At 46.9% G+C, this 143535-nt stretch overlaps 2 protein-coding genes across 4 annotated transcripts in view; one reads left to right on the forward strand and one right to left on the reverse strand.

Moving 5' to 3' along the window:
• The first annotated feature begins 12171 nt into the window (after positions 1–12171).
• ZNF236 (zinc finger protein 236) lies at positions 12172–95656 on the forward strand. Of its 3 annotated transcripts, none has more exons than XM_079783663.1 (32): positions 12172–12483; positions 25865–26007; positions 27406–27570; positions 34028–34206; positions 35722–35846; positions 36139–36311; positions 37077–37220; positions 42017–42214; positions 43136–43364; positions 51802–52074; positions 53288–53491; positions 59029–59170; positions 59768–60028; positions 63320–63573; positions 64295–64390; positions 64857–65008; positions 65964–66067; positions 69267–69418; positions 71657–71872; positions 74472–74754; positions 75357–75460; positions 76937–77302; positions 77675–77820; positions 77911–78148; positions 78518–78694; positions 80376–80531; positions 83246–83433; positions 87085–87216; positions 89225–89422; positions 89981–90110; positions 91279–91455; positions 92298–95656. In XM_079783663.1, the coding sequence occupies exons 1-32, from the start codon at positions 12429–12431 to the stop codon at positions 92420–92422; spliced, it is 5685 nt and encodes a 1894-aa protein (XP_079639789.1). In that variant the 5' UTR covers positions 12172–12428; the 3' UTR covers positions 92423–95656. The 3 variants fall into 3 exon arrangements, with proteins under 3 accessions (XP_079639789.1, XP_079639790.1, XP_079639791.1); XM_079783664.1 differs by having other exon boundaries at positions 25961–26007; XM_079783665.1 differs by lacking the exon at positions 80376–80531.
• Positions 95657–99084: 3428 nt separating this feature from the next.
• Positions 99085–143535, reverse strand: part of MBP (myelin basic protein) — an 80147-nt gene continuing 35696 nt past the window's right edge. The window contains exons 4-9 of the mRNA XM_079785203.1: positions 128728–129164; positions 109586–109693; positions 107710–107745; positions 107290–107322; positions 103698–103817; positions 99085–99551 (exon numbers count right to left, since the gene is read on the reverse strand). Coding sequence (XP_079641329.1) covers positions 99507–99551; positions 103698–103817; positions 107290–107322; positions 107710–107745; positions 109586–109693; positions 128728–129164 — 779 coding nt within the window. The 3' untranslated portion in view covers positions 99085–99506. The remainder of the gene's footprint in view (positions 99552–103697; positions 103818–107289; positions 107323–107709; positions 107746–109585; positions 109694–128727; positions 129165–143535) is intronic.

Here is a 143535-nt window from a genome sequence, read left to right on the forward strand (position 1 = left end):
GTGTGAAGGGCCACTCTGTCCCTCTCGTCGAGTAAAAGGCCTCAACTTTGGCCCGTGACTGCCAGAGGCTTAGAGGCCCTGCTTTTGTTGTTATAGGGTTTATTTTGTTTTAATTTATGGGTTTGAGGACCTGTTTTAGATGACCATAGTCAATAGAAATAGTTATGCTATATCTATGTCATTGTAAGGTATATACCAAGCTTTACCCGTAAAAATAGTAGTAATGGATCCCAAGCCGATTGTTCTCACCTTCCAGTGCTTTTGACTTCTGCCTGGTCGTCTGGCACCTGGGCCAGACCAGTCCAACCGGTTCCTACTTCATGCTGGTAGCCTCACCTCATCTTGAAGCTGTTACTTGGTGCCGCCCACCACCCAAGTATTAATAAGTATTTCTGATGTTTCTTCATGGCATCAATGCACCCATGTCCTCAGAGGCACCTCTTGTAGGGATTCCTCTCACTTCCCCACCCCAGTTCAGTGTGCTCTCAGCCTCACTTCTTCCTCCAGCTGGGCCCATGTGGGCTTTGAGGGGTTCTGCAAATGGCAGCCAGACAGCTCCCCGCCTCGGGGCAAAGCACACGTCTCACTCTTTCACAACGCACCAGTGTGGGCTGAGGAGGCCTGAGCATGGGGTTCTTGGTCAAGTCCATCTGGTGGACTTGATTCCTGGTCACAGCGGTCAGTGACCGGAAAACTTGCACATGACTCCGTGTCATGAGGGGTAAGAGGCGTTTATGGTAGGAAGGGCCAAGTGGACGTTCCTAAAACTGACCCATTGCCTGTCAGTCCCAACCAGGTAAATGTGAAGCAACACCACATTCCTGGGAGCTGAGTGCCACAGCCGGAGACAGGACAGAGGCGTGGGGTCCTCGTCACATCCCCACTCAAGTCAGCTGTCCAGCTCCTGCAAAAATCTGATGTATTTTGGGGAATGCTGGTGGATGAGCAAAAACCTGGCCACATCAGTGACCCAGTCTGTCAGCCTCCTCACTCATGCAATGAGCCACAGGCAGAGTAGCCTTGGTGACAGGGAAGGAGGACAGCCTATTACCCAGGCTGAGCCGGTCCCTGCCACTGCTCATACCCACTGGCAATCAGACACATACTAAGCCCTCAATAAGGGATCCTACAAAGAATCCTGCAGTCTCGTGATGGAACCTTAGGTATACTAGGTTCCCTCTTACCCTGGCAGGGACAGGGACTTGTCCTTCCTGGGTTTGGACCCTATTCCAGAGAGTGACCCTCTAGGGCTTCTGAGGAGCTCACTCTGCCCTCAGGCATGTACCACCCAGAAGTATAGGGGTGGTAATGGTTTCTTTCCATTTGCCTGAAAGATAGTTCTGAATTGTATTTCATGAGGCTCCTCAGTCGGTCCCAAGGGTCATGGTGGCCCCAACTGGAGAATGCGTCCTTACATTGGTCCTCCTCCTGCTCCGGCTCCCCAAGGTCACATTTGCAAATGTACCACCTGCACACAAGCCTCTGTGCTTAAAGTCAAGCCAAGCTGAGACACTGCTGCTCCCAAGAGGCCTTCTGTAGAAAACAGGACTAACGGAAGGAATTCTCTTGAGTGTCTTTGATTGAGGAAAACAAATCTCTCACTATTGTTTCCAGGTCTTATTTGATTTTTCAAAGGCACATAACTAATTTTTTGACATCTCATTTTGCCTCCAGAGAAACTGTCAGTCTCTGAAAGGATGGGTTTCTTTGGAGAGTTGAAGAGAATGAAGAAGGGATGAGAAAGAGAAGGATTGAAGACTGAGCGGGGGGCATTCAAAAGCTGAGGAGGGTGAATAGGGCCAGTCTGTGGAACGCCACATAGCAGCCCATGTGGCGCCACACAGCCCCGTGCTCAGGGAGTGTGCCTGTGGGCACAACAATGGCTGACCTTTACTGAAGGCTGTGGGTGGGCTCGGCTGCTCCAAGTATTTGCTACACCGCTTAGTATTCATAGCAAGCTCTGACGGAGGCACTAGGTGCCTTCTTGTGCACAGACTAGAAACAAGGCAAGCTGACCCTTCTGCTCCTGGACTTTCCCAGTGTCCAGAGCTGGTGAGCCCAGCTCCTGATGGTGGGCTCTCCATTAACCTTGGATTATGGATGCAAATTGTCCTAAAGTGATGGCATTGTTTCACTTTAGACTGAAGTTGTCATTGCAGGTTTTTCATCGTATTCAATTTGTATTCATTTCTGCTGCTGAGTGTTTAGCCCAACACCCAACATGCAGTGTGTCTGTCACAGGAATCTCAGGTGGGCTTGGGATTTTCCACCGACAACTTTGTTGTTTCAGATCTCAGCTGAGGATGAAGTAAAAGCTTCCATTTCCTTCCTCTTGTGGCTAAATGTCAGACATATCCTCCTTTTGCAGTTTTTTATGTAGCCATTTCCTGTGCCTTACAGGTAAGCTTCACAAATCATTGACTCAAAAGAGTCAGAGCTGGAAAGAACATGAGCAATCACGTACTTCAGGTTAGTAAACTGAGCTCAGGGAAGTTAGGTGACTTAACACAACAAGGGGAGAACAAATCACTGTGAGAACTCTGCCTTCTGTCTTTTGTCAAGTCCTCTCTGTGGTGTCACTATACTGGAAGAATCGGGAATGCAATAGAAGTTACAGTCTTTGCAAAGCATCATTTGAAATTAAACCTCAATTATTGTAGGCACCATGTCCCAAATGATGCTATTACCAAGATCTGCCTCTGGGAGCAGAGGTTATATTCAGATGTTACAGACTGAATGTTTGTGTCTCCCCAAGTTCATGTCTTGAAACCTAACCCCCAATGTGATGGTATTAGTAGATGGGGCCTTTGAGACATGATTAGGTTATGAGGGTGGAGCCCCCATGAATGGGACTAGTGTCCGTATGAAAGAGACCCCAGAGAGCTCCCGTACCCCTTCCATCATGTGAGGACACAGAAGACATCTGCAACCCAGAGGAGAGTTCTCAACAGAATCTGACCATGCTGGCAACCTGATCTTGGATTTCCAATCTCCAGAGCTGTGAGGAATAAATTTATGTTGTTTATAAGCCACTCGGTCTGTGGTACTTTGTTATAGCAGCCTGAATAGACTAGGACAGGTATCGAGAAAATTATGAAATAAACGTGCATGTAAGTGTGTTCCCAAGGCAAATGGTATTGAACAATGTTGGTGTGTGTTAAGCCTCCTGCACTATGGGTCATAATAGTCCACCTGTTTATGTCTAATCAAAGTTGCACCGATGGGAAGGGAGTTTTCATGGATATGATTATGGTTATTTTGCTTTGAATATATGTCCACAGAAATGAATCTGCATTATTGCTATTTCAGTTTAATTGGGAAATATTTAAATTTTTTTGTACACATACCACAGATGGCATAGGAAATTATTTTAGGTGACACTTTAACAAATATGTTTTATTTAAATATCTGTGTATTTATTTCATATATATTAAAATATATTGTGGCCGAAACTGGTTTGGCTCAGTGGATAGAGCGTCGGTCTGTGGACTGAAGGGTCCCAGGTTCGATTCCGGTCAAGGGCATGTACATTGATTGCGGGCACATCCCCGGTGGGGGGTGTGTAGGAGGCAGCTGGTCGATGTTTCTCTCTCATCGATGTTTCTAGTTCTCTATCTCTTCTCCCTTCCTCTCTGTTAAAAATCAATAAAATATATTAAAAAATATATATTGTGAAACACATATTTGATAAATAACTGGTAACCAAAATGTATAAAGTTAAAACTCAACAACAAGAAAACAACCCAATTTAAAAAATAGGCAAAGATCTGAATAGTCTTCTCACCACAAAAAAATGTACAGATGGCAAATAAGCACATGAAAAGGCGCTCTGAATCATATGTCATCAGGGAAATATAAATTAAAACAATGAGATACCACTTCACCTACTAGAATGGCTAAAACCCAGAACACCAACAATAGCAAATGCTGGTGAGGATATGGAGCAGCAGGAACTCTCATTCACTGCTGGTGGGAATGCAAAAGGTACAGCCACTTTGCAAGACAGTTTGCAGTTTCTTACAAAATTCAACAATCCAGCAGCCTTGCTCTGTGATATTTACCCAAAGGAGCTGAAAACTTAGGTCCACACAAAAACCTGCACACGGATATTTATAGCAGTAATTGCCAACAACTGGAAGCAACCAAAATGTCCTTCATTAAGTGATGGATAAATAAACTATGGTACATTTAGGACATGAATATCATTTAGTGCTAAAAAAATGAGCTGTCTAGCCACAAAGAGACATGCAGGAACCTTAAATGCATATTGTTTAGTGAAAGAAGCCAACCAGAAAAGGCTACTTACTATATGACTTCAACTATGTGACATTCTGGAAAAGGCAAAACTGTGGAGACAGTCAAAAGATCAGTGGTATCAGTGGTTGCTAGAGGTTAGCAGGGAGGGAGGGATGAATAAGTGGAACACAGAAAAATGGTGCTGATCTCTGATACCATAATGGTGGGTATGTGATAGGCATTTGTCAAATCCATAGGGGGTACAACATCAAGAGTGAACCTTAAAGTGTGGGATTTGGTTAATACTAATGTATCAATATTGGTTCATTAAATGTAACAAAATGTACCATACTAATGCAAGATGTTATCAATAGGAGAAACTGTATTTAGGGGGAGGGTATATGGAACTCTGTACCAGCTGCTCAATTTTTCTGTAAATCTAAAAAATTCTATCAATTAAAAAGAACTCACAGTTGTTGCTCAACAAATAGATGTTACCTATTATTATAAGCAGCCAGTGTGTGCCAATCACTGTTTCATCACTGCAAGTCAGGCCTGTGTAACAAATGGCAGGAGTCAGGGTTGCTCCTGAGACGGTGCTGGCAGCATCATGACTTGCCACCAGGTGGCGCTCCAATCTCTCGCTCGCTCTCCTCTCTCTCTCTTTTTCTCTCTCTCTCTCTCCCCCTCCCCCTTCCTCCCTCCCTCTTTTCCTCCTTCCCTCTCCTCCTCCACCTTTCTCTCCCTCTCTCTCCATCTTCTTCTGAAACACATCCTGAAGGGGGAACCAGCTGGAGTGTCACCCCCACCATGGGCCAAGGCCACAGCAGCTCAGGTGCAGCCTTCTTAGCCTTTTGGGGTCTTGGTACTGGTGGAGAACCATGGTGACTGACTGCACTCATACACTGCATAGGATGGTGTGGCATCCTGTCCTTTTTTTTTTTTTTTTTTTTGGTTAATCCTCAACCGAGGATATTTTCCTACTGATTTTTAGAGAGTGGATGGGAGGGGGAAGACACAGAGACCAGGGCCCAGGGATCCAGCTTGCAACCGAGGTATGTTCCCTTTGACTGGAATCGAACCCAGGACCCTTTAGTTTGTGGGCCGACACTCTATCCACTGAGCCAAACCTGCCAGCGCCATCCTGTCCTCTCTCAAATGTGGTTGCCTTTGTGCACCCCACCTCGCAGAGCTGATGGCAGGCATCAGTGAACTGCACAAGTGAAGCTGGGCTTGCTAGTGAATCAACAGTGCATTTTCATTTTTATTACAGCCACGTGTAACTCTCACACTTGCGGTCCACGGGTGCAGGAAGGCCAGCCCTGGGGGTGTGCTCAGGGGCCACTGGCTCCAGCTTTCATCCACTGGACTCTTCTTGGAAACAAAGCACCGAGTGTTTGCTGCGGGCCCAAGCAGAAATCCGTCTAGAATATGAAGACTGCCTGGGGACCTCACAGAGCCACCAGCCCAACTTTCTCATGTTAGTGTCGGAGACCTAGAAAGGTAAAGGGACTTTCCTGGGGCCACACAGCCTGGCACCTGCATTTTCGGTGAAATCTATGGGAGAAAATGTGTTGGAGGTTTTTAAGCTTTACAGGGCAACTGTCACCCCAAATCGTTGACTATGGAACCTGCTTGTAAGCTGAGTGTGTGTCTAGAAGGGTGTATGTAGTTCACAGCGCAACTTGGCAGGTGCACAGGGGTTATTTGAGGTTAACAGGGTGGCAGAAAGACCGTTTACATAAAACCTCTTAGTTTTAACGAGGAATAGAATAGATGATGGTTTCCTGCCTCCAAATATGAGACACAATTAAGACCATATCTGCTCAGGAGAAAAGGGATCAGACTGTTGCCCCACCCCCCACCCCACAATGGAAACAGCTTCTCTAATTTTCTAGAAGTTATTAGCCAAGGCTGGAGGCTGGCGGGCCTGGAAAATGCTGATGGGTAACATTCCCATGGAACACTGGCAGGTGTGGTGTGTGTTTGTTTAGTGGAATGTACACATAGGTTATACTCTGGGACAAAAAAATTATGCCACTCAGATTCACACTGCACTGCACACTGCCCAGCAACACTTTCTGAAAATGGAAATTCAAAAGATTTATTGAGTGCCATGAGACAACCTAAGTCTCCATCTTCCTTCACTAAATGGGGCTGATAGCTGCAATGCGGACAGGAGTCCATGCAACTGTGTCAGAAGGGACATACTTAATCGTCCCTTCCAAGAAGGTTTATCACCTTTTCCCAGGAAATCAGCTGTTGATGAGTCTGCGGCCACAGTGATTCCATGACTGACAAGAAGCCGCAAGCAGTAGGAGGAAAGAGCATCTCTTGAGTTGCTGGTCCAAAATGACTGTGCCCTTTATGAGGAGTGAGCATGTTCCATCTCCTACCACCTTCTACACTAGGAAATGGAGTCATAGTGGAAATAGGTGCCTCTGCCTTAATCCTTGGTGCAGGGAATAAAGAAAAAATATAGTCACAGACTCCAGAGGACAGGAGGCTGGGATCTGGACATAAACACCGAGAGTGGAGATGTAGTTGGTTTAGGTGAAGACCACATGGAAAAAGCTCTGGGCTGCAGATCTGAAGGTCTCTGGAGAACTGCTCTATTTTGTTTTCCATTAACTGTAAGCAAGAAGTTACTTTCCTAATTGAATGTACTTAATGCCACACTTGAAGTGGTTAAATGGTAAATTTTATGCAATGTGTGTTTTCATCCCAATAAAAAGAAACAAGCAGCAGAGTTATTCTCTATTGAATGGGCTGTGGAATCTCCTTTGAAGTGCATCTTCCTTGCTGACTTACACAGCAGGAGGAATGTCAGATGTCTCCTTGAAGAGGAGGAAATGACTGGGGTGCAGAGACCCCCCTTGGGCTGTGACAGGACCCACCTCAGAGGACACTCAGGAAAACCCAGGCTTTGCTACTTCATTGTGTTTCTCAAAATGCAGGCCAAGCACAGGATCCCCCGTGAAACGTCCATGACAAGTCTTGGCACAATGTTCATAGTAGTTTCACCTCCATCAGGCAAGCACAAGGGTGAGGCAAGAGGAATATCTGCACAAATGTGAGAGTGATTGCCTCTTTAAGTTTTATGAAAGAAAAGTTAAGAAACATGGAAAATAAAATGAGAAGACCTACCATAAATCTGGTTGGAATTCCAGGAGAAAGAATGCAGCTAAGGCCATATTTTAGAAGTAATTCGTGAAAATTCCTTACGAATCCCTGAAAGTATAAATGAAAATCCACACACAGGCACTCCAAGATGAATCTGCAAGACACCAATGATGGAGAGAAGGTCTCAAAAGCTTCAGTGAAGCCAGGCCTGTTTGGCTCAGTGGATAGAGCGTCAGCCCTGCGGACTGAAGGGTCCAGGGTTTGATTCGGTCAAGGGCATATGCCCGGGTTGCGGGCTTGATCCCCAGTGGGGGGCATGCAGGAGGCAGCCGATCAGTGATTCTCTTTCATCATGATGTTTCTCTCCCTCTCCCTTCCTCTCTGAAATCAATAAAAAATATATATATAAAAAAAGCTTCAGTGAAAAAGGTGATCACCAAAACAATGAAGACTGATTCTTCATCACTGACGAGAAGCCAAGCTGAAAATAGAATATTTTCAGTAGATTAGAAAGAAAATAATTCTCACCCTAGAATTATTTAATTAGAAGAAACTATCTTTAAGAATGAGAGCAATATAGAGACATTTTCAGGTAAACAAAAATCAAGAATGTTTGCCACAGGTCATGCTTACTAAATGAAATAGTAAACATGTATGAGACAGAAAGAGGTCAAAGATACAAGAAGGAATGTAGAGGACAAAAAGAATGGAACATCTAGGAACATCTAGACAAGTTAAGTTACTAAGTAAAATTTCTTCTGAAGTTCAAAAGCAGAATTAAAAAAACAGAATAGTATATAAATTAAGAGCAGGGTAAAGATAATGGTTAACATTGTATTTTCTTAAATATCATCTTTAAATTTCTATGTACCCTTGGGAGAATATAGTATATAATTTTCAAACTAGTGAAGGGGAAAAAGTAGAATGAGAAATCAATCTAAAAGAAGGCAAGAAAATAGAGAAAAGTAAACCTAGATGACTTGGGACAAATTGAAAGCAAAAAATAAGATAATAGATAAATATTTTTTCATACTGTATTAAAAAAACAACCCAGAAGTATGAGAATACACATAGTATGTTTATAAAAATAAACAAGCCAAAACACAACTCGGCACAACCCAAAAGTCCATTAACAATGGATTGAATGAATAAACTGGCATAATCTTACAATGAAATACTATACAACAGTGAAAATAAGTGAGTTAAAGCTATATGCATCAACATCAATAAATCTCACAAGCACAGTATTGAACAAAGACTCAAGGCACAGAAGAATTCAGAAGAACTTTAAGAAAAAGTTCAAATATTGGACCAATTTACTAATACTGCATTTATTTAAAGATATCTAAATAAACTTGTACAACTATAAAGTCAAGGGATGATGCAGTACCAGGAGAGCAGGTACTTCTGGGAGAGGATGTCCTCAGGGAGGAGCAGATATGGACTTCCAGGGTGTTGGCCCTGTTCTCTAACTGTGCTCTGTGTGGTTCTGAGGAGCATTCTATATAATAAAGAGGCAATATGCAAATTGACCATCACTCCAACACACAAGATGGCCACCCCCATGTGGACACAAGATGGCTGCCACAAGATGGCCAGCAGGGGAGGGCAGTTGTGGGTGATCAGGCAAGCAGGAGAGGGCAGTTGGGAGGGACCAGGCTTACAAGGGAGGGCAGTTGGGGGGGACCAGGCCTGCAGGGGAGGGCAGTTGGGGGCAAACAGGCTGGCAGGGGAGGGCTTTTAGGGGTGACCAGGTCTTCAGGGGAGGGCAGTTGGGGGGGATCAGGCCTGCAAGGGAGGGGAGTTGGGGGGGACCAGGCCTGCAGGGGGAGGGAGTTTGGGGGGAACCAGGCCTGCAGGGGAGGGCGGTTGGGGGCGACTAGGCCGGCAGGGCTGTTAGGGGTGACCAGGCTGGCAAGGGAGGGCAGTTAGGTGTGACCGGGGCCAGTAGGGGAGGGCAGTTAGGGGTGACCAGGCCTGCAGGGGAGGGCATTTAGGGGTGACCAGACCTGCAGGGTAGGGCAGTTAGGGGCAATCAGGCCAGCAGGGGAGCAGTTAGGTGTTGATCAGGCTGGCAGGGGAGTGGTTAAGGGGTGATCAGGCTGGCAGGCAGAAGTGGTTAGGGGCAATCAGGCAGGTAGGCAAGCGATTGGGAGCCAGCAGTCCTGGATTGTGAGAGGGATGTCCGACTGCCCATTTAGAACCAATCCCAGTAAACGTGCAGTTGGACATCCCTCAAGGGGTCCCAAATTGGAGAGGGTGCAGGCTGGGCTGAGGGACACCCCCAACCCCCCATGCACGAATTTCGTGCACTGGGCCTCTAGTATGTCTTATAACTCCTTTTAATGTCCAGTATAGTTATCAGTTTTAAAACGAAAGGAAGAGCAGCCTTCTACAGAATTCTGAGACGTCTAGGAAACCAACCTACATACACCCTACAAAGACTGAATCATGAAAAAATAGAAAATTGGAACAGACCAATAATGAATAAAGAGATTGAAACAATAATAAAAGACCTCCCACCAAAGAAAAGCCTAGGACCAGATCGTTTCATCAGTGAATTCTATCAAACATTTAAAGAAGAATTAACACCAGTCTTTCTCAAAGTCTTCCAAAAAATTGAAGAGAGGGAACACTTACAAACTCATTTTGGGAGGCCTGAATTACCCTGACACCAAATCCAGATAAGGACACTAAAAGAAAACTATAGGACAATATTCTTGATGAATATATACATTTATATGTTTTTTTAAAAAAATACTAACAAAATGAGTTCACCAGCACCTTGAAAGGTTCATGTACCATGACCAAGGGTAATTTACCCATGGGAAGCAATACAAATCAATAAATGTGATATGCCACATTAATAGAATGAAAGATAGGAATCATAGTTTAATTTACATAGATGCAGGAAAATCATTTGACAAAATTCATCCTTTCAAGAGAAAAATTCTCAGTTTGATATAGAAAAATGTCTCAACATAATAAAGGCCACATGTGACAAACCCACAGCTAACACCATACTCAATGATGAAATGTTCAAAGCTTTCTTGCCAACATTAGGAACAAGACAAGGGTGCCCACTCGCACCACTTCTAGTCAACATTGTACTGGAAGTCCTAGCCAAAGCAATTAGGCAAGAAAAAGAAATAAAATGCATTCATACCAGAAGGGAAGTAAAATTGTCTGTCTGCAGATGATATATTTGCTATGTGTATGTATGGTAAAAGAAACAACAGGGATATGGTGATAGGGATACAGACGTCTTTTATGGATGAGAATCTGGTAACTGATCATGTCTACTTCTTTATTTGGGACAAGAAATCTGCAGTTCCATTTCCTATTCAGCTTTTATAACTACATAGGACTTTATTAGGTACTTACTCCCTTTGATTCTTTACTTTTTTCCTTTATCCACATGTATAAATTGCTTCAAATTATTTTCAGAAAAAAATAGGGTGTTCATTGATAAATAAATCACCATAATCCAAACTGATTTGTAAGTAGCCAAGGATTCTTATGATTTGCCTACAACCTATTTTCTTAGCCTAATATCCCAATCCTACTCTAATATGCATATGGAAATACTGTCATATTGTATCTAAACTTACGTAGTTTTCTGCTTTGATACAACTAGTTGTATAGGATTGTCAGTTAAAATTTGAGACTTGGATTTGCCTACAGTCTATGTAGCCTGAACCAAATTACTTAAATCCTTTGAACCTCTCAGTGTCATCTGTAAAATGGTACTTGTAGGATTGTTGCAAGGATTAGAAGTGTTTTATGTAAGAAGTATTTAAAAGCAGCAGTTAATAATTATGAAATCCCATTAGCCATTCACTGGCTGGCTGATGTTGGTTAGAAATGCTGAGCTTGTTTATTATGATTATCTGCCTGATTTTTTTTCAGGAATTGGGTGAATACATGAAAACATAATTGAAGCTATGTAAAGCACCTCATATGAAAGAGTTTTAGTTAATTTTAGTTTCCCCCCTCTTTACCTCAACCTGGAAAGTCCTTTCTTACCAACCATATACTAAGATTGAGTTGAGTCCTATTTTTCTAACTGTTCTTGCTTTATCTCAAGGTTCTCCGTGGATTATTTAAACCTCCATTATAATATTTTGACTAGTTTTGTGTCTTTCCTGACCCATGGTTCCAAGTTTTGTAACATTAGGTTTGTATTGCCTCATATCTTGCATGTAGTTGGTGATTATTTATTGCCTTGAATTCCTTCTTCAGAGAACACTAAGGTGACTTCCTTGCTTTGGGCTTGCTTCAGCCAATGATCACTCCTTCCACAGCGCAGCTTCTTAACCTCCTGGCACTTTGCTGTCCCGTTTCCGTGAGAATGTTGTGGGAGTTAGAATGGTCAATAAAGAAAGATCACCACATTTGGAACCATGTGGCTTTCATGTACTCCGTGGGAGGACGGGCACACTGAGCACACTGAGGTCTCTTCAGTCAGGTCCCGGGTCTGGGCGCAGCGCTCCCCAAGGCTTTCCTGACTCAGCAAGGTACGGGCACAGGAAGGGCCCTTCCTTGGTGGGGTTTTCCATTTGACCCCGGCGACCCACCTGGGCAGCTTTCTCAGCACCCTGCTGTCCATAGGGCACTTTTCCCACTTCTAGCCCCGAAGGCTGTCCCAGCGGGTGAGTAATCCGGCCACACGCCGGGTTTTCCAGGTGAGGCCGCCATCGGAGCCCCGGCTACCAGGTGACGCCGCGCGCCCTCCGAGCGCACCAGGCCCGAACGCGGAACGCGCATGCGCACGGCGCCCCTCCCCGCCCCCGCTCCCAACACCCCCAACACGGCCCGCCGGGCCATGGAACCCGCCGCGGTGGGCGCGGTCCTAGCGCTGCCGTTCGCCTTCTCGGGCGCCTTCCCCCCGTGAGGCCCGCTCGCGCTCGGCCGGGGCTCGGCGGCCGCCTGGGCCGCTTCGCCCGCCTCCACGCTCGGCCGGGCGCGCGCCGCGTCCCCGCGGCCTGTCCCCGCGCGTGCGCGCTCCGCCGAGCGTATGTGTGTGAGTGTGTGTGCGGCCGAGGGGTGGGCCGCCGCCGCCGCAGACGATGCCGCGGGGCCGCCCCCCGAAGCCCAAGGAGAGCAAGGCGCGCGGCGACACCGGTAAGCGGCCCCGGCCGGCCGCCGCTGTGCCGCTCCGCGCGAATGTAGTCCCCGGATGCGGCGCGTGGGGCTCCAAGAACGGCCGGGCCAGGCGGGGCGGCGAGGGGTCGGGAGGGCCGGGGCCGGGAGGGCCGAGGACGCCGCTGCGTCCGACCGTCTTGCCGCCGCCGCCCGACTGCCGGCCGCAGGCGCGGGCGGAATGATACGGCGCGGCCCTCCGCCGGCTGGGCCTACTTTCCTGGGCCGGCGGCGGCGGCGGGCCGGGGGCGAGGTGCACGCCGCCCTCCTCCTCCCTCCTCCTCCTCCCTCTTCTCTCCTCCCCCTCCCACTTCCCTCCTCCTCCTCCCTCCTCCCACACCCCTCTCCCTCCTCACTCCTCCCTCCACCCTATACCCTCCACCCTCCACCTTTCTTCAACCTCCTCCTGCTTCCACCTCCCGCGAGTCCGGCGTCTTCCGCCCGCCCGTCAGCGGGGATCGCGCCCCGCCCTGCCCTCCGCCGGATTGTGGAGGCCTGTGGGTGCTGGTGCCGGCGCAGCCGGGCGGCTGGCGGGCTGGCGGGGCGGGGAGCCGGGGTGACAGCCGCGGCCCTCGGTGTCCCCAGGCCACAGGGCCGCACCAGGCTCCTCTCCTCTGGGACGCTGTGCGGTCCTGAGACTGACGCGCCTGGGCGCAGGCAGAGCCCAGTTGTTGACTCCGTGCCCCTGTCCTGCAGGAGGGATGCCCAGGCTCACGGAGCACAGGTGCAGGTGTGGGGCTGGCGCGCACTTGGCCCGTGCTCTCCCTGAGGTCCTCAGCGAAGGGGGTGCAGCGCAGATAGGGAAGTTAGGGACACGCTGTGACGGGCCAGGGTGCAGGCATTCCAGCCAGGACTGACCCTTCAGGTAGCCTCGAGCGTGGGCTGCTATCCATGTGCGCAGTCGTACCTGGGTCGTAATCACCACACTTGTCATTGGTGGATGGTTGGTGGCTGTGAGGAGGTCGTGAAGGCCCCTCAGCGCGGTGGCCATGTCCTGTCGCTGTGCATTTACCTTATCTTGTTAATATGCCTCCCGCCAGAAACCGCATCAGGCTCACTATCTGGGTCACCCGGAAGAAGGCTCAGGACACAGAAGCACCTTCCTGTCCTACCACGTGGCATAGGCGGTCACCTGGTTTTCCACAGCGCCCCGCCCTGCCCACCTCCTGGCTGTGGAGGCCTGGCAGGTCTGTGGCTTCACCACAAATGTGTGTTTCACCTGGGCCCCTGTGCTTCCCACCTGGCAGTCATATGTCCCTCAGGTGCACTTCGGTAGGAGCCTTAATTGGCCTCTGCTCCTCTGCCCTGTCAGCCTCAGGGTCCCCTTAAAATGTAAATCAGGGGCACCCTCCCTGGTTAAAACTCTTGAATGGATTCCTCCACCCCTTGACCTTGAAATCCAGGAGCCTCAGGGGTCCTAACTGCTGTGGCCTTGCCCAGCTCTCTTTTCTCAAGAGTCCCCTGTGGTCAGATGCCACGGTGTTTCTGTGTCCGGCCTTGCTGTCCCCATGCGGAGAGTCTGCCTCCCCTCTCACGCTGGAGGTCTCAGTGTTCCAGCTTCCTGAGCTTTCCCTCTTACCGTTGCTCTGTCTACCACGGAGGTTCTCAAAGTGTGCTTTGGGGACCCCTGGGAGTCCGACACACTTTAGGGCTCTGCAAGGAAGGCATTTTCACAGCAGATACTAAGACTGTTTGGCTTTGTTACTTGGTTCCCATTTGCACGAATCATACAACAGCAATGAGGTCTTAGCACAAATCACGGTGGTGGTGGCACCAAACTATGAGGCTGCATTATCTTCATGTATTTCACTCACAAACAGCATGTTGCAACTGGGTGAATGCAGAAACAGACATTGGGATCCACCTGCCATTGAGGGAGCATTAAAAAGACTTGTAAGCCTGGCTGGTATGGCTTAATGGTTGAGCATCTACCTATGAACCAGGTCAAAGTTTGATTCCTGGTCAGGGCACATGTCTGGGCTTGCAGATTTGATCCCCAGTAGGGGGCGTGCAGGAGGTAGCCGATTAATGATTCTCTCTCATCATTGATGTTTCTATCTCTCCCTCTCCTTTCCTCTCTGAAGTCAATAAAAATATATAGATATTTATACATATATATGTAGTATACACTGAGTGGCCAGATTATTATGATCTCTGAACGCATAATAATTGGCCACTCAGTGTATATCCTATATAATAAAAGGCTAATATGCAAATTGTCTCCTCCACCAGGAGTTCAACCAGAAGGCAGGCCGGCCAAACGCCCATGTCCCCTCCCCCTGGCCAGGCTAGCCGGACCCCACCCATGCACAAATTCATGCACCGGGCCTCAAATTATATATATATATATATATACACACACACACACACACACACATTATATATACATATATATATATATATATATATATATACACACACACACACACACACACACACATACATACACATACATACACACACTGAGTGGCCAGATTATTTGCGTTCAGAGATCATAATAATCTGGCCACTCAGAGTGTGTGTGTGTGTGTGTGTGTGTGTGTGTATGTATATATATATATATATACATATATATATATATATATACATATATATATATATATATATATATATAAAGACTTGTAAAAGTGAAAACTCTTCTTACTACTACTTTGGAGTGTATATTTTTCATAAAAATATGTATGTTAAATAGATTTATTTTTAAGTGAATAAACATTTAAAATTGCTCTGTTTTAATTGCTAATAGAGCAAATATCAACAGATACAATCTATATAAATTTAAAGTCTTTGGGTTCTCTGTAATATATAAGAATGTAAAGGGGTCCCAAGACCAAAACGTTTTAGGACCATTCTCTTAGTTTATTCTTTTAGTAATGTTTCTTATAATCTGATTTTTTTTGTTACCCATTATGAATTTTATTTCTAAGAAAAACCTGGAAGGTAGGTGGGGATTTTTATAGATAGGAGAAGTGAGGCTTTGACAGGGAAAGTGATTTGGAAGGTCCACCCAGCTAGTGAGTGTCAGAGTTGGGATTTAAATCTATATTTGAGTCCAAAGTGTGCATTTCACATTGCTCTGCCTTGATAAATGTAAAGCCCTATGTATGGGTTCATTGATGTATTCAGCATATTTTAAAGCACTTTCTGTGACTGGTGGGCTCTCTTCTGGTGGCTGGGGATACAAAGTTCAGCTGCAGAGACAAGACCTCTGCCCTGGCTTGTCAGGACAGTGTTCCATGCTGGCGGGAGCAATCTATGGCAGCAGGGAAGTCTGGGCTGCCCAGAGAAAATGATGTCGAACAGAAACCTCATGAAATGTTCAGGAGTGGGCCTACTCCTAATTATTTGGAGTAGTAATTAGATGGGACTCAAGTAAAGAGGTATGCCTCCTCTCTAAGTTGACCTGGGACTGTTTAATGAGCACTTGCTTTGTGCCTGGCCTGACTCTGGCGATAGAAAGATGAGCGAGGTAGGACTTTTTTTCTGTAGCTTAGTTATTTTAGTTTGTGGTGTTTTTTTTTTTCAAGAAAAAAAAAGATTTTAAATAAAATAATATTACCAAGCTGTACTAACATAGTAATTATACAAAAGTTGTAGGAAATATTAAAAATCTGCAAATAACAGGATTACTTCTATTATATTCTAAATTTTTTTTTCTCTGGCTCTATTTTTGTTCACCAGTTTATGTTGTTCATTATATTCCACAAATGAGTGAGACCATGTGATATTTATCTTTTTCCGACTGGCTTATTTCGCTTAGCATAATGCTCTCCAGGTCCATCCAATGGTAATAGTTCCTTTTTTTTTACAGCAATGTAGTATTCCATTGTGTAGATGTACCACAGTTTTTTAATCCACTCATCTGCTGATGGGCACTTAGGCTGTTTCCAAATCTTAGCTACTGTGAATTGTGCTGCTATGAACATAGGGGTGCATATATACTTTCTGATTGGTGTTTCTGAATTCTTGGGATATATTCCTAGAAGTGGGATTACTGGGTCAAATGGGAGTGCCATTTTTAATTTTTTGAGGAAACTCCATACTGTTTTCCATAGTGGTTGCACCAATCTGTATTCCCACCAGCAGTGCAAGAGGGATCCTTTTTCTCCGTATCTTGGCTAGCACTTATCTTTTGTTGATTTGGTTATGATAGCCATTCTCACAGGTGTGAGATGGTATCTCATTGTCGTTTTGATTTGCATCTCGGATGATTAGTGACTTTGAGCATGTTTTCATATGTCTCTCTCAGCCTTCTGTATGTCTTCTTTTGAAAAGTGTCTATTTAGGTCCTTTGCTCATTTTTTGATTGGAGTGTTATCTTCCTTTTGTTAAGTTGTATGAGTTCCCTGTAAATTTTGGAGATTAAACCCTTATTGGAGATATGACAAATATGTTCTCCCATGCAGTGGGCTTTCTTGTTGTTTTGTTGATGGTTTTTGCTGTGCCGAAGATTTTTATTTTGATGTAGTCCTATTTGTTTATTTTCTCCTTAGTTTCCATTGCCTTAGGAGCTGTATCGGTTAAGATATTGCCATGACATATATCTGATATTTTGCTGCCTATGCATTCTTCTAAGATTTTTATGGTTTCCCATCTTACGTTTAAGTCCTGTATCCATTTTGAGTTTATTTTTGTGTATGGTATAAGTTGGTGGTCTCGTTTCATTTTTTTTTTTTGCATGTATCCCTCCAATTTCCCAACACCACTTATTGAAGAGACTATCTTGACTCCATTGTATGCTCTTGCCTCCTTTGTCAAATATTAATTGAGCATAATGGGTTGGGTCGATTTCTGGGTTCTCTGTTCTGTTCCATTGGTCTATATGTTTGTTCTTGTGCCAGTACCAGGCAGTTTTGAGAACAGTGGCTTTGTAATATACCTTGATATCTGGTATTGAGATCCCTCCTACTTTGTTCTTCTTTCTCAGGATTGATGCAGCTATTTGGGGTCTTTTTTTATTCCATATGAATTTTTGGAGAGTTTGTTCTAGGTCTGTGAAATATTCTGTTGGTGTCTTATTGAAGATTACATTGAATCAATAAATTGCTTTGGGTAGTATGGACATTTTGATGATGTTAATTCTGCCAATCCATGAACACGGTATGTTCTTCCATTTGTTTATGTCTTCCTCTATCTCTTTTTTCAATGTCCTGTAGTTTTCTGAGTACAGGTCTTTTACCTCAAATGTATCCTGCTACCTTGCCGAATTCATGTATTAAGCCTAGTAGTTTTTTGATGACGTCTTTGGGGTTTTCTATGTACAATATCATGTCATCTGCGAATAATGACAGTTTTACTTCTTCTTTTCTAATTTGGATGCCTTTTATAACTTCTTCTTTCTGATCAATATGGCTAGCACTTCCAGTACTCTGTTGAACAGGAGTGGTGAAAGTGGGCATCCTGTCTTGTTCATGTTCTTAGGGGAAATGGTTTTAATTTTTGCCCATTGAGTGTGATGTTGGCTGTAGGTTTGTCAAAAATGGCCTTTATCATGTTGAGATAGGCTCCTTCTATTTCCACTTTGCTGAGAGTTTTTATCAAAAATGGGTGTTAGATTTTGTTGAATGCTTTTTCTGTGTCTATTGATATGATCACGTGATTTTTGTCTTTCAATTTGTTTATATGATTTGGTTTGCGAATATTGTACCAGCCTTGCATCCCTGGAATAAATCCCAGTTGATCATGGTGTATGATCTTTTTAATATATTGCTGGATGCGATTTGCTACTATTTTGTTGAGGATTTTAGCATCTATGTTCATTAGCATCTATATTCATTGACCTATAATTCTCTTTCTTTGTAGTGTCTTTATCTGGTTTTCGAAGTAGGATAATGCTGGCCTCATAAAAAGGGTTTGGAAGTGTTCCTTCCTCTTGGATTTTCTGAAATAGTTTGAGGAGTATAGGTGTTAGTTATTCTTTGAATGCTTGATAAAACTCCCCTGTGAAGCTGTCCGGACCTGGGCTTTTGTTTGTTGGGAGTTTTTTTTTTTTGTTTGTTTGTTTTTTATTACTGCTTCTATTTCATCAGTTGTTTTTGGCCTATTCACGTTTTTTATTCTTCCTGATTCAGTTTTGGGAGATTGTATTTTTCTAGGAATTTGTCTATTTTACCCACATTTTCCAGCTTGTTGGTATATAGTTGTTCATAGTATTTTCTTACAATCCTTTGTATTTCTGTGATGTCAGTGGTTACTTTCGTTCAGAAACTTTCGTTTCTGATTTTATTTGTTTGAGTCCTCTCTCTTTGTTTCTTGATGAGTCTGGCTAATGGTATATCAATTTTGTTTAGTCTTTCAAAGAACCAGCTCTTGGTTTCTTTGAGTTTTTGTATTTTTTTTTTTTTTTTTAGTCTACATGTTATTTATTTCTGTTCTAATCTTTATTATTTCCTTCCTTGTAATTACTCTGGGTTTTTATTGTTGTTCTCTTTATAGTTCTTTAAGTTGTAGGGTTAAATAGTTAATTGCTGACTTTTCTTGTTTTTTGAGGTATGCATGTAGTGCTATGAACTTCCCTGTCAGGACTGCTTTTGTTGTGTCCCAGAGATTTTGGGTTGTTGTGGGTTCATTTTCATTTGTTTCCAGAAAGTTTTTTTATTTTTTTCTTGATTTTGTTGGTAACCCATTCATTGTTTAGTAACATGCTATTTAGCCTCCATGTATTTGAATGTTTTGGGGTGTTCTTACTGTAGTTAATTTCTAATTTCTTTCCACTGTGATCTGAGAAGATACTTGATATGATTTCAATCTTCTTGAACTTGTGGAGACTTATTGGTGTCCTAACATGTCTATCTTTGTGAATGATCCATGTGCACTTGAGAAGAATGTATATTCTGCTGCCTTGGGGTGAAATGTTCTACAAATGTCAATTAAATCAATCTGATCCAGTGTGTCCTTTATTTTTTATTTATTTTAAAAATATATATTTTTATTGATTTCAGAGAGAAAGGGAGAGGGAGAGAGAGATAGAAACATCAATGATGAGAGAGAATCATTGATCAGTTGCCTCCTGAATGCCCCCCACTGGGGATCAAGCCCACAACCCAGCATGTGCCCTGACCTGGAATTGAACCATGACCTCCTGGTTCATAGGTCGACGCTCAACCACTGAACCTTGCCAGCTTGGCCTAGTGTGTCTTTTAGAGTCTTTGTTTCCTTGTTAAGTTTTTGTCTGGAAGATCTATCCAGTGAAGTCAGAGGGGTGTTAAAATCCCCTCTTATGACTGTATTGTTGTCGATCTCTCCGTTAAAGTCCTCTAAAAGTTTTTTTTTTCTTTTAAATGTATTTAGGTGCTCCTATATTGGGTGCATATACGTTTACCGGGGTTATATTCTCTTGTTAGATTAATCCCTTTCATATTATGTAGTGACCTTTGTTGTCTCTTGTGATGGCCTTCATTTTAAAGTCTATTTTGTCAGATATGAGTATTGCTACTCCAGCTTTGTTTTTCTTTTCCATTTGCATGAAAAAATTCTTTTCATCCCTTCACTCTCATCCTGTGTGTGTGTCTTTTGTTTTGAGGTGGGTCTCTTGTAAACAGCATATAGTTGGTTCATGTTTTCGTATCCATTCAGCTACCCTATGCCTTTTGATGGGAGTATTTAATCCATCTATATTTAGGGTTATTACTGATAGGTGCTTATTTACTGCCATTTTAATTCTGTGTGGCTAGGCTTCTCTCTCTGTTTCTTCTTCTCATTACAACAATCCCTTTAGCATTTCTTGTAATGCTGGTTTGGTGGGGATGTACTCCTTTAGCCTTTTTTTTTTTTTTTTTTTTGTCTGGAAGCTCTTTATTTGACATCTATTTTGAGTGAAAGCCTTGCTGGATATATTAATCTTGGTCTCAGATCCTTGCTTTTCATTACCTTCAGTACTTCATGCCATTCCCTTCTGGACTATAGAGTTTCTAATGAGAAATCAGATGTCAGCCTTATGGGAACTCCTTTTTAGGTAACAGTTTTCTTTTCTCTTGCTGCCTTTAAGATTCTCTCTTTGTCTTTAATTTTTGGCATTTTAATTATGATGTGTCTGGGCATGGGTCTGTTTGAGTTTTCTTGTTTGGGGATCTCTGTGCCTCCTGAACTTGTGTGACTTTTTCCTTTACTAGGTTAGGAAAGTTCTCTGCCATTATTTCTTTAAACACCTTTTCTATGCCTTTCTCCCTTTCTGCCTCTTCTGGCACACCTGCTATTCTAATATTGTTACCTTTCATTATCCCACAGCTCCCTTAAGTTGTTCTCCTGTTTTTAAATTGTTTTTTCTTTTTGGTTCTTTGATTGAGTGATATTTTCAACTCTGTCTTCTAATTCACTGATTCGATCCTCAGCTTCACCTAATCTGCTGTATATTCCTTCTAATGTGTTCTTTATTTGTGTTATGTCATTATCGCAGACTGTTCTTTTTCATAGTTACTATATCTTTTTTCATACTAGTGAGCATTTTTAACATCATTACTCTGAACTTTGTTTCAGATAAATTTCTTATCTCTTCTTCTGAGAATTCTCTAGTTCTTTCATTTGGGGGTTCTTTATCTCCTCATTTTGGCTTTCTGTTTGGATTTGTGACTATATATTAGGTAGATCCTCTGCACCTCTCAATCTCTAGTGCAGGACAGTGTTAAAGGCTGTTTCTGACTAATTACTAGGTGTACCAGTTAATAATGCGGATTTTTTTCAATAGATGGAGTTATACATATGTTGATATATATGCGATTTGATACGTATGCTATTTTCTTTTATTGACAACAAGCTTCAAAACTTCATATATCAACTTTTCTGAAGGTGTTAACATAGATATTTTTATGCTTAAAAATGTCCAATTTCGTGCCAAAAAAAGAGCATTTGCAGGAAGTTTTAATTCATTACTTTATTTTGAAGAAAAGTGCTGCTGAATACTTCGGGAAGCTTATGGTGGACATGCTCCATCTCAAGATACTTGTGAATGCTGGTTTAAACGCTTTAAAAGTGATGATTTTTATGTGAAAGACAAAGAATGTCAGGTCAACCAAAAAAGTTTGAAGACCAATAATTATACAAGCATTATTGGATGAAGATGCGTGTCAAATTAAAAAACACCTTGCAGAAAGATTAAACGTTGCTCAGCAAACAACTTCTGATCGTTTACAAGCAATGAGAAAGATTTTAAAGGAAGAAAAATGGGTGCCACATCAACTGAATGAAAGACAAGTGGAAAACCGAAAAGTCATCAGTAAAATGTTGCTTCAACTGCACGAAAGAAAGTCTTTTTTGTGCCGAATTGTGACTGGAGATGAAAAGTGGATTTAGAGAATCCCAAATGCACAAAATCCTGGGTTGATCCAGGTCAACCATCAACATCGACTGCAAGGCCAAATTGCTTCGGAAAGAAGACGACAATGCTCTGCACTTGGTGGGATCAGGAAGGTGTGGTGTATTATGAGCTTCTAAAACCCGGTGGAACTGTTAATACTGATTGCTACAGACAACAAATAATCAATTGGAACCATGCTTTGATTGTGAAACAACCAGAATGTTCCAGAAGACATGGCAAGTAATTTGCTTTATGATGATGTACCATCACACACTTCAAAACCAGTTAAAGACACGTTAAAAAATCCTGCCTGGGAAGTCTTAACCCACCCACTGTATTCACCAGATCTTGCTCCTTCAGATTACCACTTGTTCCAATCGATGGCACACACACTTTCTGAGCAGTACTTCAAAACATACGAAGAAGTAGAAAATTGGGTCTCTGAATGTTTTGCCTCAAAACAAGAAAAGTTTTATTGGGAGGTATCCACAAATTACCTAACGATGGGGGAAATGTGTAGCTAGTGATGGACATTACTTTGAATAAAGCACTTTTGATATTTCTCCTGATATTATTGTGTTTTCTTTGATTACAAAATTCGAATTATTAACCGGTACACCTAGTACAGTGGTCGGCAAACTGCGGCTCAGAAGCCACACGCGGCTCTTTGGCCCCTTGAGTGTGGCTCTTCTACAAAATACCACGTGCAGGCGCGCACGTACAGTGTGATTGAAACTTCGTGGCCCGTGTGCAGAAATCGGTTTTCGGCTCTCAAAAGAAATTTCAATCGTTGTACTGTGGATATTTGGCTCTGTTGACTAATGAGTTTTCCAACCACTGACCTAGTAGATCAGCCATAGACTGAAAGCCTCCAGAGACTGCATCTGCTTATGGACTGATAGGATTCTAACTTGAATTGCCCCCCAGGCAATCATTCTCAGGTGTGATGAGAGTTTTTTTGAACAGGGTGGGGCAGTTTCTTCTGCCTTGAGGCTAATTGTTATTTTTAATCTCTTAAGTGGCCTCAGGGCAAGGTGTTTTCCAATAGGGTGTGTTGACTGTCTTCCCAGCAGGCAAAGTAAATGTCTATGTGGGAAAAATGTCCTCTGCTGCATGAGGGAATGAGTCAGCTCAGGAAACTTGGGGTGTCTGCCTTCTGAGCTCTATCCCCCAAGTCCCCAGACCTGGCTTCTCTTACAGCTCCAGTCCACTTCACCCTCCCTGTGCGGGGGAGTACAAGGTGGGTGGCTCCACAGGGAATTTTGTGCGTCGGCCCTTTAAGAGGGTGCCTGAATTTTCAGCTGTTAGTCCCTGGCAAATAGCACCCTGCTGCTTTTTACAGCCCGAAGTTATGTGGGTACCCTCCTCAGTTTTGGTGCTCTCTACTGGGGGGCTCAGCTTGGGGATTAGATCCCAGAGTTCTCAGTGGCAACCCCCCACAGCTGAGATACCTCTCCGGGACTTCAGTTGCTGTCTGTGGGTGCCCGGCCAGCCCTTTCGCACCTCTGCCCCTTTCGCCAGTCTCTATGTGGTCTCTACTTTCGGTCCTCGGGTATCAGGGTTCTCTCCTGCGAGTTTCCTGTTGATTATTCAGGAAGTTTTTCTGTATTTTAGTTGTAATACCAATTTGTTCCTGGGAGCATGTCCTGCAGCATCCACTTACTCTGCCGCCATTTTTAATCCTCTTTTAGTTTTCATATGGAGTAATGTGACCTTGATGGAAACCACATTTAGGGTTATGTATGGCTTCATCTGTTTTTTTCCAGTAGAATGCTTAAAAGTTTCCTTCCTAGCTTGCACCTTCAGTTGGCTTCCTGCTTAGTTTCTGTTTTCTGATGGAGGGATGTTTGTCCTACTTCATTTCTAGAAACCTGAGACAGGTAGATCATGAACTAGACAGGTAACAAGCTTTCTTGCCCAGGTTGCCAGGTCAGACCATGGCAGGTCTTGGTTGAATTCAGGGACTGCACCTTTCCCTTGAAGGAGAGGAGACCACTGGGAGAGGCTAAAAGGGGCGGAACTTGAACTTTTTATGAGGCAGCAGCAGATGTGGAGCCTCTGGTTTTAAGGTGACTTATTTGCTTTAGCAGCAAAAGGAGGAGAACAGTTCAGGGGAGATGGATTCTGCTTAAAAATAATAACTTACTAGCCATATCAGGTATCTGAGGATGAAAATATTTCTTTAAAAAGGAGCACCCTTCACTCTCAGTAATTGAACTTCTATGATAGGCAGAAACTTAGAGCATTGAGAATTTTGAGGAAAGTGTGATTATATAACAATTAAAGTGTAAAGATTTCACAACCTGGAGCTAGTAGCAAGTTAATGTGGGTTTCAGATCGTAGTCTGTGACACCAACTAGTCTGGGACAACCACACTGAACCATAATTCTTCATCACATAGAGTCAGTTCACCAGTTTTTTACTAGGTTATCCTGTATCAGAGTCTTTACACCGTCTCTATATTAGGTAAGATTTGTGCTGAAGGAATTAGCTGTGTTTTTCAGACCACTCTTCAGCCTACTAGTAGAACTTGACTTGAAATGTCACCAAAAGGCCTCACTGGTGGCTTTCACTTTTGGCAGTACATTAGGAATCACCTGGGAACCTCGCTGGGTCGATTACATCCCAGCCTGTGAGGCGGGACTCAGCATCATTGCTTGGAAGGCTCCCAGGTCACTCCACCTTGGGAGTCAAAAAAACGTTTCATTATTAATTTAGTGCAGGAATTTTGAAAGCAGGTTTTAGAATAGAATGTGGATATAGTTAAGAACGAAGACAATAAAGATTAGATATATTTTTTCCTTAATAGAACCATTTCATTCATGAATGAAGTTGTAGTTTTAAAAATTACATTAATATTTCTGGAAACTGGAGTTTGCTTTACTGGCCATTCTGCCAGAAGAATTTTTGAAACTGTTGCCGGCTCTGTCCCACCTCCTGTCCTGGGGATTTCAACTCCTGTTCTCATGAAGATGCTACAGCAGGCTCAAGGACTGCTGGCCAGAGTTGGAACTGCAGGCTGTTTACTCAAAAGAGGTGTGGAATTCCTGTCAGCACACGCGTGTTTGAGAAATACAAGGCTTTCTGGAACTTACTTGAGTCTTTAACATAACCTCTACTGTACTTCCACATTTCTAAATTCTAATATTTTTGGGTCAAATTTGCTATGTGACCTATTTGCTATATATAGTTAGTAAGTACTATATATATATATATATATATATATATATATTAATATTTTTATTGATTTCAGAGAAGAAGGGAGAGGGAGAGAGAGATTGAAATATCAATGATGAGAGAGAATCATTGATTGGCTGCCTCTTGCATGCCCCCTTATTGGGGATGTGACCTGACTGGGAATCAACCATGCCCTCCTGGTTCATAGGTCAACGCTCAACCACTGAACCAAACTGGCTGGGCCATAGTTTTTCTTATTTGAAAATACCTTTAAATTTACAGCTGTTTACCCAACTGGATTTAGAGAAACACATTGGGAAGCACATTGAGGATTGTCCAAAGCTTTGCAGCCCTTTATCTTCCGACACCAAAACTATCTGAGGGAACAGTTTCTGCTCTTGTTGACTTATTCTTGCTTCTCTGCAGTTTTCAGAGGTAGATTGAATTAATGAACTAGCATTTATATTTTGACTGGAGTTTGTTTGCTGAATGATTTAGGAACCTGTGTTCCTGATGACCTCTCAGGGTGACTTAGAAGTGAAATGCCCCCAGGATCTATCGTGACTTAGAAAAAATTGGAAGCAGCTGGCAAGGGTACAACACTATGGCTTTGGTGTGTGTTTGCGGGTGGGTATCAGGTCTCCAGAGTTGAGTTTTAGGTTTCTCAAAGTCCTACTGAGAAGAATTTAGGATTCTGCAGCCCAGTCCTCTCAACATTTTTCATTTGTAACCTAAAAACATGTCCATTTAAAAAATTCAAGATGTCATTAATGTCATTTAAAATTCTCATAAAGTTTTGACATAATTTGGTTTCTAAACAATAACCAAATAATTTTATTTATGCGATGAGAATAACAACTGATATTTATTGTCTATACTTATGCAATTTTATAGATGGAGTTTTAACATTGAATGCGGAGAACACTAATTATGCCTATCAAGTTCCAAATTTCCATAAATGTGAAATCTGTCTACTGTCTTTTCCAAAAGAGTCCCAGTTTCAACGCCACATGAGGGATCACGAGCGAAATGATAAGGTAAGTATTTTTAAAAGGGGCATCAGAAATGTGAGCGTTGAAACTGGAGGTGTTGTAAACATCCACCTGTGAATTGAAATTATTTCCTATAATTTAGATTCCTAAATTGTGGAGCATTGTATATTATATAAGTACATATTTTTAGCTGTAGTTGTATTCCTAGCCATTATGAGATCATGAGGGAAAGTGAGAAATTGTCTAGCAAGTCTGTGTATGGAAGTTCTTAAAATATGCCCTTCTCTAGTAGTTTCTGTTTCCTCTATGAACATAGAATTAGTACATGCTGATGTGTTTTTCTCTGGCAGGGCAGTTACCCTTAAGTGTCTTCATTGTAAAATGGTGTTCAGTTATGTTAGATTGAACTTCAGCAGGGAGCATGCTCTTACATAGAGATTTGTATCCTTTCTTGCCGGGGCCTGTGATGAGAGTGTTAGTATCTTAATGGGACGGTTTGCCTGATAGACGGAAAGTGACAGTTGAAACTGCAATGAGAAAGTGGTTGCGACTTTCCATTAGGTAGGAGAACGTGAGCTAGTCAGCCTTGTGAGACCAGAGCATACCAGCTCTCTTCTCTGGAGCCAGGGCCTGACCAGCTTTGCTTTACTGTCCCTATGAGTGATAACATAATGCTAATACCACTTGTGGGGAAAATCTGAAAATACTGACTCAGGCCTTATTAGGGCCTTGATATTTCAGAGGGAAATTAATGCCAGTGGTTACTTTTTCTTTCTTTTTTTTTTTTTTAAATATATTTTATTGATTTTTTACAGAGAGGAAGGGAGAGGGAGAGAGAGTTAGAAACATCAATGAGAGAGAAACATCGATCAGCTGCCCCCTGCACACTCCCCACTGGGGATGTGCCCGCAACCAAGGTACATGCCCTTGCCCGGAATCGAACCCGGGACCCTTGAGTCCACAGGCCGACGCTCTATCCACTGAGCCACACCGGTGAGGGCTACTTTTTCTTTTTGCATGTAAGTGGCAGAATACCTTCCATTTGGGGAACATTTTAGACTGAGATAAGCAACTCAGTTAAAATCTAGTAAAATTCTTATGATTCTTATTTTACTTGAAGTGATTCTGTTGACAGCAGTGGAGTTGGTTGGTAAAAGAGGGAAAATTGCGGCAGTGTGAAGCCTCTTCATTTTATCATCAGAGAGCCCATACCCTGGCACACCGAGGTGCAGCACTCCTACCAGAACCCTCCTCCTGCCTGGACGGGTGTGGTCCTTACCACCCCTGAGACATTCCCTAAGGAACTTTATGTGTTGGTGTGGGATTTATTGACTTCGAAGTTTCTTAGAAAGATTGTAGATCATGGTACTTGTTAATATTTGAATGTTGTTTACTGTGGAAAGATTGTATTTCAGAGACTTCTTGACTGTTCTCTCCCAACAGCCACATCGCTGTGACCAGTGCCCCCAGACATTCAATGTTGAATTCAACCTGACGCTGCACAGATGTACCCACAATGGGGAGGACCCAACCTGTCCTGTGTGCAACAAGAAGTTCTCCAGAGTGGCCAGCCTCAAAGCACACATCATGCTACATGAGAAGGAGGAGGTAATATTTCGGCCTGCCCTTTGTTAACTGATTCTTAAAAGGCCTCTAATCTGTGGGGGGACCTTAGGTATAAACTAATTTACAAAGCCTTTCATGTAAATTTCAGGGAGCGAATGTTAAATTTGCCTTGGCTGATCTCCAGTTCATTGATGAAACCTTTTATTTTCTGCCATATCAGTTGGGGTAGAGACACTTAAAGTGTATTTGGAGAATCAAAATATGTCTGCATTGGCTAGAAAAGGCCCCCCTTTTTTTAAACAGAAATTAACTTTAGTAGAAATCTGTAGTGGCCAAAAGTAAATTTTCTGCCTGTGAAGATGGCTCCTGGATTCCCTGACCTGTGTGCATTTGGGAGAATATATAGAAAGCGTTTGTGATGACACACAGCAGTTATGCACTGAGTGAGCAATCCAGAACTTATAGGATGGCCGGGTTGTGTTGCTGTTGCTAGGAGTGGGGCTTCATCCTAATATATAAAAACCCTGGGTCTGCCACGACTGGAGGCTTGACCAACTGGAAGTCAGTCCTGCAGTCAGTGCTGTGGCTGCAGGCACTGTGCCCCAGCACTGACTGCTGAGGGGGCTGCGAATCAGGCCCAGAGAGAGGCCTGAAGAGAGAAGTAGGGTCGGATCCGTAGACTGTGTGGCAGCTGTTGATCAGCACTTGCCTTTCTCTTTCTCTCCGGGCCAGGCCAGCAGCCACGCCTCCATTTCTCTCCAGGCCTCCACCAGGGCTTCTGATCAGCCCTGCCTTTCTGATCAGGACCCGTTGATAGGCCCAGAGAAACTGACTGGCATAGAAACTGACCAATCAGAACCAAATATGGGTCAACTGTGAGGAGCCAATGGCTACCTAGGAGGTGGAGCTTTTGACACCGACTGGCATAGAAACCAACCAATCAGAACCAAATTGCCCGGCAGAGGAGGGCAGTTGGGGGGGAGATCAGGCTGGCAGGGGAGGGCAGTTAGGGGTGATCAGGCAGGCAGAGGCAGTTAGGGGCGATCAGGCTGGCAGGGAAGGACAGTTGGGGGCGAGAACAGGCCGGCAGGGGAGAGCAGTTGGGGGCGAGTTCAGGTCGGCAGGGGAGGGCAGTTGGGGGCAACCAGGCCAGCAGGGGAGGGCAGTTGGGGTTGAGATCAGGTCGGCAGGGGAGGGCAGTTTGGGGTGATCAGGCAGGCAGAGGTAATTGGGGGCGAGATCAGGCCAGCAGGGAAGAGCAGTTGGGGGCAAGATCAGGCCGGCAGGGGAGGGCAGTTAGGGGCGATTAGGCAGGCAGGCAGAGGCAGTTAGGGGTGATCAGGCAGGCAGGCAGTGAGGTTAGGGGCAATCAGGTAGTAGGCAGGCAGAGGCAGTGAGGTTAGGGGCAATCAGGTGGGCAGGCAGAGGCAGTTAGGTGTGATCAGGCAGGCAGGCAGGTGAGTGGTTAGGAGCCAGCAGTCCCAGATTGCGAGAGGGATGTCCAACTGCTGGTTTAGGCCTGATCCCTGTGGGACATCTCCTAAGGGGTCCCTGATTGGAGAGGGTGCAGGCTGGGCTGAGGGAATCCCCCCCCCCACCCCCCGTGCACAAATTTCGTGCACCAGGCCACTAGTTTCAAGTATAAATGGCTGTTGCTTTAAAAATATTACCCCCCACCCTGATTATTATTGTAGAAAATTAGGAAAATGCAAAAAAGTAAGGAGGAGAATGTGAAAGACACCTGTAATTTTATCTCCCATGGCTAATTACAGATAACTATTTGGTATATTTTTCCTCCTGAGACAGAAAAACAAATATAGTATTTAAATTATATACATAAAATTTCCATCCTAAAAATTGAGTTCCTACTTTCTGTGTAGGCTTATGTATTTTTTGTATGTATTTAATTTTTAATATAAAATCATTTATCTTTTAAATCTTATTGTATGAGTAATGCATGTGTAATTTGGGGACAGTTGAGCCTACATCACCAGAGATTCCAGTCCTCACAGGGCACTCTGCGCATGCTCAGGCTTCCCTGCACTCCCTCCATGCAACCCTGTTATTCTGTGCCTTTTTTCTTCAGTCAATTGTCATAGGTGATGTTACACAAAACCTGCTGGCTGCTGGTCATAGATTAACACCCACATGGTGTGACGTTGTGGACACAGGTCACTGTGGGTAGACATGTAGATTGCTTTCCACTGTGGTAAACCTGGTGCAAACAGAGCCACATGAGCAAATGTTCCCAAGGCAGGCAACTTTGTACCCAGAGGACATTGTGGTTGTCACTGCTATAGGGAAGGGGTGCGGTGCTGCAGGCATCTAGTGACCAGAGATGCTCCAGAAGGCTCTTCAGTGCATAGCCCTCCTCTCCTTCCCAGCACACACACAGTGATCCTGTTCCTAGAAATGGAATTGCTCGGTCAGAGCGAATGTAAATTCAGAATTGGATAGATCTTGCCAAATTATCTCCAAAGAAGTTCTATCAATTTATGTGCCACACTAGCACGGCCAAGGGTGAACCTGAGGAAGGGCGGTGAAGGATTGAAGAAAAGACAGACAAGAGAATACAGCTGGGGCTTGGTGCTTTATTTGATAGTCTGATTAAAACAAGGGTAGATTAACAAGCATACAAATGTTCTTGTTTTGGCAACACTTGCTGAACCTCCTACAGCTACTTAGGAAGTAATTAGGGAAGGCTACAAGGTCAGGCTTAATTATGCTAGGAGAGCTCTGCCCTCCAGGTTGGGACTTGTTTGTGGCCCTCTCACAGGGGCTTGACCCAGAGCCACTCCCTACAAATTTATGCTCCAGCCAATAGTGTATGAAAATGCCCCTTTCTTCATAGCATTTTCAATATCTGTGTTATAAAACTTGTCTTTTCCAATCTGGTAGTTTAAGATGATATGCTTCTGTTGTTTTAATTTGTATTTTCTTAATTATGAGTAAAGTTTAGCATCTTTCCATGTTTATTAGCCATTAGTATTTTTTTCTGTCTTTTAATTTTCTAATTTTGGGGGAGTGGGTGGGGATTTTGGGTATATAGTAGATATGTGTCAACTGTTTAATATACCTAGGAAGTTAGTTTTTTTGTCTTTTCTCGGTTTCTGATCCCCCCCCCCCCCCCCCCCGGTGTAAACTTTTAAATTGTCAAATACTTATAAAATTTTAATCTGTTCATTTACAGATTCTGGTTCTTGTGACTTGCTTAGAAATACTTAACACGTCTACAGTTTTTATTTTTAAGTCTCACCACGTCTTTTAGAGCAGGTGCACACACAGTGCAGTGCACACCCCATTCCAGAGACCACAAGTTCACACTGATCCAAGTTCAGCCACCATCCCAGCTTCTGTGAACCTCCCCCAGTTCCCACGTGTGTCCTTGAGCACAGTAAGGACGTGGCTTCCACGTGGCAGCACAGTCTCCTGTGTTCTGTCTGCAGCAGCATCACAGTTGGGTGGCTCACCCTACTAAAGGCATGCAGGGTGGAAGGGGACTCAGGGTCATTTGATTCAGCTTGCTTTCTATTTCAGGGCCACCCTGACTCATTCTTTCAAGCCACAGCCCTTAATGAACTGCCCTGCATTAGGGTTCGGTTAGTCTGACCACAAAGACAGCCTAAAGCAGAGCAGGGACTGAGAGCTGGGGAATTAGGTGATGGGTATTTGATTTTTAAAAAAATATATTTTATTGATTTTTCTACAGAGAGGAAGGGAGAGGGATAGAAAGCTAGAAACATCGATGAGAGAGAAACATTGACCAGCTACCTCCTGCACATCCCCCACTGGGGATGTGCCCGCAACCAATGTACATACATGCCCTTGACTGGAATCGAACCTGGGACCTTTCAGTCCGCAGACCGACGCTCTATCCACTGAGCCAAACCGGTTTCAGTGATATTTGATTTTTAACCTCCTCTTAGAAGACCAAAAGATACAAAGAGCAGTCTGTCCCTTCTGTCCCCTCTGCTGGGCCTTGCCTGGGGAGGGACTACCTTGATTTTCTGGTTTGTCTTGTTTCTCTTTGGAATGATAAGCAAATGTTTGTGTACTTCTTATTTTCCTTTTCTGGTTTATTATTAATGTGAACTTTAGAATTTTGCCTACTTAAACATGAATTTTTATTTTGGCTGCATAAAATTTTTAGAATGTTTCAGGAGAGAATTGAACATGTTTGCAAAACTGAATCTTTATCATCAAAACATCACTTAGTAATGTTTTGTTCATATGGATTCAGTGCATTATTTAATTTATTCTTAAATGTTTAAGATTTTATCAATATCATTTGGAGGTCTTTCAGTTATATGTTGATGGGATCTGATTAGAGTGCATGCATTTTCTCCATGAAGTCAGCTTGCCACTTAGCACTCATTGAAATTACCCTAGAACAGTCTGTGTCTAGGGTAGAAACTAGCTTCTGCTTCCAGCCTGGAGGACTTGGCATAACTCTGACTGATAAGGTGGAAGTCTGTTAGCTGCCCCTGAAGCACAACTGCCCCTCTCCAAAGATGTCCCCTGCTCATCCTGGCTCCTTGGCCTGCTGGGAGTAAGGCGGTAATGGTGATGGAACTTCTGTTATGTGGCCTGTTTCGGTTGTGGCTCCGGGTATACTTCACCCTGTGTTCGCCATATGAGCAAACTGCTCACAAAGCAGAGTTTTTACTCAGAAAATTCTGACAAATCTCTGATTATAGTCATGCCGATAGCTCTTACTAATCTGATCATTAGGTAAGATAGTAAGTAAAAAGCAGATGGATCTGAGCCAGAGCAATAAAAGAGTAAGGGTGGGAAAAGGAGGATAAAGAGTCCAGTTTTATTTCACAGCTAAGACTGGAGACTTGGAGTTGTTGGTGGAAAATGAATAGTTTGAGTAATTTCTTCTCTCCTGACCCTTTTGTGGTGCCATAAAAATTCAGGAGCTCAGAGGTGATTTTTTAAAAAGAGATGCAGCAAATTATGTTAGGTATTTTTTTCTTTTTGATTGTTTCTTAGAAAGAATTTTCTTTATTGTCAACAAGATACTGACAATCTAATAACTTGTTAGTTCCTTAAATTATTATATAATAATACCAATTTAAAGTTATTTAGTTGAAATCATTATGGATTGCTCAAAATATTTTCCCTTCATCGTCACTCTTTTCTTTTTTTGTTAATCCTCACCTGAGGACATTTTTCCATTGATTTTCAGAGAGAGTGGAAGGGAGGGAGAGAGACCGAGAGAGAAACATTGATTGGTTGCCTTCTGCACCAGGGTCAGGGATTGAACCTGCAACTGAGGTATGTGCCCTTAATTGGAATCAAACCTGGGACCCTTCCACTGAGCTAAACTGGCTAGGGCCAACCTCGTCCTTTTCTGCAAAGGATGCTCTGAGTAGTGTTTTAAAATTTATAGTAGCCATATTAAAAAATCATAAAAAGCATAAATTTTATTTTAATATATTTATGAAAATACATCCAAAATATTATAATTCAAATATTATAGTGCTTGAGCTCTTTTTTTTTTTTTGCAGTAAGTCTTTGAAATATTTTGTGTATTTTATACTTCCTCTACAGCCCTGTTCAGACCACCTGTTTCAGGTGCTCAGCGGGCCACGTCTGGACAGAGTGCCAGACTTTTTCTGTAATCGACTACCTATAAACCAAGTGAAAGAATGATAGATGTTTCCATGTAAAACTTTATCGGCTTCCCTTTTCTTTGGAGGTGGTCTATCAATCTATAATCTTAACTTCTCTCCTGACCCTTTTGTGCTGTCGCCATTCTGTCGAGTGTTCATAGCACAGATTGATAAAATGCCAGTCACCCAACAGCCAACTTGAAACAATTTACTTTGCTCAAAAATTATACTATTCTCTCCTCCTTTTCCCTGTGTTTCTATCTTTTTCTACCAACCAAAAAAATAAAATGTTTTTTTAACTTCATATTTAGACACTAGAGGCCCCAGTGCACGAATTTGTGCATGGGTGGGGTCTGGCAGGCCCGCCCAGATGGGGGACCATCGGGGGTGGGGCAAGCCGGGGGGAGGGGCCGTGGGTGGTTGGCCAGCCTGCCCTGCCCCCTGATCGGAGTGTTGGGGGCCAATCGGGGGTGGGGTGGATGGGGGGAGGTGCCGTGGGAGGGCTCTAGGTGTGTCTGGCCCTTCTCGCTCAGTCTCCATGATAGGCCGGACCCCAGCAGCAAGCTAACCTACCAGTTGGAGTGTCTGCCCCCTGGTGGTCAGTGCATTTCATAGTGACTAGTCGACTGTCTGCCCCCTGGTGGTCAGTGTACATCATAGCGAGCAGTTGAGTGGCGTTAGCATATCATTAGCATATTATGCTTTGATTGGTTGAATGGCCAACCAGCTGACCAGACACTTAGCATATTAGGCTTTTATTATATAGGATAATGATATATTTTTTGTGAGGTGAGAATAGTGTTTGTTCCAAAGGAAAGTATAATTTGCATATCGACTGTCTACAATACTAGCTGTGCTCATGGATGGTGTTTCTTTTGCAGAACCTCATCTGCTCCGAGTGTGGGGATGAGTTCACTCTGCAGAGCCAACTGGCCCTGCACATGGAGGAGCACCGCCAGGAGCTGGCTGGGGGCCGGGCCCACACCTGCAAGGCCTGCAGGAAGGAGTTCGAGACGGCAGCACAGCTGAAGGAGCACATGAAGAATCATTACAAAATTAAGTATGAGCCTCTACTTGGGCTTGGGAAAAATCTGTATAATGTATTAAGAATTGCAAATTTTGCTGTGATTGGTTAAAAATATTGGCTAATCTGGTGTAGTGTCAGGATGTCTTTTATATTGTGTAGCTCATATCTACAGTAGGAAAATTGAGCTCAGAAATTAAAAATAGGTGCCAGGCTGTGTGGGTAGACAGTTTTAGCCAGTATATTAATGTTGAAACTGTAGAACAAGGTGCTGGTGTTGTTTTTACGGGCAGGTAACACTGTGTAGGATCAGTGAGGGTCAGTTTAGGTCCTTTTTAATGCATTGATTTATTTATACTGTCTCACTCTTTACAATTTACATGAGCCTGACATGGTGCTTAGCATACATGTAGAAACATGTATGTCAAGCCATGGTACTTGTATGTCTCCAATTTGCAGATGTATGTGTGTATTTAAATATAGGCATGGTTACTAATATTATGAGCTCTAAAACTAGACTATTAGGGTTTAAACATGTGCCTGGTACGGACCAAGTGAAAGAATCAGTCAGTGCAACCATTTCAGAAGGTGGTTGTATTGAGAAGGAAGTAAAATCGCATTGATCTGGGCTGTGAGAGCCCACCAGGCCAGGCAGGTGCTGTGGCTGAGTTTGAAGGACACAGGGTCTGGGACTATGGGGCCTTTCTTGGAGGCTACCGTGGGAATGAGGCTTTTATCCTGGGTGCGGTGGAAGCCATGAGAGGGTTTTACACACCGAACGGCCTGCCCTGACTATAGGTGTGGTGTGGCTGCCCTGTGGTGGGGTTGAAGCGGCAGACCACTGAATCGGCACGGCGGGAAGACAACATTGGAGAGGGCACGGGGTCATCTTTGGAGATGTTCTGGGGTGAAACCAGCAGCCTTTGGAGACGCACTTGAAGTCGGGGTCAGGGAGAGGGAAGCATGGGCCCTACTCCCCAGACTTAAACTTGCACATTGGGGGTTGCCCTTTCCAGTCACAAAGAGGAGCAGGTTAGGAATAAAGAATTTTGCTTGCGACACACTGGAGTTGAGCCACCCTGACCCATCCCCGGAGGTCGAGCAGAGTTAGAGGTAGGGGGTTGGTGCTCAGTGGAGGTGTCAGAGTGGTTGGAAGTAGGACTTGGGAGGTCACCATTATCAGGTGGTGTGAAATGAAGGGACAGGAAGAAGTAGCAGAGGGGCAGGTGGAGGTACAGATTACAGCTGCGCAGACCTAGGTGTCTGACCATCACAGGCGAAGCTTGTCTGTGAGAGGCATTCCACCTCAAACACAAACTGTTTCTCTGTCATTACATTTGGAAAAATGAATTTTTATGATATTGGATACACAAAACTAATACATGTATGTATGTACGTATGTGTGGGTGGGGGACACACACACTTATATGGGATTGACTTTTCACTGAAGCATGTTCTCCTGACCAGCCAGTTAACCTTTCTGGAAGGATTTACTGTCGAGTTTGTAACACAAGGGAGACGACTTCATGAGCACCCCTTTTATTTTACTAGGATGTCAAGTACGAGGTCATACAATCGGAATGTCGACAGGAGTGGATTCACGTACTCGTGCCCGCACTGTGGAAAGACGTTTCAGAAGCCCAGCCAGCTCACTCGACACATCAGGATACACACAGGTGTGGAACACGCTTACCTCTGGATGACTCACGATGTGGTGCACAGGAGAGAAATGTGCCCAGAGCCCGCTAGACCTAGAATTTAACTTTGGCATTTCCATAGTTTGCTGTGTAATCTGGGTGTCAATTTTGAGATTTTGGGGTAGGCAATTGGATATCTGAGTCTGCCGTCACAGGGGGATGTTCTAGCTGGAAGGATGGTTTGGGGTCCTGAGTCTGGGTAACCAAAGTATTTCTGTTTTAATCTGTCAGAGGCTCTCACAATTCTGTGTCCATTCTCCCCTCTCCCTAGGTGAAAGGCCCTTTAAGTGCAGTGAATGCGGAAAAGCCTTTAACCAGAAGGGGGCATTGCAGACCCACATGATCAAGCACACAGGTGAAAAGCCCCATGCCTGTGCCTTTTGTCCTGCTGCCTTTTCTCAGAAGGGGAACCTGCAGTCTCACGTGCAGAGAGTGCACTCGGAGGTAAGCCGGGCCTGTGGGCTGTGGGGTTCCCAGGTGTGCGGCTGCTCACGGGGCTGCGGAGGTGACTGTCAGCACAGCCGTGAGACACGGGCCTGTGGTGGGACAGACTGAGATGCTCCAGAAACCTCCTCTAAAGATTAGTTGCTGAATATTATTCAGTCCTGTGATGAATCTCTTCACAAGGTGTTAGGAATAGACTGAAAGTCTTATCTAGGTAAGTTCAATGTAGTAACTGAGGTAGGCTTGATGATGGTGAGAGAATAGGTGCTTGGACCTGCCCCTTCACTTCCTGCCTTCCCCTGCAGGCTGTGCTGTAGTATTGTAGCAGCTGACATGCAGTGCTGGGACTGGTGATGACAAGTTCACCTACCATTTGACGATCCTTCCTAACGTGCACTTTATCCCATGAATGCTCAGTCAGAATTATATCTGTGTCTGTCTAGCCTTCATTTCGGGCTGTGTGCAACCCTTTAGGAAATTGAGAACATACATCAGACATCTTCTTACTAAATTATAATAACTGACAACTATTTTTTTTACTCTAATATAAAAAAGACTGATATTTCATTTAATCTCATACTACAATATTGATCAAAGAACTGGGTCATTTATTCTAGAGCTATCTAATTTAAAGGACAAAGTAAAGTTAAAGGGTTACATTATTTCTGTCATTTTTAATGCAATGGTCAATTATGTGTCCTAATTCAAATGTTTTTATCTAATAAAAAGTGTAAAAATAATTTTTTTTCTCTTTTATTCTTTAAGGTCAAGAATGGCCCTACCTATAATTGTACAGAATGTAGCTGTGTATTTAAAAGTTTAGGTAGCTTAAACACTCATATCAGCAAGATGCATATGGGTGGGCCACAGAACTCCACGAGCTCTGCAGAGACTGCTCATGTTTTAACGGTAAGTTCAGTGAGCTGGCTGGTAGAATATTCTTTTACCAAAATCTGTCATCTCACTCATAATCTTTAAAATTGAATATTACTTAGAATATTATTTATTACCATAGAGGTGCTATGAAGTTTTTCTACGTGGTTGTATGGTGCTACTATTTTTTAATTAGTAAAAAACAATCAATCTTTTAAATTTTAGAATAGTGTTAGATGATTCTGATTTATGGACTATCACCTGAACCAATAAAAATAAGACAAATAGAATCATCAATTTATTGAATTGGAATTCCTGCAACATTATTGGTGATTACCAGTGAATATTCTTTTTTTTTAATTACTTTATTGATTAAGGTATCACATATTTGTCATTAACCCCCTCCCCCCCATTTCCATCCCCAACCCCCCCCCCCCCCACACGCATGCCCCCATCCCCCTGTTGTCCGTGATCACTGGTTAGGCTCATATGCAAGCACACAAGTCCTTTGGTTGATCTACCTCCCTTGTCCCCACCCTCCCCTACCTTCCCTCTGAGGTCTGACAGTCTGATCAATGCTGTTCTTGTTCTTCAGTCTATGTTGTTAATCATTTCCCCTAGATGAGTGAGCTCATGTGATACTAGGAATACACTTATAGGAACCGAAAATGAGACAAGCAATAATGGTTATGCTGAGAGGCAAATGAATCAGTCTATAGTGAGTTTCTTTCTGGGCCAACAGTTCTTTTGAGTCCCGATTTCTATGTCCAACAGTTGTTTATGTGTACATAACAGCAATGATATTTCAGTTCTGGATGGTGGACAAATGGTGGTAATGCAGGTCCGACCCTCTCTGGTTTGGTCCTGGGCAATCTGCAGTGACACACATCTGCTGACTGCTAGTATGGCAAGGCATGGTCAGCGTCTTCCATCTCTGGACTGTTTCTCTTCTGTCTTCATGGCTGGAGCACTCCTGTCAATTCCTCTCTGTTGCAGGAATCCACATGGTCTCAGAGTTGTTTTCTGAAAATATACAAACATATTCTCGACCAAAAGTTAATAAAGGAATATTTTCTATAAATTTGACTTGCGATCCTTTTTCATTTTTTTGCCCAAACGATTTTCCTTTGGCTTGTTTTGACACCATGTATGTTTTACCTGGGTGTCTTGCTGTTAGCTTTACAAATGAAAGTTAATTTTCTAAAGTAAAAATTTTCTAGATGTAATTTATTTACAGGATATTTTTCCTTACATGATATTCTTCTACTATCCCCCCTTTTTTGGTTTGAATATTGGGAGGCTTTTGGAAATTTTATGCTGTAATCTTGATAGCTTTTAAATTTTACTTTTTTGCACTAAAATGTGACTGCTTTAGGTTCATTATATGTTACGCAATTTTACCATGAGATGAACTACCAATAAAAATTTTAGTTAACACTTTAGGAACAGCTTTTTTGTCCAGTACAATTGATTTTTCTAGAGTATTTGCTTATTTTGATTGGCCAATTTAAATTAGTCTGAAAACTTGACTACTATTTTACTGTCAAATTTAATACTCTAACAACCATCTTGTTTTACCCTGTAAATATTAGTGGAGAGGATTATTTGCTTTCTTGAGTAGGCCCTGAGCATTTCTGGTGCTAGGCTGGATTTAGATATCATAGACCCCAGTTCCCCGGATCATGGGTGCAAGACATCTCCATCAAGTCTTGTTGCAGTGAGAGGGCATCTGCTGTCGGCCAAGTCTCTGTTACCTGGGTCCCGATTTGAGCTGGGCATGTGAAGCTGAGCAGCCATGGGGGCAGGAGATCTCCCTCAGCAGGGGTGAGGGTTCAGGCCCCTGCAAACTTGGGGGGGGTGAAGGTTTGTGCCCCACCTCTGTTGACCCCCAAGTTCTCTCCTGATGGCCCCTATGCGACTGTGACTGTCTTGGGTTGTTCCTTCCCTGAGGAATCTTACCCATCTGTGGCTAACCAGCCATCCTCCGGGGTTTAGTTCTGTCTCCTTGGTCGCCTATGCCCCCATGGCCTCCACCAGTGAATATTCTTTATCATTATGCTATAATTTAAAAATCAAATATCCTTTTAAGCTATATTTCTCCCTAAGGTGACAGTGATAATTTTTCCTTAGACTTTGGATTTTGGTTGGGGAACTAAATTGTATTTTTCAGTACATGTATTTAAAATTGTATGACTTCACACACACACTTTACTCTTTTTTTTGGAGGGATTCTATAGCTCAGCCTCTTCAGTCTGTTACTTCCACCTCTCAATTGATAGTAAATGGCAAAATCTAAGCACAGTGCAGTGTCATGGCAGTAGACCTTGGACAGAAGTGTGAGAGTGTGGGTGTATGCTTACAGTGAGCTTGGCTGAGAGTCTGTGGCTTCCACAGCTGCCTCCTGCCCCACATGAGTGTTTGTCTTTAAGCATCAGGCTCACGGTTACTGTTCGTTTTTTCCTTTCTTTTCTCACAATATTCCTAGCTTGGGATTGATACCTCAGCTCACTCTCCATCAGAGAGGGTGTTGTAAATAAGTCCTGAAACTGGGGAATGATTAGTGCCTAATAATTAAGTCTTAAAATTCTATTTTGGACTGAGTATTTTTTTAAGAAATTTTCAATGTGTAAATCAACCAAATACTAAGAGTTTTCACCATATCCTTTGGCACAAGGCAAATCAAATATGTAGATGTAGTGACTAATCTGGAATGATAATCCAGATAATTAAAAAAAATTATCTTGATAAATACCTGAAAATGCAGTGTAGGGTTGTGGAAACCTGAACACTCTCTCTCTTTCCCTGTTGGACAATGTGAGGGCCCAGCATCGTGGCACGGGCCAGTTTCAGGACTGCCTAGGAGCCCATGTTCAGCCTCTAGGTTCTTTGTGGCTTTTGTTTTGCATCTCACTTTTCTTTTTTTTTAAATATGTTTTTATTGATTTTAGAGAGGGGAAAGGAGAGGGAGAGGTAGAAACATCAATGAGAGAGAAACATTAATTGGCTGCCTCCTGCACGCTCCCTACTGAGGATCAAGCCTGCAATCCTGGCATGTGCCCTGACCAGGAATTGAACCAGCAACCTCTTGGTGCATGGGACGATGCTCAACCAACTGAGCCACATGGTCGAGGCTGCATTTCACTTTTCTAACTTTTGGCCTTTTTGCTCTACTTTTATGGGTTTTCCTCAGCTTCATTTTATGATTCTCTTATTGATATTTTTAGCTAGTACAATTTTTAATTTCTGGAGCTCTCCTTCATAATCAGCTTGTTTCTTTTTCAAGACATGCTTTTCTGGTTTGTTGTACTTTCCTTGGAAACCTAATTAGCATTTTCCTTCTAAAAGTTCTCTTCCTTCTAGAGTCGCCTGCCTGGGGTCATCTGCCAGGGCTCCCTCTTTCAGATGTAATTCTTATAACCCTTGTGTCCATTTGTATTTTGGAATGAGGCAACAGCAAACCCTCATGTGAACTTTTCACAGAGGATGGAGCTGGTTCATCTCCAGGGTCCCTTTACCTGAGATGAGCCAAGGAACCAGTTCTCAAACCTGGGGTCCCTGGAGGCAGCACAGAAAGGACTTTGTGTTTAGTCTGGGGACCTAAGTGCCACAAAAGGCTTCAGGTTCTCCCTAAATCATTGTTTACTTATTTCTTTTAGAGCCCCCCCCCCTTTTTTTTTTTTGCCTGAAAGTAAAAGCCTCACTGCCCTCTTTCACTGGAGGAAGCCAGGGGTTAATTGTCAGTCCAAAGTAGTTTTCCCAAAGTCTTTCTTTTCTTTATTATCCTACCTAATAAAATAGTAATATGCAAATTGACTGCACCTTCGCTATGCCCAAACCACACCCACCATCCAAAGCCACGCCCACCAGCCAATCAGGGCAAGTATGCAAATTACCCAACAAAGATGGCGGTTAATTTGCATACGCTGAGGGAGGGAGGAGTGAAGACTGAAGACAACTTAGAAGGAAGACGGAGGAAAAGCAGAAAGCAAGATGGCTGCCAGAGGGAAAGCCTGGGCGGGGCAGGGCGGAGCGGGGCGGAGCGAGGCGGGTGGCAGAGGTGCGCGGGTGCAGGCGCGGCGGCCGCAGCGGCCGCTTGCAGGATTTTTCCTGCAAATGGGCTACTAGTTAGACTATAAAAACAATTTTTAGAGCAGCTTTGGGTTTACAGAAAAAGTGAGCAGGGAAGTCCATTCTCCCCCTCGTGCCTTTGTTAGAGTCCAGGGCAGAATGCTGTGTGTTATCAGTAGCCAGAGTCCACTCTGTGCTGTGTGTACTGTAGGTTTTGACAGACGTGTGATGTCCTGCATCCACCATTATGGAGCATACAGAGTCGATTCTCCTTCCTCTGCTCCACACCGTGTTTGTGACGAGGCATTTCAGATTCCTGAGTTTCTGAGGAATTGGATCAGCCCTCTCCTCAGATGTTCTGAGCTGTAGCTTCACAGAGCATGTATTCCTCCAATGCTTCTCTTCTCCAGAAGAGTTTTGAATTTTTTGCCCACGGTGGATTCTTTCTTATTTCCTTTATTTTGTAACTCTTTCTATCCTTTCATTCTAATATGTAACAGGAGTCTGAGGATTGCTCAGTCCCCATCTTGAATTGCTAGTATCTGCTAATACTTAATAAACTTTAAATGCTTGTAGTAGAAAAGTCACTGAATATGATCTTTTAAGAGCCACTATTGTGCCAAAACATAAAAATTAATGAGACAGTATATTTAAAATTTGGGATAGAATTAGATTTTAATGCTTACAGGGAAGTTATGCTTCTTTCTTTTTTTAAAAAAATTGAAGTACTAATTAATGTAATGGTTTATATTTTTTAATAACAGGCCACGCTGTTTCAGACTTTACCTCTTCAGCAGACGGAAGCCCAGGTCCCATCAGCTGTGAGCCAGCAGAGCTCACAGGCGGTGACTGACGTCATCCAGCAGCTGCTGGAGCTGTCAGAGCCTGTGGAGTCTAGCCCGGTGCCCCCGCCAGGCCAGCCGCTCAGCATCACCGTGGGCATCAGCCAGGACATCCTGCAGGTGAGTGCACTTCCCGTTCTTGGCTGTGTCTGTGGGAGTCTGGGTGTTGCTACTGAGAGAGAAATACAGGGCGCTTGTCAGAGTAAAGGAATCTTCACTGAAAATGTGTCCTAATTGAATAAGTTATAGTGAAGTAAAATAGGCTTATTTAATTACTTATGGACAGTGCAGAATTCTAAATGATTTATTAATCTATACACTTTTTAAAAGTTTAAAGCCCTAATTTTTTCTAAGTAAATTTACTTTAAAAGAATGGGCTTCTCAGAACTTTCTTGTGTCTGTCCCTGTTGACATAGAAATGTTTCACTGTTTCCTGAGGTTGTGCTGTAACTATTTGGAGTCAGCTCTGTGCTGTCTGTGTGTGTGTGTCCCATGCGCGTGGGGGAGGAGGAGGAGGAGGAGCGGGAGGGTGGAGAATGGAGTTCTTTCCTGGTTCTGACCAGCCAGCCTCATGTCCAATCTTCATTTCTAAACAGATGGCCTTGTTCCTCCTCCTCTCTAGTATGTACTTACTATAAAAGCTAACCTCTCCTCCACCCTATGGGGACACGTTGGCCAGATGTCACAACAGCGGCTATCTTAAGAGTAAACCCAGTGTAACTTAAAACTGATTTCCAAATCCTTTCAGAGACAACCAGAGTTGTCTGAGGTCACATACCTAAAAGTCAAATTAATTCACTAAAATCCCCTTTAATTGGGAAATGTCAAAGCTTGCCATACCATGTTTGGGTGGAGGTGAGATGTCAGATATTAGAAGGGATGTGTCAGCCTCAAACCTTTGGTTGTGTCACTTACAGATGGCTCCTTGGAAATGCAGACTTACGTTTCTAGGTGGTAACATTACAGTTCTGTAGGTAAGGCTGACTTGGTTGCAGGTTTGGGCCATTGGATCTCCTAACCTTCGAGTTTTTTCTGTCTCAGCAAGCCTTAGAAAACAGTGGGCTGTCTTCAATTCCAGCTGCAGCACACCCCAGCGACGCCAGCCACCCCAAGAGTTCCACCGTGCAGGGTCAGGACCCGGACCTTCCCGACGTGCCCAGTGAGCCAACTGACCCTGTAGATGCGGAGCCGGAGAAAGAACAGGAGAGCCCAGAGAAGCCGGACAAAAGGGAGAAGAAGCTCATAAAGAAGAAATCACCATTTCTACCTGGTAATTTCAGTGTGCTTTAACCTTTAGATGTTTGCTTTTTTTGAAGAAATACCTTTCTTTTTCTTCTGAAGGTGATGTTTGTTGAATGTTCTGATAATGTCTACCTCATAGTATTCGTTTGATATTTAAAATTGAAAACCAGGAGATAAATTTGTTAAACTATCTCTTTTCCATGGGCTGCCTTCTTCCCATGATTCGAGTCTCCCCCTGACTCATTCCAAGGGCTTGACCTTAGTTGTCACTGACCCTCCTATGCTCTAGCCTTTCCTGCCTCTGAGGCTGTGCATTCTGGCTACACTGCTATGGCTGCCTTCGCCATCTCTTCCCTTCCTTCCTCTAAGTGACGGTGCCACCCCTGCTGACCTGGAAAGTGCAGCCCCTCTGCTCTAAAGCCCCAGCCTTTCCCTTACACTCATCTCTGCTTCTTGTCCTTTGAACCTCCGTAATCTGCCCCACAGGTATGTCCCATCTTCCCGCCCCTGCTCTTCTGGTGCAGGTTTACCTGACAGTAACGTGGGACTCCTGCTGTTCCTCAAGGCCTCACCTCTTCTGCATGCCATGCTTCCCGCTGCTCTCCATCAGGAAGGCCTTCTCCCTCCCCTCCTCGCATTCCATTCCCACACTCCTGTGGGTGGCGCTCCTCACAGAAGCTCCCTGCAGAGGGCTCCTCCCCTCCTTTCTCCGTCCTGTGGTCTCTGTGAGCGGTTGTGGTAGTGGAGTAACTTGTGTTCCTTTCTGAATTCCCTGCTCCCTCAGCATGTCTCTTTGCACAGGGACAGGGTTACTACATCTTTCTTGAATAAAATAGATTCTTGTCTTTTGGGCAGAAGCTTTCCCATGAAAATATTTTCTTAGAGCCTCTAACTCTCTACCTCCCCCAGTTGTCTTGGGGGAACAAGGGCTTTCTTGCTACACAGCGTGGAATGATGTTTTCATCTCCGTTCACTTCTGAGAATGTATTTCCTTGTTGTTTACAGGTGGTTGTGAAATCCCCCTTTCTCAGCACACACAGCACTATAGCCTGCTCTCCTTTCCCCTGGATCTGCCCTTCCCCAGGCGAAAGTGGACAGTGGAATTTGAGCAGTTTTCCTCAGGATTTTCCTAGTAGCGAGGAAGGCAGGAAGGAAAACGGGCCATTTGCACATATTTGTGTTATGACAGGACAGCCTGGCAGGTCACAGGGTGCTTGCATTTTGAATATCTACTCTCCATACACCGGTTGAATGAGTGGAGATCTCCAGCGGGGGTGGAGCCTTTCGTCTGAGTTAGCACTGGCTGCTATCTGTATTCGTCATGCCAGAACCTCTGGAGGTACACTGACATGCTGCTGGCATCAGGCCCTTCTCCAGACTAAAGGCCAGACCTGCTTCCTGCAAGTCCAGGTAGCAGTAGCGCCTCAAACTGAGGAAGGTGGGCTTCATTCTGCTGCCTCTCCCAGCTCTCCAGGGGTTGGATCAACTTCTCTTCTGTGCTGAGCATTAAACATATTTCAGAATGGAGTTCTGGTCAACCTTACCTATAGTATTGTAATAGGGAGGGTTGTGCTTACAGAGTTCGTAAAGATTCTACAGGTTAATTTTTGAATAAGGTAAATATACATATACAGTACTGAGCAAGGTTTTGCAGTTCTAGTAAATTTTAGATTTAATTTTTCATTTCTGTCTATCACTCCTTTTCCCTTTATTTTTCTATATGACACTTTATTTTGGCCAGTATTTTCTTTCAATTTTACTATGTAAAATATACTTTTTAAAATAAAAAATGTGTAACATTGGTGCATTTAAGTCAGTTAATTTATGAAATCATTAAATCATAATGATTCATAAATCATTCAATGTGTAGGACACACATTGGTGTTGAAATAATTTAAAGAACTGTAGTTGCATTGTAGCAAAAAATTTGTTTTGTTTATTATATTCCCCCATACTTTGTGTCCACACACAGAAAAGAAAATTAAAATTTTCAAACATTTTCTATTCAGTAGTTAAAAAAATACGCTGTTTTTCACTACTGTGGTCTTTATAAAGGACTTGAGTTAAAGTTTTACATAATAAAAATTAAGGTACCAGGATAACTCTGCTGTATGTTTCAACAGTATTTTTATACCAAACAATTTGAATTGGCATGTAAACAACTTCTCTTGTCACATATCTGTATTTGGGGGAAATTATTCCCAATGTATAGAAAAATCCCATATACTGCAGTAAGCTGAAGGTAGTGTTAAAAAGACCAGTGTGAATGACAGGAAAAAAAGTGCTTCTTTATGATGTGTTGTGTTCCTGATGCTGATGTGAGCACAGGAGACTCAGTACCTAGGGTTGGCTCTCTGGAACAACCCTTTTAGGCAATTTTTAAGAACTTTGGCATCAGGCTCTTGGAGCGCTTGCGAGAACTCTTAGTTATTTCTGGAGCTATCTGCATGGAGGGTAGGTGTTCTCATTGAATGTACTGCACACATTCTGGCCATTTGAAATGGATGGTTTCCAGTGGCCCTGTGCACACAGGTGAAGTGATATTGTTTATGCACCTGCCTGGCACAGAGGTACTGAGGGTGCTAGGGCGCGTGTGGAGGCACTGCGCCTCTAAACTAATCAGCAACCCACCTGTCCATCTTCATGTCCCCGGGTTCTACCAGCTTTGGTCTCTGCCATTGGATCTGGAATTCGACTGTCCTTGGGTGACAGTGACATTCTAGGAACCTCACACCGCATGACTGTTTGCAGGAAGCTGAGTGACCCTCCCTAAAGAGCAGACAGTTCTCTGCTTGGCGGACAGCACTTCTGAACTGCACAAAGCAGAGGCGGGACTGTGTTGTAACCAGGTTCCTGCACCTGGTCCGTAGGAAAGAGCTCCCAGAGGCTGCAGTTCCACTTCCAACATCTGCTCTGAGGTGGGTGGGTGAACAAGACTCTGCTTTCTCCAGGAAGATAGTCATGCTGCCTCCCCCTGCTGAGGGCTGGCAAAGACTTTGTAAACAGTCCAGATATGCTGCTGGTTCCGACGGCAGGGGCAGCAACATGGCCCACACAGGCTGCTAGAGACGCCTGCTTTCCTCACCTTGTGCTGTCAGTTTTTATAACAGAATTTAACTTCTCCATTAGTGTCCAGAAAGCTCTGCTGTGCATGTATGATTATACCGCTACACCATGTTCCCTTTGAGGGCAGGCCTGTATCTGCGGTGGCCTGTGGCACACGGCGAGCACGTAGTGCGTGCTCTGCTTCGGGGGAAGTGATGTGGTCTCAGAATGTACCTCGACTTTTGCATTTACTGGCATCTGACCTTGGGCAACCTACTTAACCTTGAAAATGTCAGCTTTCTCCTCTGGGAAGGGGGCAATGGTAGAATAAAAGGAAGAGAATTGAGAAAGTCCATGTAAAGTATGTAGAATGGTGTGACACATAGGAAGTGATTAGTGAATACAGATAGTTCAAACTTATTTTGTAGATAGGTGAAACTTGCTCATGCCACACAATTCAAAAGATACAAATGCTATACAGTGAGAAGTCCCTTGGTCATCCTTGTCCTTTACCCATCCTTCCCCAGGGCAGCTGCTGTCACTGGGTGTTTTTTTTTCTGTGTCTTCATGTTTCATACTATTGTTTTTAGCAGGATGGGTGGCATACTGTATATTATTTTGCAGTTTACTTTTTTCTACCTATCTTATTTTATAAAATGCCTGGGTCCTATCCCATTTCAGGTTATGTGCAGTCTTTTGCTAATACAAACATGCTGCAGTGGATATGTTTGTGGCTGTGTGGTTTCACACATGTAAATGCATCTGTAATGCACATCTGCGGAAGTGTCAGAGGTTGCATAGGCTAAGCCCTATAAAGATTGCTTTAAGGTTTTAATTTTGAAATAATTTTAGGCTTAACTGAAATGTTCCAAAAACAATACAAAGAATACTCATATGCCTTTCATCTAGATTCCTCAAGTATTAACATTTTCTTACATTTGCTTGCTCTTGACCTGGGTTTTCCCTCAATTTTCTGAGAGTGACCTGCAGATATAGTTAACACACTGGTAACTCTTAACTTCTTGAGGGTGTATTTCCTATGACCAAGGACACCGTCTTGCATACCTTTAGTGCAGTTATCAACATCAGGGTATGAAAGCTGATCAAGCCTGCAGACCTGATTCATTATTTGTGTTACTAATGTGCTTGATTAACAAAAGAAAAAGATTTGTAAGCACTTTAGAAAATTTGGTCAATATCATCTACTTCCTTCCTTGGAGTCTTTGGGATTCACATGCCCAACAACATAGGAGCACCTGTCCCCTCACAGAGAAGCGATTGTTACCAGAGCTCTGGGATCCTTTTACTCCTCTCCTAGTTTAAAACCATTCCTATTGTGGCTCTAATTTCATTTCTTAGAAGGAGTATGGTTGAGCAGCTTCTCATGTTAAAGAGCACCTGTGTTTTCCATTGGATGGGCTTGATTTTTATTTGCTGTGATTAATATGCTAAGAATAATAGTATCTTGTGAGCTGTATTTATAGTACATGTCCTTTTCTGATTTGTTTGCTTTTGTGTGTGTGGTTTTTTAGTTTGTTTCTTTTTTCTTCTTTCTTTTTTGTTTTGTTTGCCTTTCTGAGTTAAAAGGGAGAGAGAGTTTATTTTTATATAGCCAAATGGAGAGAAATATTTTGTTTTCATATAGCCAAATTGGTCAATGTTTTATGACTTTTGGACTTGTGTAATAGACTTCACCACTGACATTATGGATAGCAACCTCTTTTATCTAACAGTTTCATAATTTCATATTTTAAACTAAATCTTTGACTCAACTTTATTTTGTTCCTAAATGAGCACCCAGTGTACAAACACGTTTCTTTATGTTGTGGTTTCCTCAATGAAGTGCAACACCACCTTTCCCATCTGTTATCCTCTCAGACCTGTGTGGGTCTGCCTGGACTTTATTGTACCTCACACATCTGTGTTTTTATTCATGTGTTGTGGTACCGAATGGTTTTAGCGTTAATAGGGAGCCCAGTCCTTTCTTGCTACACTTTTTTGAAAGTGTATTTTTGACTGTTATCACATACTAGAAGCCCGTTGCACGAAGTTTCATGCAATAGACTTTCACCTGGCTGCCAGCAGCAGTTTTCCTCTGCCACCCGCCGCCGATCAGAGCGCCTCCCGCCATCGCGATCGGCTACCCCGAGAGGAACTTCGAGTCCCCGCCCCCCGCTCCTATCGCCAGCCAATCGGCCACCCTGAGTCCCGCCCCCTGCGCCTCCAGCCGGCCCAATCGTGGGCGTAGTGGAGTGATGCAATTTGCATATTGCCTTTTTATTATGTAGGATTTTTCCATATCTACTTTAGAATCATCTGATAAACTTCCACAACTGTAGTTCTAAAAAAGTCCTATTGATAATTGTATGTAAGTAATTTAACTAGGGAGATTTGATGCCTTTATAATTTTAATCTTTGTACCAAAGAATAGAGTGTGCACTTTCATTCATTCAGATCGTATCTTTTTCAAATTTTAGTCGTATTTTAAAATTTTCTTCTGGGTATAATTTGCAGATATGGAGGGTGCTGACGTCCATGTATTAAAACATGGGCCTTTTTCTGAAACTTATTTTTTGGGCATGTTATCATATCATTTGTAAATAATGATTTTATCTTTCCCTTTATAGTTTACTAGAGGCCCGGTGCATGAAAATTCATGCATTGGAGGGGGGGTCCCTCAGCCTGGCCTGCCCCCTCTCATAGTCTGGGAGCCCTCAGGGGCGGGAGGCGACCTGGCAATCAGAGGAAGACGATGCCCCATCACACCTCTGCTGCTGCCACTGCCAACAGCGCAAGCCTCGGTCGGCCCTGGTTACCTGAGCCTCGGGTGGCCCTGGGTGGCTGGGGGGCTGAGGGGACTGGGAGACTCCGGAGGCAAGCGCATGGAGTGGCCACGCCTGCCACCCCGGTGGGGCTGAGAGGACTGGGTGCCGTCATCTTGTGGCTGTGGGCGCTGCCATCTTTGAGGGCGTGGCAGTCAGTCAGCATATTCTCTCCTTATTGGCTGTGGGTGCCGCCATATTTGTGATGGTGTGAGGGTCAATTAGCATATCCCCTCTTTATTAGATAGGTTACAGTATGTCTCTTTATGTACCTAATTTCATTGGCTAATATTTGTAAACACTATAAATGAATGGCAGTGATAGTGGACTTTTTCCTGACTTTAATTAGGATTGCTGTGAGTATTTTTCTATTAAGTCAAATGTATTGGGATCTGTTTTATTCATCTCCTCCTGTTTTAGAAAGTTTTTTGGAAGTTAAGATTAGATGTTGAATTTTAGTAAAAGCCTTTTTATCTCAACAATGATTATAATATATACTTTTTCTTTTAAAATTTGATAATACATTTGAAGAGGAAGGTTGTTGCCCAGCACCCAGGAAGGTTGCCATGGGGAATGCAGCTGTGGTTTTCTCCATCTTCAGTTAGCATATTCCCTGAAGTTTGTCAAAGGGCCAGATCTGGCTTCAGTTTTCCATTGTAGCCCTGGATGGGCCAAGCAAATGTGCAGGCCAGATTTGTAGCTCTGCTTCATCTAGCCCCTCAGATAGTTAGAATCTGGTGACAGTCTTAACTTACGTAAAGATAGGTTCTCATTTTTGTTTGGAAAACATTTGATTTTCCACGATGATTTCCTAATTTTGGCTAATAGTATAGTTCCTTCTTACCTTGTTATACCTTGCTTTTTTTATTTGTCATGAAAAGACGTTTAGATAATTATTCCACTTCCTTGAATTAATTTTTCCTATTAATTTTAAGCAGTCTTAAGTTTTAGTCTCCCTTAATACAAGCAATATGACCATGAACTAAATGTCTTTTTCTTATTTTGAAATCATTTCCCTGTTTCCTGCTCTCTTTTTCTCCTTGTGGTTGTGTTCTTCTCGTTTCCATTGTTTCACTTTTTAAAAAAATGTTATTTTTCATTCATTTTCCTAACCTATGTTAATTAGTCTTGCAAAGAGCAGTGTGTTCAGGAAAATACATGTTCTCTCCCTAAAGTCACTCACACAGTGGAGAGTTCCTGGTATTTACTGGTAGCACGGAGGAGGAAACACGAGCTTTTCTTTTTCCTGCTAAAACTACGTCCGTGCAGCAGATCCTCGAATAACGTCATTTTGTTACAATGTTGATGAGGGATTCCCGGCCAGGCCCCAAGTCTGTGCAGTTGCGTTTTCCCATGTCTGCGTGGGCTTTCTCTGGATCCGGTTTCCTCCCACGTGCCAAAGCTGTACACGTGATGTGTGGTGCCTGGCGTGTCTACATTGCCGGGTCTCAGTGAGCGTGGGTGTGCGTGAGCGTGAGCGTGACCCTGTGATGGAAGGACGACCTGTCCAGAGTGGCCCCCGCCTGCGCTCTAAGCTCTCCGCCGCCTGACCCTGAACTGGAATCAGCGGGTTGGAAAAGGATTATCTCACTTGTTTTTGTTAATTTTTCTTAAATGTGTGATAGTTTACATTTATTTCACTGTTTAATACTAGAATGAGTTGGGTCTTAATTTGGAAGTTTGGCGATGTGTTTTTGACCAGAAAAGTGCTATAGGAATCTGACTCGTTAGCCTGGGTGCTGTTGGGTTCTTTGTAGTGATTTGGCTTTAAGTCACAGTTTCCACAAACCGGTCAGCATTAAGTGAGGTCTTACTGTACAGACACAAGAGTTAACATAAACAGCTAATGTTTCCTGATGAATTTCATTAACTTTAATTGATTTTAAGTGGGTTCTTTACATTGTATGTCTATTTCACATGAATAAATCTAATTAAAAAAATTAAAGTGATTCTGCTGAATTTTGTTTTTAAAGTTTTTTATACTTTACAAATCATTCTGGTTATTATGGTTCGACAAATTCTACTTGTGATTTTGTTTTCTAGTAGGAATAGTTTTAAACCTGATTCAGAGTTGAATATTTACAGTTACAAAAGAATCTTTTGATTTTGATCAGGAACTCGTTTGTGTTATATATATTCTTTTTCATAACTACGTATGTTACCTCTTATAGCATAAGGACTTATCATTTCTGAATTTTTTGCATTTTTTATTAGTGATATTGGATAGGCTCAAACAGTACAACGTCATTCTCATGTTGAGTCAATTTTGGAATCACTGTTTTTAATTCACATTCACAGTGGACTAAGTCTGCAGTTAACTCTCGACTTAGTCACATCACCTGTCCAGTTAGCCCTCTTGTCTCGTACAGGCTATGCTTTCCGTTCTTGGGACTGTTAGGATTTTCTGAAAGACTAAATCATCCCACTAATTGCAGTAACGATGGAAATTTCCACCTTGTCCATAACTGATCATGTATCTTCCGCTGTGGCGAAGAGAATCGGGGCTTTTACAGTTGCGGGGAGCTGTTTACCTGACCCTAGAGGGACATTAGGCGCCTTGATACCTGGCATCTCACAATTTGTCTCACTGCGCTGCAGGGTCCATCCGCGAGGAGAACGGGGTCCGGTGGCACGTGTGTCCCTACTGCACCAAGGAGTTCCGGAAGCCCAGTGACCTCGTGCGCCACATCCGCATTCACACGCATGAGAAGCCTTTCAAGTGCCCGCAGTGCTTCCGGGCCTTTGCGGTGAAGAGCACCCTGACTGCGCACATAAAGACGCACACGGGCATCAAGGCCTTCAAGTGCCAGTACTGCCTGAAGAGCTTCTCCACATCCGGGAGCCTCAAAGTGCACATCCGCCTGCACACAGGTGCGGGGGCGGGGCCGCTGTGCGCAGACCGGCGGTGCCCAGCAGTCTGCGCAGCGCCACCGAGCGCCATCAGGACTTATTTTCCTTCCTTAATCTTGTTTATGGATGGCGTCTGTAGGCTAGGCATGAGGTCCGTACTGGCGGAGAAAACCCACGTGACTGTGGTCCTGCGGCTGCTGGCAGCAAGAGGGGGGGGGGGGGGGGGGGCGTCAAACGTAGGGCTCAGGAAGGAGCATATTAGAGCAGAGAGTGAGGGAGACCACCTGTGGGCAGCCAGGCTCAGGTTTAGACAGTGGGTCTTGGTAAGGAAGAGCAGCGTCCCCCTTTGCGAAGACCTGACCTCTGCAGCCGCCGGCACCCTTCAGGCAGGGACCTTTGTGCTGGCCTCAGGCAGGGAGGGCACCCATGTCTCCTCTAACGTTCAGATATTTTGTAACCAGTATTAAGTCAGAAAAACTTACATTCGGGCTCTAGTTTTACTTATAACAGCTTTATTGAGATATAATGCACAGATCATAAAACTCACTGTTAGGGTGTACAGTTCAGAATTTTCACACATTTTTATCACCCCCAAAAGGAGCCCTGGACGGTTAGCAGTAACTTGCCTGACCTGCCTGGGGTTCCTGGGCTAAACTGACCACATGAATGAGTGTTTGAAAAATACGCCCTTCTCTGGAATCTGTATTTTCATTTACCAATAAAATTGCAAAAGAAGGAAATTTCCTTCAGAAGAGGAAAATGATAGTACAATATATTATTACTATCAGCAGCAGCAGCGGTGTTATTATTTACAATCAATAACAGCTTGTTTCCTAAATGCTGGGTGCTCCCTAAACACGAGTTCACACAACCCCAGCAAAGCCTAGGTGCAGGCATGTGACTCTAGGTCACAGATTACGGCTTGAGAGAGAACAGTTCATACACTTTAATATTCGTAAGGACTTCTAGTACTTTGACTATCCATATTGTACTTTGTCCTGAAAATAGTACATTTTTTAACTTAAATGCTTTTATTACATGCCTTAACATCTATAATATGAATTATATGCAAACTAGGGAAAAGAAGTGATTTATATCTTATTTCATGCCAGGAAACTGTAAGCATGAAATGACAAATTGAATGTTCAAGTCAGTAGTAAAATATTAAAATTTTATATTGGCATTAAGATTTATTTCCTTGAAATAATTCTATGGTTACTTTTGTTTTTATTAGGAGTCAGACCTTTTGCTTGTCCTCACTGTGACAAAAAGTTCCGGACCTCAGGCCACAGGAAGACACACATAGCCTCCCACTTTAAACACTCGGAGTTGAGAAAGATGAGGCACCAGCGGAAACCCGCCAAGGTTCGTGTGGGCAAGGCCAGCGCTCCAGTCCCTGACATTCCATTGCAAGAGCCAATCCTCATAACCGACGTAGGTAAGGTTCTCTTCCCTCTGGGACCTCTGAAGGTGTATGTCATGCTATGTATGGTCACAGCCTTACGTCGTTTCAGGCTGGTATTAGTGCAGTTCTTGTAAAGCTTGGCTGGGTTATGGGCCGGTATATTACACACTTATAGTTTAAATCCTAGTTCTGTTTAAACTGCTGCTCAAATTATGTCCTTGGTTAGAAGAGAAATATGTGTAAGTGAAAGAAAAATTTCTTCCTGAATGGAACTCTCAAAGCCCTAGCTGGTTTGGCTCAGTGGATAGAGTGTTGGCCTGTGTACTGAAGGGTCCTGGGTTTGATTCCTGTCAAGGGCACAAGCCCGGGGTTGCAGGCTCGATCCCCAGTAGGCAGCCAATCAATAATTCTCTCTAATCATTGATGTTTTTATCTTTCTCTCCCTCTCCCTTCCTCTCTGAAATCAATAAAAATATATTTTAAAAAAGGATAGGTGGTCATTATGTGAAGTGCACTTTGTACTTTGATTTTTTTATCTTAGAATTTTTACCTGATTATTATTTGGGCTGCTTTAATCTTTGAGTTTCTGAGGAACTATAATTCTTAGGGAATTTGATTGCTTAGAGCATAAAAACAGATCAACACTCCCATGGTAGTTAGAATACTTTGATATCCTTATCTGGTTTTATTAGCTCATAAACAAAACAGACCAATTTCACTGAATGTGCACTGTATTTAATTTTCACCACAGTCTGTAGGTTATCAGTGGTTTGTGTTATTCCTGAAAAGTCAGGACAGATTAAACATTTATTTAATGGCCCTAGAATTATCCTTCATGCTTGAAGGTTACCCTCATATTGCCAATTTTTTCAGGTTACCACGAATCAAGTTAAAAACCTATGGGTTTCTTGACTTTAAGTTTACAAATCCTTAATTGAGTGAACTAGAGTCCTGATTCTCCAGACTTTTTCCAAGGTTAAAAATGGCGCATATTGTACTCGTTGGCTTCACAGATACCTGCATCTTATACTAAATTAGTGGAAGTGAAATTCAAAAGGGAAATGATTCATACAGATAGCTTCACACTGTAAAATGTAAAATATCATAAATACTTTCATGCTTACCTTCTTTGTTATGTATATTTGCGTCTGACTCTTCTCTCAGACTCTGGGCTTTTTGGGGGCTAGTATCTAATAGATGTGACTAATAAACTTTGGGGGACATTTGATAAAAACACGTCAGAGAGAATTTTAGCAGGTTAGTTACAATTATTTGACTAAATTGGGAGATGAGATGTCCCAGTTCTGTCTAGTTACTTAAAACACAGTATGTTGTACATTGAAACTGTCACTTTGGAAAGTATTATAATGCATTAGAAATAACTTTTACAGCTGCATGGGAACTTAAAAACAGTCAAAAACTTCTCTATATCTACTTAAGTAAACACTGGGTCCTAGAGAGGGTTGTAGTATTGCTAATGGGTGTATGGCCAGCTTGTGCTCAGGGCAGAGCTGGTACCTAGGTGTTCTGGTCCTAGGCCAGGCCTGTGTTGAGTGAAACTCAAGCCTCCCCACGTCCATTAGCACTGCCCTCGGCATAGGAATATGGAGAGTGCACCTGGCTTTTCACAGTCCTTGTGTCATGCTGTTGAGCACCAGTAGTCTGTACCAGCCTTTAATGTTGCTCATTTACTGCACTTTAGGGCTCTAGACATGCTGCCTGTTTTCCTCTCAATGTTCTTTTTTCTAATTTAAGAATGAAATTTTAAATAAAACATGCAGATTGAGGAAGTATTGGAGTTGGGTGTTCATAATATTCTGATCAGTAGCTGTTTATGGATTTGCAAATTATATACATTTAGGATATGTCTATTTTTTTTAAATCACCATTTTTCTCTCTGTATGATTATTTTGTGTGTGTGTGTATGTGTGTGTTTAAGTGTAATATTTTACATAACATAGATGTTTGAAATATCTTTTCTTTGAAGTGAGCCAGGCTTTGGTTATCTCTTGTTTTAAGCCTTGATCTTCCAAGTTTATATTTGTGTTTTAATCTTATTAGTTTTAGTACATGTATCTTGCTTTTCTTTAACACATTTGTCTAACCTAGTATATCAAATTTACTGTATGTGTTGTTAATCATATATACTTATAGTGGCCCGGTGCACAAAATTCATGCACGGAGGGGCGGGTTCCCTCAGCCCAGCCTGCACCCTCTCCAATCGGACATCCTTCTCGCAATCTGGGACCGCTGGCTCCTAACCGCTCACCTGCCTGCCTGCCTGAATGCCCCTAACTGCCTCTGCCTGCCTGCTTGATTGCCCCTATCCCCTCTGCCTGCCTGCCTGATCTCCCCTAACTGCCTCTGCCTGCCTGCCTAATTGCCCCTAACTGCCCTCCCCTGCTGGCCTGATCTCACCCCCAACTGCCTCTGCCTGCCTTATCACCCCTAATTTCCCTCCCATGCCAGCCTGACCTCGCTCCCAACTGCCCTCCCCTGCTGGCCTGGTTGCCCCCAACTGCCCTCCCCTGCTGGCCTGATCTTGCCCCCAGCGGCCCTCCCCTGCCGGCCTGATCTCACCCCCAATGGCCCTCCCCTGCAAGCCTGATCTTGCCCCCAACTGCCCTCCCCTGCAGGCCTAATCTCGCACCCAACTGCCCTCCTCTGCCGGCCAATTTGCTTCTGATTGGTCATTTTCTATGCCAGTCAGTGTCAAAAGCTCCACCTCCTAGGCAGCCATTGGCTCCTCACAGTTGACCCAGATTTGGTTCTGATTGGTCAGTTTCTATGCCAGTCAGCGTCAAAAGCTCTTCCTCCTAGGCAGCCATTGACTCCTCACACTTCACCCAGATTTGGTTCTGATTGGTTGGTTTCTAGGCCAGTCAGCGTCTCTGGGCCTATCAACGGGGCCTGATCAGAAAGGCAGGGCTGATCAGCAGCCCTGGTGGAAGCCTGGAGAGAAATGGAGGCGCGGCTGCTGGCCAGACTGGGAGAGAAAGAGAGAGGCAAATGCTGATCAAAAGCTGCCACAGAGGTAACGGATCAGTCCCAGCTTCTCTCTTCAGGACACTCTCTGGCCCTGATTCGCAACCCCCTCAGCAGTCAGTGCTCGGGCTCCGCGCCTGCAGCAGAAGCAATCAGCGCTGGGTTGCCACGGGTTGACTGCAGGACTTCTGGTTGGTCGAGCCTCGGTCGTTACTGGTCGTTATGACCCAGGGTTTTTATATATTAGGATGTTTGTCATTTTGCAATATTTACATTCTCTTACTATTTGCAATATATGAACACTCCTGTAAGACTAAGTTGTATTTTGCTCTAGCATTATAATAAGATGAAGCTGTTTTTTCTGTTACTATGAAAAGGATGACAGGACATTTTAAGGATACGTTTAGTTTGTTTTTAGAGCATATTAAGTGAAATTTACTCATGCCTTTCTTTGAGATTAGTAATTTCCTTTAAAAAAACCCCAAAACCATATTAAAGGACTGATGGATAGTCTAGTGGAAAAGACATATAACCAACACCTTAGGACTTTTTATGTATGCTTAATTCACCCTTAATTTTTTTCTTCAAAGATTGAGATCTTATCATTAGCCTAAGTTTTTAACAGAACTTAAGTGTTTGTAAAATTATTAGAGGTGAAAAACAAAGCATCTAAAAACTGAGGTCTATTATTTTACTTTCTTTAATAATTCAAAGTAGGGACCCACTCCCCCACCCCCGGCCCTTGCAAATGGCTTAGAATCTTCTTGGGTCTGTTTCAAAATACTTGTGCTTGGGTACCAGTCCAGAGAGTCTGTGTCTGGGGGAACATAAGGTCGCAGTTGTACATGCTAGGTTGTTTATCACCCCATCGTGACAGTGCATAGTTAGAGGTGATGAAAACATCCAGCAATACTGCATGCGATGTCCTGAGCATGTTGGTGCAGTGGGATTCCTTGCAGACACCTATAGAATGAGGGGGATGCTGTCGTATGCAATGACTTGAACAGATGTTAATGAACAAGTAATTACAGAACAGCATGTGTGGTTGATTCCACTTGTGTTTGTAGGTAACAAACCCTTTTGTTCAAGTGTGCACCAAGCTGTTCATTTATGGTTTTCTCTGAGGTGTTCCTGTCAAGCTCTTTTGTTTTTCTTTGTATTATCTTCTGAATTATTTCAGAAGAGCCCCAGGATTTGCAGTTGTGGAAGGGATTGGATGTGAAGGGATTTGGCTGGTGTAGTGCAGGCCTGTGGGGAAGGAAGGGAAGACAATTGGGAGACAGAGACAGCCACCCCTCAAGGCCAGGGCTCCTTAGCTTCAAAGAATGAGTCATTAGGAATGAGACTGAGAGCTTCAAGGGAAGCATGTGACCAGGGACATTATGTTGTGGTCAAGAAATTATGAACCAGACATTCTGTGAGGTTGTTTATGATGGAATACGCAGGTTCCAGAGGCCAAAAGGGAAATAATTAGAGGAGTAGGGGCCAGGTGGGGTATGTGCTGCAGAGGTAGGTAGCTGGAGGGGGATTCTGCACCAGCGTGGGGATACCACAGAGAGGAGGGACACCTGTGGGTCTTGTGAGGGTTCTGAGCTTGAGGCTGGGTGCGGATTGCCAGTTTGCAGTCTCTAGGTAAGATTCTGAGCAGCTTGCTTAAATGAAGGTGAGATGTCAGGGCTGACAGTTCTACTGTCTGTCTGTATCTGAAGGAGCTACACCAAGGGTGGCCTAAAGCCTGTGGGAGGAGAAAGTCAGTTTTAGGGAAAGAATTGAGCTCTCATGGGGGCTTTTGGGGAGGTCAGGGACATTACCCATTAACAGTCATCTCGTGGGAGTGAGTGGTACAGCTGATAGGAGACTTTGGGCCAAGTGGGGTCATGGCAGAGGACTGCCTGTCGTGAGGGGCGGGGAGAGCCATGGTGGGTTCATAGGGCACTCTCCTTAATGCTCCTGTAAACTGCAGTCACTCAGGTTCAAATGTGTGTTCCTCCTGAAGTGCCTCAATAGCTCAGGGGCTTGATCAGGACCCAGTAGTCCATGGTCAGCCACGGGAAGCCTCTATGTAAAAAACCTGAATAACTTATGTTCTTCAGTTATTAATTTTAATGAAATGCCTGTGAAAAATGCTGACTTTTTCGGAATAAAAGATCATGTTAGAGTAATTTCTGTTTTGCATTTATTATAGGACCTAGCGCATAGTCTTTATACTACTGAGCAAATAAGGGATTTAAATTCTGATTAATCTCAATTTTGGATGTACTTATGTAAATTTCATGCCAACAAATGGTCATACAGAAAGTAAGTGTAGATATCTGTTAAAATTGACTGTAGAACCAAGGGAACGAACGATGATATAGGTATTCTTTATGTTGAAAACTGTGTATTTAATATTAACTTTATGAGTATTTGCCCATTGGTATTTTTTAAATAGCCAGTTCCTAACACAGTGAACATACATTTAGTTGCCATGTTGGAACCTATACTTTTAACTCCTCAGAATGTTCATCTTCTGGGTAAAACAGATGCTTTTGACATTTACTTTCTTAGTAGCACTGAATTATTCCTGATTTTCTTTTGGTTTGTAGGTCTTATCCAGCCCATTCCAAGAAACCAGTTTTTTCAAAGCTATTTTAATAATAATTTTGTAAATGAAGCAGATAGACCGTACAAGTGTTTTTACTGTCATCGTGCATATAAAAAATCTTGCCACCTTAAGCAGCACATCAGGTAAGGTCGCACATTAAAAAACAGAATCTGGGATAATGACAGTGATCTGGGGGTCTGGTGACTGGTAGAAATATGAAGGGTGGCTATGTTAGCTTTTGGAATTTCAAGTGTCACATTTGACCCTAAATATCTATTGATAATTTATATTTTTGTTCCTTAGTATCTTGACTAAAATATTTTAGCCAGAAATTGCCACTGAATTTTATTTACACTCCTGTTATATTTAAGTATTTGCAATTTCTAGGACATGTTGAAGAAGTATTTGGTTTGTTTTATTAGAATTATGCTCTTTCGCATTTTTTTATGTATATTTATCAGAGTTTAGGTTAATTTTTAGTGCTAGCAATAATGAAAGGAAACTAGAAACTTGACCATGGGAGATAGAGGTCATGAGAAAAGCATAGAACCCAGAGAAGCCTGGGGCTCTAGTTTGTCTCAATTGCACATAATTGAGGCTGCATCTCGGGTGTTCTTGCTGGTGGAGGGGAGAGCGTGTCTACTGCTCAGTGAAATCCTGTGCAAGAGTGCGTTCTGAGTTACAAAGCATTTGAAAGTGTCAGGAGCTCACTCATTCATTAACATACTTATTTGTTTTAGATCGCACACAGGTGAGAAGCCGTTTAAATGCTCTCAGTGTGGAAGAGGCTTTGTTTCTGCAGGAGTGCTCAAAGCACACATTCGAACACACACGGGACTGAAGTCATTCAAGTGTCTGATCTGTAACGGAGCTTTCACCACTGGTGGCAGCTTGCGGCGGCACATGGGCATCCACAATGACCTGCGGCCCTACATGTGTCCCTACTGCCAGAAGACCTTTAAGACCTCCCTGAACTGCAAAAAGCACATGAAAACGCATCGGTAGGTACAGTTCTGATGGTCACTGTAATAACCCTTATAATTCCTATTGGTGCTACAGAGTGTTCTTGAGAAATAGTTGTCTTTGACTCCTGTGTTATTATTTCTAATTTGAGGTGTATGGGCTAAAAAACTAACGTCAGTGTCTAAGGATCTATTGAGAACCACAGGCATTTTTAATTTTTAGTATCAAATACTTCATATTGGGCTAAATATTCTGTAAGCTCTCTGTTAAAACCGATAGTAACAAGATGTAGTGCTAGACTATGTCTAGTGTAATTAATTAGGTAGTGAAGATTTCAAAAAGACAACCATGGTCCACCCTATGATTCTAGGCATATCATCAGTGTATGGAATGGTTCTTAGTCTGTGTTGTTATTTAAAAGAATACACATTCTAGCCACCATATAAATCCATCATTAAAGTAGACATACGTTTTTACTTGATGAGCGGGTGCTCTCATTTCTAAATGGAGTGATCCAGCCAGCCCTGGCTGACCTGCGTTTGTGGTGATATCTGGAGCTTGTTCAGTAGGTATTTTTGTGAAGCTACAGAATTCTGTTTGTAATGGAAAGCCTTGGTAAGGCAACATCCAAGGAGACTTTGAAAGTAAGAATTACCAGGCCTATCATAGCAGAATACTAACCCTTCTGCCCTTAGAACATTTACTTTTAGGCAGTATTTTAATCCAGGGGTCTCTGCTCAGACATCACCTACAATACAAACCCCCAATGTTAGAGTAAGTTAGCTGTGACAAGTTATCTTGGTATCACCCACCTGGCTACCTCAGCACACCTGACAGAATTGACCTTTGTGACTGTCAGAGGTGATTCCTTAGCCCGGAAGTTTAACTGCTTCTGGAGACCATGTGGAGAATATGACATTAGTCTAGAGCAGGTGTCCGGGACATCCAGGCCTGAGAAATCATTGGTCTGGCCCTACCAAGGCAACCACAGGCAGGACTCAAAATTCAATAAATCTAAGAGCTTTTTTCATAGCAACATAAACTTATATTGAGTGAATTATATTAAGCGATGATGTTATAAATATCCAAATGGCCCTTGGCATAAAAAAGGTTTCCCACCTCCGGTCTAGAGGAAGCTTGCTGTTACATACCCAGTTATACTTTATTGCATTTAGGGAGGAAATTACCTGCTTCCTATGCATTCAGGACCTGGGGATTCCTCATTCAGGGTGCTCAGGCCACTGTGCTCTGCTCATGGCAGCCAGAAGCCTGATACCGTCCTGCTCAGAGGCGTGGAGCGTGGGCACCGTCGTGCTCAGTGTGTGGTGAAGAGTGTTTTTCTCTGTCGGGAAAACAGCCTTTGTAATGCACTCTTTGTGGTGGTGGTGATAGCACAGTAAGGCCCTAGGTGTGGACTGAATGGCCAGCAACAAAGTTCCACGAAAACAGGTCAGCATTTTGGCTGGGTCACCTCTGGTAGGTGGAGTGTCACATTGGCCATTGCTTCTCAGGATTCCACCCGGGGACAGGTGCCACAGTGACTTTAGGAGATGGGTGTGTGGCTAAGGTGACAGTCTAAAGATTGGCAGGTCTACCCTTGCAGGGCCGGCATTTCTCTCAGGGAGTGTGTGTGTGCACTTCAAACCTGCCACTGAGCAGAGCAGCTGCAGTGTTTCAGCCCTTGTGGGAAGTGTGGTGATTCCTAAAACACCGTAACACACTGAAAACAGGTCTAAAAGGTTCCTGTAGTAAAAAAGCCATGGCAAAATCCCAAGCCAATAAACAGAAAACAGGCCTCCACATTGGTGTGCAGGACCATCTCCTTGCCTAGGGGCCTGTGGAGAAGACGCGATACACCATGATGTCACTGTGCAGTCACTATTATGGTCTGTGTGACAACCAGGCCCCAAGTCTTCACTATTTTTTATTAGTTCTTGTTCCCCTTCCTCAGCAAAAGTCATTGAGAGGTTATAATTTTTTTTTTAATCCTCGATATTTTTTCCATTGATTTTTTTAAGAGAGAATGGAAGGGAGAGGAGGGGAGGAGGAGAAGAGGGAGAAACATGGACATGAGAGATACTCATCAATTGGTTGCCTTCCGCTCATGCCCTGACTGGAGCCAGGGATCAAACCTGCAACCAAGATACGTGCCCTTGGCCCGGAATTGAACCTGCAACCCTTCAGTCCCAGGGCCGATGCTCTAACCCAGGCGTCCTCAAACTACCGCCCGCGGGCCACATGCGGGTGTTTTTGCCGTTTTGTTTTCTTACTTCAAAATAAGATATGTGCAGTGTGCATAGGAATTTGTTCATAGTTTTTTTTAAACTATAGTCCGGCCCTCCAATGGTTTGAGGGACAGTGAACTGGCCCCCTGTTTAAAAAGTTTGAGGACCCCCTGCTCTAACCACTAAGCAAAACTGGTCAGGGCGAGAAGTGATGATTTTGATATCATAAAGTGAAAAGATTTTGTTTGGAGCTACGGATGGAATTTGAGTTGGCAGGTGCCTAAAATTCTGGAATGGAACATAGAGTGCAGCTCCTATGGGTCTGATCATGATGTCTTAGCAGACAGGTCACTCTTGTCTGAGATCATGTGTAGCCTGTTCAGCAGATAATTGTTTCAGTTGTATTTTAAGTTCTTTGATTTATTCACTTGAATTCTTTGCTTAATTTTCTCTTTGACAGCGAAATTGTTGACCTTGATGAAAATATACTTGACATATTTTGTATAGTAAAATCGCAGTATTAATATTTTGCAAAATAGCAGAGTGGCCGCATGCCTCCTGGTCTGCTCTGTGAGGCAGCGGGTCATTGGTCACAAAGACGTCTGTGGTCCTGGCTGTGAGACAACAGGTCATAGGACTTGGTCCCTATCCATACACCAAAGTGTTTATAATATTAAAATCAGTCTGTAAAGGCGCTGTCTCACTTTGTACAATTCTTTTTCTGAAACTTGAACTCACTACAATTTGTGTTGGGAGAGTTTTACTTTGAAACATGTGGCAGGTTTTTAAATTTTTTACTCACTTAAAAATTCTGGGATGTTGCCCTTCACTGTCAGTTTGCTGCCACTCTGTCCCCATACCTGTTGAAGGCACCGAGGCAGTGTGATTATTCTTCAGAATCATAACAGTATTTAATTTTTACCTGGATTGCCATTGTGACTTCAGAATGAAAACATTTAAAGTAAAGATGTAACTTAATTCAGTTATTATTATTATGTAGTAGTAATTTTATGATTTAATAAATAAAGCACAGATTGCTCCTTAGCCTCTCTACCTGTCCCTGCTGCAGCATCTAACTTGGTGCTCATGGTTGGTTTTTTGAAGCTACGAGCTTGCTCAGCAGCTACAGCAGCACCAAGAAGCCGCCTCGCTCGATGGCAGTGCCGTGGACCAGCAGGGTGTGCACGTGGCCACTCAGATGCAGGTGGAGGTCCAGAGTGACGAGCTGCAGCCGCCTGTGGACGCGGTCACTGCAAACCCCGATGCCATGCTCGACCTGGAGCCTCAGCATGTCGTGGGCGCGGAAGACACGGGGTTGGGCCAGCAATTGGCAGAGCCGCCTCTGGAGGCAGATGAAGGTACACATGTCAAGGTTTGACTTCTAAAACCATCCGTGTAGTGCCTTAGCCCTCATTCTCATTCAGGTTCTATGGTGTCTCCATCTCTGACTAGGTCACAGAGTGTGCTGTGTCTGTGTGTGTGAGAGAGAGTTTGATGTGAGACAGGACTTTTCGATACCTGTCTTTCCTGTAATCTACCAGCATCCCTTAGTATGTTGCAAAATGTTTCATTTCCAGTAAGTATCCATCTGTTAAATAGTTGCTATTCTGGTACATTGCCATCCCAGGCTACTGCAGGTCTGCAAACTGTCACTGGTCTGCAAGGACCTCACGCTCCAAACCAACATGTTGCTTCCTCCATCGACAGAGTCTCACTATGAAAATGTCAGCGCGACTGTGAACAGTGAGCTTAGTGCCACTGTTGATTATATCTGACTCAGGCTTCTGTCTCGTACAGGCCTGTTAGCAGGCCAGTTCGCTGGCCAATTTACTGTTTTGTAGATGTCCCAAAATATATTTAATCTTTAAGCAGGATTTTGTAGTTTGTATCCTTTCTGTTTCCTGGAAGAATGCCCATCCACAAAGGTTTTAAGCAGTTGCTGACTGACTGCGTTTAGAACTTCACAGAAGACTGTCTGAATGTCTGGGTGCTGTAAAGTGCTTCTGGAGCACAAGGTGAAAGTGTCCAGATTGGTAGGCTGGAAATAACTTGCACTTCTTTTTGTGTTCTTGTTCCCAGACAGGTTTGTGGCTCCGCAGCTACCAGGGCACATGGACCAGTTTGAAGAGCAGGCTCCTCCGCAGCAGTCCTTCGAACCGGCTGGCTTATCACAGGGTAAGTGCTGGCTCCAAGTGGGGTTGTCGTTCGTTGTCCTCACAACCTGGTGTTTCTTCTAAGGCCCTCTGAAATCGGTGGTTTCAAACCGGAGAGTTTTTTGCATGACGTGTGTGTGTGTGTGTGTGCACGCACGCGCTGTTTTGTGGCACACTCACATTTTCTGGAACGTGACTTTAACAACCATTTTATGTGCAGTTTATAGCCAGGAAAAAGGGATTGAGTAGAAGTGGAGACTTAGGGGTAACTGGGTGTTGGCGGAAGGCCTGTGGGCCTCTGCACTGCAAGGCGTGTGCTGAGCACAGCCTCCCGCCTGTTCACAGATGATTCTAGAGAATCCTGGTAAGAACTGCTACTGATTCCAACTCAGAAGTAGCAATGTTCCTTTAAACATCTTTAATTATAAAACTAACTTTTTTTGTGTAACTCACAATTTTTATAGAACTCATTCTCTAATTTATTTTAGATTTTACGGTACCTGATACATACAGTCAGCAGACTCAGTTCCCACCTGTGCAGCAGCTGCAGGATTCTAGTACACTGGAGTCTCAGGCCCTGTCCACAACTTTCCACGAGCAGAACCTACTTCCGGTTCCCAGCTCTGATCCTATGAATGTGGTGAGTATTTATGGCAGAGACACTTGTCCTTATTGAGCACATCCTTTTATTCTTCAGTGTAAGTATTTAGGATTCCCCTACTTAAGAGGGCATACTAACTGTTGATAATTAAGATTATTGCGTTAGCTATGAAAACTTAAATGTTTAGTATATAGGGCTTTTTCCTTAAAATGTTTTAATTTTACTAAAAGATTTCCTCAGCTTGATGTGGCTTTACCTTTTTAGTTAAATGTCAGGATGGCCAGTGGAGTGCTGTGTAATAACATCTGAAGAATATTGTTGCTTTAGTCACAAAACCAAACATTTTTACGTGTGCATTCTTAAAAGAAACATGTTAGAATGGAAATATAATGAGTACTGACATATGAAAAATAAGTATGCGAATGCATAATCTTAAAAACTTTATCTCTTAGTCAACTTGAAGACATTAGTTTTGGTTTTGATTTTTCCATTTTGGAAAGTTTTCAGTAGTTATAAAAATGATTGTCCAATCAATTGTTCTCACTCTTTAAAAGCTTCTTCTGGTAGCCTTGCCGCGGTGGGCTTGGGCTGGTGGGAGTGCTCTCCGTAGGCAAATGGCTGCCCCTGGAGTGTTCTCTTGTCTTTCTCCCGTGATTTTGTGATGATCCAGGAGATTTAATATTTTCAGGAAGTAGGCCTTTGAGTCACTGTCAGGGTAGAGTAGATGAAAGGTGATCTCTTATTAAGAACTCTTTTTGTGCTTGATTAAACTTTGTATTAAAATAAGTTAATGGGAAGTAAATAAAATAAGTGTTTTATAAAATCAGTATAAGTGATTTCTATTATTAATCTGGCCCAGTGACTGCAGTGAACTACTTGGAGTTTCTCCCTTTTAACTCCACATTTATGAAAGTTCTTTTTATTGATTGTTAGTTGTTTTGTACTTATTCGTAGATTTTCAGGTAGCCTGCTTTATACTTCTGTTAAATTTCAGACAGCTCCTTTGATTCAAGAGCCATCCCAAGAGGAGATCGATCTGCCGCCGCCACGCCGCCAGTTCCTGGAGGACAGTGAGGACCAGAGCCGGCGCTCCTACAGGTACACACACCTGCTCGATGGCCAACTAATGCCACCACCATTCCGAGGGCTCCGCAATTTAACTCTCTTAAAACCTCTGGAGATAGGTTCCATTATCATCCCCATTTTACAAATAAGCATCTGGGACAAAAGATATTTACGTGCTAACATTTCTACAGCTGGTAAGTGACAGGGCCAAGGTCTGGATGCAGTAGCCTCTCCCTGGCCTGTACATTTCTGCTCAGCTGTATCTTCCTGTCACCACAATAAGCCATTACTGTGTTTGCAGACATAACTTAAATTTATATTGTGCCTTTTTGTCCAAGGCTCTTCTGTGATCTATATAAAACAACTTGTGTGCCAGGAACAATATGATTATAAAGATAGTTTTTAAAAAGCCATTCATTTGCTCATTCTCCCTCCTTCTATCCACCCACTCACCATCCACCCAGCAGTGTGTGCTGAGCAACCTCAAGGAATCACATACTGCTATGGATGCTCCGAATACTTGGTGAGAAAAACACAAGGCTTCTGCCCCAGCTCAGGCTAGGACAGTGAATGAAATACATGTGTTTTTATACAATTAAACCTGAGTATGTATGTAGTAAGAAATGTATTGTCTTTATAGAGACTGTCTTGAGCTTCTAATATTTTAATAATTTTATTATTTGCTTAAAATACTTTTTAAAGTTTATAATTTTTTTCAGAGCCATTTAAGAAAAAAATATGCCTTATTATTTACTCTTAAAAAAGATGTGAGCTACCTTACCACAAATGAGTGGTCTTAATTAAAGCTTTTGAAAATGGGTTAGTTTTGCTATTATTATGCAGCTTATACTTTTTGGGAGGCCAAGGAAGTCCTTTGTTTTATTTTCATAGGATTTGTTTCTTGTACAACATCTCAAGTGCTCTGAACTGGTGTTCTTACATGTTAGATTCTGTACTTTCAAAAGTGTGTTATCCTGAGGTCTTTGTGAATTCGCAAATTCAAAAATATCAGAGCAGGAGTTCTGAATCTGGGGGTCTGTGCCCTCTTAGGGGGACACATAGATGAGCTTGAGGGTCTGTGATGCTCCTAATGTTTCATTCACACTTTCATTTATTCAACAAGTGCTTGTTTGCTGATTTTTAATTTGGGGTTTTGCATTGGCATTTTAAGTGAGATAGTCTAATGTTTGGCCATGAACCCTCCGTGACATCGGCTGGGCAGTCCTGGATGTCTAGCTTTGCACCCTTCATTCATTCAGCGTTTATTAAGAACCTGTTAGGTGCCAAGCACTAGGGCTGGATTAATGAGCAAAACAGGAGAAACCCTCAGTCCTCATGTAGTTGACATGCTAATAGATAAAAAGCTGAATGAAAGGAGGTGCAGCTGGTAAGTGACAGGGCCAAGGTCTGGATGCAGCAACTGAATGAAAGGAAGTACACAGGGCCTGGAATGACACACAGGGCAGGTGCTGCGAGCCGTCTGTCCACATAGCCGACTGAGGAGTGGTTGTTGCCATCAAGGGGAATGTGTGATTCTGGATCCATTTAGAAGGCATAACCTCCAGAATTTATTATAGGTAAAGATGTGGGAGAAACAAGAGTTAGGGGTGGCCCCTAGGTTGACCTGAGCAACTAAACTGATGGAATTACCATCCCTGGAAGGGAAAGACCCTCGGGTGAATGGGCTTTGGTGTCAACACCAGGACTTGATTGCACCCTTGGATGCTGCACTTCGGTTGAGTGTGGTGAGGATGGCCAGCTACTGGATTCTCACAGGGTCAGGGATACATCCCCCAAGACATTGAGAACATGGAGCCTAGAATGTTAATTGTGTTACTTCTTTTATCATATTATTACTTCCTGTCCTATAATTACGACAGATGTGGGTGATAGTGAAGTTTCCTGGAGATGTGATTGCTGGGCAGACTCTCGCTTCACAAGAGCCTTTTCTGTGGGTCCTGACCCTGGGAACTCAGCAAGTCACATGATTGCTGTGTCGGCTCCTGCGTTTTAAGTTGTTGGACAGTTTGGAAGAATAACTTTGTTGTCAGCAGAGCAGGCAGGTGTAGGCCCTGGGGAGAGAGGAAGTGGCATTTCACAGGCAGAGAGGGGTCCCGTTCCGTGTGGGAGAGTGGCCGGAGGTGAGGCACGTGTGCTGGGGCCGGGTTGTAGCCGGGTGGTGAAGGTCCTGCCTCAGACTTGTCTCCAACAGGCCATTTCTTCTCGGCCCTGCCAGGATCGCTTTGCTGTGGTGGTTGGTTTTAATGAATAGATGTGACTGTTTTGAAAAATTTGCTTTCCTCATTGGAGAACTTTTCTGAGCAAATACCACCTGGTTTAGTGCAACTCAATTCTCAGTAGATTATTTTCTTCTACTGACACGTGGACTGGAATCCATCTCCATCTCATCTGCAGAATTAACTTTCAGGAATCAGCGGTGATACTGTTGGCTTGCTTTTCTATATAGTATTTAATAGGAAGCCCACTGAACTGCACCCACATATTAGAGTGAGATTTCAAAACATGTTCACATTCAGTCAGCCTTTAGACTCCGTTGGCCACTAGAGGAAGGAGAGCTCTGACTGTGCAGGTTCCTGGTCTTAGGCGGAGGGATTCACTGACTTCCTACTATAGACTGAAACTAGGAAATGGAGGAAGTGGGGGAATATAATGGAATAAGCTTTCTAAATCTTTTTTTTATTTTTTTAGTTTTTAATATATGAATAGAAATTTTGAAATGTATAATTATTTCCATTCTTAAAGCAATTTAAATACATGCCATAACAACTGAGGGGAAGCATAATACTGTGTATATATATATAGATTCAAAGTAGCTCCAATAAAATCTGGTTTGTAAAGTGTTTTATGAATTGACTTTTCCACGTGTCTAACTCAGGAATGATTGACTCTTAAGGAAAGGAAGCTTTCATTGTCTCATGACTTAGTAAAGAAAATAATATCTAGTAAATTTTTTTGTTCTCTAAAGAAAGACTATAGTAAAATACTATGCCTGCTGGGGAATCACTGTAGGATTTACTGAGTATGTTTAACTTACAAATACTTGGAGCAGAATTGTTACTGCAAATATTATATAGTATCACGTGTTGGAGACCTTCTAGTTTCTGACCACGGTTCGATGATTGGGGTGGACCTCGTGCTTGTTTTCATCTCAGAGGTAACATCTCACTCGTGCTGTGAGTTCACGGGGCCTGTGCCTTCCTTTGTGTTACAGATGCGAGTATTGCCACAAGGGCTTTAAGAAGTCCAGCCACCTGAAGCAGCATGTGCGCTCACACACCGGGGAGAAACCTTACAAGTGCAAGCTCTGTGGCCGCGGCTTCGTCTCCTCCGGGGTCCTCAAGTCCCATGAGAAGACACACACAGGTCATTGTCTGCCTGCCCTGGGATTGTATGGTTCTCGGTGTGTTCATGGAGTTGTGTGCCACTGCCACTATCCACTTCTGGGACATTTTCATCACACCTAAAACAAACTCCAGACCCCTCCATGCCTCAGTTCCACGCAACCACCACCTGCTTTCTGTCTCTCTGTAGTTTCTCTTCTGGACATTTTATGGAACTGGAATCCTACAATCTGTGGCCTTTGTCACTGGCTTCTCTCTCTCAGCGCATGTTCACGGCTCATCCACGTAGTAGCATGGGTATCAGGGCTTCATTCCTCTGATGCCCAGTGGTTTTCCACTGCGTGGTTAGAGCCCACATTCTGTTTCTTCACTCAGCAACTCTGGACATTTGAGGTGTTTCCATGTGGGGCTGTGCACATCTGCATGTAGGTTTTCGTGTGGATATCAGTTTTTATTTCTCTGTTTAGGAGTGGAATCCTTGGTCCTATGACAATGCTGTTTACATCTTTGAGTCCCCCAAACTCATTCACTGGTCCTCCAGCACTGGAGGAGGGTTTCAGTTTCACTTCTCATCACAGCTCATTGTCCTTTATTAGGACCATCCTGAGAAGTGGGAACTGGGATCTGATAGTGGCTTAGATTCACATTTCTCTAATGGTTAATGATGTTGAGCCTCTTTTCATGTGCATATTGAGAAATGTGTATTCTAATCCTATGCCATTTTAAAATTAGATTATACTCTTATTCAGATGTAAGAATTTTTTAATAGACTATCAGGTATATGATCTTCAGTTAAATCTATCACTTTTATCTCCTTAATACATTTAAGATATTAATAACATCTGTTTAATATTGACATATATTCTGTATAAGGTTTTATTTGAAAACTAGAGGCCCGGTGCATGAATTCATGCACGGGGAGGGTCCCTCAGCCTGGCCGGGGTCTGGACCAATGGGGGCCATCTCATCCAGTCCCGATTGGGGTCGATCAGGGCTGGCTGGCGAGGGGGGGGGGGGACCGTGGGAGGTTGGCCAGCTGGAGGACGTTGGCTGTGGGAGGGCACTGACCACCAGGGGGCAGCTTCTGCATTGAGCGTTTGCTCCCTGGTGGTCAGTGCGCATCATAGCAACTAGTCGACAGGTTGTTCGGTCGACCAGCTGTAACAGTCACTTAGGCTTTTATATATATATATGGACTAGAGGCCCATTGCACGAAATTCGTGCACTGGCGGGGGGATCCCCTTAGCCCGGTCTGCACCCTCTCGCAGTCTGGGACCCCTCGGGGGATGTCTGACTCCAGGGATTGGGCCTAAGCCGGCAGTCAGACATCCCTCTCGCAGTCTGGGGCTCTCGCAGTCCGGGACCCCTTGCTCCTTACTGCTTGCCTGCAGCAGAGGCAGGAGAGGCTCCTGCCACTGCTGCGCTCACCAGCTGTGAGCCCAGCTTCTGGCTGAGCAGGGCTCCCCCTGTGGGAGTGCACTGATCATCGGGGGCAGCTCCTTTGTTGAGCGTCTGCTCTCTGGTGGTCAGTGCGCGTCATAGCGACCAGTTGTTCCGCCGTTTGGTTGATTTGCATATTAGGGTTTTATTGTATAGGGTAGAGGTGTACTGCTTAAAAACATACAATGAAACAAGGAAAGGTTTTGCAGGCTGGTCCATAGTTTGGTGGGTAGGCAGTGGCTTTAATGGGTGAGAGAAGGTCACCTGGAGCTCCGAAGGCCCTCCCAGGAGGCAGCAGAGCCGTTGCAGTAGAAGCCATGTGCCTTGATCCCCTGTGTGTTTAGAAAGTCAGGGTGGCCCTTCTGTGAAGAAAAGACAAGTCAGAGGAAAGTGCCCTTCTTGGCTTGCTTCCATGTCATCAGGAGAGTGGCCTCTTGTTCATACTTTGTGTGAGAGTGAAGCTGTGTGGAGGTGTGTAGGCTCTTCCTCAGGGCCCACTCTATCTTTTGCTGTAGGAATGGGAAAAAAGATGGATTTGAAAATAATTTCTGGAGTAGATCCCACAAACACAGTTTAAATGTGAAAGATCAAGGGGCAGAGAGACCTTGAGATGGTTTAGAGAAAGGCTCTTGGAGCTTTGACTTCACTGGGAGTCTAGGAAGATGTTGTCAGTGTCCATGTTCTTAGGGTCAGTTCCTGAAATTAGGCGACCACAGCTAATGACCAGTCTTTGGCTTATTGAACATATCTCTGTTGGCTTTGACTACTTACTAATCTAAGGTAACAAAAGACATGTTTTTCCTCATTCCCGTTGTCACAGGAGTGAAGGCGTTCAGCTGCAGTGTTTGCAACACTTCGTTCACTACCAACGGCAGCCTCACCAGGCACATGGCGACACACATGAGCTTGAAGCCTTACAAATGTCCGTTCTGTGAGCAGAGCTTCCGGACCACAGTCCACTGCAAAAAACACATGAGGAGGCACCAGGCAGGTCCCTCCGCCACATCAGCGCCTGGAGAGGCTGAGGGAGGAGGAGGTATTGTCCATTTGTTGATTCAAGGCTTATTAGCCAGATGCTCATGTAGTGATAAGTTAATGCATAAGTCACAAATAAAATTATTTTTTTTCTGCTTATGAAGCAGTATATGCTCTGTGAAGCACAGATTCAGAGAGGCCCAAAGAGAGGTTCTCTCACTAGTCACCACAGACCGGGCAGTCAGCCTCCAGGATGTGCAGTCTCCCTTCCAGGCAGACACACGTACAGACCAAGATCTTAATTTCCTAACCAGTAGGGGTCTGCCACAGTACCCCATGTAAGGTTGTAGCCCACTCAGTCTTCCCTCTCCTAGTGTGTATCCTGGACGTATTTGATGTTGTTATACACAGGTCTCATCAGTTCAAACAACTACACGGATCCCGTCATGCTTTGTTCTGTCCTCTCCTGTAGACATACATGGAGCTTCACCCCATCTCACTGGAATAGTAAGAGCATTTAGGGACCTGTGCTCCCCACGGTCCCTGTCTCATTTAATTGACATGAGAACTATGGTTTGTGGGACTTCTCTCACTTAGTACATGAGCCTGCTAAATGTTAGACAAGCTGATTTGCCCGGTAACTACAAGTAGTATGTAATTTCAACAGTATTATTTTGTGCTTGTACTTTTTGGGCTTATCAGTTAATTTATTTTGATCAAATTCCACAAGTAAAATTACAGTGTCAAGAATGTACACATTGTATATTTTGATACAGAATGCCAGTACACAGCATTTTAGTATTTTTAACCAATGTTAGTCCGTATATAGCTTGAGGTATGCTAGTTTGAACATATGTCACGGCATCACCTCTGGTGTGGCAGCACTGTGTATCACTCACTCATATATGTGGAATGAACATGCGGAGACGGGGGGTGTGTTTGGCGTGTACTCAGTGAGATCGTATGCTCCCTCCCCAATTGCTTCCCCATCTGCTGTGCTGGACTGATTGCCATGGAGCTTTTCCTTCTACTTGGGGAATATGTCTTTAAATGTACCTTACCTTCCTCAGGTAGCAAACCCAACTCCACTGCTTAGTCAGAGAGCTCCAGCTTGTTAATCTGATAGTACCTGGTGGAGTCTTTATCTCTTTTTTCATCGTCATGTGATTTAGTGAAGTAAAAAGAAAGAAAATAGTAACTTTTTCCTTTCATTGAATTGAAAAAAAATATAGGCCATCCATATGTTATTTCTAGAACCCCCTAGTTTGCAGCCAGTGACAATAATCTCTAAGTCTAACATGTGTGCTCTTGCCCATCAATCAACAAGGCATCTAATGCCATGAGGTCAGTGCTGTGAGGACCGATGTGGAGGCTTGTTATGGCTTCATCACATGCTGTGTGTAGTTTCAGATGCTCCCCTTAGGTCTTGGTGTTTTCCTACTTTGGATCAGTGACAAAAAGAACTTCACATGAAATCCCTTGTCAATAGAAGAAAAATCACCTGTTAAATTTTTTTTTTTTTTTTACTCAAACCTTGTAATAGAGATTTAATTCCTTGGTGGACTGACAGTAAGCCTATCTGGCCTAACACCGCTGTCTTATTTTATATCTTACATTTATTGTGTTCTATTTCACTGCTCCTTGTTACTTAATGGCTTTTTGTTATGTTGGTTTTGTTCTGGGTTACTTTAAAATTTTTAATACAGTTATCCATATTACTTTATCAGTGTTGGTGGGGCCTCTATCTGTAACCTGCTGTCCCCAACTCTTTCCAAGTTTTCTTGAGAATGTGGAATTTGAATTCATTATATTTTCTTTTTCTGGAATTTCTACTAAAAATGGCTGTCTCCCAGGATTCTCCTCCTCTCCCTCCCCCCGACCCTTTCTTCCCTTCAGTTCCTTCCTCCCCCACCCGTTTCTCCCATCTTCTCATCTTTGGTCCCTGTATTCTAAGAGAAATCATCCAGTTATTCTTTAAATTCACTCATTTGGTTTTAGCCACTGTCCACTTTGCTAGCTAGTGTTTCTGTTGAACTTTTTTCAAAATTTTTAACAATCTGTGCAATAGTGACCTGCTCACAGCCAGACTTATCTTCCTTCTGTACATTTTCATAGCAGAGTGTTCTTGTTTTTAATCAGGGTGAGTATGTCCTTACAGTCATTGAGAGAATACACACACACATATATATTTAAAGACATGTTTTCCTTTCAGTAATTGGGGGCTGTTTGCCAGTTTATTGATTGGGCCTCTTATGGGCTGCTGCTTTTCTTTATTTGATGATAATTAATTTCCTGCCCATGTTAACAAATGGGTGACTATATTTATGAATACCCATGGCTGGTGTGGACACTGACAGTCTCAGAGCTCACTGCTGGGCTGGCAGCTGCGGGTAAGAAGTGGACCTTTAGGCATAGTATCCCTCTGATGTCGCCGATCTGCCCCCACGGCGCATCCTTCTTGGACTTTCTTTCTGGTGACCCTGCTTAGTTTCTCAGTACAGTAGTGGTGGGAACAATCTCTTTGAATCTCAAATGTAGCTCCACTGAGTAGTAACTAGTAAATTAGTAATTTAACCACACATACTCGTTTAGTTAATTTACTTGTTCTGTGAAAACACATTTTTCATTAGGATTTGACCCTTTGCCTGTACTTTGTTTAGATATATGCATGGAGGAAGAAGAAGAAAATTCTGAAAGAAACGCATCTAGAAAGGTGCGTCCTGAGGTCATCACTTTCACCGAGGAGGAGACAGCGCAGTTAGCCAAAATCCAGCCCCAGGAAAGCGCCACAGTGTCAGAGCAGGTGCTGGTGCAGTCGGCTGCCGAGAAGGACCGCATCAGCGAGATGAAGGACCGGCAGGCCGAGCTGGAGGCTGAGCCCAGGTTCGCCAACTGCTGCTCCTACTGTCCCAAGAGCTTTAAGAAGCCCAGCGACCTAGTCAGGTAGGCGCGGCCTTGTGGGGGGCCTCATGCTCTGTGTCCCTCTGGCCATTGTCACTGCAGTCAGCGAGGCCGTTTCTGAGCCTGGTGCCATTAAAGGCACATTGACAGGTTTCCTGAGTCCCCACTTCAAGCTGCTGTAGATTTTGAGGCTTCCTTTTAAGCTCATGCAGAATGTTAATTAGAAATGTGTTTGCTCTGTAAATTACTCATACTTATTTCTACGTGACTGTGGTATTAGTGAAGTTCTAATTGGAGCTTAGTGATCCATTGAAGAGGACCCGGTGCACACTCAGTAGTGTGCAGCCTGTAGCGGGTACTGCCGGCCCCCACACTGCTGGTCTGCGAGAGCTCTTGTTTTCAGGACAGTGAACCCTGATTTCATTGGCCTTTCAGGTTTCATGTTGTCTTTTGGATTTGTTTATGGTGTGTGTTTTTTTGCAGAGAGTGAAACGTAAAGGTTTTATTTGGCTAAATGTATTTGGTACCTAGTCCACATAATTTTTATTTATATGGATAGTTATAAATTTAAAATCACGAAGTTTGCTTGAATTGTGTATCACATAAAAAGGAAAAACACTGAATTGCTAATGCTTCCTGGCTAGGCATGTTCGAATCCACACGGGAGAAAAGCCATACAGATGTGACGAATGTGGGAAGAGCTTCACTGTAAAGTCCACCCTGGATTGCCACGTGAAGACTCACACAGGTAAGAGCGGGCCGCATCGCTAGTGCCCGACTGTGGCGTCTTATGTTTGTTTGCTCCTTTGTATTGTGCACACATAAATACTTTCAAAATTATGGGAAGCATAAAAACCAGGAACCATGATAAATGGATATAAAAGTTTTTTCATTCCTGATGTGGGAAAAGTGATCTACAAAGCACTAAGGAAAAGGGACAAGGTCTCAAATATCCAGTTGTCAGTTATCTTGTATTCTCAATCAGACATAAATGCCAAAGAGATTTGGTTTATTGAAGTTTTGTAAACACTGGAATTTAGCATCTGATTACAGTTATATGGTAGTAATTCTTTTCATGTGGGGGACAAATCTTATAAAGGAAAAAATTAATGTACAATTTCCACGGCCACTTTCTCTCCATCTAACTTGAGGGACTGAGGTTAATTAAGCTGTGCTGAGCCTTTGAGTCCTGATTCCACAGTGTGTCCGAGTGGTTGGGAGGCAGGCACCACCCTCCACCTGGCTTGGACCTTGGCCTCCGCTTCTGAGCCACTGGTCTGAGCCTCTAGGTCCTCATGTGGAAAATTAGGAGTTAAGTGACTCTCAGTAAACATTAGGGATGTTTTTATGATTTGTAGGATGATGACTGTTGAGGTAATTTATAGTCTTAATTTTTGGTTATAAGCAGAATTAACCAAAAGAGCACAATGCAGTTTCACAAGTTTCTATAAAACCCCATGATGCTTTTCTGGTGGGTTAATATTTGGAACTAAGTAAATAGATACTTGAACTTATTGACATGCCTCTTCTGTGGACAGTTTTTCTGTTGTGTTTTTTGTTGTTGTTGTTGTTAGGTTCTGGGTGTTTGACCCCCTTGGAGACTCTATGAACTGCTGGGGTTCAGGGGGAGCGCCCCACCTGTCCTTGCCTCACTAGGTGTAGCAGCCCGCTGACTGCTCAGGGCAGGTGTGGTGACTGCGCACGCTGGGGTTTCCAGTCTGCTCTGTGCACTTGGGAGGGAAAGCAACGTCTCTGAAAAATGTCAGGGCCTCTCTCGTCCTGGTCTGTGTCCCGGCCTGCCCGTTTCTGGGGGAGCAAGACCACGACATTTCTGCTCCTGGGACTCTGCTGGGCAGCTTGATGCTCGTGACAGGGCCCTCAGGTGCCTGCGAGGTCTTCATGACACGCTGGACACAGTGAGAGGACTCATCCAGGTGCTGGGCACATGGTGCTAGACCCGGGGCTCTGCAAGTCCAGAGCTCATGCTCCCAGGTGGCCTCTACCTGTGCTGGCTCCTGGGTGCCCCCTTTTCAAGAAAGAATGTAAAGAGCTGAGCCATCAGCATGTCCTGTGCAGAGTCAGAAGTGGTGGTGGTGGTGAGAGCTGGGCTATTGTTGCTCTCAGGAGGAGGGACTCTGTTCCCTTTCAGACCCTGGGTCACAGGCTCCACACTCACGCCACCCACCTTTCCATGTATGTGACGCTGACTCTCGGCCCTTCACAGGTCAAAAGCTCTTCAGCTGCCACGTCTGCAGTAACGCCTTCTCTACCAAGGGGAGTCTGAAGGTCCACATGCGCTTGCACACTGGAGCCAAGCCCTTCAAGTGTCCACACTGTGAGCTGCGCTTCCGCACGTCTGGCCGGAGGAAGACTCACATGCAGTTTCACTACAAGCCTGACCCCAAGAAAGCCAGGAAGTCTACACCACGCAGTGCGCCCGAGGGGCTGCAGCCTGCCAGCCTGCTGAGCCCGGCCTCTGCTGACCCGAATTTGCTGATCATGAACAACTCGGTTCTGACTGGCCAGTTTGATCCAAACCTGCTTCAGCCAGGACTAGTGAGCCAGGCCGTCCTCCCTGGCTCCGTGTCAGGTATGGCTGCAGCTGGCGGGTGGGGACTGAGTAAGGGCCCTGAGACGTACCATGTGTCTGCAGATGTGAGATATGACTCTCCCTGTGTCCATAACCTGGGGTGTGATTAAAGCCTAATGAAGTGCAGTTGCTATGTTAAGTGTTGGCTAGTCAGTGTACCCACCCTGAGCCTCATTTTCTGATCTGTGATGGTGATGTTACCTCTTTCACAGGTGTGTTTTGTGATGATTGAATCAGACAATATGTGTGTATGGTGTAAAGTGGGTTTTAGTGTTTCTTCACCAGATCATATTGATACATATGTAAAACTTAAGTTTTCCTATTGAAGAACCTTTTCTGATACCTGTTCCTTCTTGTTCTTTTTCCGTGCAGGTGGCAGTGACTGGACAGTGTCTCTGACGGATGGGAGCCTGGCCGCCCTGGAAGGTATCCAGTTACAGCTGGCTGCTAACTTGGTTGGGCCTAATGTTCAAATTTCTGGAATTGACACCTCCGGCATTAACAACATCACATTACAGGTGTGGCACCTGCCATGGTTTTCTGTGCTTGAATGTTATCTGAGTCACACAGCATGAAACTTCATTAAAAATGTGTGTGCTGCCTTTCAGATTGACCCAGGAGTCTTGCAGCAAAGCTTACAGCCCACCAACCTGCTTGCTCAGCAACTGACGGAGCCGGGCTCGGCCTCACACAACAGCTCCCTTCAGACAGCGGACAGCACGGTCCCAGCCAGTGTGGTCATCCAGCCCATCTCAGGCCTGTCCTTACAGCCCACGGTGACCTCTGCCAACCTGACCATCAGCTCGATGTCGGAGCAGGACTCTGTGCTGACCACCAGCAGCAGTGGTAAGAGCCACTCTTGTGGGCTTGGACCGTGGAGGGTCAGATTTGTGCTTGTCATCATGAATTTGAGTTTAGGACGCTGTGATGCCATTTCTTCTCTTTTTAAACCTCCCTAAACAAATGTCCTATGCCTTAACTGATGCTTACTCAATATATGCATGTAGATTGCAACATTCGTGGAATTAATTTTGCCCCATTGGCTTTCTATTTCATAAGGCTTTCTTATATTTATAGGTGAAGGAATTAGAGGTGACTGATTTTATTTCAAATCTTTCTCATTTTGAAGTAACATTTTCACTAAAGTATTTTTAACATAAGAAGAGAATACTGCATTTTAAGCCAAGCTTTGTTTTGTTCTGTAATGATAACCAGGGACTCAAGACCTCGCTCAAGTGATGCCATCGCCAGGCCTGGTGTCCACCTCCAGTGGCCCCCACGAGATCACTCTGACCATCAACAACTCCAGTCTCAGCCAGGTCTTGGCACAGGCTGCTGGGCCCACCACGTCATCCTCGGGGTCCCCACAGGAAATCACCCTGACCATCTCTGGTTAGTCATTCATGTTCAGCATATTTTCACCTGCAATCTAAGTCTGTCTCATTTGTATTATTTTTTCTGTACACTCAGCTTTGCATAAAGCCAGTGCCCAATACGTGTTTATAATTCAGGTAAGAAATTCGGGCTTAGTGACAATGTTACTGCTCAAATTTGATAACAGAAATTAAAATTGATAGTTCCGTCACTTCCAGTTTAAGTGATTTTTTTTTTCTCACATATTTTTTGTTTAGCAAAGAGCAGAAAACTGTTGATTCACAAGTCTCATTTGTGCTCCATTAAACTAAAGGAATATAATCCACATAAACTGTGCGTTGTCAAAGATTATAGGGAGCTTACTCTCCTACTCTTTTCACAATTCTATTCGGATTATGTATACAAATGTGAATTATGGCAAACATTGAGAGGTAAATAAACGAGTGAGAATACCCTTTGGCAGTGTAAGTCACTTGAAACTGGCAGAAGAACCCTATGAGTCTGTCACCAAGCCCATGCATTCTGCCTCAGACTGCAGTATTCGCTGTCAGGTGTTTCTCCTGAGTGTCGTTCATGCCTCCAGCGTGTTTGACCTGTTAGCTCGGAGCACATGTTACAGGTGGCTCTGCCCACAGGACCCTTGGCTGTGCGTAAATATTACCTCAGTTAAATTTTACAGTCTGTTAGCCATTCGTAAGTCATTTGAAGAAAAACATTACACACATTGGGTAAAAGGAGAGGCTGGTCCTCACCTCCCTGAGTTACCTTGCACATATGCAATGAAGATTCAGTAACTCATGTTTTCAGGCCAGTTGTTAATGAAAAGCTGTGTGAAACAGAACCAAAAAGTGAATCCTAGGTCTCCTGAAAACGGGTTCGCTCTGCCCATGGCAGTTGTATGGTTTCATTTGCCCGTACACAGCCCGCCGTGTGCGGCTTCCTGTCCTGTTTGTCTGTTTACAATCCCAGAAGGTGCTGGTAATGACAGTGCAGAGTGCAGCATCCTTTTGCCTTCTGATGCTTTTCCCTCCAGTTTTGTATAGTTGCCATGCTTATGCCTAACCTGACAGCAGAATTTTTTAAAAGCAACTTGTCTTTGTCCAGTCTTGCCCAAGAATTCTGTTTGGTATTCACTGAAACTTCAGCAGGTTTAACTCTCATGTTCACCTGCTCCCATACTATTTGGTTCTATGACATGTGACAGTAGCTGAGGGGCTGGCATGAGCAGGTGTGGGACCCTGGTGGGAACACATGGCGGGCGTGCTGGAGTGCTTGTGAGCCTCCTGGTGGCAGTGAGCCCCTCCTACCGGGCGTCCAAGGTGCCACAGCTTAGCTGGCTACATGGGAGCCAGCTGAGGGAGGTGTTGGTATCATTTTGTAGTATCTCTTTGACCCTTTTTAACACACTTTGCTACACCTGGTAGTCCATCACATTGGGAAATATTTTCAATTCAGTTTAAGTTTTATTCAACAAAGTGTGTAATTTAAGTGCCTAAATGCTGAGTTAAAGCAGAACTTTTAAGAAGCAATTGAAAAATACAGCTTAAAAAGTGTGAACAAATACTTTCATTTAGGGAAATGTATTTCATGGTTTTATTTTCACTTTTTTCTATCAACATGGTATTATACGTTCATCACACTTGCCAGAGTGTAAGTCACCATGTTACTTTCAGATATTACAGTATTAATTTCCATTTAGGTCAAGATCTTATTCAGCACAGTTCTGGTGGAAGCAGTGAGCTAAACGGGACAATAAGATTGTCTGGGGCCACGGTCAATAATCAGTCTGCAGGTGCCACCCTGACAATCAGCAATGACCAGCTTCTCACGCAGAGTGCAGCATTGACCTCTTCAGGTATGCATCTGACGGTGACATTGTGGGATCTGAAGGTCAGTGGAAAGGAGTGAGCCATCCGTTAGCACGACATCTCAGCCCCTTGTCCCGTCACATGCAGTGTTATTCCACAGTGGTTGAGGGTGATAGAGGTCTCTGTAGAGTTATCAACCAATTGATAATTCTATCTTCTTAAGGAACTGCAGTAAGTAATGGTATTCCGATACGTAGGGCATTATGTATTTATGCACGCGGGCACTTGGATGGCTCCCTGACAGCTGCCCCTTCTCCCTTGGGCTGTGAGGTCCTGGCTCGTCATCCTCTGTGCCCTGTGGTGTGAATTTTATGCCCAGCCACAGTAGATAACACAATTGAAAGGCATCCTTCTAAGGTGTTGAGGAGTAGACTTTTATAAAAATAAATGAGCACAATTAAAAGGAAATGAGCTCCTATAAAATCACAGCTTCATAAGTAACTGTTAGCAGTTTAGGATGCCATACCTTCCTCATGTTCTTTACCTTGTAGAGATTTTATCAGTTTCTTAGCCCTCTTATTTTCCAGCGCTCTAGTTCATTTTTTGAGAAAAAGTTTGATCTACAGGTACTTGTACCCACAGCTAGACATTTTTCGTGCTTCATTGAAATGCTTTCTTATCCAGTAATTCATTTATTCAGCAAGAGATTGTGTTATGTACTGGGTATAAGCATTGTACTAAGTCTGAGAACATGATACTGAGCAAGACAGACATGGTCCCCTGGCATTTTGGGTCCTAGAAACTAATAGAGCAGAGACGGTTATTGAAGAATGCATGTAATTACATAAACAATATATACAGGAGATAGAATGGTGCCAGCGAGCAGGTCACAGGGGATTTGACTCAGTCCGGGTGACCTCTCTGGACACTGGGCTGAGCAGGAAGTGGCACTGTGGGCCCGTGGGGAGTACTTCTCCCAAACTAGTGACATTGTGTTACAGGCCAGATGACCTCTGCTGGGCTGAGGCGAGGTGCTATGGTGTAGAAGTTGGCTGGATCCAAGGAGGGCATGGGCACTCAGGACCTTAGAAGAACTTTCTGTCTATCCTCTCATTTGCTGAAGGGTAAACAGAGGCCTGAATGATTAGGAATGGTCTGAATAGCATATTGGCAGATCCAGCACCCCAGCCTCTGGCCAGTGATGGTTCCCACCAGGTTTCAGGCTCGAGTCTGCTCCAGGCTCTGTTCCTCCTGCGTCTGCTCGCTTGTTCAGTTTGGGGCTCTGGAATCTGTCACAGAACTTACTTCTTACTCATTTGAAATGAGAGGTGTTTTGTTTATTTTTCAACTAAGGGGAATTTTGTTTTATGTTTTAATTGGCTACAAATTAGGACTTTCAGGTAATAATTTGGTCTGTAATAGGTTAAGACATCTGAAGTATATCATGTGCTTTTAAGTTACAGAGCAGACTTTTCTTTGAAAGTCATCCTTGTGTCTTTGTTGTTAAGAATGAGATAGGTGTTTTCTGATCACACCCAGAATCCTGTCCCTGGGCTGTGAGATTATCCTCTTCCGCCCTCTGCGTGGGTCGTGTTGGACCAGCAGAGTGGAAAGAGGGTTAGCAGGCTCTGGAGTGTCAGGAATCCAGGCTCCCCAGCCTGCTGCACTGGGGCTGGGGCTGGCCAGGGTCGTGTGACCTATGTCTCCAGTGAGCCCTCGGCACACTGATGGGCAGACAGGGAGAGTGCCTAATGTCTTCACTTACATGGACTGGTTTTGTGCTACTTGGTGATCCTGGAGTTTTGATCAGGTGGAGAGAGCGGGTGGAATGAGGACACATGAACTCTGAGGCTGTCTCGGGTCCAGTCTTGAAACTCCTGCCATCTGGTTAATCAATATGAAGTGTCTCCCTTCTACATCTGCCTCTTTGGACACATGGTGATGGTGCCTCTTGAAGGTGAAGGTCTTGGCATCCATCTTTGAACAGTCCTGAGTTAGGAAGAGACTTCAGATAACTACTCCATTCTTGGTGTTAAGCACATCTTTAGAGAGGTTTGCATATTCCATTGGTACTACTTATAATTAAGTAGCTGATCCCATCTGCACAGTATTGGTCAAGAGATTGTCATCTTACTGGGAGTATTTACCTTAGAGTCAAAGTCACTTCCAGACCAGGATTCAGGCCACGCCAGTGAGCCTAGGCATTACAGTGACCTTGTTTCAGATTAAACATGCCATTTCTAAGATAAACTCCGAGGGAGCAAGTGGCAGGCTCAGGCAGCATTTCTGTCCAGTTTTATCTGGATGGCCTGAGCTCAGGACAAGCGGATGTGAGGTGAACAGTGTGAACATGAACAGAGACAGGCAGCTTCTGCATGGGGCCTGATGGTTGCTCAGGGATCGGTGGACTCCTCTCTGTGGCTGGTCTCTGGTCCTGTGGGACAGGGTCCTGGAAGTTCTTGCTGGAGTTTCCTTCCATGGTGGTAGCAGTGACAGAGGCTGTAGGGTCAGGTTTTTACTCTCCTTTCACTGTTCTTTCCCTCTGTTATACTAAAGCAGAGTATATTTATGTACAAAGACACTTAGAAACTGTAGAAAGCTTGCCGTAAAACTGGAATCAAAGATTCTGTGGATTCTGTGATGCCATTTCAGAAGTTTAGACAGTGTAGGTGCTGGTGACGACAGGCTTGCTGCTTTGTGAAGACCGTCCTTCCCACTCCCCCAGCTTTCCCACTGATCTGCTCGCCTGACCTTCTTGCAGAACTCAGCACTGCAGCCAGCAGCCTTTCTTCCACGGCTCCCGCGTCCCCATCGGCCCTCTCTGCTCAGAACCTGGTCATGTCTTCGTCAGGAGTGGGAGGCGAGGCCAGTGTCACCCTCACTCTGGCTGACACTCAGGGCTTGCTCTCAGGAGGACTGGACACGGTCACACTCAACATCGCTTCTCAGGTAGGTGCACACCTGTCCCGTCATCGTGCAGTTACGGCACTCTGTCAAGGGGTGATTGGGAAACTTTATTAGTTCTTCTCAAATATGTGTTCTGAACATTTTCTTTTGACATTGCAGGTCTTTCTCTGATTTTATAAAAAGGAATATATTAAGTGCAAAAAGGGGAAAACAAGAAAATTTAGACAATACATAAAAGTATTCCTTAAAAAATCTACTTCCCAAAGGGAACCACCATTAACATTTTAGTGTATATTTCCTTCCACACCTTCCTGTGCACATATACTGACATGTGTTTTAAAGTTTTCAGAAAAGAGTTCCTGTGTATTTTGTGCAGTGTAAACTTTCCATCTGCCTGCATTCTGAAGGTCGTCCCCACCCATGGTTCCAGCCCAGGCTTTAGTGGCTGCGCAGCATTGAGTTTTATAGATGAGTTTACTGAGGGGCGTATGCTGCATCGAGGACTCCATAAGTAGTCACTTATGTGCTCAGACGAGTCCCTGCCGGGGGAGTGCAGTCTCGGGGTGTCTGTGTCACATAATGCATTGAGTGAAGACGCTGAAAACTTGGGCAGCTTTAATTAGAAAATCATCAATAATTATAATTTATTCATCATAACTAAAGTAAGAGGTCAGTGAGCAGTTCTTTGTATTCGCTAGGTGACAGTTTTAGCCTGTCCCTTGGATGCAGCTGGAGCCAGAGCCTCGTCCTCAGCCAGCACGGGCACTTGGGAATCATGCGCCCTTGGGGAGTAAGATTATTGTAATTTCTACCTCAGTGTAAACCAAATACAGCAAAGGAATAAATTGATTCAAGTAATCATGCACACCAGAAACAAACAACTTTCATGTGCTATTTGAGTGGATTCCAGCTGACCATTGGGTTTATTTTATTGGGCTTTGCTTATTGAATTAAGGCATTTGCATTAAGAATACTTAATATTAGCAATTGAAACAGCAATAACACACTAGTAAATTACATTGTGTATAGGTTTTTAATTAAACTTTTTATTTTGAGATAATTGTAGATTCACAGGCAATTGTAAGAAACAATTTAGAGAGATCCTGTGTACCCTTTATCCAGTGTCCCCCAGGGATGGCATCTTGCAGATCTGTAGATGGTGTCACCTAGGCGTTGCCATCCACAAGGTCAGGCACAGACCGTATCCGCCTGCAAGGACCTCACCCCTCCTCCCGGACGACTGCTAATCTATTCTTTTATAGCTTTGTCTGTTCAAATCAAGAAGGAACTTTCATTTCCCCTTGATAAGCCTACATGTGCTAAGAGTCTCCAATATCATTGCTTTTGGTTGGAAATGTTAATTTATGAGCCATCACTGATTCTTAGGTGTATCTGAATTTCTGGCCAGCGGTGGTATTTATCTTTGATTATTAAAATAGGAGATATGAATTTATTAATTTTGATTGACACCATTTTTCCACATTGGTATTGTGCTAAGAGTGGGGCAAAAGCCCACAACAGGCACATAGCAGATGGGTAACCTTCCCTTGTAAGGGGGTCATAACACAAAGCTTTGCTAGTACAGATGGCACCGTTTCAATCTATCCCATGTTTGGGTAAAACAGTTTGATAGATGGACATACCTAAAGTACCATCATTTCACCTTTTTTAAAGGCACATATGGGAAGTAAAGAATCCAAGTCAGCCCTAGCCAGTTTGGCTCAGTGGATAGAGCATTGGCCTATGGACTGAAGGGTCCTGGGTTCTATTTTCAGTCAAGGGCACATGCCCACGTTGCAGGCTTCATCCCCAGTAGGGGGCGTGCAGGAGGCAGCCGATCCATGATTCTCTCTCATCATTGATGTTACTGTCTCTCTCTCTCTCTCTCCCCCTTCCTCTCTGAAATCAATAAAAACATATTTTTTTTAAAAAAGCATCCAGCTGAAACCGGTTTGGCTCAGTGGATAGAGCGTCGGCCTGCGGACTCAAGGGTCCCGGGTTCGATTCCGGTCAAGGGCATATGCCTTGGTTGCGTGCACATCCCCAGTAGGGGGTGTGCAGGAGGCGGCTGATCGATGTTTCTAACTCTCTCTCCCTCTCTCTTCCTCTCTGTAAAAAATCAATAAAATATTTTTTTTTTAAAAAAAGCATCCAAATCAATTTGAGAAGCTCTGCTTGTCTAGAGCTGTAAAAATGACTTTGTAGAGTCCCGTCTGCCCCACCTGCCTGTGTCCTACCCATTGCCCTGCTCTGTCTGCCTCAGGAAGTGTCTTTCCCGCAGGAAGTGGACCCAGTGTTCTCTTTTGGGTGAAGTTTTTTAAAGCCTTCTCAGTCCTCCCCCTCCTCCATTCTTTATCTTCTCTGTGGGAATCCAGATTGTTTTGTTCTCCTGGAGACATTGAGAAACAGCCTCACCTTCAGTGGCAGGGTACCTGACATATGGCCCAAGTGTCCTAGTGACTCCTTTTCCTTCAGCATGAGGCACTGATGTTGAGTCTTCAAGTTAGTATGCTTCAAAAGAGCGTTTGGAGTCTGCATAAGGTATGTTTAGAAGTAGCTTTGATTTTAGCAGTTCCAGTTCTGTATTAATTTGTTTATATAGATTCAGCATTTGTAGTACAAAGTCAGGTCATTTAAGCTGAGCTTCCCCTCTGCACCCCCATCCCGCTGACCACATCTCTTATTGCCTTGTCTCCGATTCCCAGTCAGTGGAGAAGGGTGTGCTAGAGTGGTCATAAGACTCATAATAGTTCTGTGCAGTACAGCAAAGTGGTATGTGTATTTTTTTTTAAAAATCTTTATTGATTTCAGAGAGGAAGGGAGAGGGAAAGAGAGATAGAAATATCAATGATGAGAGAGAATCATTGATTGGCTGCCTTCTGCACGTCCCCCAATGGGGATCAAGCCTGCAACCCAGGCATGTGCCCTTTACCGGAATCGAACCTGGGACCCTTCAGTCCACAGGCTGATGCTCTATCCACTGAGCCAAACCAGCTAGGGCAAGGTATGTGTATTTTTAACAAGGAAACATTCTTTATATGTAGTTTATAACAACTTAATAGTCTTTCACATGCTTACAAATTTGTGTGACCATCACCTTACCTACTTTTAGGACATTTTGTGACTTTGTGCCATTGGCAGTTAGCCATCACTCCCATGTGCCCCTGGACCCCAAGCTCACCCCATGCCGTGCTATGTCCTCCAGCCTCTGAAAACCATTGATATACTTCCTGTCCCTACAGATTTGCCTGTTTGGACATTTTCCATAAATGGAATCATACAATGTATAGTCTTTTGTGACTGGCCTCTTCCACTTAGTGACTGCTTTCAACGTTCATGTTGTAGCCTGTGTCATACTTCATTTCTTATTATTGTCGAATAATACTTCATTATATAGATACCACATTTTGTTTATCCAGTTCATGGATATTATGGGCTGTTTCCCCTTTGTGGCTACTGTGAGTAGTGCTGCTTTGAGCATTCATGTACAAGGTTTCAAGTGGACATAGATTTTCATTTGGGGGATAGATACCTCCAAGCGGAATTGCTGAGTCATATGGTGATTCTGTGGTTACTTTCTGAAGACCTATCAACTTGTTTTCCAAAATGACTGCACCATAACAGACCTTCTAAATTATTACAGGATATGATAATATTATGATGTCTAAAGTAGTGATTATCTTTGTTCGGCAGGGTCAGCAGTTCCCAGCCTTGCTCACCGATCCCTCCCTCTCAGGCCACGGAGGAGCAGGCTCGCCACAGGTCATCTTGGTGAGCCATACCCCACAGCCAGGGTCCACTGCTTGTGAAGAGATCGCCTACCAGGTACAGGGCACGCTGTCACTCACAACCATTCATGCTTTTTAAAAGCACAGACTCAGAAGAAATGGGGAATGAAAAGGTGGGTCTCCAGCAAATCCTGAGTGTGAATAGTATGAGCTGTGGAGGGTCCAGGGACAGCGTGTGCTGAACTGCTGATACTAGATATTGTTCCTTCCATGATTTATGCACCACACAGTGAGAAGTAGCAAACAATAATGTATGGATCTAGTCAGAAATTTATTAACATCTTCTACTTGCCTACTGATCAGACCTCACATGCCATTTACTCCCATATAGTTTTTTTTATAGGTTTTCTTGAAAGACTTTTGCTGACCTTCTATAGACTTGTTATATTTTCTCTCATATACACAGTCATATGTGTGTGCGTGACCTACTTGTCATTTGACTAGTCTCATTTCTTAAAATGCATGTTGTCTCATACTCAGCAAATGATAGTTATAAATATAGAAGAGTCTAAACACTTTCCTTAAAGCTTTTCAGAGTTACAAATACAGTAACAATCTCTGAATGGAAGAAGCATTAACTTTATGCTTCAGCAATTTTAGCAAATGATTTTCAAGGTAATGACTCACTGGTTTTTAGTGGGGCCAGGACTTTTCCATAGAAGGTAGACATGACCTGCATAGGGAATTTCCCTCCTCTTGCTGAGTTTCTCTTTGTAAAAAGGCTGCACATTGGTCTCAGGGTCCCCAGGACCACGCTTACTTCAGTGATGCACTAAGGGCACCCAGGACTCAGAGACACCCGTGGTTGTCACGGTGCAGGGAGCGGCACAGCGAATGCTCCCCTCACAGTGAGGTGTTGGGTTCAGAAGCGGTTGCTTGCCGATGAATATTGAGTGTGCTGGTGGATCTGAGCGCCACGCGCTCGGGCTCTGTCACCGCATGCTTCGCGTGCACCACTCGTAAACCACGGTGTGTATCTGCACTCACAGAGCCGCCTGAAGCACCGCTTACTCTAGTGGTTCTCAAATTGGTTTTTTGACTCACAAGAAATATGCCTTATTCGGTGTCCTGAATACACACGGGTGTTTCGTTGTTTCTGTTTTACACATAAGGACTCACGTAGACAGGTGCACACCTGACACAGTGTCACAGAATCACTCCTGCGGCACGTTGGCATGCTCTCTGCTCTCCTGACTGACCTTCGCTCTTTCATTCCATTCTCTTTTATTGAGTGCTGATAAATATTAGAGCACCCTATCGACACTCTGTGTTGTTTTCTTTAAAGTATATCCATGTTTGTCTCTTCTAGTATTACGAAAAAGTATTTGATAGGCTGGAAATAGAGAACTCCATCAGTTTTCTTTAGAATTGTTTATAGTTTTCTTTCACTAAGTCATCATAAATTTTTATCTGCAAAACTAAACTCCTGTTTATAATAGCTAAGCAGGGAAGGCCTCCTGACTCATTCATTTATTTTGTTAGTTATTTTTAGGGTGTTGATGGCATCTCATTAGAGTGAATAGAAAGCCTACTAAAGGGTGTGATCCAAAGTTTGGGGGAAATCCTTTAATCCAATCAAAAGCTGAGACTTGTTTGTGGTGCAGTTTGCTAAAAGACATCTCCAGCCATAGCAATAGTACTTCTTAGCAATATCATTTCTGTGTGTCGAAGCTAACCCTCGCACTAACAGCATTTTCTGGGTCCTTGCTGTGTGCCAGGGACGGTCCCTCATTTAACTGTCACTGAACCCTGACAGGCAGGTACTGTGATTAGTTACGTTTCTCAGATGAGGAAGCCGCCCTCATTGGGAAAGACAGCAATGTGGAAGCCGACAGGCAACTGGCAGTCACTCTCAGGTGACCCCTTCGGTTCTGTGAACCCACTCAGTCAGGACTCTCAGTGGGCTCCATCCTGGTCTAACGGCGCCAAGCCCCACGAGGACACGCCGGGCACTGTGGCTGGTGCCTATGGAGTGTGTCTGTTGTCTTCTGTTGGTTTGCCAACTGCACCATTGAGTAAAGTCCCGGATTTCTGACCCATCTCAGGTAACTGACGTCTCTGCTCACCTGGCCCCAGGCAGCCAGCCTGAGAAGGAGGGCCGGCAGCACCCATGTGTGGAGTGTGGCCGCAGCTTCACATCGTCCGCACTGCTGCTGCACCACAGCAAGGACGCGCACGGCCGGGAGCGCATCCACGTGTGCCCCGTGTGCAGCAAGGCCTTCAAGCGGGCCACCCACCTCAAGGTACAGTGCCCTCAGCCGCCACTGCAGCCCCTCCCCGGTGCCCAGCCCACTCACGGTCAATGAAGGGCGCCACTCTTGAGTCACAAACGTTACTACAAATTTCAGTGACAACTTGTGCCATTTTTTTGAAGAAAAAGTCAATTGAGGTAAGGGTGTTTACCAGGGTGTTTTAGTCCTAAGAGGGTTGGTGGCTGCATGAGCCAATTGCATGTTCATACGTTAGTCATAGTCAGTGTCGAATGCAAATGAAAAGAACACGGAGAGACTGTCATGCCTCAGAGGGGCCAATCCTAAAAAAGCGGTCAGCACCTGTGGCAGGTGTGGGGAGACTGAAATCCCCTCAGTGCTGGTGAGACTGGACTTGGTACGCCTTCTGTAGGGGAATGGGGAGGCCCCAACCAAGGGTCTCTGCACCTGCTTGCGAATCAGCACGAAATATGCCCAAGGCCATTCGTTGCGGCATTGTTTGTAGCCACATTGGACAGGACCTGAGTGCCCAAAGGTGGGGCAGTTCCTGTGACCACGGACATTCCTTCATTCCTGTGTTGTCTTTAACAGGAGCACATGCAGACACACCAAGCTGGCCCTTCCCTAAGCTCGCAGAAGCCCAGAGTGTTTAAATGCGACACCTGTGAGAAGGCCTTTGCCAAACCAAGCCAGCTGGAGCGCCACAGCCGCATCCACACAGGTGAGGAGCCGTGAGGCTGCAGGGTCCTGGTGCAGGGGCCTTTGACCAGACCTGGAGGAACCAGGATTTAGCATGGAATACTTGTTCACCATAACACACGTTGTGTGTAACACAAGGACCATGTATGCCATTTGTCCTAATTTTATCACTTACCGCGGTAACTAGCCTTTAAGTGAAAGGTTTTGCTGCTCTGACCGTGAGCATAAAGCGCAGTGTCAGGCCAGACTACCTTGTGGTCCCGCAGGGCTTCCTTCCTGTCTCTCGTCCTCACACTTCTCTGCTGGCTTTTCCTGTCTCCACTGTCAGTCAGTCTCAGAAAAACACACAGCAAGGGAGCAAACTGTCTCCCTGCCTCTCGCCCCTCCTGCTCACACAGAAACCCGTTCCTATGTCCTGGGCCCTGTCCTCCGCCTCTGCCTGGTCTGGGCTCCCCCACCTGAGTACCTTCTGCTCAGGGTAGGGCCTGAGGCCTCCTGGGACCTGTCCACCTTCTTGGTCCACTTGCAGGCACCCAGCAGAAGTCGTACTGAGCAGCTTTCCCTTTCACTTTCCAGTGTCTGAATTAACATGAAAGCAGTTACATGTTTTTTAAAATACTTCATACATCCTACTTTTAATCAAGTGGTAGGACAGTCTCATGTCCTGAAGGTCTTTTTGCTTTCCTGCCCCAATGGGTTGGAAACACTGTGTAAGCCCCTGTGCCCCTCATTTCCGGAGCCTTCCGGACTGTCAGCAGCCTCTGGCAGTCTCTCATGTGTCACCATGGAGTGGACTTGCCAGTGGGAGCAGGAAGGATACCATGGTGACCCCTGTGAACCAGCACTCATCTGCCAGTCATTTCCCTGTGTGTGCCTGTCGTGTGCATGTGCCCATTGTGTGGGTGTGCCCGTCGTGTGCATGTGCCCGTTGTGTGGGTGTGCCCGTCGTGTGCATGTGCCCGTTGTGTGGGTGTGCCCGTCGTGTGGGTGTGCCCGTCGTGTGGGTGTGCCCGTCGTGTGCCTGTGCCTGTTGTGTGGGTGTGCCCGTCGTGTGCATGTGCCCATTGTGTGGGTGTGCCCGTCGTGTGCCTGTGCCCGTTGTGTGCGTGTGCCCGTCGTGTGCATGTGCCTGTCTCCTGCGTGTGCTCCTGAGGGCAGCTCAGGCACTGACTTGGTTGCTCTGCCCTCAGGGGAGCGGCCCTTCCACTGCACGCTGTGCGAGAAGGCCTTCAACCAGAAGAGCGCGCTGCAGGTGCACATGAAGAAGCACACGGGCGAGCGGCCCTACAAGTGCGACTACTGCGTCATGGGCTTCACCCAGAAGAGCAACATGAAGCTCCACATGAAGCGGGCGCACAGCTACACCGGTGAGGCCCTGCGCACATCGCGCCTTCTGTAGAGGGGCCGGCGCTGCATCCTGTCCACGGGCACTGGGGAAGCCTTCCCCAGAGTGCAGTGAAGGCCAGGTGTTAGGTGCAGGATGCACGTGTGGGTCCAGCCACGCCGCTCTGTGCCCAGTGCTGTCTGTGTGCCTGGCTCTCACAGGGCAGAGTCAGGCCATCCTGTCCACAGACAGGCCTCTGCCCATGTTGACACACTAACACTGGGGGTATTGAGGCTGTGGGCCCCCTGCTGTGTCCCACAAACCTGGGCCTGCACCAGTCTGTAAAGAGAGGGGTGATGGCCATTGGCTGGATGGGCTGCAGCGGCCCAGTGGCCATGCAGGGCTGAGCTGCTCGTGCTGTATGTATATGCTGACTAGAACCTTTGGTGTCTGACAGATGGGCCTCAGGTTCACTCAGGTGTTTGGGTGGTGTGGCCGTGCGTGAAGCTGACGGGCCTGCATGGTGACTGGCAACCAGACACCATGGGGTTTTGAGGGAGAGAAAGCTCATTTTAACGGATACACTTCAGGCCCTGCTTTACTTCCTGTCAGGAAAAGAGACAAGTTGTGAATGTTATTGTCTGCCCCGCCTCACTGGTACTGCAGGAATAGCACCCTCACGGGTGGGTTTGTCAGTGGCTACTGCCACGTTCACCGTCAGTACCGACATCATCCCTGAGTCATTCAGACTGCGCTCAAATGGCTCTCCTCATGGGGTGGAAAGCCCTCCATTTAGAAAGTCCTTGTCTGTATTCCAGCTGTCCTTTAACTGAGAAATTTTGTGCTGCTGGAGTCTGATCTGCCTGTGCTCTGTCTACCCTGCAGGAGCCTTGCAGGAACCCACAGGCCCCCAGGAGCAGGGCACCGAGGAGCTGAGCCAGACCCTGCATCTGGAGGAGGTGGTGCCTGAGGCCGCCGGCGAGTGGCAGGCACTGGCCAACGTCTTCTGAGCAGCCCATGGCACCCTGGGACATCTCTGAGGTTCTGTGTTGTGCAGAACGAAGCACTTGGAATTTCTGTTTTGAAGCTTCAAGTGTGAAACATGTTACCACAGTAGGTTTTTAGCTATAAAATTATCTAAAGAATCATTGTCTTTCAGAGACTTAGGAAAAAAAACGGGGAAATGTAACCGCATTGTTCTCATTTGTCTACAAATCACTGAACTCAGGTACGCAACAGGCAGTTTCACCCTCTGCTCCGTGACCAGTGCGTTTAGTTACACACAAATTAACTGGATCTTACTATCATTGTAGTGTGATTTCTTTGTATTACAAAGATAAGTTAACATGGAAAAGGTCATATTTTCCTTCATGCTTTATGTTCTAAGAAGCATAGCTTATAAAACAAATGTCAGATAGGTGCACAAAGTCTAAAAAAAATGTTAGACTACACAGGGAAGTTCCTTTTCTCTGTGCATTTTGAAGGTAGTAGAACTGACTCTTTTTAGTCTGTAAGTTAATAGAACTAGTACCTTGAGAAATGGCTGGACCAGTTCTCTCTGCATTAAAATATCTAATCATTAGTTATAAGAAGGCAGCCTCTGAGCGTAAACCTGGGGAGCAGAGTAAACCCGACACACGGACGAGGACGACTCGGTCCGCACGTGACGCTGCCCTGCCTCACCAGCGACAAGCAGGTCCATGGGCCAGATGGTGGCAGAAAGTACAAGCCCTCTGTTGCCAACAGAAAGCGAGAGAGGAGGTTGGCCCTGCTCACCGCGACATTAGGTACTTCGGTAGTCGACGGGCAAGAGCCCTCCTGAGCCCGTGTTTTCCTCCTCGTGCATCAGCAGGTGTGTTTTTATTTCAGGGAATTCTTGTCTCATCAATGGTGCCACATTCAACATGTCCCACACCAAGCCCCCCGTGCCGGGGCGGCGTGTCCTTCCTGCAGCATTCCAAAGATGGAAAGTTCTCTCTCCATGTGAATTTCCCCTTTGAAGTTATTTATATGTTCTATATATAAGTGCATATGTACATACAGATATATGGGCCTCTGTGTGGCTGAACAGTATATTTTGTAAATATAAGCACTCGTCCCCATTACAGAGAGAGCGTCAGCGCTTTTACCTCCCTGTGAGCACTTCAGACCAGTATTGTGTTCATTTTATTAATAAATGGGTCTCTTTTTCATTGTAACATAGAGCTGGGCTGTTTTTATTTTTCTGAAAAATAACTGCCTTTATGTTCTCTCATTTCTTCTCTGGTTTCAGAGGGCAGTTTTATTATACTGTAAATAGTGTACGGACTTTGTATATTAAGAGAGGAACCCATTTCAGGTTCCTGAAAAAAAGAGACATTTCACTCTTATTTTTTTGAAAGGGCATCTTTTGATTTTTTTGTTTTTGTTCACTTTTGGATATGTATATAAGTAATATGGTGATATAAAAGCTTTTGTTATGTGAAAATATTTAAGTCAGAAAACTGTTAAATAATATTACTTTTTTTTCAAACTGTTGTGTATTGTATATTTTTTTAAGGGGAAAAAGCCTTATTTGACTTATTCTTGTGATGCTGGACTTACTATATATCTTGAGATTTTCCTTGAATGTTGGTGTGTGTACCTGGCTGTAGTCAGTGTATTCAGAATAATGTAATTTTGCCAGAGTTTTAAAGGTTCTGCTTCTAATGCACTTTCTTTTATAATTTTGTATTAAAATATTTTAGAAATGTTCATTAATTTTGGTAAACAAAAATCCCAAGTTGCAATTATTGGAATTTAAAAAATGTTGGTTCTTGCTAGTTTATTTATTTTGTTTTTAGCATTAAATGTCATCTCAGGACAATCTCTAAGAGGGTTTATTTAATTCCTTAATTGTATGCAAGCACAGTCCTGCTCTGTACCACGAGAATCTAAAAGTACTTCTACGTTGGTTAAAGAAAAAGAAAAAACCCTATCAGCAATTCGTTTTGTGAGTGTTCTCAGTTTATTAGCAAGCAAACACAACATATTAGTGTATTATTTTGATTCACTTTCTAATTATAAAAGCTGCTTCTTTGCAAAACATTCCTTGAAAAGATAAGATTTTGTAAAGACAGTTTATGGGAGCCCTGGTTGGAGTGCAGGTTGCTCTTTATGACTTAGTGGCCGATGAAGTCTCCTGACGAGAGATTGCCAGCCTTGCACAACCAGGACCAGGAGGACAGATAACTGCATCTTCAGAAAGATCTCATCTTCGCAGATCTCTTTTGGAAGAACAATAAATAACACATGAAGTTAGGAAGTATGACCCACTTTTTCTTTTAGAATATTTAATATAAGGAAGTTTGGCACATGAATTCATTTCAAGTTCAGAGTGTTTTTAACAGAAAAGAACTTTGACACTTTGCTTTCCCTCTGTGAACCCAGACAGGGAAAGCTCACTGGTACCAGGTTGCCGGGTCTGTGCGAGAGCCTGGGTGCGGTTCCTGTGATGCCAGGTCTTGGGAGGAACCCTGTGTGCATGGAATCCCATCCATTAGGTTATTCCCATAGAATGTCAGTGGCTTAGGACAAAAGCATCCTTTCAGAAATGGAAACTCCAGTGCCCTTGCCCAAACAGGGTGCCCTGGTCCACACAAGCTGCCCTTGCAGCTAGCCTTTGGCCTCAGTTACACCCGTCGGTGCTTGCACGGGTGTGAAAGGAGACCACACCCACCTGGATATTGCCTGTGGCCCGTCAGGTCAGTGGGAGGCTCATTGACTGCCTGTGTCCTCTGGCCGTGTGTCCCTGAGGGGATGGAGAACACCTGTCCTCACAAGGAGTACCCAGTGGTCCGCCCCATGGCGAAATTCCAGTGCCATCCAATCTCAGCATTTAACTAGGGCACCTTTCTTTAGGATATTTTGTGTTCCTCTGCCCATTGTCATTTTTAAGGAAATGTGAGTTTTTGTTTTACAATTATAACCAGTGTTCTCTAACCTCTTACGTAACATGTGCAAGAGGTGTGCGTGTTTAGTCCAGGTCTGAGGTTCTGCACAGTAAAGTGCATTCCCCTTCTTCACGTGGATTCCCTCTCTGTAGAAGAATATTCTAACTTATGAGGAGACGCATTTTTTAACAACAACAAAAAAGATCCCTTGGATTTATGTAAGCGACACCTTTTTAAGAAAACATGTAAGATATATAGGACTGTTGTCTGGTTACATTTTTAGAGAGATCTCATGCCTTCTCTGCATATCTCCCCCGCACCCAAAAGTTTATTTCAAAGTCAATACTGTACCCTCCCCGCTACCACCAATAAAAAGTTAATCCAAGGGTCAGTTGTTGCTAATTAATTTCTTTTTTCTAGACTCTCTTGTACAAAGTGAGGCAGAGATGAAATTATACCGTTGATACTTGTGAACCTAGATGTCTTCTCGTTTTGCCACTTAATCTCTACTCGTGTGACGTAGGTAATTTGGAGTTTGTAGAATAGAATTTCAGAAGTGCCTGCATACACATGGGGCCTCCATGTCTTTACCTTATTCTAGTGAAAATTAGCCTTTAAAAATCTAATGGCATCTTCTTCGTCATTTAAAAAGTGGGGCGGCAGACTTTTGGTTAGAGTTAGAAACCCTGCATACCCCTCTTAAAGAAGCAGTCTCTGCCTTGGGGAGGTTTCTAAGCAGATGTCACGCTTGGTCATTGCTGATCTCATCTGAATTTACGGAGGGTCAGCGCTTCCTCAGTCATACCAATGAGTCCACACATCCTCTCACACCCACCCGCTTATATGGGTGCCTCATACAATATTTCAGCACTAACACTGAACACTAAGTGGCCGCATCAGCGGCAGGAGCAGTGGGCAGTCACGGCGAGGCTTTGCCGTTTAACCATTTTTATAAGGTGGCCACAGCATGATGATGGCTTCTGTGTTCAGTCAAGATTTGTCATCTGTTTGACCAGTTCTAAAATGACGAAGTGATTCACTCTTGATTCACCACTGAAGAAAAATAATTTTTTTTTATTATTTAAAGTATTACAAATAGTAGTACATATGTCTCCTTTTTTTCCCCATTGACCTTCCCCCGGCCTCCCCTACCCCCCGGCACATGCCCTCACACCCCCTCTCCAACCTCCCCACTCCAGTGAATTGTGCGGGGGTGTCTCATTTTCAAACTTTTAGAAGCTGGTGGTTTATCGAGTCATTATCTTGATGAGATAGTAAATGAAGGACTTTGGTCTTGGTTCCCTTTGTTTCTAGCACAGAGTAGGGACTCCATACACTTTGGGAGGAAAGTGATGTGACTGGACTTTCTCAGAGAGGCTGGTTAAGAGTTTGCCCCACCTCGTTGCCTGTTTGTGGGGGGATTGCTCTAATCATTTTTAAATATAGGGGTGGTGGGATGGGACTATTTCAGGTGATCAGATTATGGGAAATGTATTCCCTCTACAGTGGATTGCTCAATTACCTAAAGTGCTTCTCCCAATGAATTTCCCAGAATACTTGGCTCTTACGATGTGAGAGTGTTTGCATTTAAACACAAAGTCGTGACTTGGCCCAGCATCTTGTGCAAATCTGAGACATGAGGTGACTTGGGACCTGAGGTTAGCTGAGCCCTGGCACTGACCATTTATAAATTAATTATCTCTGCATGATTTTCCAAATTCCTCCGTCCTAGGAGGTTTGGGAAGAGAAGTAAAAAGGAAGAGGGTTGGTCAGTATTGGCTTGGAGTCCCTCAGCCCCACCGTGGGGCTGCCTGCTGCTGAGCGTGGCTGCACACACACTCTGAGGCTGTGGGCTCCGGCAGACTGGGCTGGGGGCCCTGCCCTTGTCCTGCCTGGGGCCGCCCTTGCTGAATTTCACAGATGCACAGAGTTCAACACCACTGTTGCCGAGGCAGAAAGGAACCCGTGGTGTTGTCAAAAGCCAAAATAAAACATTTTAGTGGATCTTTTTGAAAGAGAATTCTTGTATAAAATCAACTATAAACAAACATTCCCAAAATCACTTGTCAATGTCTCTGCAAGATAAAATGTGGCAAAAAGTAATTTGTCAGAGATTCCTTACTTCACATGAGCAGGGTGCTCACTGGTAAATGCATGTAAAAGATGTTTTAGCCAGGCCGGCGTGGCTCCGTGGTTGAGCATCGATCTATGAAGCAGGAGGTCATGGTTCGATTCCTGGTCAGGGCACATGTCCGGGTCGCGGGCTCAATCTCCAGTAGAGGGTGTGCAGCCGATCAATGATTCTCTCTCATCATTGATGTTTCTCTCTCCCTCTCCCTCTCCCTCTCCCTTCCTCTCTGAAATCAGTAAAAATATATTTTTAAAAAGTTGGTTTAAAGATAACTTGAAGATTCTCTTCGTGGTAAATCAGAGAACTGACGCCCTCACAGTGACCCATCCCACCTTCTCTCGTCAATGTGTGAGCCATGCGATGACATCGCACCTGCTAGAGGTGCTGGCGTGCTGTGTGCCGTGACCACAGGTCTGTCCCCGCGTTTGCTCGGATGTGATGATGGCGGCGTGTGGGCTCACGTTTCACAGACGCAAATAAGAGACCCCGTGCGAGTATCATTAAAAGTTTATTTATGTCACTATTCAAGAACAGTGTGTTCTCCCCGTGACAGCCATGGCTGCTGACACGGGTCATCTGCGTGGGGCTCACACCAACATCAGCTCACGCAGACCACTCGGAGTGAGCAATTTGGAGGTTTTGTTTACCGGAGGTTTTTTTTGTTTGTTTTTTGTTTTTGGGTTTTTTTTTGTTACCCTCTCATCACTGAGGCTATGAGTTAATAGACATTATATAAACCCACACTCAACATTCAGGATTAGATGGAATTAGAGGGGCCTTGCGGAGGCCACTCCTCATCTTCATTCTACAGGAGAAGGAGGCTGCGGGGGGTCTGGAGGGAAGGCTGAAAAGAGGCACTAAAACTCAAAAGGCACAATCAGTACGTTATGGAGGGGCAGGGGGTGTTCGCTCACATTAGAAGGGTACTGTGCAGAGGACAGCTTTTCTAGCCTCAGTAGCCAGGCCCAGCCATAGGTCAGGGTCAGGATCAGGGTCAGGGGCAAGATCAGGGTTAGGGGCAGGGGCAGGATTAAGTTCAGGGTCAGAGGCAGGGGCAGGGGCAGGGGCAGGGGCAGGGGTAGGGGTAGGTTCATGGTGATCAGGGGTGGGCCCTACTAAGCCTAGTCACGCAGCACATTCACTCCCAGGATGCAAGCACACGGAGGGTTATTCTTCCACAAGGTTAGTGTTTGCAATGTGCACTGCCATGCTGAGCATGCCACCTGTCACGGTTGGCTTTCCAGTGACCAGGGTGACACTGTGCGGCCACCCCAAAATCTCCTACAGTCCACTTTCTCTGTGCGGGTCTCCCCGAGCTCTCAGCCGGGCTCTGGTGACGAAACAGGGCTCTGGAGGGGCCGCTCTGGCCCCCGCTATGTCCTCGCCTGTTTCCTGCCCCAGGCTACTGCCGGCCCTTTTGCCTCCTTCCCCTCTCCATCACACACGAGGTCAGCCCATCTGGCGTGGGAGCAGCCCACAGGGCCTCTGCGCCCACCACTCTGCTCTCTTCCAAGCTGCCCACCGGCATCCACATACCGAAGCTCCCGCGGGGGTGACGCCACTCCTGCTGCCTAGTCCTGTTAGGAGGTGAAGGGGCCTTAGGAGGTGAGACAGGGCAGGGACAGGAACTGGAGGAAGCGTGGCCACAGTCCCACCCCCCGCACGTGTCCGGTGTCCCAGCAGTGCCGCCCAGCAGTGCCCGAAGCCGGGGGTGGGTCAGCGTGCGAAGCAAGTCCAAGGACGGAGGGTCAGTGGGACGAGGCCGGGCTCCGGGGCGCCGCCCGGCGTGTCGCTGCGGAATGAGACTCCAGGACACTTTGTCTTCAGACACGGAGGAGGAACAGTTGAACTGGTTTGTGTTTGTGTTGTCCATGCAGCTGTGGGCCAGAAACTGCCAGTAGGATGCGGTGTGCCCGACCCGACGGTGCGCACAGGCCAAGGCATTAGCGAGAAGTCGTGTCTAGAACAAGGGGTGGGCTGGACGGGACAGTGTTAAATCCTAGGGCGGGATTATTAAGAAGCCAGGACAGGATTCGCGAACAGGAGTCAGGCTCAGCGTCTAGCCATGGGCGATCCAGAGCGGCTGTCTCTTCCCCCCTGAGAAGAGGAAGCACAGCGTTAGGTGAGCGCTGGGGCCGCGGCCCTGCTCCCCTCTCCTGGAAACCACTGGGGGCTCTCATCACCGGGTCTGTGGCTAGAAATGAAGCCGCATAAAGGCGTCTTCGCTCCATCCCTCACCACTCCCTGAACAAGCGCTGAATTTCCAGGGCTTCAGATGAATCACTGGAATTCAGTTTCCAGGATGCTCTTGGCTAGAAATTCAGTTCCAGGTGAAAAAGCTCAGTGTCTTCATTAGTATGCTCGGAGTGAGCACCTCACTGGTTTTGGCTAGAAATTCCCAGGGTAATGGAGGGAAGTTGTCTGTAAACAGGGACAGGGACGGGGACAATCTCACTCCTGGAGTGACACACCAGTTGCTGAACCTCACAGAGTGGGGGGGCGGGGGGGGGGGGGGAGGCGGCGGGGGGGGGGGGGGGGCAGTGAAGGGAAACCCAAGGAGGAAAAGACCAACATTTGAATGCAAAATTAGCGTGTTTCTCCCATGTCCATCTCAATGACATGGAGGCAAAAGGGCCAGGCAGGCAAAAGGGTCATGTCCATGTCCATGCTTGTCTGCCCCTCATCTGCCTCGCCCAGACAGACTAACCTACAGGCGGGCTGTCAGCAAACTTTGACTTAATGGGGCTTAAAACCAGGAATGGACATGTTTTCTGTACAATTAAAAAATTTTTTTTGACGTTGGCCTTCACTGAGACGGAGACAGCTGTGCAGGGCCCGCAGCGTGGAGGTGGCTCGGGTGTGGGGGCCCACTCTCTGAGAAGACAATGCAGTTGGTCACTCATGTCACTGAGATGGACATGGGAGAAACTTGCTAATTTTGCATTCCAATTTTGGTCTCTTCCTCCTTGGGTTTCCCCTTTTCCTTAAGTTTCAACTGAAAAATCAATTTCTCAAAACAAAGACTTTTTAGAGTGAGCCCCAGGAAGCAAGATATACATGGAATATGCTGTTTCCCAGACAGTGAGCACTGACCTGATGCGGTCTAGTCTAATTCTGTGTTCCCCACGTGTGGCCCGCAGGCGGGCCTCGGGGAGTGTCTGGAGCAGCGCCCAGGTGGCCGGCCTCAGGGCTGCAGCCTTCCTGTGGGAGCCGTGAACCTCGTCCTCAGGGCCCTCAGAGCTGCCCTCGGGGAAGTCTGAAGAGCCTCGCCTTTTTCTGAATTTCCAAGAGGTTAACCCCAGGGCGCCTGTAGAGTGTGATTCATTCCCGACCATAGCAGAACCACTACTTATACAACAAAGCACACGTGTGCTGGAATGGGTTTGGTTCCAACATCCTTTGCGAGGAAGCTTAAGTGAGGTTCCATTTACCCTCTGGATGGCTCCTGTTCAGATGAAGGCTGGTGGGCGTCCTGGTTTTATGTTCTGTTCGTGTACCTATGATTTATTGAGTACCTACCATGAGCCAAATCCGTTTCATCTGTTCTCTTATGAACGAGAAAGCCCAGCCCAGAGGTAGCTTTCACATCCCCATGTTATGTGGGAGCTGCAGCTCAGAGTGGGGGGCTCACTTCCCAGAGTCACTCAGCCCGTAAGGGGAGCTCTGGCCCTCCGCCTCCTATTTCCCTCTGTCCTGTTTGTACCACTTTCACCCCTCTGCCTAAGGCACTGGTCTGCTTCGGGGGAGGTCAGACTGATTGGTATTTTAGGGCAGGGACAGAACAGAGGCCGCGGCGAAGTCACCGCTCTCCACTCTTACACCTCACGGTTGTTGGGACTCGCTCTGGGCAGGAACAGGTGCCCGCTCAGGTGTGTGGGAATGAGAAACTCCTGCACATTTCGGGGTGGCTCCAAGTGGTTGGGATAGATGTAGTGTTCTCTGCCCGGTTTCCAACCATCAGCCCCAGATAGCCGAATCCGGGCCCTTCCTCCCACTCTTTCCTCTCACCACTGATTTTCTATGGTGAACGAGGAGGAGGGAGAAAAGACAGGGGACACGCTGCTACCTTAAATACTGTCAAATCCTACCATTTCCACTCATCTGCCTTGAGGCCTCTCATCTCTGGGGGATTTTTAAAATCTGTTTTAACTGCTCCATGTTGAACATTCAGCCCCCATGTGGTCAGGGTAGCACAGCGCTTATTTTTTATGTAGTAAAATTGAATTAAAACCATATTAATTGAAATTTGTTTTAATTTGATAAATGGAAGCTTCCCTTGAACTGTATAGAAATTTTAGAATTTCTAAACCACTGCCGATAAGAAGAAGTTTAGGGAAACGTGGGCCCTCATTAAGGAACAAATGGGCTCCATACCCAATAACTGTGGGAGGTATAAATGGGTGTTTCCTCCACAGAGTCCCTGCTCAGTGTGCCTTTCCCTCACCGGTTGGCCATCCCTCATAAGTGATTCATAGACACTAAGCTGGTTAGCACAGTAACTAGTTCCCCAGAACAGGGCAACCTGCACTTCTGGGACAAGAAGGAGATTGTTACAACTGCAAAAGCTGGGTTCCTCCCCGGGAGCCTCAGGCTCAGGGAGTCGTGGGGCAGCCCAGAAAGGGTCCCGGCACCGCAGGCCATCCCATCGGTGTGACCTCCGGCGGCTCTGGGCCACAGGGGGAACATGGCTGTGCTGAGTGCAGGGCTGGGTTTGGACCCAACACTCTGGTAGGTCCAATCTGCCCGTCTCTGCCACATTTCAGAATTGAGGTGACTGGGTCATGACAGCCTCCATCTGGGGTGGAATTCACTTCCTTCCTCGTAGTTACTTCGAGGAGTGGATCTGCCTACATTTTCCCTGACATCAAAGCAGTTAGCAGCTCGGCTACTCACCACTCAGTTCATGTTTTTAAGGCTTCCTCTGAACAGCTGTGACTTTCCTAAAAGGCAGCGCCTGCTCTGTCCACACCACCTGTGCGCCCAGCACCACCAGGTCTGGAGGCATGGGCTCCGCACGGGTCTCCCGACCCCGGACACACCACACGCATGACTCATACTGAGTTAAAGGGCAGATGGGCAAATCAAAGGGCATTTGGATTACAGACCAAGTTATTCCACAAAAGTGCAAACTCTTGATGTTTTAACGAACCAGTTAAAAGGTCAGAGACCTCCCCCAATGGGGATTTGGGCTGCAGAGCCCTGTGCTCTGTTGGCAGAGATGAGCCTGACCCGGTGTCACCTGGAGCTCACAGGGAGCAGGGTCCTGCCCTTCGGCTGTCACCTGCTCACCCGGCCTTCTCTGGCCACACTCCCGGAACGGTAACCACCTTGGACACAGAGGCACACGCCACCCTCATCACCCTCAGCCCCTTCCTGCCGGTAGTCACAAAAAATGGACACGTATTTTGTCCATTTTCTGTGAGCACCTTTAAGTCGGTCCCTTCCCAAGGCCCTTGTATGACCGGCCTCCAGGCGGAGCCTGTCCGCAGGGATGCTTCTCAGGGCCCAGCATCGTGACCTTCCCCAGCACGAGGGGTTCAGCGCCAGGGACCCTCTGTGATCTCCACAGGCCATGAAGGCGTCTGGGAAGGAGCGAGGCCTCGGCCCCTCTGACACCGAGAGTGGGTCCAGGTTAAGGCCTAGACGGGGGAAATGACCCCTCGAGACCTGCACCGCAGCCTTTGCTGCCCAGATGGACATCCTGAGAGCTCGGGTGTCTGAGCACGGTTGTCGCTATGATTAGCAATGATATCAGCTGCCATCCCTGCGAGTGACCTGCAGGCACCTGTGACCACATTGTTCTCATCACCTCTTACTGTCACAGCGCTTTCCCCACATGCCCCCGTTCACAGAGCAGGAAACCGAGGCTCCGAGGTCGCAGGCCATGGGCTCTTGGGCAACAAATATGGGCCTGGGTCTGTGGGACTCCAGTGTCATAACCAACGGGACATACGGGCTGTGGTTTCCGGGGTCTCTCACCTGGTCCAACCATCCCCACCCCATCCTGCTCATTTCCTGGGAGGCGAAGATGCTGCGGCCTCAGGCGCCCCCTGGCTTCCAGGTGGGTCAGCACCCACAGACTCCCCCAGCTCAGCTGTGGCCTGTGACCCATCTAGTCCTCAAGCCCTAGGGGCCTGGCCTTGCCGGTTCACTGCTCACTGGGACGCCTGAGGAAAGGAGTGAGGAGGCTGGACGGCCGCCGCACCCGCCCAGTGTGTCCCGGGACAAGGGTGGCTGCGTTACCAGTTTGAAGAATTTGGAAAGCGTGCTCTGGGTGTCCTGGCCCTTCAGTCCCTTGTGAGCAGATTTGTAGTCGGCAGCTCTGCTCCCGTAGCCAAATCCAGGCTTCTGCCCCTCGGCTCCCTGCAAGAGAGGAGCACAGCTCTGGTCAGAGCCAGGCCCAGAGGCCCTGCCGAGCGGCCTCGGTGACCCGAGGGCGCAGTGCCCCCCACTCGCGTGTCTCAGCGCCGGCCTGGCCTGGGCCAGGGCTCTGTTATGAGATGCTCGAATGCTTTCATTTGAAAGATGGAGGCCTTTTCTACACCAGCGGCCTCCCTGCTTCTCGCTGCCTGGTCCTCAAGAGAAGGCCAGCAGATGTCACAGGACAAGGTGGAGAACCTTTGCCCACACGGGGCTGGAGGTAGGGGACCCAGAGTGGCCGTTCCTCAGAGGGGCCTGGAGGAGGCCGACGCTGAGTCTGGGGATGTGTCTGGGTTGTTTGCAAGGACCGTGCTCACATTCATTCCGTCTCCTAAAGATCTCAGGCAGGCGGCTTGGGATGAGGTGAGATCCCCGGCCCACACCTTTCTAATGTGTGAGGACGAGACTCTTGCTCTCTGGCCCAAATGAGCCTCTCCCGCCGTGCCAGGAACCATGGCACAGAGTCCTGAGGGTGAGCGTGCAGACCTGGGCCCCGGGCCCCTGCACTGGTGCCATGGAGGGAAGGGGCAGGTCTGGGCAGGTGAGCCACGTGCCTACGACGTGCACCAGGGCTCAGCCCGGCAGCCTGGATGGCCTCTGCTCCCCTGCTCCCTAGCTGTGTGACCTAGGGCAAGTGTGGGAACCTCTCTGAGCTTCAGCTTCCTCCTCTATAAAATGCGGATGAGAACAGCCGCTTCCTCGCCGGTTGCTGTGAGGATCCGTGAGTTAATGGATGCCCTGCTCTGGGAACAAAGCTCTGAACTTGCCGTCCTCATGTGGGGAGAGCTTCCATCTCTGCCTCCACCCGCCGCCCAGCAGCCCGCCCTCCCTCCAGGGGCCGGAGACAATTTCCTCTGTGGGCTGAAGCCATGGCAAATGATAGTAGAAATATAAGAAAGTCTGTGCCCAGTCTTTTCTCAAATGCATCAGTTTCCCTGGGATGTCCCACATGAGAAAGAAACGGGACAAACTGCGGTGTGGACACACGCATGTGAGCATTCGGAGTGAGGTGTCCCAGACATAGGGACGATGCTCACAGAAGGCGACCCCAGCTGCCCACATCCCAGGGTAAGTCTCTACTCCAGGGACAGGGTCTGAGGTTTCCCTTTGTTTGGCCAACAAGAAATAGGAGGCCGCCTATGTTTCTCTCCAAAGAATTCTAGGAAACAAAATGGAACCATCTCTTGATCGAGACCCCCAAATCCTTTCCCTCAGCCTACAGTCCCTAACAATCTCATAAGTGTTTGAGGGCTGGGGGCCTCGGGAACCACCTCACCCACCCAGTTATGTAAGAGGTGCTGGAGCTGAGCTCTGAAGGCTCAGGTTCCCCCAGGTCATCTCTGTCACTCGACTGGGCAGGACTGAGCCACCTGTCCAGGGTCCCACAACACAAGCTGCGTCTGCACTGTCCTTCTCACTCAGCCGCGGCCGGAGAACGGACACTGGACACCGGGTCTGAGGTCTCTGCTTTCATGTGAAGATCTGTTTCAAGGTCATCGAGTGGAGCAAGGACAGGGGAGTGAGGCAGAGAGGTCTGAGCCGCCTGCTAGAGAAATGCTAGCGCTGCCCTTGAGACCCGGAGGCGTCCACAGACACGCTCTCCAGGACGGCACCCAGAGGGGCGGGTGACAGCGAGGGGCAGCTGCGCCACAGACAGAGAGCCGCACTTCCCCACCCGGACGCAAACTCAGCCTGTCTTGCTCTCCTGTTTTTCTCCAAAAATAAAGAGCTTCTGAGAACTAAATCCAAGGATTGGTTTTCGGATTAATAATGTACTTGACTTTTCCTCCTTTCAGATTCATGGTCATTTGTAGCTTTGAACGACCTAGCATTTATCAGAAAGCACACAGAGTGGTTTAGCAGGGCTGAGAACTCCCCCGAGGAAGGCAGTCTGAGCTGTTGGAAACAGGCAGGCAACGGAAGGCAGGGGAGGAGTCTGCTTGGGGGAAAAGAGAAACTTAACACACATTAACAGGACGAGACATGAAGGGAGGGAGGAGTGCAAAGGCCTTTCTGGTTAACGGCAGGTGGGTCGAGGTGGCCTGGGGATGCTGCTGGGAAGAAGGGCTGGGACCCAGCCGCCAACACGTGCAGGGGGACTTTGCGTAAAGCCCGGAGTCGGCGCCTGCAAAGCTAAGAGGCAGAGCACGCGGTTACCAACACAAGGTTTCTGGGTCAAAAGTGGGTTTCATTCTTCAGTCTCATCTCTATCTCCTCCTGGCACAGAAAGTCAACAATTAATTGTTGGCGAGTGCTAGCCCAGGGCCATTTATTTCTACATTATTGTTACCTGTTTGCAAAGTCATTGGGTCGGGAGAAGTATCAAGTATATTTATGTAAAATTGCAGCAAATACATCAGTTCATAATTCAATGTCATAATGTGTTGGAGGAAATCGGGGGCTTTATGAAATCTTTTCTCTACCTTATCTCTGCAGGTGTCTCCCCTCCCTCCAGTCCTCTCTCCCTTTCTCTTTTGCCTTCCCTTTTAAAAATTTTTTAATCTTCTCTCATTCATTTGTATGATGCCTATTAATTGAGCATCTTGTATATGTGGCCTGTACTAGAGATTAAGGATATTGTGTTCCCAAGACACACCCAATCCCTGGCCTAGAGGTTATTCTGAAAATCGTAATTTTTATAAAGAAAGAGCAATACTTAATATTTACCAGTAACAAAAGACTATACATTGGGTTAGAATATTTTAAGTTGGTTCAGATGCCAAATTTCACTAATATCTAAAAAGTGAACAAATTGCCTCTTTAAGGTCTTCATTAAAAATTTTTTCTGTGTTCAAGAGTCTAAAATTCCTGAGAAGTTTTTCCTGGATGGCTTGATATCAAAGCTGTAGTTATTACTAACACACACACAAAACCCAATGTTTTGGGTGAGTTAGGTCATTATAACTCTGCATGTCCCCTACTGGGGATCAAGCCCACAACCTAGGCATGTGCCCTTGACCAGAATCAAACATGGGACCCTTCAGTCCGCAGGCTGATGCTCTATCCACTGAGCCAAAACAGCTAGGGCCATTTTTCCTCATTGAAAAGTCACCATCTGGGGGTAGGCTGGCCATGTAGATGGTGCGTTAGCCGCAGGCCCACACTGCAGTGGTGCTTCCTTGTGGGAGCCCCACGGGACTTGTGGGGGCCTGTGGGAGGAGGGTTGTTGGCCCTGGGGTGCCTGTCACCGGTGGGAGGAAGCAGGGATATGATCTGTGCAGAAGGGGGATTGGCTGCTGCAACAGCTGCTCATTTCCCTTCAAGGAGAATGCATCCCGGGTCCTGGGGACAAGCTGGGCTGCGAGGAAAGGAAGGGGGAGTGACCGTTAGGCAACTGAAACTGAGCAGAACAGACTCCCAGTGGCTGCGAGGACCGGGAGAGGAGAAGCCGCACGGACATGCGATTGTCACCTACCCAGCTGAATCTGCTGAGGGACTTTCCTCGCCCCTGGATGAGGAAAGAAAGAAATAATGACATTGTGATCAGTGCAGGAAAAAGTCCTTTTAATAGAGAAGAAACACAATCACAGCAGCCTATGCTGAGACTGTGCACGTGTCCCGGCCAAGGGGGTGGCAGTGGCCTCCTGGAGCTTCCAGGGAGGGTTTAGGATAAGGGTTCGGAGGGAAAGTGATCGGGGATTGATTAGCACTGTCTGCATGGTTGTCGGAGGAGCAGACGTCATGCATCTCAGCCTGTCTACTTGGGACCCACTTGGCAAAACTATGAGATCAAGTCAGGTAGCCATGAGCCCAACTCTCTCTTTGGTACATTTAGGGATTTCAGGGAAGGTCTGTAAGTAAAGTGATGACTAATGAAGATATTCAGAGGTCTTACCTTTCCTTGTGACGGAGGAGGTGTGCGAGGCGTCACCTGCAAAGACACAGGGATGGTGAGCGGCGGTGGGGTCCCTCCTGCAGAGCGGCCCTGACCCTGTTTGTGAGACTCCTGTGTTGTTGGGAGTAGCCCATGTCTGCTGACAGTGTCCACGACCCATTAGGTGAGGGCCATCCCTCTGCCCGGCTCCCCGTTTCTGTCCTAGCCGAGTGAGAAGTACCGCGGATCTGAGAGTGTGAAAATATCCAGAGCTATTCAGATCTTCCAGGAGTCCCTGAAGGCATCTGAGAGAACTGAAAACGGACCAACAGGCTCTAAACCAGCAAACGGACTCGCCTTGGCATGTGTTCCTGTGCATACTCCGGGCACAGAGACTGTGAACGTCACCGCCACCCCTTTCTGGGGTGGGAAGTAAGTATCCCCTGATATGCAGGGGTTCTGAAGGAACGCCACCTGGTCTGTGACTTCGAAAACTCATCAACATGGAAAGTATCATTTAAAAATGTTAGCCGTACAGAAAGTTTACAATTAGAAGACTGCGGCTTTGTTTTTGTTTCTAAGACTTTTTTTTTTTTTTTTTTTAGCAGTTTTTAAGTTTCAAGAAAAAATGCACAGAAATTACAGAGTTCCCATGGGCCCTCTCTGGTTTCCCTATTACCATCTTGCCTGAGTGGGTTCCTTAGTTCTCCCTGTGAACCAATACTGTACCGATTATTAACAAGTTCATCGTTTACGTGGGTTTCACTGTGTCGTACATGCTAAGGAATGTGATAAAGGTATGAAGTGTGTCCACCATCACATCACATCACACAGAGTAGTTTCACTGCCCTGAAAATGCTCTGTGCTCCACTCGTTCATTCCTCCCTCCAACCCCTGGCAACCACTCATCTTTTCACTGTCTCCATAGTTTTGCAGAACCTGTGTTTTTTTAACGAAGCCCTCACAGTAAGCTAGTTTCAAAAGGAGTGAGCTCTTTGGTAAAATAAAAGTTCAGTGAATAGCAGATGCCACTGGGACCTTGGTGCCAGGTGCTAAGGCTGAGCTCCACCCCGAGGAGGATGGAAGTTTCATCTGGAGAAATGCTCATGCCCCTTGTGGATTAGAGCTGAGTCATGTGGGATATACTCACACCCTTAAGGATTATAGCTGAGTCATTTAGGATGCACGCATACCCTAAATGGCTGAAAGCTGAGTCATCTAGGATATACTTATACCAGATGAAGATATACTTATACCCTCTAAGGATTAGAGCTGACTCATCTGGGATACACCCACACCCCTAATGCATTAGAACAAGTCATCTGGGATATACTCACATTCCTAATGGATTAGAGATGAGTCATTTAACATATACTCATATCCCTAATGGATTAGAGCTGAGCCATCTGGGATATACTCACATCCCTAATGGATTAGAGCTGAGTCATCTGGGATATACTCATACCCCTAATGGATTAGAGCTGAGTCATCTGGGATATACTCACATCCCTAATGGATTAGAGCTGAGTCATCTGGGATATACTCATACCCCTAATGGATTAGAGCTGAGTCATCTGGGATATACTCACATCCTTAATGGATTAGAGCTGAGTCATCTGGGATATACTCACATCCCTAATGGATTAGAGCTGAGTCATCTGGGATATACTCATATCCCCTAATGGATTAGAGCTGAGTCATCTGGGATATACTCATATCCCCTAATGGATTAGAGCTGAGTCATCTGGGATATACTCACACCCCTAATGGATTAGAGCTGAGCCATCTGGGATATATCCACACCCCTAATGGGTTAGGAGCTGAGTCATCTGGGATACACCCACAGCCCTGTGGTCAGTGCTCCCCTCAGCTCTACTCACAGTGGAAGAGCACTCACAAGGTTTTTGAAGAAGTGGACTACGCGGTTCTCATCTTGGGGCCGGCCGTGCTGTGACTTCTGGGGCAGGGAGCCGTAGTGGGTGGTTCTGGCTGCGTGGTGTGCATCCTGAAAGACAGAGCACAGTGACCTCAGGGCAGGCCGCACCCTCTGTTCCATCCCTCCGACTCCTGGCTGCATCAGGATCACTGGAATCAGGACTTCGTGCTGGGAAGCTGCTGAAGCCGCCCAGCCATGCCTGTGGTGGGGAGGGGACTCGCGCAGGACCTCTGCTGTGAGACTCCCTGAGCTGGGAGCTCTTCCCACCACGGAGTCCACGTCTGGGCCCCCAAAGTCAGCTAAGCACGGGCAAGGGGCCATGAAGGCCATTGAAGGGTGATGCCATCTAAGACGGGCCAGGTAGCCAAAGCTCAAACGGAAAACATCATTTCCTCAAGCTCCTGGTTTGGACAAATGCTCAGGAATTACACACAAAATCACGGCAGCAGCAAAGACATGCCCGGTCAGTGGCTTTGGGGTCGCATCACGTGGACCAGCCTGTTTCTCAAAATCAGTGACTCAGGCCACAGCGGCACTGAGTCCGCCCAATTTGGGAAGACAGTCTGTGGGCCCGCACTCCGGCATCCTTCACCTGTGTGCGCCTCCCCAGCGGTGGGTCTCCCGCATGACACCCTGGGGTCTGAGACCCCGCTGTCTCCCAGACTCCCCCCTGCTCGGCTTCCTGCTCACTCAGCTCTCAGCTCGCAGACTCCCAGGTTTTCTTCACCACAGTCCTTGCACTCACCCCTCTCCCATCAGCAGGACACCTCTGCAAGGTGGCTCTGCCCTCTCCCTCCTTCCTCTGATCAACCACATGCAGCCTCTTTTTCCTGGTCTGCAGAGCCCTCCGAGCCCAAGGCTCTGGGAGTGTCTGGTTTTCTCTGCTTTCTGTCTTAGCTCTGAGGGGACTGGCCACCTCGCTGGCCTCTGAACAAGGGGTCCGTGCGCAGGCCCAGCCTCCTGTGCGATGCTGGCTCGCTCGGCTCCCCCGTGACTGTCTGGTCCCTGCCACACGATTCAACTGCAAAGTTGCTCCTTGCCCCGTCCTCCTGGAGCCCAGGCTTCACACTGATGGCCTTGCATCGTCCCTGTCGCCCTTCCCAGCCATTCTCCCCGCGGTGGTCAGAAGAGGTTCGGAAACAGCCCCTTCCTCATGTCCAGTGGCCCACCAGTGCTGGCCCACGGAGAGCACTTCTGAACAGGAGCCCCTCTGCCCACAGCGCCCCCTCTTTGCTGGGCATCTGCCCCTCCCTGGACTGTGCCCCTCAGCTACAAAACTAGGCCATGTGTCCATGGGCACAGCCTCTGCGCAGGGCTTCCTGCAGCCTGCAGTCCCCTCCTGGGCCTCTGTCGCAGCCCCTCTTCAAGGTGGGCTTTCTCCATCTCAGCAGCCTGCTCGGTTCTGGGATCTGTCAGCTCACCCATCCCCACCCTCAGACTGGAGCACTGGCCACGTGACGGGCTGGGCTCCTCTCCCCACCCACCCCAGGCTTCGTACTTCCTGCTCCTAGGACCCACAGGGCGCCGAGTTATGCTGTGGGCACAAGAGTGTGGGCAGAAGAAGATGCTAGGGTGTTTGAACACAATGTTGTCTGCAGCAGGCGAAACAGCCAGTCCTTCTTATTCTTATTCTCCTGATGTTGCAAGAACCTAAGTAATCTGGTCCCCTCAAGTTATCTTGCCTCTACCCAGTGCCTTTCTGAACTCACTGACTAGTCCGAATAATTATGCCAATAAAAGAATGGGTGCAAACTTAAGAATAAAAAAACAAAACCAAAAAAACACCCAAAACAAAATAAAACAAAACCCAGACAAGCCAGGAAACTGTTTAAATTGCTTACTTTAAGACAAACATTTTTAAATGTCTAATTTGCCTGGTGAAGTTAATTATTAGATACCATCCTAATGGCTTGCAATAATTAAAAGAGCTTAAAATTTAGTACAACTTACTTGTCACTCGTATATGTACCATTTTCTGCACACTGTGTACCACATTTTGAGTTATAGAAGCATCATCTAGCTTTAATTTAGTTTAGTGATTAAACTAAATAATATCTTAAACTTTGCATACAGGTTTTTTTAAAGAAATGAGATGTTCAGTCGTACCATGCAGGTCTCATATCATTAAATTATATTTGTGCGGTGAGATAGTGAATGAAGTGTTATGTAGATAATAATATTGTTCACATGTGAATTGTGCATGCCTGCTTTGAATGCTAAAAGAAAAACTCTATATTTTTGTGATTTTTATAATGAATATATTGGTCACCAATGGGAAAAGTAACTTCAATCTTCTAAGGACACATGAAGTTGGTAGGTTGCATTATACCTCTCGGAGCTATAAAATCAGGGGTCGTTCATGTTCATGGGAACGGCCGGCGATGGGTCTCTATGGTGCTCAGCACAGAACTAGCTGTGCAACGAGCATTAATCGCCTGTTGAATGTGCACCGTTCAGATCACTGTTAATCCAGAGTCTAACGTACAAGAGATCATAGGCAAACAGAACGGAGTTCATGGAATTACATGATTCTTTTGCTGTCAATGGAAGAGTTTCTGAACTAGACTCAGATGGTCTTCTGGGCTATAAATGGTCAGTTGCACAGATAATGTGATGTAGTCACATAGTTGTGATTGTATCATCATATTATAGTTGTAATGGCCTGTTACGTAAAGAACATTTCGTCAATCATATTTCCATATGCTAACAGTAAAAACAAAAACAAAAACACTACCATATATAATAACATCAAAGAAGCAAAATATTAGGTATAACTCTAACAAAACATGTAAAGAATATTTATGCTAAAATACAGAAAATGCTAGTGGAAGAAATCAATGATGACCTCAATAAATGGAGAGACATACTGTTGTCAAGGATTGACACAATGAAGATGTCAGTTCTCCCCAAGTTGATCTACAGATTTAATGCATTTCCAATCAAAATCCCAGCAAGGTTTTGTTTAGACATCTACAAACTGATTCTAAAACCATAAGGAAATGCAGGAAAAAGCACTACCAAAACATTACCATACAACTGTAAAAAAGAAGAGTAAAGTTAGAGAAATTCCACCACTTGATTTTAAGATTTCCTGTGTTTATAGTCATCAAGCAGGTGGTGTTGGAAGAGGAACAGACATACAGATCATGGAACACACTAGGGTCTAGAAATAGACCCACACGCATATGATCAGTCGATTTTTGACAAAGGCACAAAGTCAATTCAACATAGAATAGTCTTAGTCTTTTCAACAAATGGTATTGGAACAAATGGACATCCATATTTTTAAAAATTGACCTCAACCCAAAGTCACACCTCATACAAAAATTAACTCAAAATAGATCACTGAGCTCTATCTACAATGTAAAACCATAAAACTTTAGAAGAAAACAATAGGAGAAAATCTTCGTGACCTGGGTGTAGGCATCAAGTTCTTAGACCTGACACCAAAAACACGACTCATAAAAGAAAAAAATTGGTACATAGGACTTGATCAAAATTTAAATGTCTGTTTTGCAAGACACTATTAAGAAAATGAATAGAAAAGCTACAGGACAAGATAAAATATTTATAAATAACATATATGACAAATGACTTAACACCAAAATATGCGAAGAACAATCAAAACTCCGTGGTAAAAAACACAACCCAGTTATAAAATGGACAAAACACTTAATCAATGAAGGTGGGCAGAAAGCAAATAAGCACATGGAAAGATGCTCATCATTATTCATTAGGAAGATGAACATCAAAACCACGAAGAGATGCCACTGCACACCTATTAGAAAGGCTAAAATACAAAATATCGACAAATAAAATCTAAAAGTTTATAGAGGAAACACTGCCACCTATGTTCTTGTTTACTTGTTAGACCTGGTTCTTGTGCCGCATAGAGGACTGTGTAGGCACCTGGGATCGTGGTCACAGCATGCATACATGTGGCCCTGCTGTGTCACTTTTCTTTCTTTCTTTCTTTTTTAATACTCACCCGAGGATATTTTTCCATTGATTTGAGAGAGAGAGAGAGAGAGAGAGAGAGAGATTGATGTGAGAGAAACACATTGATTGGTTGCCTCCTGCATGTGCCCTGAACAGGGCCTGGGCTGGTGAGAAGCCTGCAACTGAGGTACGTGCCCTTGAACAGATTCAAACCCTGGACCCTTTGGTCCACAGACCGACGCTCTATCCACTGAGCCAAACCGGCTAGCCCGTCTCTTAGACTCTTCTTACTCAATAGTAAATTCCCATTAATATGGCTTTTCATGATGATTAATGAAACAAGGACTCCTTGATGGCAGATAAATTAACATGATGCTGGAAAGTTTTAAATACCCTGAGAGGCAGGCCAGGGGGTAAAGGACAATCGTTTTATTTCTTTTTAAGGCAAATTGCTTTTTCCATTAGCCTGTTTCATTGCACTGTTTTTGAAAAATCCCTCCTTTTCCCTGCACTTGTGATAACGTCCTTCACCAGCAGGGGGAGCCCGCCTACTGGGTCTGGATGGCTTGCTCCTCTCTCCACATATGAGGAAGGAATTTTAACTGTTTTCCAAGGTGCTGCCAAGCAGAGTTCTTCACTTGGAAGTAATGACAGGAGATTCGTTTCGCCTGGCACATCTGAGATCAATGACCATCAGATTGGCAGAGATTCGCTCCTTTGACTAGAGGGCTGCTTTATGAAGACAGAGCAAGGTATTTGCACCACCACCAGCATTGGTTTTGGCCAGAGACAAATTGATGGAGTCATTTCCTGTGAGAAGAAAATGCCGGATCTTGGGAAAAAAAAAGATCAATATTTGCTGTGCCTGTGGGTGTGTGTTGAGGGGAATAGTTCTAGCTCTTTTTCTGTTTCTTGTCTGAGAGTGGAATTTAAGCTGAATCCCCATCAGAATGTCAAGGAATGAGTTGCATGGAGTCACGGGGGTCTGGGCACGTCCCCTCTGTGTGCTCAGGGCTCAGGGTCTGGGCTTGGGTCCCCTCACTGCCTCAGCGTCCACGTGCTGTCCTCTCTCCTGGGTGGGTGTATTGGGAGGGTGCAGACGAGGAGCCGAGACCATAACAACAAATCATCAGACACATGAGCAAAAACAAAGGCCACTGGGCTGTCAGTACTCACATCACAGACTGCACGCCGGGTGTGGGTGTGGACAACCATCTTTCTGGTCTTTTAAAACCCAAAGTCCAAATCCTGTCTACACTCTGCCCCTGAGAATAAAGCGTGTCCCCAGTGATATGCTGAGTCAGTATAGTATTCAATGTCGTTGCGTGTGCTCCAGCCTCCTTCAGGTCACAGGTGCCAACGGAAAGGGCATCTGTTCCTCGACTCTTAGTGAATTCTATGTGCCTGTTTGGGGGAAATTGGCCCTTCAAGTAGGATGTGGGCCTACTCCAGAGGGTGGTGCTGTCCGTTTCATGTCTCCTGCCAGATGGGGCGGGGCTGAGCTCTGGTGGACACCTCTGCCCTTTCATACATCTGACCCGAGCATTGTCACTGCAGTCACCAAGGTAGCTGTCCCTCACACCAGCTCTGTCCACCTCATGATGTTGCTGGCTGTGGGTCGGTCAGCAGGTGCCCAGCGTGTCCCATCAGTGCCTAGCCCTGTGACAGGGACCTGAGCCCGGGGGCCACCTGCAGGTCACCCTACACTGTGATGAGGTCACCAGCGCCATTTCAGAATCACACACTAATCCGTCTCAAATGGTCCCCATAGTAACTTCCAGTGGCTGACAGTGGTGACAGTTTTCTTCCGGGCACTTTCTTAATCAAATTCCAGCAATGCGCATTTCTTACCGTGTCCCCAAAGGACGCAGCGTTAAAAAGGAATAAGCCCGACCGGTGTGGCTCGGTGGTTGAGCATGGACCCATGAGCCAAGAGGTCACTGGTTTGATTCCTGGTCAGAGCACATGCCCAGTTTGTGGGCTTGATCCCCAGTAGGAGGCATGCAAGAGGCAGCCGATGGATGATGTTTCTCATTGAAGTTTCTATATATCTATCTCTCTCTCTAAAACCCAATAAAAACATTTTTTTTTTAAAAGGAGTAAGAGGTGTTTCTACTCGCTTTCAAGCATGGGGTGTGTGTGTTCCTATGTCACCCTCCTGCCCCTATGTTGAGGGGCGGGGGTTGAGTGATGTGCTCACCAGGTGTCCTCACATTCCATCCAGGGCTCGGTCCGTCCCGTTGTTCTGCCAGGAGGGTCTAGTGGGTTCCATGTGCGGCGACAGGCTGGGGCTCCTGGCCTAAAACTCACAGCAGGTAGGGAAACTCACTGGGTGGACACATGGCAGAAGGCAAAGCTAACGGAGAAGAATGGACTTTTTAAAAACTTGGATTCATTTTGCTTATCTTTTTTTGGAGTTTGTGACTTTAGGTTAAGTTTGAAGGTCAGATGAGCTAGAAAGTGCTCGTAGGGTAGAGAAAGTGAGTATTTGATGGAGTTGGTTAGACGCCTCAGTTAAAGTCTGGAGAACTGGGAAGGTGTGACGGTGCTTGTCCCTGGAAGATGAGTTCCCCCTTGTTTCATAAACACTGATAGTTCAGTACAACAAAGGCCGTCGAGTTCAAGGGGCCAGCTTTTTCCATTTGGTTCTAATTTTAAAAGATGCATTTCTATGTCATCAAAACCAGGGGCCGGTCAGCTCCCACTTTGAATGGAAAATACTCCTTGACACAAAAAGATGATATCATTGTCATCGTTCTATTTTGTTCACGTGATTAAAACCACCAGTCTCCATCCTCCAGCACAGGTCTGACACTTGCTCCTTGGTCCACATGTGGGACGTGGCGGAGTTCGCAGACGTCCACACAGTGGCACCAAGGACACTGGTCCTTCCCTGAGGTGGTTTCACCAGTGGCCCGGGGAGTGAGGGAGGACAGGGATTTGCAATTTGTTTCCCCCCCGATTTTGCATCACTCTCAAGGCACGCAGACCCCGACAGTGAAGCGGTTGGTTGGTTAACCTGTTGGGAACCACAGACTGTAACGGTGCCGGCCTTCTTCTGGACCACGGTGAGCGGGCGGCCCACCCAGAGGCAGACTCAGAATCAACAATATGATTTTTATGAAAGTGCTAATAAATCCCATATGTTTTTCACATTCTATTCTTGATGTCGAAGAAATGCAGCTCACGGTGAGACGGGTGGACTTTGTGCCCTGTTCTCCTGCGCAAATCTTTGGCCTCTGAAGTCCTTCAGTGGCTCGGAGTCTGGTGGAAGCGATGCCTCCGCTGAAGGACCAGTGGGCTGATCTGCTTCCTGCTTCCTGCAGAACGCCTCCACCTGGCTGCCCACCGTTTCCCGGACAAGGCAGGTGAGAGGGGAACCCTGCCTCTGTGCCTCTTTGAAGCTCCCGACAGGAAAGGGTCGTGACATCTTTACGTCCCCACGTCACGCGCCCAGGTGCAGGCTAGACGCCAATGAAATAAATACTCTCGAACAGAGCTGGGTTTCGAGGGTCACCAGTTTGGGAATGAGGTGACACGGTCTGCAGGCTGAGCTAGGACATCTCCCTTCAGAGTCGGTCAGACGGGCACAGCACTGACCTCCAGGTTTCACCCCACGACGCCCTGACATTCCGAGAAGGGGCCGGACGCCGAGGCTCTCCCGCTCCCATTGTTTATCTACATTTTTCTGAGGGAGCGCTTGCACCATTTCTGGTCAAACAGCTGCTGAGCCGTCTCAGGAGAGCTCGGATTGGTTTTGGTGTTTGTTTTTTGGCACGGTGGGCGTCTTGGGGTTTGCAATGTGGAGAACGCTTTCCCGTCTGAGTGACACGTGCAGTTTGCCTGGCTCTCGCCCTTTGCAAGCTTAGAAACGTGCTTGCTGCTGAGTGACTGACTCGAGTGAGTTGAATCACAGCCGTGGCCTTTCATTACTTCGGAGGAAGCCGTGCTGGATTAAAGCCGCGCGGGCTCTTCTCTGTTGCTGGGGAAATCACAGGCGAGCCTTGGATTTAGATGGAAATGTTAGGTACCTGCTGGCTGCTCAGATAACACATTTCTTCTCGGATACCGGCACATGAGGATGTGGGCAGTGTGCCGCTTGCTGGGGGTGGCAGGGGGACCGTCCTTTGCCCCGGGGGTAGAGGGACCAGTTTCCCAGTTGGAGAGTCTGGAGTGCTAGCGCATTGTGAGGCGCGGGCAGCGGGCAGCGACCTGCTGGGTGAGACGCGTGAGGGCGGGGGGCATCTGCCGTCCTCTGGGACGCTTCACCTGAATGGAGGACGTGAGGCTCTCAAACCAGAGCCCTCCGGCACAGTGACTGAGGGGAGGGTGTCACCTGGGCACAGAGAGCCGGGAGGGAGTCGGTGTCGCAGCCCCGGCTTCTGGCTTCCGCACGAGGGAGGCCCTTGCGGTGACTGCGCTTTTCTGACCTGGGATTTGATCCTAAAGGAGAGGCGCTTTGGAGCTGGTCCCCCAGTCTCACCTCCTGGCAGGCGGAGGGGATGGAGGCGGAGGGGATGGAGGCGAAGGCACGGACGGGGAGAGGCCAGAAGTCGCTCACAGTGGGTGAGAAAATCATAGAAATTGTTGTGCCTTTTTCCTTAGGCGGCTCTGCCGTCTCCTCCATCCGCAGCCTGTTGCACGGCCGGCCAGGAGGCTCTTACGCCCGTGTTGCCCGATGGGGTCTCCATCTAGGGCTCCGTGACTACGGCAATGCCCGGAGCGGCCACACGGGTCACCTTCCCCGCAGGAAAGGCTCGTGGCCACCTTTCCTCCACTTGGCCCGGGGCTCCTCTGGGCATGGACATTCTGGGGCTTCCCGCCCTCTCCTCCCCGAACGGCGGGAGCCGAACTGGATGTTGGCCGTAACCTCCCTGATCTTCCCTTTGCTTTTAGCACCCGCTCTGGTGAGACCTCCTTGTGCCTGAGTGTGAGAAAGCTCCCTCCAGCACAGACCCCAGGCTGACTGCACCGGGTCCTTACCCAGCACAGGCACCAGGACCTGCTCTTGGCTCAGACCGAGCTGTCTCCGCGCACAGCGTGGGGTGGGGAGTGTCCTGGGAAGGAGCTGCCAAGCAGCCTCTGAAGGTCCTGCCATGGTTTCACCATGAGGCAGGAGGCTCCGAGGAGACACGAGGGCCTGAGTGGGGCCATCAGACCTGGGACATGAGGTTCGGATTCCCACCGCTTTCCTCAAGGCGACAGGCCTGAGTCCTTAACCCCACTGGGCCTGCTGGCGGCTGTGGAGTCAGAAGCGGGAGTGTCTTGGGGAGGACTCAGTGGCCACAGGGCCCTGCCGGGGCAGGTGGGAGGGGCAGGCGGGGACCTGAGGTGGCTGGGCCACAGGTCAGAGCAGACACTCTAGGCCCTGGAGCCCGTGGCTGATGGAGGGGAGAGCGGGGGCTTCTCCTCGCTGCTCTCGGTCCACTGCCAGGGGCCGGGGAGGCCGGACCTGCGGGGCGAATGTGGGCTGAGCTCCTTCCTCCGTCCCAGGCACGCGGCCTGCATCCACCCCCAGCGGGTGTCTGAGGGGTGCTGGGGCCACCTGTGATGGTCCCACTGCAGGTGGAGGCGCAGGGCTGTGCGGATGGGGCACTGGGGCGAGAAGGATCCACTGTTCGCCATGGAGGGGCCGTCCCTGTCGTAGGTTTTCCTCCTCCTTTCTCCCGTGGGTTTCTTGCTTTCCCAGCGTACTTTTGACTCCTCAAATGTTATTTCCTTCCTTCACTTGAGCGCCTCCCAGCATGCTTTTGACTCCTCAAATGTTATTTCCTTCCTTCACTTGAGCGCCTCCTCCCACCCCCACAGTCACGCCACAGCCCCGGGAGCCCGGCTCAGAACCCGGGCGCGACGCGGGGCTCCTGCACCTGAGCTGCTTCGCTCTGTGGCGTCTCCTCTCCGACTTCGGGGCAGGTGGGCCCTTCGTACCCTTCACGCTGGATTTGCAGACACCGAGGCCAGGAGGAAGGCTCTGGGGGGTCAGGGGACACACGTCATCTTGTCCCTGCCCGTCGTCACCTTCAGGGTTCAGAACCGTGGGGGAAGGGCCTCATTGGCTGTGAGCCGCTGGGTGGACAGCAGCAGCTCCTGGCTTCCCCGGAGACCGTCTCCTCCAAGAGCCGATTTCAAGAGCCTTTGTCCTATGGCCGTGGGACAAGGTATTTCAGAACCACCTGCTGCAACTGGCCCTGCTCTCCTTTCCCGGGGGCTGGTGCCGTTCAATCTGCCCCCCAGTAAACATGACCGCTTTCTGGGAACAGGGAAGAGCCCCCCCAGCGCGGGGGAAACAGCCAAGACCAAGGCCGGCAGGAGCGCTTCCTCGGAGGGGAGGTCCTGGGCGCCTCTGAGAAGGCGCGGCAGAGCTGCGCCGGCCCCAGGTGCTGTGGCTCTGGGCCAGGCCACCTGCCTCTCCCTCCCACCTGGGGCCAAGCCGCTGCTGGAAGTGGGTCGCTGGGAGCGTGATGTTATCACAAGGTCCCTGAAGGGCCCTCACCACCAGCAGCAATCTGGGGAGCCATCGCCTGCCTCGCATCTTTGCCTTTGATTTCAAGTCACTTCTGTCTCCGCCTCCCTTGCTCTTAATAGACACACACAGGCTACACACACCCCACCACCCACTTCTCCCTCCTGCGTCTGTACTGGGCAGGGGGGGTGCGGGCCAGCGCGCCCCAGGCCTGTTTGACAGACACGCTCTCCGTTGGCGGAGCTGAGGACATAGCTGGCTCCTTCTGCACAGGAGTGTGCCGAGCCGGTCGGGATGGAGATGGGAGGACGGGGCACGGCTCTTCCTCGACCAGATAATTGTTCAAAAGAGAAAAGTGAGACATTCGGGTGAAAGGTCCTTGCCATCACCGCCATAGCCTGGCCGCACACCCTCCCCATTCTGCAGTTTCTGGGGACGTCTCTGTCTCTCCTTGGGGGCTCAGGTCTCTGAAGACAGAATGGGGCAGGAGCGTCCAGGTGGTTTGGGGTGAAGGGAGCAAGTTGGCCCTGTCCTGGGCCCTCTGACACCCCACCCTGCTGTCCCCTCCTGCGGGCCAGGTGTGGGTTACTGCAGGATGAAAGTGTGCCTCCACCCAGCACGGCCCCGCCCAGGAGGCATGTCATTGCCCCCTGGCTTCACCTGGACAAGTCCCGACTGCCCCAGGCGGACAGGGGCTCACGAACTTCCTGGGGACAAGGGTGTTTGCTCTCACAAAGGAGCCACGGAGAGCCCTTCCTTGAAAAGCAAGCACAGTCCCACCTGGAACACGGCTCAGGAGGCACATGGACCAGGAGCAGCGTCCTGTCCAGCCCTCGAAACTCTCGGGGAGGGAAAGGCACGCCCACTGTGCCTTAATGGACAGGTCCTTGTCAGGAAGCCAGCAGCCCACAGGCACCGCTCTGGGGCCAGGTGACAGGGTCCCATGTTGCCAGCAGGGGCGCTGGGCCATGTGCCCATCTGCTGCCAGCCCTGGGCTCCTCGCTGCCCCAGAGACCCCGCCAGGGCCATCCACCCTCGGGTGCCGGGCCCCTGCCTGTCTCTCCCAGGCCCTCCTCCCCACAAGGGCACAGCCTTTAACACGTTGGAGCAGGAGGGTCCTCAGCCACTGTCTCCCGACTTGGGCTCGTCAATCACATCAGGGCCAAGCCCTCTATTCCTGCACCGAGCACGTGTTTCCCACCTTCTGTATTTCCCAGGTGCCCATGCACAGGGCCTGCTGTCTCCTGAAAGTGTCGTCGCGACAGGACCTTGTGTGCTGCCTGCCCACCTGCGTGAGTGGCAATCTGACTCGGGGTTGACGTGGGGCCTCGGCTGAGTGCCCGTCCCCTTCCCTCGCTGCCGTCCACACGTCACTAGAGCTCTGAGCAGTGGCCGCCTCCCCTCAGGAGCTGGAGGACCGATAACAGCCATGCCCTCCAGCCCCGGGAGCTCACCTGAGCTCAGGCGAGCACAGCACCGTGACCACATGCCCAGGGCGCCGATCCTGCAGGAGTTTAAGTTCACTAGCATTTGTGAGCTCAGTATCTGCCGGGCGCTGGTTTATCACAGAGCTGCGAACACAGGCAGGTGAGCGCCGCGGTCTCAGGTCACCTCGCCAGGCCAGCGCTGCGTCTGCCCTGGGCCCCGTGGAAGTGCCCTCAGTCAGCTCATTCCAGGGCTTGTCCGCTGCCCTGCCCTGCCCTGCCCCTCAGGGCCCTGATCCACGCAGAACCCCGAGGATCAGGGCGGCTTCTCCCCTGCCCCTAGGACTCCTCTCTGTCTTCACACACTGTCCTTTGCTGGCTTTCCCCAGGGGCTTTGCAGACCCTGTGTGAGACCTGCTGTGCCCCCGGGACAGGAGCGTGCCCTAGACGGCGCCCACAGCACGTGCACTGACAGACCACGATGGGGACACGGCCTGCGGCGTGGCGTGCGGAGGAGCTGGTGGCTGGCGCGTCTTACCTTGTACATGTTGCACAGCCCGGGCTGGCTGCGGGCATGAGGGGGCAGAGGGCTCCGGCCCTGCTTGAGCCAGGGTACCTGCCAGGGGACACAGAGTGGCCGGTTGAGTCCACAGGCGGCGCTGGTGGAGCCCCCAGTCCTCCGCAGCGGCCCTCCTGACCCGGCGTGGCCAGACCCCAGGTGGTGAGGAGGGGTAGGCAGATGGGCATTAGAGGACCAGAGGCGCGGAGAGGTGAGGGATGAAGATGAAGGGACCCAGGGAAGGACAAGACAGAGCTCCAGCCCCGAGGACCCTGGGCCGATGGACGACAGAAGGAAAGGGACAAGAGAACGGACTTAGGGAAGAATTCTTTCCTTTAGTGTCTCTTCTGAGGCCCTGTGTCTCCTTGGGTGACCAAGTTTTCTTAAATTGTAGCTGGCTTCAGACATGCAAGGATTCTAGGGAACAGTAAAGAAAGCAGCTCCCAGTCCAATGCAAAGTCCCCAAAGGGCCTTTTGAAGGTTTAAATGGAATAAATGCCACATCCATGTATTTGCAGAGTTTAACTCTCTTTCATAGCAGGTCTGTCAGCCTTTGCATTGGACCCACGGGTGGAACCCACGCCGGCTGTGTGCGTGGGGAGGGGTGGACCGGTGGCCGTCACTGTTGGGCCCTCAGTATAAGGACATCATTTTAGGAGCGACAGGTGCGCAGACTCGCTGCAGGCAACCATGTGGAGGGACGGGCTCTCACGGACATCCTTCCTTGTTGGTGGTGATGTTTAGGAGACTAGTATTAATAGGACTTAATATTCCTTGACATGAGCAATGAGTTAACCTTAACTCAATTGTCCTAAGTCCTCCTACAGAGCATTTGCTGCTCTTTCATCGGCTAGGAGACAGTCCCTGCAGCTATGAGTGACATGGCTGAGAGAACATTATTACAGAAGCAAAGCAAACAGCCTGGAGAGGTCCCTCTTTTTAACTGTCCACAGCCAATGGGAGAGGGGGAGGAGGGGGAAACGAGGCAAAGAGAAGGAGAAGGAGAAAGAGGGAGAGAGAGAAAGAGAGAGAGAGAGAGAGACAGAGAGAGAAAGGAGAAAGCCTGGCAGATAAAATCAATGCCAAAGGTTTCAAGGGAAGTCTTGAATTGGCTACAGAGAAAATGGGTTTTTAGTAAACAGGTTAACTTCTGGTTATTCGTGGAGATAAACAGTAGTTATGAAACAGAAACACGTTACTGCATTCCAGAAATCCTGCTGCAAAGTGAGCACCCTTGGGGTCCAGAGGCAAGTCCGTGGTGGGCGTGAACTCAGCCACGCAGCTCCCCCCCCCCCCCCGCCTCCCCCCGTGTCTCCGTGCAAGAGGCCGTTTCTCTGGCAGCAGGAAGCACTCAGAGCTTTAGTTCCCAGCGCTGGGATTTTGCGTGAGTGAGACGATTGTCTGTTTTAGGGCAGGTGTCACTGGACAAGCCTGTGGTGGTCTCTGCCGTGACGAGGCCTGGCTGTCCCCACAGGGAGCGGTGACCCTCCAAGGGTGGGGTACAGGGAAGTCTGCATCAGGACCTGGTCCTAACATGGTCACTAGGCAAGGAAGATTTTCTAATGGATTTCTCCTTGATCTAAGACAGTGCCCCTTCCTCTTGAGGAGCAGCATCTCTGAGATGTCTGGCCCAGCATCCTTGCTGTCACATGTGGACGCCTGGGGCGCTGGCCTCAAGGAGGGGAGGAGGGCCCGGCCGGGACGGGCTGCAGCCCTGAGGTCGCCGGCCCTGGGGGCTGGTGGGCCAGGCGGAGGACAGCCGTCTCTCTGTCTGTTCAGTGAGAGGTGTTGACCTTCTTGGAAAAGCAGAGTGTCCTCCTGGAAGGAGTGGGAACAGGAGCCAGGCCCTGACAAGATGGAGATGCGGGCAGGGCAGCCTCGTGCAGAGACCTGCTTGTCCGGCCTGCGTTAATGGGGCTCAGAAAGGCTTTTTTTTTTTTTTTTTTTTTACTATTTTCTGTGAATTGGGGTGCCTTCAGAGCATTTAGGAGTTAGTGAGGCACCGTGGGAACCTCTAAGAACCTCACTAGAGACTTTGATGAGAGACTCCCACAGTTCCTAACGCTCCCTCAATTCCTTCCTGATTTCCACGTGGACTCCGTGGGTGGTTTTCCCTAATGTGACAGACCCAGCCCAGGTCAGGCTCCACTCTCCACCAGCCCATCAGAGTTGCCCGTTACCCAGAGGAAAGTGGAAGGGTCTGTGTAGGACGTGTGCACCGAGGACGGAAGACCAGGGGGAGTTTGTCACATCTTTGGTTCACTTCTAGTTTGCCAGGGGCCCCACGCTCACCCTTAACCTCTGAGACTCTCAGCCGTCCTGGGAAGAGCCAGCCCCTGTCCCCAGGTTCCCGAGTGTCCCCCTGCCAACGAGTGCACCCCACCCCACGCTCACGCAGCCATTGCTGTTGTGTACGGTGTGGCAGGCACACAGGACCCGCGTCTACGTAGCGCCATTTCCCTATGTGTGCAGGACAGCACTCTGAGGGCGACACGGAAACCTCACGCAGAACCCAGCAGTCCTGGCAGCAGGACCAGATGCCCACTGTCCGCGGAGACAAAGGAGTCAAACGTCTTTGATGAAGGCGGACGAGTGAGGAGCTGTGACCTCAGGTACAGAGGCGGGTGCTGGGCCCCGGACTCACCTGTCGGCAGCCGGATCAGGAGCCACGGAAACACCAGGAACAAATGTGCTTAGTAAGGGAGGGACACCAAAGAGGACAACTTAAAAAATTCACATGCAGTTAGTACACCGTCCTCAGTGAAAATGTTTAATGAATGCACAAAAACAAAGACAGATAACAAGCAAAATGTCATCACAAAATCAAACTGGAATATAATCACTGGGAGGCAATCGCCACTCAAGGCGTCACAGTTTTTACAGACGTGTCACTGATAGGACGCGGCGCGACCTCCACTGACAAGGGGACGTCAGGTCTAATTTAATGTGGTCAATTGCAGTACAGAGGACAACTGAGGGTGTGGGGATGGCAGAGGACACAGTCAGGAGCTGGTGGCTTAGCAGGGGACACCTTTGATCAAAAACTGATCAGGAAATGACACTTTAAAACGAATCCCTGGAGGAAATCTCCAAACGTTTTTGTTGGGGTGCAGAAGCAAATGCACCCACCACCACATTAGGCTTTCTTCTAGAAAGACCTTTGGGCAAACGGATGCACCGATTGGCAGGGTCGTTGCCACGGAGACTCACACGGAGATTTCGTGTGGTTCCAGGTGCACTGTTGCACTCCTGTGAGCAAACACACTGCACGGAAGGGAGTGCGTGCAGGGCCGCTGGCAGAGACCCTGGGGCCAGACGCCCACACAGGTGACGGCGCCACTGAGCCCCCCACTGTGTCCTTCGTGCCTTCTCCCAGGGTTTCACTCCCCACAGGGTTACAGAGTATGCCGCCACAATTAGGGTATCATGTTAACAATGAAGAATTAAGTTACTGTAGAACTGAAATGTGGCTTAATGAAATTAAAATGCAGTGGCAAAAAAATCAGGAAACAACACTGTGGTTAATAGACAAGATTGATTCGACCCCATAGCATTCAATGACAATGCTTCACACGACCCACGTTCGAGGTACAGAAGTAACACTGAATAACGGAACACTTACACACGCTGCTGTGAAGGTAGAATGAGTAGAATAAAATAGGTAAAAGTATCAGGACTGACCCTGTTTAGAAGTGTGCCGAGACGGAGAAACGGATCTGTGTTACCGGGCACCCCACCCGGAAACTGTCCAGGGTTAACTGTGTCCAGCTGGTTATCTCGTAAACCTTCCTACTTAGTCCCCTCAAAGAGGGACACACTCAGTGTCCACAGCTGGGCTTCCGGGCTTTGGTCAGTGAGGCCTGCGCAGCCGCGGTCCAGCCCTGGCCCAGGAGTGATGCTGGCGGTGCAGGCTCCACAGGGCAGGAGGGGAGGATGCGGCTGTGGAGAGCCACCCTTTCCAAACCCACCAGCTCGTCTGATCTCGTCCTCAATGCCCAGCACGCCTCACCGGCGCCACATCCGGGGGCTGGGAACCTGGTGCTTAGCCAGCAACAGCCCTCTCTTCCCTCTTCCAACAAAGGAGCGTGTTCTCCGTCAATGCACTTTTCACGGTGGCTCCCAAAGATTCTGCCTCCTCAAGGAATTTATAATGTCCTTTCCTTGAATGTCAAGTCCCTGCCACACAGAGAGTAGGTGTGGGTTGCATTCCCAGGACTGGGGGCGGCCCCGGTACGGCCCGGGGGGTGGGGTGGGGTGGTGCCCAGGGCAGCACAGTCCCCTGTCTCTGTCCAGGCATCGCTCTGAGCCGTCCTGCACAATTCTACCAGCAAACCTACTCTAGACGGGCCAACCGAACAGCTGCTTTCCCGACACATGCCTGTCAGAGCAGGCGGCCACCCAGGCCTGCAGGCACCCTTCGGCATCCTGTGAACCTTGAGCGCTTATCTTAGAAATGGTGACATGGGCTCTGTGGATAAGAGCCAGGCCTTGGGATTCCTTTATTTTCAAGCTTCAACCCAAAGGGCCCTTCTGGCATATAAAGTGAGGGCTCTCCTGAGTTATAGACAGAGCAAAGAAGAAACAAATCCAGAACGGAGCTCCCCAGCAGCTCACCCCACTCAAGCCCACACACCTCTGGGGCCCCTGTGGGTATGTTGCTGGGTGTGCAGTATATTCAGCTCACCTCTCCAGTGTTTAAAAGCAAATGAAGACTGACAATCAACAGGTGAGCTGAACAAACATTGCCAGGAGTTCTCACTCATCCTCTCCGCTAAGACCCTGCACAGGAGGCATCTGCCCCGTGCCCGTCATGAGCAACCACGCGGTTCTGCGGCAAACGGATCAATGTCTTGGGCATCAAAGGGCAAAAGGCTGATCATTTTAAAGCCTCTATTCCTCAGTCAGCAGTGAACACAACGGGTACTCCAAAAGTCTAAAACAACTACTTAAACACTGTTTCCATTTTTAAAAGTCCTATGTGAATGTTTCGATTTTCCCGAATCCTTGGTAATCTGGCAATGCTATTTGCACAGCCGGTGCCTACTCCTGAAAATAGAATCTTTTCTTTGAAAATATTGAAGCACATAAGAGACTTAAAACAATAAAAGTTATAATTCTACCTGAAGGGGGAAAAACGTGTATGTGCTTATATATCCATTTTCTGATAAAGTCACAATGACGGAGATAAAAGCTTTCACAATTTTATTTTAACTGAAGCCATGACCCTGGAATGAAGCTTGTTTTATAATATATGCTCTCTGGCTATTGAATCTTTTCTGCACAGTTTACGTAGGTTTTTCCTGCCCCTTGGAGGAGTTTAAGGTTTCGGAACTGGCGGTGCTACGTGCACGTGGGTTGCCCAGCACGAGAGCGAGCCTCCCGTGGGCAGCCAGGGCTGGTGTGTTTGGAAAAGCAGCTCAGATTGAAGTTAGCATGAGAAGTGGGTCAGATGACCGACGCTGCGGGGGAAGGGAAGACGCCCAAAGTAAAGGCACATGGCTACAGATAGACACGGGAGGAACCAACCAGAGATGAAGGCCATGAGCCTTTAGGTATACCAAGTGTTATTCACCTAAAGCCATGGCAAGCGAAGATGCGACCCGTGCCTGGAACCCCAAGCACTGTCACATCTCACAACTGACATGTGTCGTCTCCAACAAGTTCATGATTGCCAATCATTTCAGCAGTGTAGTCAGAGCAGACGAAAGCACGTTTTAACTCCTTAACTCCGAGTAGCCCAGGGTTTTGGGGGTGCTGTTCCCAGGCCGAGGGCCCTCTGCTCCACACTCAAAGCCTCTCACACTCCCCAAGGCCCTGCTGAACAGGCACAGTCCCAGCTGGAAGACAAGCTGCATTTTATGGGGACTGTGAGTGCACCCAATAAGCCGGGGGCTTTTCTGAAAACCTCTCTCCTTTCCCAATTACCCGGCCACCCAACACTCCAACAAGTCACGTGACATGCCATGTGTGCGCTCTTGGAATGCCACTTGGGGATTCATGACACGCTCGCCACAGAGGACCTATTCACCACCAAGTCTGGGACACACTGTCGGAAACTGGCCCACAGGAGGGATGTTTTTCCTTGGGATACATTTTAATCTACAGAACATTTAAATAATGAAACTTCATAGACTCTATATCCAAATGAATGGAATCACAAAATAATACAGTTTTGATTCATAGATTCACGCGCTTATCCCTCCACCCTCTTCCCCTAAACCACTCAGATGAGGAAGAAGGCTTGCTCAAGGCAAACTGAAGTAGCGAGCTTGCTCTAAAGACCTCAATCACATTATTGTTGCAAAGCAACACCACACGAGCAGCATTCAGGCCAAGAAAAAATGAGCATGACCCACTGGTGAAGCCCAAAGCGTGGGGCAGCAGAAGCAAAATCAGCCACAAAGCCTGAGGGTAAGACACAGGAGACCCGTGGGCACGGGGCAGTGCCGCGTCCACCCCGCCCCAGGGATGCAGACCTCAGTATGACCTTGCGTCCCCGAGCCACATCCTGAGGACAATCCCTTGTGAGAGGAGGAGGAAGAGGGTGAGTTAAGTGGAAATCACAGGAGCAGCAGCCCTGGCCCTTCCCACGAGCCAGAAAGCATTTCCAGAAAGGACGACACCTTACACAGCCAAGAGCATCGCCTCTGTGGCTCAGGATGCCGCGGACTCCCTCCTTTCCATTTACACTAAAGGCTCCTCACTCCTCAGAGCTCACCTTGCCCGAGCCCCGCTTGGGCACACCCCTGTCACCTCCAAAGAAGCGCCCCAGAGAGTCGAAGAAGCCCGTGTCTCTGTGCTTCGGGAGGAAGACGTGCTTGGCGTGGTCCATGGTGCTGGCGGAGGCCAGGTACTTGGATCCGTGCCTCTGGGAGGGTCTTTTCTGTGACGCCATTGTATCCAGACCCTCGGGAGCGGCTGCACTGTCCTCTTGGATGGTCTGAAGCTCGTCTGACTCCGAGGGCCTGTCTTTGAAGGTGTTGTCCTCCCTCCCCGGGGCATCTCGGGAGAAGAGGCGGATCAAGTGGGGGCGGCCGCCAGGGTCAGCTGGGTTGGCGTCCGGCCAGGCATTCTTTGGGTCCGCTGTGCGCTTGGAGTCTGTCACCGCTGTGTCCCAAGAGGGGGGCCCATTGTTCTGGCCCACATCTGCCTCTCCTGCAAACAACAGTGAGATGTGAATGAGGGCCGTGCAGAGCAGCGGGACAATGCCGCTTTCTTCCCCATGCTCCGCGGGTCTCCTACAAAACCCACAGATAGCCCTCGGCCATGGAGCCGTGGCAGCCAATCTGCCTGGGCACCAGCCTGGGCCGGGCAGCCCGGCTGCTTCTGTGCCCCAGGGGCCCGGGAACGGCCTGCCACTCCAGATGTGGGCCCCTACGTGAGGTGCAGGGGGCTCCCTGGCAGAGCGGCCGAGCACAGAGCGGTCCTGTCAAAGGTTCCCTTGGGTGCTGCCCCTGCTCCATTTGGAGAACCCAGGATGGTGGGCACCTTTGTGGGACATATACGCTCGAAAGGGCCCTGGGGCATAAGCGAGCATGTTGGGAGCATTTATTTGACAAAAGGTATTTTCAGTGTTCTTGGTGAAAAGGGAGCTTCCCACAGCTTTCTGCAATTCCTGCCTCAGAGAAACGGGCATTTAGAATTCCTGCCCAGAATCCACCGGAGGCCCCACATGAAATGCTCAGTCAGGACATTGTGTTCCGGCTTCTGGGCTGGGAGCAGCAACAGTGAGAACGTCCTCGGGGAAATGGGGCATTTCACGCTGTGTCCCAGTTCATTGCTTTTTACAAAAAATACAGTGTTTCTCCCAAGAATGGCAATACAGCTGTTTTGCTCTCAAGTTATAAGTTAGGTTTAAATGAATGAATATGAGTTTCCTGTGAGCTTTATCACTCATCTACAGAGATGTGGTTTACTCACACTTTCCTGTAATACCGCCCATTCACCTGACTGTCCGATAATCTGTTCACTGACATCACCCAACACATCTGTCCAGCCATTCATCTGTTTAGCCACCCACTTATCCATCCACCCATCCACTCCCCATCCATCCATCCAGCCATCCACCCACCCACTCATCCACCCCCTATTCATCCAGTCACCCCCCCATCCATCCACCCATTCACCTACCCACCCATCTATTCCCCATCCACCCATCCATCCATTTACCCACCCATCAATCCATCCACCCATCCACCCCAAACTCATCTACCCACCAATCACTCCCATACCCATCCATCCACCCATCTACCTACCCACCCATCCACACACCATCACTTCCCATCTATCCACCCACCCACCCACTTATCCACCCACCTATTCAACCATCAACCTACCCATCCACTCACCCATCAATCCATCAATCCATCCACCCATCCACCCCCAACCTATCTATCCACCCACCCATTCATCCATTCACCCACCCACTCATCCATCCAACTACCCACTCATCCACCCATCTATCTAACTACCCATCCACCCATCCACATTCACCTAATACGTGTAATGTCCTGTGCCAGATGTTTGGGTTATAGTAATGAGCAAGAGGAGTTCTTGTCTCATGAACCTAGATAAAAATGTACATATGGGTTGAATAATGTCCCTCCAAACAGCACGTTCACATCCTAACCCCTGGTACCTATGAATGTGACCTTATTTGGAAATAGGGTCTTTTGTAGGTATCATCAAGTTACTCTGAGGTCAGATTGTAGGAGGGTGGGCCCTGGTCTGAGGACCGGTGTCCTACTAAGAGGGGATTTGGACACAGGCACATGAGGAAGAGGCTGCTGGACGACACAAGCAGGGACTGAGCTGACGTGTCTACAAGATAAGGATGCCGAGGCTTGCCAGGAGTACCAGAAGGCAGGAGACAACCCTCCCCTGGAGCCTTCGGGAGTGTGGTCCTGTCAACAGCTTGATTCAGCCTCTGGCCTCCAGACTGTGAGAAAATAAGTTCCTGTTGTTTTCAGTCACCCAGTTTGTGGTAATTTGTTATGACAGCCATAGGAAGTGGATATAATATGTAATTTCATACCAAGTTATAATATGAAAGAAAACAGAGCAGGGTAGGGGTCAGGAAGGCCCCTGGAGGGACATGGGGGAAAGCAGACTGTGGCCGTGTGAGCACTGGGGGTGCTACTATGGAGGAAAGGACCCCAGGACGGGGCCTGGGCAGACTAAGCTCGGTGTGTGCTCCAGGAAGAAGCAGAGGCCTGGAGTCTGAGGTGGGAGCGGGTGGGGAGGGGAGAGGTGTGGCGGGAGATGGTGGACCGGCCAGACTGGGCTGGGTTTCCAGGGGTGAGCAAGTGGCTGGCCTCTCCTAGAACAATGGGGGACACTAGCAGGCGTGTGTGTGTGTGGGGGGGACCAGACTTCAGTGGGGCACAGGGTGAGAGGCTGCCTCTAGACGAGATGAGGGTGGCTGGGTGGGGAGGAAGGGGACCATCCAGGGATGATTGTGCTCGCCACGCGATGCAGGGTCGTTTCCTTTGTCACCTATGTTTGAGAGGGTTGTATGTCCACAACACATACTTCCACACACACAAATAGCAAAAAGCTAAGAGTTCTACCCTCTTTCATTAAAATCACTAGGTGCATATTAGATACTCAGTAAGTGGTAGGTGGGTGGATAAGTAGTTAGACGGGTCAAGAGGCTGTCCCATGAGGGACAGTTGTCATGCAGTTGACGTATTGACCTGTATTTGCAAAGCATATAACTTATTCCAAGCAAATATCATGAACATTTGCATTAGGAAGCCCAAGGCAGACAGTTGGCACCAGGACCACCGTGACCTCATCCATGCTCCTTGGAGAGCTGCCTGAGGCAGCCATGCTCACGCCCTGGAAACACAGCACGTGGAACCCAGCACGGCTTCTGTGACCACTGATTCAACTCAACCACGAGGGACACCAACCTTTACAACACACCTGTGAACACGCCTCATCGCAGGAAGAAACCGCGGCCGGCATGGAGCTGCAGGGTTTGCGGGGCGCAAAGCTAATTCCTAGGTCCCACAGAGAGAGCCCGGCTTTCTAGCTGTGCTTCAGATTCTGCGGCTCATATGCATCATGCAAATGTGGAGGAAAACAAGTGCTCCATTGTACTGGGTTCAATGCATTAACCAAACACGAGCACATCTGAATACCAACGTTTTCACCACAGTTGGGCTTTGTGTCCCTGAATGTGGCCGTTTGTGAGGCACAGGGATGGGCATTTGTGCCCTGAAAGTAGCTGCTCCCGCGCACAAGGGGAGGGGGATGTCGGAATCTGTGGATGTGCTGTGGTTTTGGAAGGCCAAGTGCAGTGTTAATTTGTTAATTAATATCAGCTTTAATCCTGTTACAGCCGATGCCCAACTCTCAGCGAGACGCTGGTCACAGCGCCGAGCCTGTGGCGCAGTGCGAGGCTGGGATCTGACGTGGCGGGAGCGTCACTGACCGTACTCCCTCTTTGTGCACATTCCACAGGAGCTGCGAGAAAATTTCTTTAAAAAACAATAACCCACTCTGACTGGTTTGGCTCAGTGGATAGAGCATCGGCCTGCGGACTGAAGGGTCCCAGATTCGATTCCGGTCAAGGGCATGTACCTTGGTTGTGGGCACATCTCCAATAGGGGGTGTGCAGGAGGCAACTGATTGATGTTTTTAACTCTCTATCCCTCTCCCTTCCTCTCTGTAAAAAAAAAATCAATAAAATATATTTAAAAAGAGCAACCAAAAAAACCCCAATAACCCTTTGATCTAATTGCCAGAATGAGGCCCAGAAAACTTCGGTGGGTTTGCACCGGCCCTTGGAAGGTGGTGATATTAAAATCACAGGATGGCAGAGAGACACCGCCATGCAGGATGGTGACATCAGGGATGGTGTTGACTGTGGGCCGAGACTGATAGCTGTCAAGACTGAGGGGGCTCCATCAAAAGGCGATGGTGGCCCTGCTTATGCCCTGAATCTAGCTGCTCCCACCGAAGTCACCCCTTGCAGGCAGGCAGTGTGCCCGCCTCCGTGGCTTCCTCCAGGCTCAATAAATCAGGATGCATATGGACGACGCCCAGTTCTGCTTTTTAAAATAGACCACAGGGGAGTGGGCCACATGTTATTCACTTTCCCAATAGCTGAGGTCTGCCCTCCTAACTCCCACACTGCGAGCGTCAGTGACCCGCCCCACTCAGCCACTCGCAGCCACGGCGATTAGAAGGGAAGTTCAGTTTCAAACATGCCCGTGACCTTGAACCTGTTGCGGTGTGTGGGGCTGCACAACCTTCTGTGTTTGATGGCGCTGTGTGCCCTGAGTGCCTCCTGTCACTCCTCTCCTGGTGACAGCGCTTGCTGCTGCTGCTGTTGGTGCTTGGACTTGGGGGCTCTCACTCCTCTGGGCTGACCTGGGAGGGTGCTATCCCCGCAGTGGGAGCTGTGCACACACACCTGTCTGTAGGGGTGAGAAGGTGTGAGCTCCACCTTGGTTTACCTCCCGAGTTTGCTCCTGCCTCTGAATGCCAGGGGTTCCCAGGTCAGCAGGAAGAGAGAGCATTCATGGAGTTACTCAGAGCACAGACTGCTCTCCAAACCAGAGTGACACAGAATGCGGAAACCCTTCTGTGTGTGCTGGCCAGCTGATTACACTTCGCTATGACATAACTAACCTCTCGCAAAAGATGACGGTGACAGTGCCCTGCTTTTCACTACAATTAATTTAATTTTTTCTCCTATGATTAGAGGTCTAAAAATGTTAGATGTAAGGATCATCCAAGTTTAATGTCATTAGGGAACTTTAATACATTTCATATTCACGGCCGATCAGATGTGTAATGAGACCAGAAACAATGAAAAATGATCACTGCTCCCCTAATAGGGGCTTTGCCAATTTTTACACCTTGAAAACGTGCAGTGAGGCTTAGCTCACCAGAGGTCATCACTGTTGGTTTGTATATGCACATTGCTCTGGTACATCAGGCGACCCAGACTTCACAGACCAGGAAAGTGGTGAAAATGAGGGGTGAGGATGATGGGTGCTCATGCTGCCTCCCAGAACTTTGAAAAGTTTCCATTTTTCCAGCTAAGACATGAAGAGAAACAATAGCCACCATGTAATAGTCCCTGATTTCACTATAGAATAAAGGCAATCTGGAATAAAAAGAACAGGAAAAACCTGGTCTGAGAATAAGTGCTGGGGAGTGTGTGTAGGCCACTTTCTGACCCACCTGCACAGTGTAGGTGACCAGATGGCCCTATTTCAAGGCCTCTTACTGGTTCAAGTTCACATAGCAAAGGGGGATATGCACCTCACACTCACGTCCTCCAGTGTGGACAGCATGGCCACACTCCTGTCTTTGTGGAAGGTACAACATTGGTCATTTACTGCCTAACAAAACCCCCAGGTTACTTTCCGGCCCGTGAGGCTCCTGACACTGAGAGTGCTAATCTGTGCTATCGAATAGGAGACCGTCCTGTCCCACAGGATGTGCTGAGTCACAGAAGACAGCAACAAGCCATCAAGATGGCCCCTTTCCATCTTGGTGTCCTGGTGGGGTTGCAATGTCGGCCCTGCGGGGCTCTGATCAAATTTGGACCCAGGCCCTCCCTGCCAGGGGGCCCCTGCAGAAGCCCGGTGCTGGCTACCGGCTATGTCCTGGGACAGGTGCCTGGGACCAGAGCCTAAGCACTCAACTCACCCCCCAGATGAGGACAGGTGGGGATTCCATTCTGCCTTAAACCCGTGCACTATGAACTGGGCTGCAAGGCTCTGCGCCTTCGACAGAACTTCAAGCCAAAATAATGGAGACAAGCACATTGTCCAGAGGGGTGAGGGTGAGAGGGGGCATATGCTAAGAGCATAGGACCCTGCTTGGCTGGCCACCCTGACTTCAGAAGAAGGGACACGGGGGTACCAGCATGTCTCTGGCCTGCCCAGCAGGCTGCTCTCGGCAGAGGGGCCTGCGGGCCCTGGAATTTGTCTTTGTGGGCCAGCGCCGAAGAGGTCACCATGGAGGGGAGGGAAACAAAAGGCCTCGCTGTGCCGTGGATGTGCTATGGCAGACATCCTGCAGCTATGAGAGGCATGCGGCCGCCCGCCCGGCTACCCCGAGGTTTCTTTAAAACCTTTTCACAAACGAGTCTTATCAACCCACCCAGCTCACTCGAATGCCTCCTTTGTGTGCCCAGAACATATAGTTTTTATTTGCTCTAAATAGCTCACCCCTTGAACCCTCCCACAGCAGGGTTGGGGCTGGGGGCTCCACTGTGTATTGCACAACGGGGGAGACAGTCCCTAGGCCCGGCTTCCCAGCACAGGGGTCGTAAAGATAATGAGATTTAAGATGGAGCCTGGTATGCACATGGGTTCCGTTCCATGTGCAACATCTGGCGATTCTCACAGTAGCTTTGTCCCGACAGCCATGATGCTCAGTAGCCACAGAAAAGCAGGCTGTCCCCAGCCGAGCCCCCGGCCCCTGACCTGGTCATTTTCTTCACTTTGACTCATTTTGGCCCTTTGTCCCTGTCATCTTTCCAAATGGTGCTGAGACCCTCCCGCCGTGTCCTGTGATCAGCAGTAGCTTTTATCACACGAGAGGAGGAAGCTGTGACCTCGTTTCTGACCTGTGTGGAAGTCATAGTCCCATCTGACATGAGGTGTCACACCCTGAAACTCCTCATGGAATCGCTGGGCTGGAAAAGGCTGGGAGGAATCGCATTCCTGGCAGAGAGCTCAGCTTGCTACCTCCCGCCAGCCATGGGGTCCCCAAAGTTACTCAGTGCATGCACAGGCAGGACAACTCAGCCCAGAGTCCAGCCCCAGGTGGGGACCAGGGTGCCTGTGGGGCGGGGGCCTCTTCCGGCATGTGACAAGGTGGGAGAGCCCTGTCGGGGCTCTGGGCCGGTTCAGGTCCAATCCCCACCCCCACCCCAGACTCAGCTCCCGCCGCCCTTCCCGGGGACCTACGAGATGTCCGTGCTGTGTGCTTCCTTTTGTGGGATAGAAATGCCACAAGAGGAGCTGAAACACATGCCCCAAACCACCTGACCTCCTGCACCCACATGGTTTGAGTGGTACTTAGGGGTTGCCTCTGGGCACAGGTCAGGTCAAAGGGCAAATCCAGTGGCAGAGTCTTCGCTGCCTGTGCTGAGCACTCAGCCACTGCCCTGCTCCCAAGCAGCCCCAGACAAAGACACCTGTAAGAGGCAAAAAAAGATTCAGAAGCAATGGCTGGAGGCAGTGTGGACAGGGCAGCTGCCGAGGGGCCACGCTGACGGCCCACATGACGGCGGAGGTGCCGTTGGTGAAGAGCTCTCTGACACACCTTCATCCTTCGCTCCGTGCTCACAAAGAGCTCACACCACCACCCGATTCCGCATCCGAGGGGATCAGGTCAGGGGGGCTTATCCACAGCGCACAGCGGCCAGGACCCAAGCCCAAGCTTCCTGATTTCCTAGTGCGTGGGTTTTCCTGCCACTCCCACTCCATGACTGGGTCCTGGGGAGGAAGGGTTGGCTCAGGTCAGCTCCCAGACCTGGGACTGTCTATCCACTGTCCCCTGTACACGGAGCAGCCGCATGTATGGGTGATGTGTGTGTGCATGTTCTTGTATGTCTGAGCACACACATATCACACATATCACATGTGTATGAATAGTAGTTGCTTAATGGAAAAATTATTCATCAATCAATTCATATGATGGGTGCTGCTGTTAGTTTTTTATGTAATATTTTTAAAGTACAAGAGATGTTGTGACTGGCTGATCGGCAGAGTTTGCCCTTTGCATTCTGTGCTGAGTGGAAATCCGAGTGGGTTCCCTGGTGAGCAGGGCGCACATTGGCAGTGATGGGAAGATGTCAGCAAACCGTGCCCAGGACCAACCTGGCCTACTTCCTTTTTTCTACAGCCTGCAAGCTGAGAATGTTTTTACCTCCCTAAACAGTTTAAACAAGAGAGGAAAAGGAAAAAATTGTATTTTATGATATGTGGAAAGTATATGAAATTTAAATTTCAGTGTCCACCCATAGTGTTGCTGAATAGCCACACCCAACTGCCAACATCTCCATAGGCAGCGTTGAGGTGAGTAAGCCTAACAGGGCCTGTGGGTCCCCAAAACCTAAATCATTGACCGTCTGCCCCTCCGCAGAAAACGTGCGTTGACCTCTGTGATCTAGAATCTGATGGAAGCTCTGAGTGCAGGAGTAATTAGTCAGTGCAGCCCTGACTTATAAGTGACCGTCAGGGCAAGCCAGCTGCAGAGGTCGGAGTTTGGGAGCTAGAGAGCAAGCACTTCCTCAGCGCGTGTTCGCACCCAGAGAGCAAGAAGCCGCGGGAAGATATTTGCACTGTTGAGGCGTTGTGGCTTGACATGTAAGGCAGTTTTAAACACATTTATTTGGTTTAATTTCATAAATAAAATGAGTGACAATTATTTTAAATGAGAAGATCGTGTACGCTTGCCCAAAGGAAGTCAGCCCCCTGGGGGGTTTATATTTAATTCAGACCCAGGGCCACTCAAGAACCTTGGCAGGGACCCAGGGACCCAAAGTCAGAAGGTGAATGTAGGTAAGTGATCAGCCACCTGACCTCCCAGGACTGGGTTTCAGAGGAGAACGGTTACTTAGACTGAAAAGCAGCCCTCACATCAGGCAGGAGCTGGGACTAAATAGTGGGAGGAAGGAAGGGTTTGTGCTGGTTTATCACCAAGAGCCAGAGGAGACGAAGGACCCGAAGGAAATGTGGAGATGAACTTAACAGCTCCCTATTGCCCCCAGAACGAACGCCATACATATGACATTTCCATAGACAGAACTTGTAAGGGAATGCTGCAACGCCTGCCTCACTTGTCTGCCTCACTACAAATTACTTCCACACTTTACTTTCACTGCTCTTAAAACAGGCCAATTGTGCTGATCATTGAGAAATGTATTAAAGCAAAATCACATCTATACTAATAAAAGGGTAATATGCTAATTAGACCGGACATCTTCTGGACATCCTTCCTGACAAAGCTGAGGGCGTGGTCAGCCTGCAAACCACTCCCAGCCCCTCGCCCAGGCCTGCCCTTCCCCCCTGGGGGACCCCCACCCTGATCGGGGGCATGGCTGGCCTGCAAACCATCCCAGGCCCCTTGCCCATGATGGCCCCGCCCCCCAGCAGGGACCCCCCCAACCCAATCGAGGGCGTGGCTGGCCTGCAAACCACTCCCAGCCCCTCATCCAGGCCTGCCCTGCCCCCCTGGGGGACCCTCACCCCAATCGGGGGCATGGCTGGCCTGCAAACCATCCCAGGACCCTTGCCCAGGCCGGCCCCTCCCCCCAGTGGGCACCCCCACCCAAATCTGGGGCCCTCTTCAGGGCAGGCCAGCTGGCCCCCACCTGTGCACCAGGCCTCGATCCTATGTAATAAAAGGGTAATATGCAAATTGACCATAACAGCAGAACAACCAGAACAACCACTGGACCAGTCACTATGAGGCGCACTAACCACCTCTTGGTCCCTTTCCCTGACCGGCAGGCTCCAAACACCTGATGGCCACCCACTGTGGGGGCAGGGCCGGCGAGTGGGCGGGAACAGCCAACCTCTTGGTCCCTTCCCCCAGACGTCAGGCACCAATCACCTGATGGCGAACAGGGAACTGGGGGTGGGTGGTGGCAGGGGGCGGGGCCAGCTGCAGGCAGCCGGGGAAGATGGCCCTGATTGAAGGACAGACCTAGGGACTGTACCCATGCACGAATTTCATGCGCTGAGCCTCTAGTATCCTATATAATAAAAGGCTAATATGCAAATAGACCAAACGGCAGAACTACCGGTCGCTATGACACACACTGGCCACCAGGGGGCAGATGCTCAATGCAGGAGCTGCCCCCTGGTGGTCAGTGCGCTCCCATAGGGGGAGTACCACTCAGCCAGAAGCCCTGAGCCAGGCTCATGGCTGGCGAGCACAGCAGCAGTGGTGGGAGCCTCTCCTGCCTCCGCAGCAGCACTAAGGACATCCCCCAAGGGCTCCTGGACTGTGAGAGGATGATGCAGGCTGGGCTGAGCGCCCCCTCTATGCACGAATTTTGTGCACTGGGCCTTTAGTAAATAATAAAACCCCAGTTACACAGAGGAAATGCAGTTACCCTGTCTTTCACATATATCCTGTACAACTTCAAGAACTGAGTGTTAGAATTTTCTCATATTATCTTTTTTCTTTCCTTTCAATTCTGAATAATCACATAATAATAATGTGTTTTGGAAGAATTGCCACTGAAAGTCTTGCAAAAAACCAAAGAACCAATATGATTTATTTGTAACCAGCAAAAAGATGTGATATTTCTCGTGATCCCAGGGCCACAAAAACAAGTCCGAGCTGGAGCTGACGCTGCAGAGATAAAGAAAAAATGTGTCACAGTCAAACGGAAATAACTGTCACTTTCTGTGACCTTATTGGAATTCGTGCATGCCAAGTGCATGAATGTTTAACATCTACCTGCAATTTTTGCAAAGTAAAGAGAGGAGGGGAAGAGGGTGAGCAGAAGGCGGTATGCTTTCCTACGCCGGCCAAAGGCACACATTCCAGAAGCTCGACACTGGGCAATGGGTCGTCTCCCCTTGGCATTTGCTGGCATCAAATGAACCGGGCGCAGGGGTCCAGATTTAACTCATTTTAACTGGGGTCCCCTCTCTTAGCTAAAACGTAGTATCAAGTTTAACCATCACACGTCTACAAACATTTCTGTTCCTTTGTAAGTATTCAGAGGATCTTTTCATCATTGGTTACCTGGGAAAAGGGTCAGCAACATTCACTGTCTATGTGCTCTGTGCTGCAGGACAGGCATAATCCATGGGTCCCCAGGTAAAACTTCATCCATACATTGACTCTTGGGTGTTTTAGTCAAGGGAGGGTCACGTTCAGATCTTTTCTTGGGGACAGTGGCAGAGCTGAACTGCAGCACTGTGTCCCCGGGAGCCACAGGAACAATGGTGTCAAAGGTCTGGAGTGGGGACAGGGCCTGCACACAATGCCTGCTTTTCACAGCTGCTCCCAGCACCGAGGAGGTGCCCTGTGGCGCAGCCGGTACCAGCCAGCGGCAGCCACTGCGATCTTTTAAGGGTAAAAATAACTTGAAAACTCTTTAAGTAAATGAGTATTCAGTGAAATACTTACAAAAAATCCTCAGGCAGTAAAACATGAGTTTTTAGATTGAGAAAAGATGGTGTAATAATTAGGTACATGGGAATAAAGAAGACATTCCGAGATATTTATAAAAATATAAATATCTCTTTATCTGCTGCTTTAACTATTTCTAGGTATATATTGTTTTAGCAAAGTGTATATACTAATATCTTAGATGGTGTTTTTTTTTGGGTGGGGAGGGGGTGTTTTTTATTTTCTTTTTTGAGAATCATTTTGAGATAATTTTTCATGATCATATAATCATACACATTTACACTTTATAAAGTATCTGACTGAAGAAATGAAAAATATTCCCTGTTTACTCATCTAGTGGAGATGAGTACCTTAGAAGATTTATTTATGAAAATTCTAACTTAATCACAATGGGTACTTATAATAATCTTTTAAAAATATATAATTTTATTGATTTTAGAGAGGAAGGAAGAAACATCAATGATGAGAGAGAATCATTGGTCAGCTGTCTCCTTGCACACCCTATACTGAGGATCGAGCCCACAACCCGGGCATATGCCCTGAATGGAAATCAAACCATGATCTCCTCGTTCATAGGTCGACATTCAACCATTGAGTCACACTAGCCGGGCTCCAATACTATATTTTTTATGTTTTATTGCAAGAACTGTAAATAGCCATGGCTGGGTTGGCTCAGTGGTTAAGAGTATCAGCTCTCAGGCCAAGGGGTCTCAAGTTCGATTCCTGGCCCCAGTCAGGGCATGTGCAGGAGGCAACCAATCTCTTTCAGGTCAATGTTTCTCTCTCTCCCTCCCTCCCTCCCTCCCCTTTTCTCCTTCCCTTCCACTTTCTAAAAATCAATGGAATAAAAATATTATCAGGTGAGGATTAAAAAAAAAAGAATATCAAATAGATTGATAATTTCACAAGAAAATTATCATATACTAGAGGCCAGGTGCACAAAAATTTGTGCACTTGGGGTGGGGGGGTGTCTCTCAGCCCAGCCTGCAAGCTCTCACAATCCGAGACCCCTTGGGTAGGGTCCAGTCCTATCGCAGCATGGTTCCGGTTCCCCGGAGCCTGCGGGCGGGGGGAGGGACCAAGATTCCCAGATCATAGCATGGCTCTGGTTCCCCAGAGCCTGCGGGTGGGGTGAAGGACCCAGAGGCCAGTCTGATGGCAGCATGGCTCTGTTCCCACAGCTCCCTCCCGCCGTCGCACCGTGGGCGGCCGGGACCCAGGACTGACTCCTGCCACACCGGCTGGGACCCTAACCTGTTGTTCCGTTGTCCGTCCAGACTTTTAGGTTGTGATGGACCCTGGCTCTTTATATATTAGGATAGAAAGTCAACATTTGCATGTCATGATAAAGTCATATACACATATGTATGGATGTATGTATATTGCCAAGTTCTCCAAAATGGAAGAAAAATTCTCCTTGAAACTCTCTTCAACATTTTAAATTTTAATCAGAAACAATTTTATGTTATTTTCTACAAGTCCTGGGTAATTTCCAAGTGGTCCCGGTTTCTGACTCACTAAATGTCATCCATCTATCAGGCACTGCAGCAGGTACTCTAGGGTACTGGGTTAGTGTCACTGTCCTGCTCAGTTCGGATCCCCCAAGGCCAGGATCACTTACAGCAAGGCTGCAGTGAGTTGCAAAGTCCTATTTTTCCTGAATGGGAACAAAGTCCCAAGTTTCCATTTTCCATGCGGTGCGTGAAACGTTTTCATCAAAAAGTGTTTTATTGGGGATGAACTACCTATCTATCATCTATCTTTATGTGCCTCAGGCATGAAACACTCTAGCCACCAACACAGGCCTCAAGCTAGGATGAACTAAGGACGGTACATCTGCTTTGCCCCTGATTGACATAAGAGCAACACTACCAATCAGGTGTCTCCTTGGGGGTGGGGATGAAGCTTTTCATCTCATTGTAATGGGCTGAGCGGTTGCTTGGCGTTGTGATGTGAAGAAAGGCTGGCTTTAATTTCTGTCTCTTTTGAAGTTCTGCATGTTGAGAGTGAAAAGCTACGCGAGGTGGCTTGGTGGGACCTGAAGTGATGCCTATTGGTTTGGAATGAATTCTCTGCCCGTTTGAGGATGTTGGCTCAGGTCTGCCCACTGGTAGACAGTATTGACACAACGGTATCCACTGCTACACAGTCCTGCCTCCACGCAGGCAGGTGTGCGAGCAGCTCTCATCACTGGGTGACAATGACCACTAAACTCCCCAAATGAAGCTCGTTCCTGTAGCCTTGGGAACAAGCCCTGCTTTCATTTGTGCCAAGTCGCTGAGATCCTTATAGAACAACAATGGCAACAACCAAAATTACAGGCTTCCATTGTCCCCATATCCTTTCCCTCTCCTGGCTGCAAGAAGTGACCTGTCTCAAAACCATTGCTGTTCCACGGAGACACCTCCAGACTCTCCAGCTCCTGAATCAGGATACTGTCCCGGCCCACGTAGCCCACTGGAGAGAGAAGCGTTGTAAAAACAAAAACAAAAACCAATTGACACTAAAAACAATTTTTAAATAATTCTGAAGGAACACAGAAATAGCTCTCTATGGATAGTGCAAATGGCGAATGATGTACGTTCCCCTGCATAAGCTCGTGGAAGCCGGGTCTCGCCTCAGTGTTAGTTCTCTGTTCTCAGGCGCAGTTCTTGCCTGGTGATGGGGGACTGGGCTACAGGCACACCTTGTGGGCACCACTGAATACATGGCTTAGAAATGCCAACTTTTGGTGAATTTATGCCAGTGTTGGGCCATTCCAGAGGGATGTCTTTGTGGGGCCAAGTTCAGTGGTCACCCAGGCACCCCAACCTTTAAAAGGGCATTACTGAAGCCTGAGGACCAGGAGCACAGGGCTTCGGGGTCATGTCACCCCTTCTGAGCGACCTGCCATGTCCCTCACTGTCCACCCCGGGGGCCCAGCCAACCCGGCCCCTGCCCTCCCTGGCCCTCATGGCAGCTGCCTCGATGCTGCCACTCTCTCCGTTGTTCCCTCAACCTCCCCAGCCTGGCTCCCTGATCAACAGGATCGCAGGTATGTATTTTCCTAAGTCGGTTTTAATGAAGGTGAGTAAGACGCCTGGGGATTGGCGGTGTCCTCTGGAACAATGCGCCCACAAAGCCAGAACCAGGCCCTGTCTCTCCCGAGGGGACACCCGAGGGGCCTCCTTTCGTCCAATCATGTCACAGAAAACCACAGTGACAAGGTGCTGCCTGAGCACATGGGAGAAGACGTCACCCTGCGAGCTCACCAGTTACTAACTCCCTTTAATCTTCGTTACGGCAGCAACTGCCGGCAGGGCCGACTGCTCACGGGGCAGAGCTGTGGTGACCGGACAAAACACTGTGTCCCTCCAGCTGCCCCTGCAGACAAGCAGCGACCTCCCCGCAAGGGCGTCAG

The sequence above is a fragment of the Cnephaeus nilssonii genome (genome assembly GCF_951640355.1).
Source record: "Cnephaeus nilssonii genome assembly, chromosome: 11".
NCBI lineage: Eukaryota > Metazoa > Chordata > Mammalia > Chiroptera > Vespertilionidae > Cnephaeus > Cnephaeus nilssonii.

Excerpts from the sequence above, each read along its gene's own strand:
- ZNF236 (XM_079783663.1), top strand. The coding sequence starts at position 12,429 with ATGCCGCGGGGCCGCCCCCCGAAGCCCAAGGAGAGCAAGGCGCGCGGC. Across the intron at positions 64,391-64,856 it reads ACCGGCTGGCTTATCACAGG|ATTTTACGGTACCTGATACA; the intron begins GTAAGTGCTGGC and ends AATTTATTTTAG. Across the intron at positions 80,532-83,245 it reads TGCAGCATTGACCTCTTCAG|AACTCAGCACTGCAGCCAGC; the intron begins GTATGCATCTGA and ends ACCTTCTTGCAG.